The sequence below is a fragment of the Pseudophryne corroboree genome (assembly GCF_028390025.1).
Source record: "Pseudophryne corroboree isolate aPseCor3 chromosome 3 unlocalized genomic scaffold, aPseCor3.hap2 SUPER_3_unloc_9, whole genome shotgun sequence".
Lineage (NCBI taxonomy): Eukaryota > Metazoa > Chordata > Amphibia > Anura > Myobatrachidae > Pseudophryne > Pseudophryne corroboree.
The window spans coordinates 1,646,685-1,790,863 of NW_026967585.1; the positions used below are offsets into that span (position 1 = coordinate 1,646,685).

Consider the following 144,179-nt stretch of genomic DNA (forward strand, 5'->3'; position numbering starts at 1 on the left):
TGAGACAGGCGGAGCATCTCCTTCGCAACCTACCCGTTCTGATCCAGTCAGACAATATCACAGCCGTGGCGCATGTAAACCGCCAGGGCGGAACAAGGAGCAGAGCAGCAATGGCGGAGGCCACCAGGATCCTTCGCTAGGCGGAAAATCATGAAAGCGCTCTGTCCGCGGTATTCATTCCGGGAGTGGACAACTGGGAAGCAGACTTCCTCAGCAGACACGATCTCCATCCAGGAGAGTGGGGACTTCATCAAGAGGTCTTTGCAGAAGTAACAAGTTCTTGGGGACTCCCTCAAATAGACATGATGGCGTCACAACTCAACAAGAAGCTCAGGCAATAGCAGTGGATGCGCTAGAAATACTGTGGGTGTATGAAGTGGTCTATGTGTTCCCTCCGCTTCCGCTCATCTCAAAAATATTGAAAATCATAAGAAGAACAAAAGTTCAGACGATACTCATTGTCCCAGATTGGCCTCGAAGGGCCTGGTATCCAGATCTTCAGGAAATGATCGCATTAGATCCTTGGCCGCTTCCTCTCAGAGCGGACTTGTTACAACAGGGGCCGTGTGTGTTCCAAGACTTACCGCGGTTACTTTTGACGGCATGCCGGTTGAACACCAAATACTAGCTAGGAAAGGTATTCCAGGGGAAGTCATCCCTACTCTACTTAAAGCTAGGAAGGAAGTAACTGCGAAACACTATCACCATATCTGGATGAAGTATGTGTCTTGGTGTGAATCCAAGAATGCTCCTACGGAAGAATTCCAGCTGGGTCGTTTTCTCCATTTTCTACAGACCAGAGGGGATATGGGCCTAAAGTTAGGTTCCATTAAGGTGCAGAGTTCGGTCTTATCAATATTCTTTCAGAAGGAATTGACCTCTCTTCCAGAAGTACAGACTTTTGTGAAAGGAGTACTGCACATCCAACCTCCTTTTGTGGCACCGTGGGACCTGAACTGCAGTTCCTTAAATCACATTGGTTTGAACCACTTCAAACTAATGAGTTAAAATTTCTCACGTGGAAAGTGGTCATTTTATTGGCCTTGGCATCTGCAAGGCGGGTGTCAGAATTGGCGGCCTTGTCCCACAAGAGTCCCTATCTGATTTTCCATGTGGATAGAGCAGAATTGAGAACTCGTCCACAATTTCTACCTAGGGTGGTTTCGTCGTTTAACATGAACCAACCTATTGTAGTGCCGGTGGCTACAGATGTCTTGGAGGAATCCAAGTCCCTTGATGTAGTCAGGGCTTTAAAAATCTATGTAGCTAGAATGGCTCATATTAGGAAAACAGAGGCTCTGTTTGTCCTATATGCGGCCAACAAGGTTGGCGGTCCTGCTTCCAAGCAGACTATTGCACACTGGATCTGTAACACGATTCAGCAGGCTTATTCTACGGCAGGATTGCCGTTTACCAAAATCGGTGAAGGCCCGTTCCACTAGGGAGGTGCGCTCTTCTGGGCGGCTGCCCGAGGTGTCTCGGCATTACAGCTTTGCTGAGCAGCTACTTGGTCGGATTCAAACACTTTAGCAAAATTCTATAAGTTTGATACCCTGGCTGATGAGGACCTCCTGTTTGCTCAATCGGTGCTGCAGAGACATCCGCACTCTCCCGCCCGGTCTGGAGCTTTGGTATAATCCCCATGGTCCTTACGGAGTCCCCAGCATCCTCTAGGACGTAAGAGAAAATAAGATTTTAAACCTACCAGTAAATCTTTTTCTCCTAGTCCATAGAGTATGCTGGGCGACCGTCCCAGTGCGGAATAAATCTGTTGCTGATTTCTGTTGTTCATGCTGTTAACTGGTTTAGTTATATACCATGTTATACGGTGTGTTTGTGGTGTGAGCTGGTATGTATCTCACCCTTAATTAACAAAATCCTTTTCCTCGAAATGTCCATCTCCTCTGGGCACAGTTTTATAACTGAGGTCTGGAGGAGGGGCATAGAGGGAGGAGCCAGCTCACGCCCATTAAAAGGTCTTAGAGTGCCCATGTCTCCTGCGGAGCCTGCCTATACCCCATGGTCCTTATGGAGTCCCCAGCATCCTCTACGGACTAGGAGAAAAAGATTTACCGTTAGGTTTAAAATCTTATTGTTATCCTGTGGATAACCTGTGGACTCAGCCGGAGAAATATACGTTATGGTAAGAACTTACCATTGATAACGGTATTTCTCCTATGTCCACAGGTTTCCACAGGGATCTCACCCTGACGCACTCGATTTGAGAAACTTTATACTGACTAACCTCTTCCCTCTTGCATGGAAGGGTGTGCATGTGTGTTCTTCTCGCCTGAATAGGGTTCTACATAAAGCTCCCGCCTAAATGCTTTGGAATACAACTGATTTGACTGAGCCAGTGGGCGGGGATATATGGACGAGCCTGTGTCATCCTGGAGGCCTGAAAGCTTGTGATCATTTGGTGCCAATCCGCTGTCGCTCCATCATATCCCATTGTTATCCTGTGGAAACCTGTGGATATAGGAGAAATACCGTTATCAACGGTAAATTCTTACCATAACGTATATTTAACTAACAATAATAAACAGTGGAGTTTTAGTTCATGTATTGCTCAGTGCATTTAAGCCTGCAGCCCCCGACAAGGGACCCCACTATACTGCAGGCGCTACTCTATGGCTCAAAATAATTACCATAAAAGCAGCTATCACATTAGTGTTAGACTTTAGGTATGCTCTCAGCGGCGGAACAGTGACCGAAGGCTTGGATTGGTTTTCAGAGCACCAGTCTGACGTGTCACCACATCTCACGTGGCCCTCCAATTCACCAGATATGGGACTGTGGGACTGCTTGGCTGGGTCCGGCATTGTACTGTTGGTGCAGTTCCTGATGCGTTTGGAACGATTGGTGGTTGCTAGGCGACCTAAATGCCTGTGGTCCCGATTTGTCGTGATCTACTTTCACCCACTGTTCCGCCGCTGAGATTCTTGGTGTCCATGCTTCTTCCACTGTAGATGGATACTACTCACGGTCTACAAGGGATCACCAACAAACAAATGCCGGTCTCGGCCACAACCAATGGCTCCCTTTTGCCAGTCGCATCACGTGCACGACCCATGGTTCCATCTGAAAAAGAAACAATATCTCAACAAATTCGCATTGTATCAATACCTCAGACATTCACAATGATCATCCAGTAGTTTGTGTCACCATCTACACGCATGTGCATGTTCCGTGTAATTAATATACCCGGTGGAACCGTCCATGTCGCTGTCTGTCGCACGCTCCAGTGCATCAAAGTGACGTCATCTGACACACGCTATGTCCGGGGATATGGAGAGAACCTCGTCCACGTGACCTATAGTAACCAATGAGGACAAAAGTATCAAGTAACCTGGCAAAAAAAAAAAGGGAGGTGGCTCCCAAAGTAGATTCGCAGGTCTTAGATTGGTGCGAAAATCTACATTACTTTTGTTTTCAACATCAATAAATTATGTCACGGGGGGTGAGGCCTGACTGGAAAGGATCTTCTGCTTCTATAGGTCCTTTCTGCCTTTTACAGCTGTCCTTCGGTCTCTTTCGGGCCCTTTCTTGCCCCTCTGTGTGTTTTGTAGGTTGCGGAGCCGGGGAGCCATTCAGTTGGCTTTTGCAGGTTGCGGCCTACACCCAGATCCGAAGCCGCGGACTGAAGTTGTGCAGTGATCCCACCGCGGACCGGACCTCAGCGAGGTAGCGCTGCTACTCAACGAGGATTGTGCGCCCTGTCCACTCTTGTGCCTAGCCGTGCGTTGGAGCCATGTGGAGAGGCTGACTGGGGATCAGCGGTGACCGCGGTGGGAGACACGGAGCGGAGCTGCTCTCCCGGCATCTGATGCGGCGCATTCTACAGGGATTGCTGGTCTCAGCAGGGACGCGTCAGGTTAGTCAGCTCACCTGCCCACAGCCTACCTTCTCCTACTGTCCGGCCGTTGAAGCCCTGAGTCGTGGCAGCGGGGAATACAGGGAGCGCTTGCCTGTCATCACTCCAGCAGTGTCCCGGCATCTCCCCCTCTCCTCCTAACCCATGGTGCTATGGGGGAATCTGGCGGAGCTGTGAATTATAGTGGACATACACGTCAGGTTCCTATGCAGCCAGATACGCTACCCTGTGCCACTGCATCCTAGTACCCTCTCCTGCCTTATTACTGACCTGGTTCACCCGCCAGAGCCGGCCATTTTATTCTGATTTGGGCTTCCCTGCCAGAAGTGGCCATCTTGAAAACTGGCAATATAGCCGCATGCCCTCCTGAAACCAGCCGCTTCTCTGGGAGTTACAGACACTACCAGCCCATGATCAGTGCCCTTCACTACAGTCTCTGTGATTTCCAGCAGGGACTTCTGCCGCTGCGGCCCTACCTGGGCAGTAAGTGGTCGCCTGAACTGCTTTTATTATTATTATTGCCTGGCCTCCACTCCTGCTCTGTCGACTCCCTCTGGTGGCAGACTGTGCTGACTACATCCTCCATACTGTTTGACTGCTGCTGGGTTTTTTTCCTCTCCTGCTCCCCTCAATCCCCGCAATATCTAATTAGAGCTCTTGGGGCATCAGTATAGCTACGGCGTAACAGTCCATGTGTCCAGGACAGTAGCAGGCTCCAGTTGCTGGCTCCTATAAATTACTTTACCGCTCAAGGATGGCACCTTCTTGCTATTACCCATAAACAACTGATCTCACAATGTTCCTGTAACCGATGGCCACTGGGGGTCTATGCTCACTGATGTCTCCCTATTTCCACACTTCAATACTTCTGCTATGTCACTACTGGCCTCCTGACCTTGTTCTCTAATCTCCGTAATGTTATGCTGAAGAATGGGCAGAACTGGAAAATAATCTTATAAGAAAGCTAAACCTCGTCCTCAAAGTTTTCATCCACGAGTTCCTTCCTTCTAATCTCTCCCACCTCTTGAGGTTCCTGCTGCTGAATCCGCTCTTCGTCAGATCACTAAGATTTGGAGACAAATCCATAAGGCACTACTTAAGACTTCCCAGAAATGAAAGACCTACGCTGATCGGAAACATAGGGACTCTTGTACTAAACATAGGGCCTCTTGTACTAAATCATTTTCGGGCAGCTTTCCCTTAACCTCCCAAGGTTCAAGCTGCTCAAAATGAGGAATTCGAGGTTCATAAGTTTCCTGACTTCCGCAAGAGGTATGGTCATCTCCAGTATCTCATAGATTGGTCCGGAGGAAATATCTTGGGTGGCTGCAGAGGATGTTCATGCTCCAAGATTGAGTTGGGCCTTTCATGTCAAGAATCCCACTAAGCAGCGTGGGTGTTCGGAGACCACCCTAAAAAGGGGGGTACTGTCAGCATCCGGAGTCTTACCACCGGTTCTGGTCCCTGGGGCCTTCCTCTTAGCTTCCTCTTAGCTGGCTGGTGTCGCTGCGATGGATAGGATCTACAGCAGCAATGTCTTCCGGTGCGGCTTCCGGGTGTCTGGAGGCCGGGGTCCAGGTCCTGGGGAGCGGAGCATGGAAGCCGGAGGTGTCTGTTTCCAAGTGTCCTGTTGCTGGAGTGCGGCGTCTGGGAGGCTGAGGCCAGAGGTAGTGGCTGTGTGCTGGTTCCACATGTGTCCTCTGTGCAGGGAACCACCATGTTAGAGATCAATCCAAGACAATAGGTATCCCAGTTCGCGTCCAGCCAATCAGGTTCAGGCTTCCCTTATAAAAAGGGGTTGATGCTTAGCTATGTTGCCAGTACTTTAAGTTACTTGCAGCTGTAAGGCGCCCTGCGCTCTGTACTCCCAGGTTAACCCCTGGTATCCTGGTTCTGTTGTGTCCGCCTGGTGGTCAGTTCTGTTATTGCAGTCCTTTGCTCCCAGTCCACCTGCTCTTGTGGTTTAACCACTGGGCCCTCTATCTGGCAGAGGGTCTCCTTTTTGCTGATGGTGCTCACAGCGATCCTCTCTTCAGCATCGTTTACAAATCACAAGTCATCTCTTCATTCAGTATTCTTCAGCATCGTTTACAAGTCACTAACCTTTTGTCTTTCAGAATTCACTCAGACTTCTCTCCTAGTCGTTGTGTATGATTGAGGTCTCATTAAAACTGAATTCCTCTTTCTTCAGTGTATCGTTATCGGTCATTGTCCTCATTGCCTACCCCTCTACATCTTCAGGCCTAAGTATTCAATCCATGAGTAAGAACTACATTCAGCCACCTTGTTTCCTTCCTTTGCCGATAGCTGCTCCCTCAGTCAATTATCAGTCGTCAGATCCCCAACTCAAGCCTAGCGTGACATGGAAGAAGGGGAATTCCTGGTTTCTCTGGATATTAAGAATGCGTATCGTCACATCCCAATATGGCCACCTCTTCAGGCTTACCTCAGGTTTGCACTGCAGGACAGTCACTACCAGGTTCAGGCCTTACCTTTCAGTCTCTCATCGGCACTGATGGTGTTATCAGGGATGATGGCAGAGATGTTGCTACAACTCCGCAAGCAGGAAGTGAACATCGTTCCATACTTGGACGATCTCATATTGGCTATATTCAGAGCACAGTTGATGGAAAAGATCAGCCTTCAAACACGACTACTCACGGATCATGGGTGGATTCTCAATCTGCAGAAATCCCACCTAGGACCTACGTAGAGGCTTCAGTTCCTGGTAATGATATTGGACACAGCGTCTCAGAAGGTGTTCCTTCCTATGGACGAGGCAAAGATAATTCAGACAATGGTATGTTCCATTTTGAAGCTGAACAAAATCTCGGTACATCTTTGCATACGCTTACTGGGAAAGATGATGGCCTCCTACGATGCAATTCGGTACAGAAGATTTCATGCATGACCATTCCAGCTGGATCTGCTGGACAAATGGTCTGGGTCACATCTGCACATAGGCCAGATGATATGCCTTACACGAAACGCCAGGATTTCCCTCTTATGGTGGTTGCTGATCTCCCTTCCAGAGGGTCAACACTTCGGAATTCATCATTGGATTCTGCTGACAAAGGATGCAAGCTTCCATAATTGGGGTGCAGTGACCCTAGGGGCTCGGTTCCAATGAAGGTGGTCTGATCAAGAAGCTTCCCTTCTGATAAATGTTTTGGAACTCAGGGCGATTTACAGTGCCCTTCTGCTGACCTCTTTATATCCCTCAGTATCAGGCCATACAGGTATGGTCGGAAAACGCACCAACTATGGCGTACATAAACCAACAAGGAGGTCCAAACAGCAGAGCTGCAATGAGGGAGGTGTCACAGATATTCCTCTGGGTGGAGCGGAATCCCAAGGCCATTTCTGACATATTAATTCCGGGAGTAGACAATTGGGGAGCAGACTTCCTCAGTAGACACGATCTACCCGCAAGTGTTTCAGCAGATATTTCATCGGTAGGGCTACCCGCAAATCAACTTGTTGGTTTCTCAGCTCACCAAGAAGCTTCTGCGTTACTGTTCTGGGATGAGGGATCCACAGGCCACAGCAGTGGACACTTTGGCGAAACCGTGGATTTACCGGTTGGTGTACTTGTTGCCTCCAGTTCCTCTAATTCCAAGAGTTCTCAAAAGACTTAAAGGGACAGAGTTCAGGCAATTCTGATTGCCCCAGACTGGCCCCACAGGGCCTGGTATGTACACATTTTAGCCTTATTACTCATAGGCCCCTGGCCTCTGCCAATTCAGGATGATCATCTTACACAAGGGCCATTCGTCTATCCAGACTTACAACGGCTACGTTTGATGCAATGGAAGTATATTGGGAGGATTTTTGCCAGTAAAGAGATTCCGGGCAAGGTTATCTCGACTATGCTGAAAGCCGGCCAGATGGTCGCATCGAAATATTACCATCGCATATGGAAGAAATGTGTCTCTTGGTGTGAAGGTCAACCGTATTCTGCTGTGGATTTTCATCTGGTACATTTCTTGCACTTCCTGCAGGCTGTTGTGGATGTGGGCCTACGTTTAGGCTCCATAAAAGTGAAAAATCTCAGCCTTGTCTTTTTATTCCAGGGAACAATTGGCCGTTCTCCCAGTGGTCCTTCATATTCGACCACCCTTTGTGCCTCCCACAGCACCGTGAGTTCTCAATTTGGTTCTGGCCTTTCTCCAATCGGTTTGATTGAACCTTTCCACAAGGTGGACATGGAGTATTTGACATGGCAGGCTATCATGTTGTTAGCCTTGGCCTCAGTGAGGCGTGTTTTGGAATTAGGGGCCTTATCCTGTTAGAGTCCTTCTCTGGTGTTTCATGAGGATAGAGCGGTGCTTAAAACTCGCTAGATATTCTTACCTAAGGTGCTGTCAGCATTTCATATCAATTGGCCGGTGGTGGTTCTGGTTGTCACTGGCACGTCTGTTACACCAATGTCCTTGGACGTGGTTCGGGCTTTGGAGATTTATGCCAAGAGGCCAGCTCGTCTCAGAAAATCAGACTCGCTCTTTGTTCTCTATGATGCTTCAAAGATTGGTTGTCCTGCTTCGAAGCAGTCTATTGCGTGTTGGATCAGGCTTACGATCCAACAGGCTCACTCTTCGGCGGCTTTGCCGCTGCCAAGGTCTGTTCAGGCCCACTTCACACGGTCAGTGGGTTCTTCCTAGGTGGCTGCCCGGGGTATTTTGGCTTTGTAGTTATGCTGGGCAGCTACTTGGTTGGGTTCGAACATGCTGTAAAGTTTTAAAGGTTCAACACCTTGGCTACTGAGGATCTTCAGTTTGGTCAATCAGTTTTGATGGGGTCTCAGCACTCTCCCACCCAGTTTGGAGTTTTGGAACTTCCCCATGGTACTAAGACCATCCCAGTATCCCTTTGGACATTAGAGAAAATAGGATTTTAATATCTACCGGTAAATCCTTTTCTCATAGTCCATAGTGGATACTGGGCGTCCGCCTCTGTGCTTTGATATTTTCCAGCAAGAGTTGTTCTTGTGTGTTGTAGTTTGGGTCTGCTTTTGCTGTCCCTATTTTCAAGTTGTGGTTAGTGTTGCTATCCTCTTGTTATGTTATGTGCTGGTTCGTTCTCTCACCACTTTCTTGTCTCTTTTCCTCCTTTCAAAGTATGTCCGTCTCCTCTATCCTCTTGTTATGTTATGTGCTGGTTCGTTCTCTCACCACTTTCTTGTCTCTTTTCCTCCTTTCAAAGTATGTCCGTCTCCTCGGGCACAGTTTTCCTAGACTGAGTCTACAGGAGGGGCATAGAAGGGGGGAGCCAGCACACTCTGAAGAAGTTTTAAAGTGCCAGGCTCCAATGGACCCCATCTATACCCCATGGTACTAAGACCATCCCAGTATCCCCTATTAACAACGAGAAAGGGATTTAGCGGTAGGTATTAAAATCCTATGTTTTCAGAATAGCAGGGCCATCCTCGGGTGAAGGTATCACTGCGAAGACGCCGTTTCACATTACAATAACCTTAGTAGGAAATACCGATTTGTATTGTACATTTCCTTGGGTGGAATAGACGCCTTTTGGCCAGCGTCACAGGAGAAATATCTGGAAATATCTGCAGATTATCCAGGCACTCAGCTGTGGATGAGGAATACAAAGCAACCTGTATAATGTGTTCTTTAATACGAAAAAAGTGTACCCTGAGCAGAGTGTCCCTCGGTGCTTGGATCAGGGCCTGTTTACCCACCGGTGATCCGCTAACCGGGATACTGGCGCTGTACTCATCACTCTTCTTTCTTCTGGCTTTGTTAGGCGGTGGCGGCCATGCTGCGGGAGTGAGCAGTCACCTGGTGGGCCTGCGATCAGCACCATCAGGAGCTCAGTGTCCTGTCAGCAGACTAGAGAACCATTAACTCTTCAGAAAGTTGGTTCCTACTCCCACGAAGCAGGGAGGCTGTTGCCAGCAGCCTTCCTGTAACCTATCTCTAGAAAATAAAAAGCTAAGAAAACTCCTAGGAGCTCCTCTAGCTGTGACCGGCTCCTCCGGTCACATTTTCTAAACTGAGTCTGGTAGGAGGGGCATAGAGGGAGGGGCCAGCCCACACTATTAAACTCTTAAAGTGCCAGTGGCTCCCAAAGGACCCGTCTATACCCCATGGTATTAAATGGACCCCAGCATCCTCTAGGACGTAAGAGAAAGTAGATTATTACCTAGCAGATGATGATTACAGGGTATCATATGGTGTATTGCATGTAAAGTACTTTGTTCCACACCTACTCTGCTGTAGCAATATACCTTATATAAGGGTGAGTAACACATGTACAGGCTTACCAGCGTATGAGCACACACATAAAGGAATGCTACCTTACCAATGCTTCCAGGAGTAACGTTAGGAGACATTTCTCTGATCCATCAGCTCATATGACTGATGTTATTGTTCATCTAGAATCTCCAATTCATACGATATGTTCCCCATCCATTGTTTTACATTGGTGCTGACATAGGACTTGGCGAGTGACTACATCTCCATTTATACTTCATGGTTAGTTACCAGTACAAGAGAGAGATATATCTAAGTCTTATTATAATATTACATATGTTATTGTGTGTTCTCAGGAGGGTGGACACAATGATAGTTTGAGACACAATATTATAAAGCCTTCATTAAAAGTTATGTTTTATTATACACACACATTTACAATTAAGTGTCCCAGCGAGTTGTCTTCTCCTATTGTTTACAAGATTAATATTGTTACAGAAAATGTCACATTTCCATAATGTATTTTATTTCCAGCAGATGGACACACAAGCAGGAATATCTCAGAAGGACATCTAATGTTATCCCCGGATTGTGACATAAAAGATAATGACAGTAGACAGGATTCTCCAGGAGCTAACCCCATTACCCCAATTATACATCCAGCTCTATCAGCTGGTCCCTCTGATCCTGGGAAATGTTCTCCTGATCACTCTGATATTGGTGCATCTGTTACAGCTCTGACAGTAGATACAGAGTTTCCCTGTGCTATAGATGCCAAATGTTTTACACAGAACACAAAGCCTATTAACCCACACACAGGTAAGGCAGGTGAGAGGCCACTGATATGTACTGAGTGTGAGAAATGTTTTACATACAAATCAGATCTTGTTATACATCAGAGAAGTCACACAGGTGAGAAGCCATTTCCATGTTCTGAGTGTGGAAAATGTTTTGCAAGCAAATCAGATCTTATTAAACATCAGAGAAGTCACACAGGTGAGAAGCCATTTTCATGTTCTGAGTGTGGGAAATGTTTTACACGGAAATCATATCTTGTTACACATCAGCGAACTCACACAGGTGAGAAGCCATTTCTTTGCTCTGAGTGTGGGAAAGGTTTTGCAAACAAATCAGATCTTGTTAAACATCAGAGAAGTCACACAGGTGAGAAGCCATTTCCATGTTCTGAGTGTGGGAAATGTTTTACACGGAAATCATATCTTGGTACACACCAGCAAACTCACACAGGTGAGAAGCCATTTCTATGCTCTGAGTGTGGGAAATGTTTTGCAAACAAATCAAATCTTGTTATACATCACAGAAGTCACACAGGTGAGAAGCTGTTTTCTTGCTCTGAGTGTGGGAAATGTTTTACACAAAAACCACATCTTGTTATACATCACAGAAGTCACACAGGTGAGAACCCATTTCCATGTTCTGAGTGTGGGAAATGTTTTACACAGAAATCATATCTTGTTACACATCAGCGAACTCACACAGGTGAGAACCCATTTCCATGTTCTGAGTGTGGGAAAGGTTTTGCACACAAATCACATCTTGTTAAACACCAGAGAAGTCACACAGGTGAGAAGCCATTTTCTTGCTCTGAGTGTGGGAAATGTTATACACAAAAATCACATCTTGTTAGACATCAGCGAACTCACACAGGTGAGAGGCCATTTCCATACTCTGAGAAATAAATCAGCTCTTGTTGCACACAATAGACATCACTCAGTTGAGGAACCATTTTAATCTTCTGGAGTATACTCATCATTGCCATGTGTTGTTCTTCAAGGTTCTTATCCTATCTCCTATGCTTTTTGCAATATACATGCTACCACTGGGTAAAATAATCAGATGTCATGCCCTCATCTACCACTGCTATGCAGATCACCTGTCTTTTGCTCCAGGTATTGAGAACCCAGTACCAATCCTAAATGGTCTCGCTGAGCTCCAGGTGTGGGTGATGCCAGTTGGCTGTGACTCAGTCCTGGTGAAACAGGTCTATATGGTAAAAGCTCACCAACAAAGAGCAGGGCTACAGCTCAGCTTTGCAAACTAACCAGACTTTTGCTTGGGGGTTCAGATTTACAAAATGTTGATCATGTGTGGAATCTTGGTGTAATGGATGGTGTAGTGACACTTACACATCAGGTATCAGCCACAATCAGATCCTCATCTGAGGAACATAGCCAGACTCCAGCACTTATTTCCCTCAGAAGATCTACCTACAGTCATACATACAATGCCACGGCCACAGGGCGCTGTATAAAAGTGACCCCCGGCTGTGGCATTATCTGTCCAGCTAGTGGAGCCCGGTGCTGGTACAAAAAATACGTGTGACCTGTATTTTTTGCACCAGGACCAGGCGCAGAGCCCGGTGCTGGTTGTTAAAATACGGGGGATCCCCTGTCCTTTTTTCACCGTATTTTGGCAACCAGGACCGGCCCAAAGAGCCCAAAGCTGGTTATGCTTAGGAGGGGGGACCCCACGCAATTTTTTTCCGGGTTTTTTCCCGTTTTTTAAACATTTTTAAAAATCTAATCAAAATCCGTCAAATCGCCCGTTTTTTGACAGCGGGACTGTCAAATTCATTTTTTATTGAATATGTCGAATTCCGACGGTCGAATTGTGTCGAATTTAAAAATGGGTGAAAATGTGCCGCAATTCGCCCGGAATTGCATATACCCCATAGACTACTGCAATGTCCTCTACCTGGGTCTCCCAGCAAAAGAATAGCACCGCTTGTAGCTTGTACAGAATGCAGCAGCCGGGCTGTTACCTAACCAGCCCGTTCCTGCCACATAACACCCATTCTCTGCTCCCTTCACCGGCTGCCTGTAAGATGGTGACTCTATTACATAATCTTACTGACTCTCCCAGCCCTACATGACCAGGGTCCATGGTACCAGAAGCAACTTCTACCTCCTTACTGCCCTGCTTGCTTACTTCCATCTGCAGATGAAGGACTGTTACCAGCAGTACCAAGAATCCCCAAGCACTGCTGAGAGGTCAGGAGGAAGACAGGGTGGTGGCACTAGTGCTGTAGCGGGGGCTGCCGGAGGCACTGTCTGTGGGTAATATTGTCCCCAAGCAGCGCTAAGGTGTCAGAGGGGAGACAGGGCAGTGGTAGTAGTGGGGGAGGACAGGGTGGGTGGCAGTAGTGGGGGGAGACAGGGCACTGGCAGTAGTGGGGGAGGACAGGGTGGGTGGCATTTGGGGAGGGAGATGGGGCGGTGGCAGTAGTGGGGAAGACGGCAGTGACAGTAGTGGGGGGAGACAGGGTGGTGTCAGTACTGGGAGGAGACGGGGTGGATGGCAGTAGTGGGGGGGAGACAGGGAGGGTGGCAGTAGTGGGGGGAGACAGGGTGGGTGGCAGTAGTGGGGGGAGACGGGGCGGGTGGAAGTAGTGGGAGACAGGGCAGATGGCCGCAGTGCAGTACCAGGGGCTGCTGGAGACAGTAAAGAGGAGTATGGGTCCCGCACAGAACCAGTTGCTAATTAGACTTAATGATTATTATGATTCCTTATTTCTAATTAATCCCTTGTATGTGTTACTGTTATTTGCTTTGTCAGCCTTTATGTGTGTTCTGTGTAATACTCCTGAAAGTAGTGCTGCTACCGATCTCATATCATTTGTAGTAACTTGGAAAAGATGAGATATGAGGTGCACTCTGGAAGCTTATAGGGGGTAATCAGAGATGATCGCAGATGTGACATCATGCAGCCCCTGGAAAATGGTCCTCGCCTGCCCGCGTTCACCCCTGAGGGATGCGGCCACAATGTGTGTCTGCGCGGCCGCTGCGCACGTGCATTTTGTCACCACCAGCAAACTGCTGCAGGCTGCTATTGCGGCTGGGTCTGAATGACCCCCATAGAGTTTTGTCTCTCCTGATATGTATCTGTTTTACTTACCTGCAATACTATAATGTAACTGGAATTGTTTCTGTGATTTAAAGGACATTTTATCCATGTTGTGCAGAGTAAAGTATTTTTTAAGTGTAAAATATAGAGAAAAATCTGTGTATTAAAGATATGAAATAAAGTTGTTTAAAAACAAAAGATTTCCGTTGAGTCTTTTTATGTGTCAGTGTGTTATCTTATTTCCAGATAATTGTCGCTATGGTGACAGAAACTATTTCCTGTTAATGTGTCACTTGTAGTATTACTTTTGTGTCCAGCGGGTGGGCTCGGAAATGTTATCCTTTTCCTCGCAGCCCCAGTTGCTGGAGAAAATTAAGGAGGAGCTGTTGACGGGTCACGTTCCACTTGAGTTGACAATTTTCTCACCAGCAGGTCTTTCCACCTCTGCAGACTTGTGTCCGGAAAGAGAGATATAACGTAGGCTTTAAACCTAGGATCGAGCACAGTGGCCAAAATGTAGTTCTCTGATTTCAACAGATTGACCACCCTTGAATCCTGGCAAAGCGAATGAAGGGCTCCATCCACAAGTATTTCCAGGGAAGACGTTAAGTCTGAGGGACTATGCACAGGCCCAAATGATAATTGTTTTATGATCCTTCTATGTAGGAACCAACCAATAGAGGGAATAATCCGAAAGTATTAATACCAAAGATTAGCCAATCTGGTTGGAGGTGCGCCATTAAGCAAATTGCAATGACTGGTTAGGGGGTTTAGAAAAAAACGCTAGTGGGCTTATATCTAAAGAAACCTTAATGTGTGGCGCACTCTTTGTTCTTTATGTTTCATGAATAAATTAAAACATAACTTTTATTATTTTTATTTAAGATAGATTTTTCAATAGGCATGACATAAGGCAATTGATTGTCAGCCTGGAGAGACAAAAAATGAATGAAAGATATAAAATAATTTATATACCAACACTACCTATGTATGGGTATATGGGTAGAGCAATAACTGATATAAGCAAGTGAAATATAAAAGGGATTTAAACACAGGTTTTATTTATCAAATTTATGAGATCCTTTCACAACGGGATTGTGATCTCAGAAAAAAACTGTTTTACAGCTGCTCCCTGCAGAGCGTTACTACTGCATACAACCTAATTGCTCCCTGCAGAGCGTCACTACTGCATACAACCTAAGTGCTCCATGCAGAGCGTTACTACTGCATACAACCTACGTGCTCCCTGCAGATCGTTACTACTGCATACAACCTAAGTGCTCCCTGCAGAGCGTCACTACTGCATACAACCTAAGTGCTCCCTGCTGAGCGTTACTACTGCATACAACCTAAGTGCTCCCTGCAGAGCGTTACTACTGCATACAACCTTAGTGCTCCTGCAGAGCGTTACTCCTGCATACAACCTAAGTGCTCCCTGCAGATCGTTACTACTGCATACAACTTAAGTGCTCCCTGCAGAGCGTTACTACTGCATACAACCTAATTGTTCCCTGCAGAGCGTTACTACTGCATACAACCTAAGTGCTCCATGCAGAGCGTTACTACTGCATACAACCTAAGTGCTCCCTGCAGAGCGTTACTACTGCATACAACCTTAGTGCTCCCTGCAGAGCGTCACTACTGCATACAACCTAAGTGCTCCCTGCAGAGCGTTACTACTGCATACAACCTTAGTGCTCCCTGCAGAGCGTCACTACTGCATACAACCTAAGTGCTCCCTGCAGAGGGTTACTACTGCATACAACCTAAGTGCTCCATGCAGAGCGTTACTACTGAATACAACCTAAGTGCCCCCTGCAGAGCGTTACTACTGCATACAACCTAAGTGTCCCCTGCAGAGCGTTACTACTACATACAACCTAAGTGCTCCCTGCAGAGTGTTACTACTGCATACAACCTAAGTGCTCCCTGCAGAGCGTTATTACTGCATACAACCTAAGTGCTCCCTGCAGAGCGTTACTACTGCATACAACCTAAGTGCTCCCTGCAGAGCGTTACTACTGCATACAACCTAAGTGCTCTCTGCAGTGTTACTACTGCATACAACCTAAGTGCTCCCTGCAGAGCGTTACTACTGCATACAACCTAAGTGCTCCCTGCAGATCATTACTACTGCATACAACCTAAGTGCTCCCTGCAGAGGGTTACTACTGCATACAACCTAAGTGCTCCCTGCAGAGCGTTACTACTGCATACAACCTAAGTGCTCCCTGCAGTGTTACTACTGCATACAACCTAAGTGCTCCCTGCAGAGCGTTACTACTGCATACACCCTAAGTGCTCCATGCAGAGCGTCACTACTGCATACAACCTAAGTGCTCCCTGCAGAGCGTTACTACTGCATACAACCTAAGTGCTCCTTGCAGAGCGTTACTACTGCATACAAACTAAGTGCTCCCTGCAGAGCGTTACTACTGCATACAACCTAAGTGCTCCCTGAAGAGTGTTACTACTGCATACAACCTAAGTGCTCCCTGCAGAGCGTTACTACTGCATACAACCTAAGAGCTCCCTGCAGAGCGTTACTACTGCATACAACCTAAGTGCTCCCTGCAGAGCGTTACTACTGCATACAACCTAAGTGCTCCCTGCAGAGCGTTACTACTGCATACAACCTAAGTGCTCCCTGCAGAGTGTTACTACTGCATACAACCTAAGTGCTCCCTGCAGAGCGTTACTACTGCATACAACCTAAGTGCTCCCTGCAGTGTTACTACTGCATACAACCTAAGTGCTCCCTGCAGAGCGTTACTACTGCATACACCCTAAGTGCTCCATGCAGAGCGTCACTACTGCATACAACCTAAGTGCTCCCTGCAGAGCGTTACTACTGAATACAACCTAAGTGCTCCCCGCAGAGGGTTACTACTGCATACAACCTAAGTGCTCCCTGCAGAGCGTTACTACTGCATACAACCTAAGTGCTCCCTGCAGAGCGTTACTACTGCATACAACCTAAGTGCTCCCTGCAGAGCGTTACTACTGCATACAACCTAAGTGCTCCCTGCAGAGCGTTACTACTGCATACAACCTAAGTGCTCCCTGCAGAGCGTTACTACTGCATACAACCTAAGTGCTCCCTGCAGAGCGTTACTACTGCATACAACCTAAGTGCTCCCTGCAGAGTGTTACTACTGCATACAACCTAAGTGCTCCCTGCAGAGCATTACTACTGCATACAACCTAAGTGCTCCCTGCAGAGCGTTACTACTGCATACAACCTAAGTGCTCCCTGCAGAGCGTTACTACTGCATACAACCTAAGTGCTCCCTGCAGTGTTACTACTGCATACACCCTAAGTGCTCCATGCAGAGCGTCACTACTGCATACAACCTAAGTGCTCCCTGCAGAGCGTTACTACTGCATACAACCTAAGTGCTCCTTGCAGAGCGTTACTACTGCATACAACCTAAGTGCTCCCTGCAGAGCGTTACTACTGCATACAACCTAAGTGCTCCCTGAAGAGTGTTACTACTGCATACAACCTAAGTGCTCCCTGCAGAGCGTTACTACTGCATACAACCTAAGTGCTCCCTGCAGAGCGTTACTACTGCATACAACCTAAGTGCTCCCTGCAGAGCGTTACTACTGCATACAACCTAAGTGCTCCCTGCAGAGCGTTACTACTGCATACAACCTAAGTGCTCCCTGCAGTGTTACTACTGCATATAACCTAAGTGCTCCCTGCAGAGGGTTACTACTGCATACAACCTAAGTGCTCCCTGCAGAGCGTTACTACTGCATACAACCTAAGTGCTGCCTGCAGAGCGTTACTACTGCATACAAGCTAAGAGTGCTCCCTGCAGAGCGTTACTACTGCATGCAACCTAAGTGCTCCCTGCAGAGCGTTACTACTGCATACAACCTAAGTGCTCCCTGCAGAGCGTTACTACTGCATACAACCTAAGTGCTCCCTGCAGAGGGTTACTACTGCATACAAACTAAGTGCTCCCTGCAGAGCGTTACTACTGCATACAACCTAAGTGCTCCCTGCAGAGCGTTACTACTGCATACAACCTAAGTGCTCCCTGCAGAGGGTTACTACTGCATACAACCTAAGTGCTCCCTGCAGAGTGTTACTACTGCTTACAACCTAAGTACTCCCCGCAGAGTGTTACTACTGCATACAATCTAAGTGCTCCCTGCAGAGCGTTACTACTGCATACAACCTAAGTGCTCCCTGCAGAGCGTTACTACTGCATACAACGTAAGTGCTCCCTGCAGAGCGTTACTACAGCATACAACCTAAGTGCTCCCTGCAGAGCGCTACTACTGCATACAACCTAAGTGCTCCCTGTAGAGCGTTACTACTGCATACAACCTAAGTGCTCCCTGCAGAGCGTTACTACTACATACAACCTAAGTGCTCCCTGCAGAGCGTTACTACTGCATACAACCTAAGTGCTCCCTGCAGAGCGTTACTACTACATACAACCTTAGTGCTCCCTGCAGAGCGTTACTACTGCATACAACCTAAGTGGCCTTTTCTGGTAACCACTATGTCTTACAATGACGACTTTGTTACTACCCGTAGCGGATCACACGTTAAGACAGTGTTACTACCTATAATGTATAACTGTGGGATCGCTCTCACAGGCACAAAGAAACATATATGTACAATTCAGCACTTGTGTAATAATATTGGTATTGAGAGGAAATGTTTTCCTATAACCAAGTATATCATTTTAAAACCCAGGCACCAATGTGATCAAGCAAACATGAAACGTACGTCATCGGAAGCTCAGACGTACACTGTCTCCGGTCATACGTGTCGGTGCATCATTATGATTATTAGCATGATCAGCAACATGGTAAGCACGGGATCCGGTGAGGATCCTGACAGTGTAAATACCTACACTGGAGTCCGACACTGCTTGGAATGCTAGTGTTGGTATTCCGAATAAGATTACAATCCCGGTGCCGGAATACGGACCGCCATGATCCTGGATGTCTGTGTGGTGGGCCCCCGGAGAAGTAAGCTGCAGAGGGTGAAAGTGGGGGTTGGAGGAGGTTAGGTTTAGGTTGCGAGGGGGGGTTAGGTTTAGGCTGTGGGAAGGGGGGGGGTTAGGGTTAGGCACCGCTGGGGAGGGTTAGGCTGCGGGAAGGGGAGGTTAGGGTTAGACACCCCTGGGGAGGATTAGGCTGCGGGGTGGGGAGGGTTAGGCTTGGGGAGTGGGGTTAGGTATAGGCACCATTGGGGAGGGTTAGAGTTAGGCTGCAGCAGGTTGGGGGGGTTATGGGTTAGGATTAGGCTGCTAAAAGGGAGGGTTGAGGGGTAGGGTAAACATACTTTTTTTCCCGTCGGGATTCTAACTATTGGGAACACCGGCATATCAGCCCCAACCTGTAAACACAGACGGGTTCAACAGGTATATGACAGGAAGATGTGTGGGGGCATTGCTATTATTAGTAACTGCAACATGGTGACTAGATGACAGAGGTTCAGCAGGTATATGACAGGAAGATGTGTGGGGGCATTGCTATTATTAGTAACTGCAACATGGTGACTAGATGACAGAGGTTCAGCAGGTATATGACAGGAAGATGTGTGGGGGCATTGCTATTATTAGTAACTGCAACATGGTGACTAGATGACAGAGGTTCAACAGGTATATGACAGGAAGATGTGTGGGGGCATTGCTATTATTAGTAACTGCAACATGGTGACTAGATGACAGAGGTTCAGCAGGTATATGACAGGAAGATGTGTGGGGGCATTGCTATTATTAGTAACTGTAACATGGTGACTAGATGACAGAGGTTCAGCAGGTATATGACAGGAAGATGTGTGGGGGCATTGCTATTATTAGTAACTGCAACATGGTGACTAGATGACAGAGGTTCAGCAGGTAAATGACATCTTTGTGTCAACTTTAAAGCTGACCTCCACGCCAAACATCAGGCAGAGCACCACCAGCAGCAGGTTCTTGTGCATGATATCTGGTCGGGAAGCATCTGCCGCCAGTTCTCCATCATCTGGCTTCCCCTATTCGATTTTTCACAGAGACACCCTGCGGGCATTTGCAGGATATATATATATATATATATATATATATATATATATATATAAACAAAAATTGGCAGCACTCACGGACTATTCAGAAGCTAAAGGACCACAGAAGCCTTCTAGCGCTATATAAAACCAGCTCCATGAGTCTGGCACTCACAAGTGGTGACAGGTATACTTGCTACGGTGCCCTCCTAGGGCATAGAGATGACAGTTTGCAATCTGCAGACTTGTTAACAGTTTAAAAAAGTCCTTTATTCATACATTTCGGTCTTGCATCCATCGGCAGGCACAATATTTTGATTGATAATGGGCGCAAGGCCGAAACATAGAAATATAGGGTGTCTACAGAGGGCAAGCGGTCATCTTTATGCATATATATATATATATATATTCTATTATGTGTACTATGGGGGTCATTCCGACCCAATCGCTCGCTGCAGTTTGTTGCAGCGCAGCGATCGGGTCAGAACTGCGCATGCGCCGGTACCACAGTGTGCTGGTGCATGGCAGCCGTCGTTGCCTAGCGATCACCTCTGAGGCTGAGGCGGTCGCTGGGCGGGAGCAGCGTTGACCGTTGCAGGGGCAGGCCGCGGTGGCTGTGTGACGTCACATGCAGCCGATGCGGGCTGGGGAGCGATGAGTAGCTCCGGGCCAGCACGCTAAATCTGCGCTGGTCGGGAGCTGCTCTTGAAGTGCAAAGGCATCGCCGCTGTGTGACACCTCTGCACTTCTGTGGAGGGGAGGGGGGGCTAACATACGGCGTCCCCCCACATGTCAGTGTGAATGATCGTAGCTGCTACAATCAACTCGGAATGACCCCCTATATGTGCCCACGTCTTCCTATTATATATACGTGTGTCTGTAAAGTCTGTCCAAGTCCACATATGTGTGTGTGTATATATATATATATATATATACACGCACACACATATGGACTTCACACACACACTCTCAGCACATCAGCCCCCTAACGAACACCCCATCTCTTACATATGATCCCCCACAGATTAAATATTTAATGATCCCACCTCCTCCCCACCTTGTATATATTTCATTAACAGCACTCACTATCACTTATAGAATATATTTAATGAACCCCCCTCCCCCGTGTCCTCATACACTGACCTCTGCTGACTGGAGTGCACCCAAAGTCAGGCAGCTTCCCGCGCTCCTCCTCCACAGCCCCAATGTCAAATGCACAGCGCCAGCGTCTTCTTGTAGTCACCGGTGCTGCAGTAGCACCGGATCACATCGCTGCCTCCCGCGGCGGGTACAGGGCCGGCATCGGGATGATTCTCCTTTCCGCCAGGCTCCACCATCAGCAGCAACTCCAACAGCAGCTTCCGCTGCTGCTGCTGGGAGTCTGCTGGATGATCCCTATACAGCAGCTCCGGGGGGCTCTTAGAGAGTAGGGCCCAGGGTACTTACCCCCTGGGACCCCCCTTAATCAGCACTGAGGAGGATACAGAGCTGTCCGCAGATGCGCAAGGAGGTGTCCAACCACAGCACTCCCAGTGCCAGCATGAGCGGGGGCAGAGGCGCTAGTACACATGTGCGTCACACCTAGCTGCCCGTCGCTCCTCTGCCCCAGTATTAACGCCTCTCCCATGTTTGGGGGGAGTGAGTTGCCCCCTTGCCCCCCCATTCCGGCACCCCTGAGTGTGAACAAGTAATGTGTGTGGATGAGAGACGCAGATCTTGTGCAGAGCAGAGAGGTCGGGTAGGTAAAAATTTTGAGATGAGTGAAGAGATGTATTTTGGTGCAGTTTGGTTAATAGCCGTGTTTGTCAGTAAAAGTATTTCTGCAGCGGGGTACACTGGTATAGGCACAGGGAATAACATCGGGGTGTAGAGTTGGATCTTGATCCGAGGCACCAGCAGGCTAAAACTTTGACTGTTCCCAGGATGCACCGCCTCCTCTATAGCCCCGCCTCCAGGCACTGGAGCTCAGTTTGTAAGTTGGTGCCTGCAGTGCAGGTCACTAACAGGTGGGGCTGCGCTAGACAGACCTGACAAAGAGCTTTTAGAAGACTTCAAGGGTCACAGCACTAGTAATGTCAGTCTGATATTCTGTGCTGTGACTCAATCACCTCCCTCCACAGCGCTGCATGCTCCCGCAGCCTAATTCCCGGGTACTTACAGCGGATGCGCACCGGTTCCCATCAGGCACACACAGCGCTGCTGCTCTCCTGGGGGAGGAGGTAAGAGGGTCCCCCAGGTGGGACCCGCCGAAATCGTGATCCGGTCGCGGTCTTAGGAGATGGACCGTGACGCTGGCATGGACACTGTGGCCGGGCAGGGCCCCACTATATCCACCGGGGCATGGGGCACAGGTCGGATTTATTCAAATCCTTTTATATTAGGCTCCACAGTACCTGGTGGTGAAGTCCAGCAGAGGGGATAAGGCTCTGACCTGTAGCCCCTCCCCCAGCCCCAGGCGCCATCTACAGCAGATGTTCCCACCCTGGAGCTGCATCCCTCCCTCTCCCTCTGCCTATCAGCGTTTGGGCGTCATTACACAGAGTGGCGCTGATAAGAATAATTTATTGTCACTATAGCATGAACATGTATAGTGGAAGTACATACAGTTTTTTTGTCATAAATAAAATTAGCAAAGCTGAGAATTCAAGCCAATAATCACAGAGGGGAAGAAGCTATTCCTCAACCTGCTGGTTCGACATCCTAAACACCTATAACGTCTCCCCGATGGCAAGATGGAAAAACCACATTACAAGGATGACCCCTATCTTCAATCATCTTAATTGCCTCCTAGGCAAAGGTTGGCCAATGATCCTCTCAGCAGATATAATCACTCTATCCAAGGCAACAAGATCAGAACACTTGGCATTACCATACTACACCGTGATCGCGTACGCCAGCAAGCTCTCAATCACGCAGCGGTAGAAGTTAACAAGAGTCGATTGCTGCAGACCTGCTGCTCGGAGCTTCCGTAAGAAAAAAAGACGCTGCTGAGCGTTCCCGACCACAGACGTGATGTGTAAAGACCATGATAAATCCTCTGTAAATGTAATCCCCAAGAATTTCACATTGGTAACCCTGTTCACCTCCTCACCATTCAATATCAATGGGCAAAATGCTGGTTTTCTTAGATTTCCTGAAGTCTATCACAACCTGCTTAGTTTTCTTACCATTTAATAACAGGTTATTATTTACCCCCCACTCAGCGAGCCTTCTCACTTCCTCTCTGTAACCACTCTCATCTCCGCTAGTTATCAAACCCACTAAAGTGGTGTCATCCGCAGACTTTATCACAGAGATTGTTCCGAATTAGACTCACAGTCGGAGGTATACAAGGAGTATAAAAAGGGGCTTAAAACACAACCCTGCGGAACCCCTACATTTAATACCAATTCCAAAGACAAGTCAGAGCCCAGTCTGACTGCGGGCGATCCGTCAGGAAATCCAACAGCCAATTGCATATGGCCATGTCATATCCGATCTCTAAAATCTTATTTATTAACACCGCCGGCATTACCCTGTTAAAGGCAGAACTGTAATCCACGAATAACAGTCTAGCATAGGAGTCTCTGTTTTCAAGGTGACAGAGTACCCTGTGAAGCACCAGAAGAGCTGAGTCTTCAGGTGATCTGTTCGGACGATAGGCAAACTGATTGGGGTCAAATCTCAATGGTAGAACGCTTTTCAGATGGGCCAGAACAATTCTCTCCAAACATTTCATAATCAATGTAGTGAGATTGTCCTGGGACTGCTGGGCTCTGTCTCCTCTGTAATCCGCCTGTCTCATCAGTGCTGTGCATTTACAGGACACTTACGTATTCTACAGGTTATGTTAGACAGTGTTAGTTAAGAGCAAGTGTTCTGCTATCTGAATATTTAGTACACATATTCTGTGATCAGGAGCGGTTCTTGGTGCTAGCAAGCAGTGCCTGCGGTTCTTGGTGCTGGCAAGCAGTGCTGCGGCCACAGTCACCCTGCAGGTGCCCGCCGCCTACCCGCACCTTGCTCCCCGGCTGCAGCAGATGCCGTGGGCTGTGTGGGCGTCTGCTGCAGGCGGTGCACCTGTCAGACGCTAGAGGTCATTATTGACCTCTAGTGTCTGTGTGGCGCTGCTATGGGAGAGACATCATGACATCTCTCCCATAGAGAGGAGCCACAGGAGGCCAGATGGATGTAGCAGCAGCAGCAGTTGGGAAACAGGAGCGGGGCAGTGGTAAGTATTTTTTTATGTGTGTGTTTGTAAGCGGCTACTAAGTGACACAACTACTGGGGGCACAGTGACAGGGGGCATAACTACTGGGGCAAATCTACTCGTCGCAAATCTACTGGGGGCATGTCTACTGGGGGAAAATCAACTGGGGGGCACAACTACTTGGAGCAAATCTACTGGGGGCCCAGCTACTGGGCGCATATCAACTGGGTCGCACAGCTACTTGGGGCAAATCTACTGGGGGCACAGCTACTATAGGGAACAACTGTGGGCACACCCCTCCCCTATGAAGCCACGGCCCTCATTTTTTGCACGCGCCTTTGTTGCACACTAACTGTTTTACTGCAGGTGTCAGAGATAAGCCTCCTTCTATCAAGTCCCTTCAATTGTCTGTTCGATACCGTTTGTTTACCAATGCATTGGGAATCCCAGGAAGCAGACAACACACAGGGATATGTCGGCAAGATGAGACTGAAGCTCGTTTATTCAGCAAAGCATTATATAGCAAAAAGTTACTTGCATGGAAACTTGATACACGTCACAGAGTAAAACAAAATGCGCCTTCTCAGAAATCCTTTCTAGCTGGCCCTCTCCTTTGTGTCCTTCAGGAGAAGTCTAAAATCATGAGAAACTGTCTGATAACATATTTCCAAGACTATAGCTACAACCTTGCTTCTCACAGAATGTACTATGAAATGTCAGCATTCTTATGACTTCTTAACAAAGCATCTTTCTTATTCACTACAACATGGCTGCTACTTATTCAAAATGTCTGATAGCTGCACAAGCTTAATAAATCTCTCTCAGGCCCTCCTTTTCATAATAATATGACATTACAGTTGAGCTACAAGGTATAACATAATCTCTACCTAAAAGAGTCTAGGCAAACAGTCTAGCTATAATGGTGCTAAAGGCTATGTTCCCATAGGACGGTGCTTGTCACTCTATCCCACGGAAGGTAAAGAACCGTTTGCTTCATATCCATTAAGATAGACTGCTCACGGCTCCTTCTTGCCAAGCTCTTCTGTATTTTCTTAAACTTGGAGGTTTCACATCTTTGAGTTTACAGACTTCTTACAAGCTGAAAGGAAACAAAATAGCATCTTAAAACACAGATATATATAAATTGCTAAACCAACAATTTTTAATAAAAAAAAACTATTTCATCCCATTAAACCAATTGGCAGGATTAACCCAGGAGAGGAAAACCATCCTCCCTTTCTACCAAGTCCCCTCCAGGAAGTTAGGGGTATTATGTTTGTTGGCATATGCCTACCTTTGAGTTTCCACTTCTTGGACATATTTCTAAACCATAAAACAAAAAGTGTGGGGTGGTGTATCTGGGGCGCCCTCCTTCTGTGGTCATAAGCTAGGACCAGAGTGATGGTAGCTTAACCAAACAAATGGTGGAAAATGCAAGAAATTTTGTATATTGGGAACATTCAAGTTAAAACATGTTACACAGGTTTAATACAATCTCATACATATAAAACAATATACACAATAAAAAGCATACCAAATTGGTAAGCTAGGAGCCGCAGGTGGTAATGATGCAGGGTGGTTCAAACTTCACCCTGCTCTGGCTCCTAAGCTTATAGGGGTCTTCTACCATGGATGGTGTTCAAAATGTTCAGGAAAATTCAAATTGTGCTTAAATGAAAGAAAGCATACCGGAAAGATATGCTTTCTTTCATTTAAGCACAATTTGAATGTTCCCAATATACTACATTTCTTGCATTTTCCACCATTTGTTTGGTTAAGCTACCATCACTCTGGTCCTAGCTTATGACCACAGAAGGAGGGCGCCCCGGATACACCACCCCACACTTTTTGTTTTATGTTCTAATTTTGGGGATAAGAGGAGAACCCCAGAGGTGTACCCAAGGCTGCCCCCTTTTACTTCTTCCACCCAATAAGCTTTCCCACACCCTTCAGCAATATTTCTAAACCACTTCTTGCGCATTATCTATTCCATTAGTGATAAATGTATAACACATTCTTGGAGTTCTTTTCATACACATTTTAAAAATGTCACACTGTAGTATGTATTTACTTCAAAGAAATCTAAAACCCCTATATGCTTCTATGTAGTGGGGACAAATGTCTATTACCCTCCTTTTCCAGATGTGGGCCCATGTGATCCCAGCATCTCTTAACTAACTGGTATCATTGAACTTCTAGAGATTTCATGATCTTTACTTTAATTTGCTTAACACAAGATCTAGTGGCCTTGATACCACACTTCTTACATACTAAACACTGGTATGTAACGTTGGATTGATGGACATGCCAATCCCTGCCCTCTCCTATGAGGGATATAGAGTATATTATGATTACAATGAGTACTGAAGTTCCCAATATAATGACCCATAGTGGCCTGTCTAGTTTAGGTCCAATTAGCCTCTGCATGTTTGTGTATTTCATTGTTCAAACTTAACTTGAGCAAATTTGCAGTGGAACCCAAGTCTCTCTCTCTCCTTAATTTTCACAGAAGTGGGCGTGGTCAACAACATTCGATATGGACCATAAAATCTGGGCTCAAGTGACGTTTTCACGTGTCTTTCCAGATACACCCGATCTCCTGATTAAAGCTTGTGGGGATTCAGTTCTGCTCCTGGAACTGGGAGAGAGGCAAAAAACTAGAGAATACAGAGGTGTCAGTTTCTTCAGTAAGACTTTTTACATATGTAGTCAAATAACCATATTTATGCTGTAACTCTTGTGGATAATAACATCCTATCTTAGGTATGCTATCAAACAATATGTCATAAGGTAAATAACCTATGATTTTACTGAGTATGGTTCTACTATTAACCAGTACTAAAAATAAACACTTTAGCATCCCTTTCTGGTTTCTGTGACACATTCACTAATCTGCGGACGATACAACACATGGAATGCCTGTTGTATTCCCAAATCATACCTTATGTACTACATTATTTCTTCAATGAAATGAATACCGCTATCTGCTACTATAACTTCTGGTACTCCATATCTGCAAATAACTTCTGGAACTAATTTTCTAGCTATTGAGTTTTCTGTGGCTTTTGCCATTGACCAATAACTGAAAATGTCTGTGGCTACCAATACATCTTTGGCAGTTAGATATAGTCAATTTGCAGTCTTTGAAATGGAAAATAACTTTTGGGGATTGCTCCAAGGGTTGTCTTGATCTTCTGTCCTGGATTGGACATTTACACATATCCAGTAGGCACGTACAAACTTGGTTGCGTCTGGACAAAATTCTGGAGCTATCCATCTTACAGTAACTAAATTTCCCATTTGATCCTTTTCCAGTTGTGTGAGTCTATGGCTGACTTGACACGTAGGTGGATATAAGCTTCTGGGTAAGCATAACTGCTCTTCTAATTTCCATAAGCTAGTTTCTTCTTCTTGTCTGGCTCCTCTTCTCTGCCATGCTACTTTTTCTTTAGGACCTGTTTGTTCCTGAAATTTCTTCAAATTCTGTAGATCAGGCATTTGAGGCTTTACTTCTGTTTCTTCTGTCTGTGTGGTGTAGACTGCTACCTTCACTGGTTGTTTGGTTGTGTAGTGTAGATTGCTACCTTCACTGGTTGTTTGGTTGCTTTTCTTTTTTCACAGGCTTCTTTCTCACCCTCTCCTGCTTGGTTCTGAAGTTCAATCAGTGTAGCATAATCAGGCATTTGGTCTGGCACTGGAATGGTTACTCTATAGCAGGGCTGGCCAAACCGGTCCTCGAGATCTACCAACAGTTCGCATTTTCCAGACCACCTAGCTGGTGCACAGGTGTAGTCATTACTAATTAAGATGAGCTGCATTCATTCCAAACTGACAATTCTACAGATCTCCAGGAGACCTGGAAAACATGAACTGTTGGTAGATCTCGAGGACCGGTTTGGCCAGCCCTGCTCTATAGGTTTGCCTTTTCTGCTGGGGGCATCTTGTTACCCTCTTGGCTTCAGCATCTTGCCAGATTGTTGCAGCTTGTTTCAGGAGTGTCGTTTCTTGCGTGTGCCTGGATCTTCATTACTGCAACCTTTTCTGTGGCCCTTGCAGAGCTCTGAACCGGTGTCTGATCAGTGAAGCATGTTATATGTCTTCGTCACTTGCCACCTTGAATCCTCTGCTTTTCCATATCTGGCCCACAATCCTGTGCTGGGATGGTAAGTATCCTGAATCCACAACTTCATGTTCAGTGGTTACTGCATATCCTGTATAAGGAATCCCATCCTCATAGTACCTTGATCCATTCACATATGCTCATGCTAAGCATAAGGTAGTTCTTGTTCCAGTAAAGCCACACAATCATGGGAATGTATTTTTTATTAGAACTATCACCATCCCTCTAGTCCTGCGTCCATAATGATCTGTCTGTATCTTGCTCTTCTGGACCACCTTCCTGGTCCTCATCATCATCTTCTTGCTCTCTCCCTCCTTTTGAATCTTGATATTCAACACCTTTATTAATGCTGGTAAAAGGGTTGCTGGGTTGAAGGTAGAACTCTTCTGATGGTTACATTGTTTGCACTTATAGAACTCTTCTGATGGTTACATTGTTTGCACTTGGTCAGCTGTGCTGCTGACAGGTGTTTGGTTCTTGCTTGATGAAGCTTTTCTGTACCTGCATGTGGTACCTGGATGATAAGCTCATGGTTCAGCACTATATCCGTGCTCTTGTCCTCTTCTAGGACTGCTGCTGCTGCCACTGCTCTGATGCCAGTAGGTGCCCCTTGAGTAATGTTGTCAAGCTTGCTCGAGTGGTAGGTCACTGGTCTTTGCTTCAGTCCATATTTTTGCATAAGGACTCCCATGTATGGCCTCCTTCTTCTATAGTCAGGTATTCCTAGGGCTGGAGATGAGGAAACTGCTGCTTTCAATTGTTCAATTGCTTCATTCATCTTTTGCTGTGTAGGATGTGGACCCACTCTCCCTTTCGGTGTTGTTAATGCTTGCATGTAGACTGATGCTAGAGGTATTCATTCTTTTCAGTATCCTACTAGGCCCAGGAATGTTCATATGACTTGCTTGATACTAGTTGGCATCTTTAGCTTGCATTATGAATTTCTTTCCCTTTTCTGTTAGATGTTGGGTACCTTGAGAATACTAGGAAGATTACCTTTTGCTTTGCTAGCTGCAATTTCTCCTTTCAAGGATCTGCAGTCTTGCTCTTCCAGAAACTTCAGTAAGGACACTGGTGGTCATTCCGAGTTGTTCGCTTGTTATTTTTTTATTGCAACGGAGCGATTAGTCGCTAGTACGCATGCGCAACGTCCGCAGTGCGACTGCGCCAAGTAAGTTTGCTATGAAGTTAGGTATTTTACTCACGGCATTACAAGTTTTTTTCTTCATTCTGGTGATCGTAATGTGATTGACAGGAAGTGGGTGTTTCTGGGCGGAAACTGACCGTTTTATGGGTGTGTGTGAAAAAAACGCTGACATTTCTTGGAAAAACGCGGGAGGGGCTGGAGAAACGGGGGAGTGCCTGAGCGAACGCTGGGCGTATTTGTGACGTCAAACCAGGAACGAAACTGACTGAGCTGATCACAATGGCAGAGTAAGTCTCGAGCTACTCAGAAACTGCTAAGAGAGGTCTAATCGCAATATTGCAAATCCGTCGTTCGCAATTTTGAGAAGCTAAGATTCACTCCCAGTAGGCGGCGACTTAGCATGTGCAAAGCTGCTAAAAGCAGCTTGCGAGCGAACAACTCGGAATGACCACCACTGTCTCTTCTTGGCACCTTTTTTTAGTGGTGGTGGCAATCAGCAGGTCATCCACATACTGTATTAGCTGTGTGTCTTCTGGATAAACCACCTGGTGATATAGCCCCTCCCTGGGCTAATCTGGTCTAGCAGTATTTCACCTTTTCTTTCACAACTGGTACTGTGGGAATGAGCCTATACTGAACTTCTGTTCCAACTTGCTTCTAAATGGATCCATACCTCCTTTGATAAGTTACTGGAAAGTTCAACTTCAGCTGGTGTGTACTGTATTCTAGCTTGGATAAGCTTCAGTACATTGTGTCCCAGCAAAGTCACTGGACATGTACTTGAAGTCAAGAACTGGATTAGTATTGGTGACTGTAGTTCTTGCATCTCCTGTCCCTCCAAGTGTTTATGATATTATGAGTTTCTGTGATACCTCCCTCTGATGTCTTCTGCTGGCTCCAGTATGATTAGACACAAACATTCTTCTCCAGTGGGCAAGGTGCCTGGACCATACCTACTGTCATTTCCTCTGGAGACATTATGTTCACTGGGAGGTACCTGGAGAAGCCTGCACTTCATGATGGCAGAAGAAACATCATTCATTTGTCTTCTGGGGCTTCTTCTGTCTTGTTCCTTATTATTTGCTTTAATTTGGGAGCTGCTGGTGCTTCAAATTTTCTGATCACGGCATCATGTCTGTAATCTTGCCATGTAATACTGACTAATGTCACTGACCTCCTAATCCAGTTGCTTTGATGGCCTGATCTGAAAGTAAATGTGGAGGAATGTGGTTGTGCATAAAAACAGTTCTTGAAGCCCCTGTGTCTCCTGTGGGTAAAGTCACTGTAATGGTACCTTTTGTAGAAATGTCAGTGGTGGCTGCTGCTGACACAGGGGTTGTACACTATCATACTCTGTTATCTCATGGGTGCTGCTTCACATATGGCTGGTCAGAAGCATGTTGCCATGCTCTTAAAACCTGTTCTAAATCTACATAACAGGGTTTATATATATATATATATATATATATATATATATATATATATTATACAATTGTTGTATTTGCTTAAAAAATGCAGCAGGATTTCTTTCCCTCATATCTGGTAACTCATTTACAATTCTTAACATATTAGACTGAAACCCCATGGTATGTAATGTTCTCAATCAATATGTTTTGGGTTGTAATGTCTAACTAATTTTCCCCTGCATTAAAACTGCATTACCAGGACTTTTAGCATTTCAAGTAATAGCAAAGTAAATGAGTTCTATGCTACTGTCCTAAAAGCTAAGAATTATTTTCTAAAACAAAACTAAAAAACACATTGCATATATGAAAAATGACTTATGGAAGTGTATATATATATATATATATATATATATATATATATACATAATTTTGCATGACCACCCATTAGTATAATTTGTAGCAGAATTTTGACTGTCTGCTTTCTTATATCAAAAGAGACACAGTCCCTGGCTGTATGTGACTGTTATGCACACCAGTGCCTGCAGGAAAGTACTGGTGTCAGAACTGTTATGCACTCCAGTGTCTGCAGAAATGTACTGGTGTTTGAACTGTTATGCAAAACAGATGGACTCACAGACAAACTGGGGGATATGACATAACGTACACAGAAGGTGATAGGGTAACAGAATACACACAAAGTGAACAGAGAAGCCCAGAGGCTAAGGAACTGGGTATCTCCCTTGTATTAGAACTGCACAGATGGAAAAGCAAGATGTTGTGTTTTAATACGTAGAGAACCCGAAATGCTGTTGCTAAGGGCAACAGCAAAACCCTAAAGGGTTACCAACGGGTGTGGCAGTAAACTCCTTGGTCAGAGATGGAATGATAGACACAAGGAGAGTCTCCACAATCCTGATTCTCACTTGCAGTGCACAGGTTTTAGCTTACTGCCACTAAACTGACCCCTGACACCTAGCACAGTGAGACAGGATTAGACAGGCAAGTCTTAGAATACAGCCGCAAACTTGCTAAGTTCACAGAGTAGTACAGAACCCCAGCAAGTTAAACGACTGACTCCAGTCTTACTGCTAGGTCTGGATTGGCAGAGTGTAATACCAAATCCCCAGGCCTATTTGCAGTAAGCAACAAACAAATACAAAGCTACACAGTACTGGCTAACTTTCATGAACTGACTAACCAACAAAGATTCAGCAGCATCTGCTTACCCTGAAAAGAGGCCTTATAAAGCAGGTGCTGTCCACGCCCCACTCAGACCTCACAGACTGTGAGCACAAAAACCAGCACCGGATCCCCTGCCGTGCACAGAGCCTATAACCACTGCACAGCAAAAGACCCGAACCGGAGTATCAGCTGCGCTCAGGTTACTCCACTAGCACTTGTCCCCCGGTTGCCATGACGACGTGGCAGCACAGGGCAGGAGACCCTAACAGTGTCTCAGTGCAAGTTATAGGCTGTTTTCGATTAAACATCCATATCATCTAGGAGGCGACTTTGAATAAACTCCTCTATTCTTGTGGCCAAAGAGTTTTCCAAATCCGTCTGTGTTATGATTCCTGAACTCCAGACCGGAGGAGATCTTATGACTGGGATCTGAGTTCAGGAAAATAAGCTGGTTGTGGGAGCTGGAAGGCCTAGTAACCCCTGGCGCCCTAACTCCGTTGTCTCGCCCGTGTTATCAGAAATCCCCTGCGAGACTATGGTTGCTTGAGCCCATGGCAGCCGCGTTCGAAGGGCGGATTATGTCTGCCCAACCCCGATGCCCCCGCAGGTCTTAATGGGAGACAAGGGGAAGTCCGAGACAGGGTGATAACAAGGGGCCCTCTGACTAAGCAACACGGCCAGTGGTTACAAGCTGACTACTAAATCAAAAGGTATGTGCGGACTAGCCGCCAGGGAAAAGGACAACCAAAGATCCACTGATCCGACACTCCTATCCGGCACCGCTGGACACCAGAGTGGATCTGTGGAAGCGGAATCCTCCGCAAAACTCCAGAACACAATATAAGCAAAATAATAAACAGTAGCGGACAAGCCGCAACACACGGCTGCGCCGCGACTCACGAACACCACCAGATGTTAAAGGTGCTCGGTCAGACTCCAGGAACAGATGGTAACTTCCGAGTACAGGATCTCTGAGGACAGGAACAACTGAATAGACCGGGACTGGGAACTCTCTGCAGCAGACAAGGCAAACAGGAAACTATCACCGGCGTCTGTAGGAAGTCCTGAGGATGCCTTTATTCAGGCATCCTCCAATCAAGATCCAGACAGAACAATCAAAAGAAATGCCGTGCAGCTTGCATGCTGCACGGCCAGCACATAATCAGGGCAATGAGTATAGACCCAGCAACGGGGAACGCGGCTGCACGTGGCATCCCCGTTGCTAAGGCCAGAGGCGGCTCCGTGCGCCCGGCGTCTCAGCGTTGCCAGGGAGCCGGCGGCTGAACGCGCCCGGCGTCCCTGGTTGCTAGGCGCCGGGCCGCACGGCCGAGCGGACCCCGGCGCCTAACAGTACCCCCCCCCCCTTGAGGAGGGGTCAAGGAACCCCCAAAGCCAGGTTTCCAAGGAAATTCATGAAAAAATGCCCTTTTCAGCCTCGGGGCATGAAGGTCTTCATCTAGGACCCACGACCTTTCCTCTGGCCCATAACCTCTCCAATGCACCAAAAAATAAAGCCGACCCCGGGACAACTTGGAATCGAGAACCTTCTCAACCAAGAACTCTTGCTGACCCTGTACATTAACTGGTGATCTCCCCTGAGACTTTTTGCGAGGAAATCTGCTGGACGAAACATATGGTTTAAGCAATGAGCAATGGAAGGTATTTCCGATCCGTAAAGTTTTTGGTAAACGTAACCGGAAAGCAACTGGATTGACTTTTTTGATAATGAGAAATGGTCCAATAAATCTAGGACCCAATCTGGCTGAAGTTTGTCGAAGTTTGATGTTGCGAGTCGACAACCACACCCTGTCTCCTACTTTAAAAGTGCACGGCCGCCGGAGCCTGTCAGAAAATTTCTTTTCCCGGAAAGCTGCTTTTCTGAGAGCCAGGTGCACTTTTTTCCAAATAAGTTTAAGATGAGAGGTCAGGGCCAGAGAGGAGACAGAGGAATGTTGAAAAAATGAATTAGCTCTGGGGTGGAAACCAAAAACTGCAAAAAATGGAGACACATTGGTGGAGGAATGACAGGCATTATTATAAGCAAACTCCGCCAATGGAAGAAACTCAGACCAGTCATTTTGGAGTTTGGCCGAGTACAAACGCAAATATTGTTTTAGAGATTGGTTAACTCGCTCAGTCTGTCCATTGGATTGTGGATGATAGCCAGAGGTTAATGATAATTTCATCTTTAACGAAGCACAAAAAGATTTCCAAAATTGCGCAATGAATTGTGGACCCCTGTCAGAAACAATATCGGTGGGTAACCCATGGAGTCTGAAAACATGACGGAGGAACAGGACTGCCAATCCCTGGGCAGATGGCAATCGGGGAAGAGCAATGAAATGGGCCATCTTGCTAAAACGGTCCACTACCACCCATATGACTCGGCATCCTGCTGACAGAGGGAGGTCCACCACAAAATCCATGGAGATATGCGACCATGGCCTAAGGGGAACATTCAAGGGCATAAGTTGACCAATAGGCAAAGAACGAGGAACTTTATGCTGTGCACAGACCTGACACGAAAAAACAAACTCTTTAATGTCTTTGGAAAGACCAGGCCACCATACTGAGCGGGATACCAATTCCAAAGTCTTGGCGATTCCAGGATGCCCGGCAACTTTGCTATCATGAAACTCTGCCAAAACAGTTGCTCTCAAAAATTCAGGGACAAAAAGACGATCAGCAGGAGTATTTCCAGGAGCTTGATGTTGAAGCAGCTTTAATTGGGAAAATACATCCTGTGTGAGACCTGCCTGAATGACTGAAGACGGAAGTATGGGAGTAACAGGACTGTTGTCTTGAACCGGAAGGAAACTGCGTGACAGGGCATCTGCCTTGGTATTTTTGGAACCTGGTCTGAAGATGATAATGAATTTAAAATGAGTAAAAAATAAAGCCCAACGAGCCTGTCGGGCATTCAGTCGTTTAGCCGATTCAATGTATTGAAGATTTTTGTGATCAGTCAAAACTGAAATGGTATGGGTCGCTCCTTCAAGCCAATGTCTCCACTCCTCGAAAGCCCATTTGATAGCCAGCAATTCCCGGTTACCAACGTCGTAGTTGGATTCTGCAGATGAGAATTTCCTGGACATAAAGGCACAAGGATGTAACTCAAGGGAATCTGGATCCTTCTGAGACAGGATAGCCCCTACTCCAACCTCCGAGGCATCAACCTCAACAATGAAAGGTAATTCTGGGTTGGGATGTCTAAGGACAGGGGCTGATACAAAGGCTTGTTTTAAGGCCTGAAAAGATAACTCAGCTTCACATGACCAATTGGTAGGATCTGCTCCCTTCTTAGTAAGTGCCACAATAGGAGCAACTAGGTCAGAGAAAGAGTGAATAAATCTTCTATAGTAGTTTGCAAGCCCTAAAAAGCGCTGAATTGCTTTTAAATTGGTGGGTTGCGCCCAACTAAGGATGGCCTGGAGCTTTTTTGGTTCCATTCGGAATCCCCGAGGGGAAATAATGTACCCTAAAAAGGATACTTCTGTGACATGAAATTCACACTTCTCCAGTTTGGCATATAAGTGATTTTCACGTAATTTTTTTAGCACCAGACGCACCTGGGTAACATGCTGTTCCACGGAGTCAGAATATATCAAAATATCGTCTAAATAGACCACGACGAATCTTCCCAGAAACTCACGGAGCACATCATTAATGAGATCCTGGAAAACTGCCGGAGCGTTAGATAGGCCGAATGGCATGACCAGATACTCATAGTGGCCTGACTGAGTACTAAATGCCGTTTTCCTCTCATCCCCTGACTTGATTCTGATGAGGTTATATGCTCCTCTCAGATCAATCTTAGAGAAAATAACAGCCGAACGTAGCTGATCAAAGATGACAGAGATCAGCGGCAGAGGGTAAGTATTCTTTACTGAGATTTTATTCAGAGCTCTAAAGTCAATGCAGGGTCTGAGTGAACCGTCCTTCTTCTCTATGAAGAAGAACCCTGCACTTAAAGGGGATTTAGATGGCCTGATGAACCCTTTCCCAAGGCTTTCTTTCACATACTCATTCATGGCCACAGTTTCAGGACCAGACAATGCATATAGCCTTCCTTTAGGCAACGTGGCACCAGGAATTAACTCAATGGTACAATCATAAGGCCTATGGGGGGGCAAGATATCTGCATTGCCCTTGGAAAACACATCCACAAAATCCTGGTATTCCCCAGGAATATGTGCGGAACCGGCGGCAGCTACTCTGATAGGAAGCGTAATACATTCTTTATCACAGATGGTACCCCATTGTAGGATCTCCCCGGACTGCCAATCTATGATGGGATTATGAAAGGCCAGCCAAGGGTGACCCAGAACCACAGGAACTGCTGGACAATGGGTAAGGAAAAACTCAATCTTTTCAGAATGCAAAGCTCCCACCGAGAGCAAAACTGGAGGTGTACATAGAGAAATAACCCCATTGGACAAGGGACTCCCGTCTAAACCATGCATGGTAATACACCTATTCAAGGTTAGCTGAGGAATACCTAAGGCCTTGGTCCATGTTAAATCCATAAAGTTTCCTGCAGCTCCACTATCCACAAAAGCAGAGACCGAGGAACAGAGGCTGCCATAGGAAACTTTAACAGGAACCAACAGTGAATTATTTGAGGAGATGAGCTGCAGACCAAAGTGAACCCCCTCACAACTCACTTGGTCAAGAAGTTTCCCGACTTGTTTGGACAACTACGGGCAAAATGTCCCTTACCTCCGCAGTATAAACACAGACCAGAATTTTGCCTCCTGGTTCTTTCTTCCGGAGACAATTTGGAGAGACCTATCTGCATAGGCTCCTCTATGTCTACAGGAATGGAAGGAACCCAGGAAGAGGACCCGACAGATGCCCCTTTTTCAGCCCTCCGCTCTCTGAGCCGACGATCTATCTTAATAGAGAGCTCCATGAGGTTATCAAGGGTCACAGGAGCGGGATACTGGAGGAGACTGTCTTTTATAGATTCAGATAGGCCGAGGCGAAACTGACTGCGCAGGGCTGGGTCATTCCAGCCACAGTCGTTCGACCAACGGCGAAACTCCGTACAATAATTCTCTGCGGGATTCCTACCCTGTCTAAGAGCACGCAACTGACTTTCTGCGGACGCCTCTCTATCAGGGTCGTCATACAATAGCCCTAAAGATTTTAAAAAGGCGTCTACAGACGATAAGGCCGGATCGTCTGTCTTTAAACCAAAAGCCCAGGTCAAAGGATCCCCCTGGAGCAGAGAAATAATAAGCCCAACCCGCTGAGTCATTGTACCTGAGGTAACTGGTCTTAAACGAAAATACAGTTTGCAAGATTCTTTAAAATTAAAAAACTGCTTTCTATCCCCAGAAAAACGGTCAGGCAGATGCATTTTTGGTTCAGGGACGACCCTCGGGGAGGTCCGTAACAGATCTTCCTGTGAGCTCACCCGGAGGGACAGATCCTGAACCATCTGAGTAAGTTCCTGAATCTGACTAACTAGAAACTGGCCAGGATTTGGCCCAACCCCGGTGGGATTCATGAGGCCGACAAAAATCTCCCAACTGAAAAAGTGAAAAAATTAACTCTTGTTCAAATTTTTTCTTTTGTCTGGCCGGTGATAATGTTATGATTCCTGAACTCCAGACCGGAGGAGATCTTATGACTGGGATCTGAGTTCAGGAAAATAAGCTGGTTGTGGGAGCTGGAAGGCCTAGTAACCCCTGGCGCCCTAACTCCGTTGTCTCGCCCGTGTTATCAGAAATCCCCTGCGAGACTATGGTTGCTTGAGCCCATGGCAGCCGCGTTCGAAGGGCGGATTATGTCTGCCCAACCCCGATGCCCCCGCAGGTCTTAATGGGAGACAAGGGGAAGTCCGAGACAGGGTGATAACAAGGGGCCCTCTGACTAAGCAACACGGCCAGGGGTTACAAGCTGACTACTAAATCAAAAGGTATGTGCGGACTAGCCGCCAGGGAAAAGGACAACCAAAGATCCACTGATCAGACACTCCTATCCGGCATCGCTGGACATCAGAGTGGATCTGTGGAAGCGGAATCCTCCGCAAAACTCCAGAACACAATATAAGCAAAATAATAAACAGTAGCGGACAAGCCGCAACACACGGCTGCGCCGCGACTCACGAACACCACCAGATGTTAAAGGTGCTCGGTCAGACTCCAGGAACAGATGGTAACTTCCGAGTACAGGATCTCTGAGGACAGGAACAACCGAATAGACCGGGACTGGGAACTCTCTGCAGCAGACAAGGCAAACAGGAAACTATCACCGGCGTCTGTAGGAAGTCCTGAGGATGCCTTTATTCAGGCATCCTCCAATCAAGATCCAGACAGAACAATCAAAAGAAATGCCGTGCAGCTTGCATGCTGCACGGCCAGCACATAATCAGGGCAATGAGTATAGACCCAGCAACGGGGAACGCGGCTGCACGTGGCGTCCCCGTTGCTAAGGCCAGAGGCGGCTCCGTGCGCCCGGCGTCTCAGCGTTGCCAGGGAGCCAGCGGCTGAACGCGCCCGGTGTCCCTGGTTGCTAGGCGCCGGGCCGCACGGCCGAGCGGACCCCGGCGCCTAACAGTCTGTGGACAGATGACTGGTGTTGTGGTATTGCCTTTCCCTCCTTGTGATAGTGGGAAATCAATCACCAATGCTTCCCAAGTGAGACCTGTATAATGGATTATTTCCGCTGGACTGCTGAGGTGTGTCCCTATAATTATTGTTAAATTAGTCCAGGGATTTGTACCTCGTCCTTCATAAATTACTCCCCATATCATGCTTTCTGCTGTTCCTGGTGTTCTTGGAAAACCTCCCACTATTCTTGGAATACGGTTCCCTTGGGTTTGAAAAATGATGTGTCCCGTACACCCTGGGCAATCATATCTGAGCCTTCTTTCTACTGACTTTGATGTGCACTTAGGGCAAAGATACCCGAACTCCCTTTCCATTGAGTCCATATTACACTTATATCCTGAAATTCTTAATTTAACCTCAAAAGTTACCGTATTTGTCTACAAAATATACTGGATAAAAAGGCTGAGTATGTGAGCATTCAATGTCTTAATTTTATGTTTTTTCTCCTTCATACGGGTGATGTATTGAACCCCAAATTCTTGAGACAGTTTGCCAAATTCTTAACAGTGTCAGTAAAACCTTGTCTATCAATCCAGTGTTTACTATTTGCTTCAAACCTTATCCATGGGCTAGGATCCAATGTCCCTTTCAATGGGAAATTTTCCCTTTTAAAAAAATTGCACCTACCCCTTTAAGTGCCTTTTCCCCCCTTTCTATTACTGACAATCTCCAGGGGAGACCCTTCCGCCGATTTTGCTACTCTGTGCTCCACCACGTAAATTAATGATCAGTTCAATTTGCGTTATCCTTCGGGGTGCAAATATTGCCCGCACTATGTAGTATCCTCAAAAGTCAGTCTACTTCAGTTTAAAAGACCTGCTCTTTTAAACATCACACTTACACCTTTAAGTATTTTTGTTAATAGGAAGATCCAATAGGAACATTAACCAATCTCACAATAAAAGGATCAAATGAAACAAACACTCTGGATCTTAATCTCTGACACAACAAACCAAAAATTTGATATTGATGACTGGACTCTATTTAGTCCACAAAGACCTGTTTAACCACTGAGTCACACGTCTCTTGTATTCACATGGGTTCCCTTTTTCAATGATAATTCTAAAGTCTTTTTAATTATGTTATAAACTCTTTTAGGTAGCAAATTATATGATTATTAGTTAAAAAGCATAGGCAATAGGGATAAGCCCCATCAGTAAACTGTGGTAATATCAGGATTAATATGACAACCTATAACTGTAGCAAAACCTGTTTTAACTGTACCAACAAAAACTGAAATCACTATTTTGCAATATACCTTTTAAATTCACAATAATCGGACTCTATAACAGAATTATACCACAAAAAATATTGAGTATTTGCAATTCTGATGTGTCATTTAGAAATAAAACCACATTTTTCCTTGCAAAAGTGAAACTGAAACTTATGCATGTATGTTATCAGAAAAAACACCTTTTAAAGACAAAACTGGTTCAAAAAGAATCACGTATAGCTTGCCTGCCTATGGATGAGCAGCCTGACGGCAGTATACACAGACTGTTTGATGAAGATCAAGCTTTTAGATTACACACCCCAGGGATTTTGTCAGTGGGGGTCATTCTGACCTGTTTGCTCACTGCTGTTTTTTGCAGCCGAGCGAACAGGTCTCTACTGCGCCGGCGCCGTAGTGCACCGGCGCATGCCAGATGGCCGAAGGCCATAGCAGGGCAGTGATCGCCTCTGCCTGATTGACAGGCAGAGGTGGTCGCTGGGCGGGAGGGGGTGAAATGGCGGTGTTTGTCTGCCGTTTCGTAGGCACGGTCCAGCCAATGCAGGCATGGCCGGACCAAAAGGAGGCGGGCTGCAGTGGCTGCGTGACATCACACGCAGCCGCTGCGGGCTGGGAAGCAAGGAGTAGCTCCCAGCCAGCACACTAAAGCTGCGCTGGCCGGGAGCTACTGTTGCAGTGCAAAGGCATCGCCGCTTCTGCGGCAGGGGGCGGTACTGACATGCAGGGTGGCGTAGCCCTATGCAGGGCGTCCCCCCACATTTCAGTGTGAATGATCGTAGCTGTGCTAGATTTAGCACAGCTACGATCAACTCGGAATGACCCCCAGTGTCTGCATACGGCTATCAGTCTTGTTGTCATCCACCAGCGGCAGCTGCCAGTGATCCCGGATGAGCCCCCAAGTACTGTTGGAGATAAAAGCCTTCTCCCCTATCAAGTTCCTTCAGTTGTCTGTTTAAATTACCTTTGACCAATCGATTGGGAGCTCACAAAGTAAACATGACATGAAGTATGTTCCACAAGATGAGTCTGACACAGTTTATTGTCTAGGGGTTCTTCTAGGCATATACAGGAATTTATTACATGTCAAAAAACATAAGCATAAGTGTCATTTCTCACACATAGAATTTATGAGACATTGCAATCCTTGAGAGTCTGTCTGTAGACGCTGTTTCCAAAACAATTACTGTTCTCCAAAACATCACTGTTCCCAAAACATGTTCCAGGAGATAAGCAATTAGCTTAACCTTGGTTCTCAGAGGAACTTATTTCTAACTAAAAATGTCAGCATTACTTATAACCTTACAGCAGAAGCGTCTCTTTATATTCAAACATATGGCTGCTGTTATACAAAATGGCTGAAAACTATTCTAGTTGCTGTCTTTCTCAGTAGCAGGCAAGCTGCTTTTTATTGCTTTTGCATGAGCTTTACTCATTATGTACACAGACAGACAGGTATACAAAGACAAACAGACAAGTCCCACGGCTCAGTAAAAATGTAACTAAAGTGTATATATACAAAAGTGCTGTGCACTGAGGACACTAAATCAGTTAAACATGTGCTGTTCTGAAAATTCCTAATAACACCCCGGCTCCTCCTGTGGCTGAGTGTTGTAGTACCGGCACCAAACTTCCTGCAAGAAGAACCAGGAAGTGAGGTTACAATGGCGTCCTGACACGTGCTTGCCTATACACATGTATAATAAAGCATGCAAGATGAGACTTATTACAGTATTAGCTGATATATCTGTCTATCTGTCTATCTATCTATCTATATATACACAGATAGATATATAGATACACCTCCATCTGCAACGCAGGCTTAAGAGCCTGATAGTGTATTTGCCCAGCACACATTAAAATAACTGACACCCCCATAATTAACACAATAGCCTGAGAGCTGCTTGCTGCATTAAATGCAGCTTAGTTATGGGGCCTCCCGCTGCTATGCATGCATAATCCTCCCCTGCAATCTCCCTCTTCACTGATGGACCACAGCAGCAGTGAGCGCTGTCCATGGTCAGCCTCCCCCTCTCCCCCATCTGAAGACAGAGCCACGGCAGCCACCATTGTGACTCTGGAGGGTAGCAGTTAGAAGCTAACGGCAGGAGGGTGCAGCAGTGGGCAGGGAGCTGGAGGCTGGGGAGTGGGATTGCTGTGGAGCGGCAGTGGTTTAGCACCCAGTGGCGGCTGCTGGCCAGGCCATGGCTGGGCAGCAGGGGGACACATGTAAAATAAAACATAGTTCCTACATGGCAGGCAGCAGCGTGAGCTGACCGCGCCTCACCCCTAGCAAGACAAAGCAAGGTAGCGGTGGCAGTGTGAACTGCTTGCCAGCTCATTTCCTGAGATTAGTGGAGGCTATGGAGGGGTTTCTCTTCACAAGCTCTGTCCAGCTTCTTCGGCAGCCCCAAGCTGCAATCATACACCAAAAGAAACCGTGAGGCGAATGAGGCGCCACTTGTCACTTCTAGAAACACATAAATAAATGCTTATACAAATAAAATTCCCAATATTGGGAAACACAACAGTTGAATCAGAGTTGACTTTCCATGAAGATGGATACTACAAGGATAGTAAAAGAACACAAAACATAGTGTATTTCAATTTAAGTAATTAATAAAGCTTTATTACTCCTTGGTCTCACTCACATGATGTATGAGTTTAATTTGCATGTAGAAATCAAGATGGTTTAACTTCATAAATATGCACCCAGCTTAAAATCCAATTGGCACGCAAGTCCCGGTTTACTCAAGGCGTCCCCACGCTGTCAGAACCGTTCTCCAGGTCTCCAATCAGTCCAGCATAAAAAGTCCCCAGTTTAAGCGCTTTCGGATGTTGTATCCTTCTTCAGAAGCGTGCAATCAGCTCAGCTGAGTTTGGTCTATGGTGGTGCTCCTCTCCTGAGCGCCAACAAGCCAATTGCTGCAGACAGCAGCACCAACAATCCCAGATCCAAGCTTCTTAATAAGCTGGAAAGAGATTGAGTGTAAAAAAGAAAAAATCTTTCAAAAATAGAAGAAACTTGTGGAGAATCCGCCACGTGTGCCATTCCCTGTGAGCCACACAAAGCACACTGGTACCTTTGGGAGTATGGAGGCGGTGGAGGGTTACTAATTTAAATATTTAAATGTGCCTGTCCCTACTAACGCCCCATCCATATCCCAAGAGTACTCCAGTGACCCCTATTGGATGCAAAAGATATAAAATATATGGTTTAAACATTCAAAAAACATGTAGATATTTAATCAACACCAGTAGTGTTTTTCTTGTCAACATATATATATTGTCTATGGGGGTCATTCCGAGTTGTTTGCTCGCAAGCTGATTTTTGCAGATTTGCTCACGCTAAGCCGCCGCCTACTGGGAGTGAATCTTAGCTTCTTAAAATTGCGAACGATGTATTCGCAATATTGCGATTACACACCTCGTAGCAGTTTCTGAGTAGCTCCAGACTTACTCGGCATCTGCGATCAGTTCAGTGTTTGTCGTTCCTGGTTTGACGTCACAAACACATCCAGCGTTCGCCCAGACACTCCCCCGTTTCTCCAGCCACTCCTGCGTTTTTTCCGGAAACGGTAGCGTTTTTTCCCACACGCCCATAAAACGGCCTGTTTCCGCCCAGTAACACCCATTTCCTGTCACTCACATTACGATCGCCAGAACGATGAAAAAGCCGTGAGTAAAATTCCTAACTGCATAGCAAATTTACTTGGCGCAGTCGCAGTGCGAACATTGCGCATGCGCACTAAGCGGAAAATCGCTGCGATGCGAATATTTTTACCGAGCGAACAACTCGGAATGACCCCCTATATTAACAATGTCGTTATGTGTTTATTGACACTTTTTGTGTATGTTTTTATTTTAAAATGCTGCATATATGTTTTTGTTAAAATGCATTCGTGTCTTAAGATATTTCTAATTTATAACAAAAAAACAAAAACACACTAATACAACAATCCTGCAATGTTTAGATCAGAGGTTCCCAAACTGTGTGCCGTGGCTCCCTGGGGTGCCTCGGGACACTTGCAGGGGTGCCCTGGGTTGGTGGTCCAGGACCAATTCAAATTATTCATGGTCAATATAATAGGCATAACCAGTGCTGGTGGCTGCCAGTCATAAAATATGTGGCCAAACAGAAGCAAATCTTGTCCCTCACCACACAACTGACCCTAAGGATGACATATAAACGCGATCTACTTAATGTAATATTTCGTTCTAAATTTCTCAATTAGAAATTTTTGGCCTAGGGGTGCCGTGATAAAAATTCTGATATTCTAGGGCACCGTGATTCAAAAAAGTTTGGAAACCACTGGTTTAGATGAAGGAAGAGCAGATAATTTTGGTAAGTTTGTTTGCAGAAGCTCCACTAACATTGGGGGTAATTCCAAGTTGATCACAGCAGGAATTTAGTTAGCAATTGGGCAAAACCATGTGCACTGCAGGGGAGGCAGATTTAACATGTGCAGAGAGAGTTACATTTGGGTGGGTTATTTTATTTCTGTGCAGGGTAAATACTGGCTGCTTTATTTTTACACTGCAAATTAGATTGCAGATTGAACACACCACACCCAAATCTAACTCTCTCTGCACATGTTAAATCTGCCTCCCCTGCAGTGCACATGGTTTTGCCCAATTGCTAACTAAATTCCTGCTGCGATCAACTTGGAATTACCCCCATTAGCATAGACTCGCAATTGCGTTTGCAACTGAGAACACGTACCAGACTGTTAACTTGTAGTAATAGCAATAAAGTTTATCAATATATGTCAGCATCACAGATGACGGCCAGTCAACAGTAGGCAGACAGTATAAATATTAGCATTTGTGATGAATACACCATTGCCGCCTTCAGTATGCGGGAGCTGTGGCTCCTCACCATGGTCATGGACCGCTGCGTAGGCCACGTGGCTCATATGTGTCTAATGCCCGAAAGCATGTGGCCTACGCAGAGATCCACATGTGGTGCATGGGTAAAGGTCTGCACGCGGCGGACCATTGTACAACTCGAGTGGCAGTGGTCTGACCTCCACTGCCGTCAGCCGCACTTGCTGGTGCAGCTGCGCCACCAAATATTTTACAGTGAGTAATGCACACTGTGGCATTTCTGTTCGCATGAGTGTGTTTGTTTGCAGTTAAATGTATAGTAATATTTGCAGCCATAATTATGTGTGTGTTGTTTTGCCTGTAGACAGTGGTAGTGTATGTACAGTACCTGTCAAAAGTTTGGACACATCTTCTTATTCAATGGTTTTTATTTATTTTAAGTATTTTCTATATTGTAGATTAATACTGAAGACATCACAACTATGAAAGAACACATATGGAATTATGTTGTAAACAAAAGTGTTACTGTACAACAAAATCTGTTTTATATTTTAGATTCCTCAAAGTAGCCCCCCTTTGCTTTGATGACAGCTTTGTACACTCTTGGCATTCTCTCAATCAGCTTCATGAGGTAGTCTCCTGGAATGGTTTTCCAACAGTCTTGAAGGAGTTCGCCGTGGGTGCTGAGCATTTATTGGCTGCTTTTCCTTCACTCTGCGGTCCAACTCATCCCAATTGGGTTTAGATCAGGTAATTGTGGAGGTCAGGTCTTTCCGTCTTGGTCAAGTAGCCCTTACATTGCCTGGAGGCATGTTTGGGGTCATTGTCTTATTGAAAAACAAATGATGGTCCCAGTAAGCGCAAACCAGATGGGATGGCATGACGCTGCAGAATACTGTGGTAGCCATGCTGGTCAAGTGTGCCTTGAATTTTGAATAAATCACCAACAGTGTCACCAGCAAAGCACCCCACACCATCACACCTCCTCCTCCATGCTTCACAGTGGGAACCACACATGCAGAAACTAGAGATGAGCGGGTTCGGATTTAGCACCAGAATTAATGCCAGTTCGGTTTTATTCAGATTTTTCTTATTGGCTATCCCAAACACGTGATGTCCGTGACCCAATAAGATGGGGTTTTGAGAACCGAGTAAAACTGAACCCACTCATCTCTAGCGGAATTCATCCACTCACCTTCTCTGCGTCTCACAAAGTTACAGTGGTTGGAATCTAAAATCTCAAATTTGGACTCAGACCAAAGTACAGTTTTCCACTTATCTAATGTCCATTCCTTGTGTTTCTTGGCCCAAACAATTCTCTTCTTCTTGTTGTAAAATGTAGGTGGGAGTCTTCCGGGTGTTTCGCTTGGTACAGTGGCTGCCTCTTAATTTCACAAAAAGGACTTATCCCAACAAGTCCAAATTAGAAAAATAGAAACAGGGAATGTGAATAGGATGGCGCTACTGTGCCTATATAAATGGAAGTGTGGTAAATGATACGGAAAATGATATTTAATACTAATCCTAAATTAATTATGATAACTGGAATTCCTTGATCCAATAGATATCCTCTTTCTGTGCTGTCACAGTGGACCCACAGGTACATAGAAGACATAATGGTAAGGAAATTATGTGTAGAAACTTCCAATGAAATATGTGGATGTATCTATGTTCAAGATTATTCCATACATGAGATTATAATGCGGTACTCCTTATGAAAGTGAATGATCTTTTTTTAGTAGATCAGAGGTGGCGTACCTCACTTACACAATATAATGTGCTATAACCCTTATAATGGTTTCTTTATATCTTAACCCCACAAATAAGATATGGAGGTAATCTTGGGAACAGCATACCTCACTTACATAGTGAGGAACAGTATAACACACATCAAGGTATCGTTATCATAAGGTACATCTCAAGCGTACCATTACTCACAATGAATACAGCATAACTCCATGTATAAAGGTCTCTGCGCCAAATAGACTTGTACAGTGATGCAATAAAGGTACAAATTATTTCACAAATGGTTTAAAATAGTTAAAAAAATAAACACACAAGCCTTAGGGGAAAGGGGGGGCTGTGTGAGATCCCAGCAAGGAATATATGATTTTGTTGAGCTGAGGTCTGGTAACGAAGCTCCAAATCCCAAATATATAGAAATAAAATAGGTCTTACCTTACATGGGAGACACACATCCACCTCACCTGTGCAAAGACCTTCTTTGGGCAACGCGTTTCGAGTCTGCGGTGACTTTTTCAAGGCATGCCTTGAAAAAGAGTCACCACAGACTCAAAACGCATACAGAAAGAGTCCCTACCCCCGTAATGTCATCCCACTATTTAAATGAGCTGTCAAAATCGGACATAGCCAAAATCACAAGTATATACAGTCACTATTGGTGGTTCTGGGCTCCGGCCAGTTCAAGGGAAATCGCACAGTCACAATGGCAGCGTGTGTACCCACCTTTACACACCAGACGAGAGATTTATACACGCAATATTGATATAATGTGGACACAAAAGTAACAATACAAGTGACACACTAACAGGAAATTGTTTCTGTTACAATAGCGACAATTATCTAATAATAAGGCGCCCATAACTTTATTGTGATTACATAAACCTTTTCTTAAGCTAGCTTATCACTAAAATTAACACGACACAACACACTGAAATAAAGACACGGACACGGTAGCTGGAGTTAAAGGTCAGACGATGTTTATTGATCGCTGACCAACTCTTTAAACTATAATTGTGATCGAATTAGAATTAATTTAGATTATAGATTTCAATTTAGCTTGGAGGATGGCAAACAGAAAGTCGCTACCCGACACCAGCACCAGTCACCTAGATGAAAAACCACCAAACCAAGGAGGGGAGTACTCAGACCCCGCCTCCTTCCCGCATAAACCGCATTGTGCTGGCCTCACCCCTCTTTTCTCTGGCAAACGTTCGGTTCCCGCAGGGGAACGTCTAAATGTCCAACCGCAAGAGAAGGACACACCTGCCGTCCTTCTAAAGAGGGAGCCCCACAATGACCACTTATGCCTGTGTGACAGCTGGTTGGTAGCGACTTCCCGCCACAAAGGTTTACAACCGCCATCCGCAACCAGCAACCAAAAACCAACTAGAACAAACTAAATATACCTACCGAAAAGGACCAAAAATATCCTCCAGGAAGATCTGCACTCCTTCCGGAGAAAGATGAACCCCATCCTCCTTGTAGAACTGCCTATTACGCAGCACAAGTAAAGGATGCCTGACAGCTACTCCACCTATGGCCCTGACAAAGAGAGACACTGCCGAATTCACCTTCTTGCGGGCCTTCTCCAGCGCCGAGAAACGCACCGCACAGCGCCAATGAAAACGTGGCACTATCTCCGACCAAACAATGCGCACTCCTGGCCAGTGACAACGAATAGCCACCAAATCCGCCTTAACGGACAAAACCACATCTATGCCCTTAACTCGACCTAGATCATTACCACCTAAATGAAGGACAATACAACTAGGGCGACCCCAGTGGCGCTCACGGGAAAAAAGGAGCCGCAACAAGTCACCCCACAACATACCTCTGACACCTAACCATCGAAATTCCCTAGACCCAAAAACATCCGCTGCCATAAGTGCCCCGGGATGCCTTGCTGCCCAAAAAATATAGGAATGGCCAACCAGCCATACATGTTCCCCAAAATTGATGATAGCTGAAAAAGAAAATATCCTAACATCAGAATTGTGAACACAATACATACAGAATGTATAATGTAACAAAAACCCAAGTGAAGGAGAAAAATCAAAAAACCTCCCGTGGACCTTGATAGAACAGCCAATTGAAATTAGGCCCCCTCGGAGGAAAAATTTTAAAAATTCACTTCACACCCTCGATTCCTGAACGGTAAGCGTTCAAAAACCGACGAGTAAACACGTTTTTGGGTTAGCGCAACAGGCGCACCTACAATTTATCCAAACGGACATAAGACCTATAGGAGGCGGACTTCCAATGGCCCAGCTCCCGAATAGCCACAGGGGATGAACCCGCAACCGCTGCTTGGGTAGCCGCCCCAATCCGAAAGGAATGGGTACCGAAGTCCGCCCCCTGCAAGCCCAACGCCGCCAAACATTTTTTAAACACAGCAGCAAATTGAAACTTTGTCAGCGGGTCAACCTGCGCGTGTATCAGCAACTGGTAGCCCCCCGGCGGCCTCAAGCGCATATACTCCTGCGTCAACCGCAGCGGGCAAACCTCCGTTTCCTCCTGTGCCTCCAAGGACACCCAGCGACCCCGACCTGTTTGATCTGTCTTGGACTGCACAATCCTACAGAGCAACAGGCCATCCTGCAAGCGCACATTTTCGTAAAGCAGACCCGACTCCCGAGACGCCTTGCTGCATGCCACCAACTCGCTCACTCGGAAAGCCACAAAAAAGGCCAGGGCATACATGCAACAAAACAACGCCACCTCAAATTCCGAGGTCGCAATTTGAGGCAACGCACGCAGTAACTGTTAGAAGCTGCAACGTCACGGGTCTAAGGGAGTCCGCGGGCGCCGGACGCAACCTAGCCCAACCCTACAGCGCTCTGGAAAGGACAAAAGACCCCGTGGGGTCCGTCATCCCGTGGAGCCGCGAGTGAAAAGAAATGCCCGCAAGGGCAGACGCCATGGCCGCTTTTGATCTACCGTTTTGGTAATGTTCCCAAACAAAGGTCATCAGTGCGTCAGCCGAGGACTCACCTGCTACCCTGTACCTACGCTGAAAGACCGACCAATCACGCCAGGCTGCATCATACGCTCTGAGAGTGGAGGGAGCCAGAGCACACCTGGCTAGCGCAGCTAACCCGATTCGACAATCTGCCAGACATAAGGCGGGCACTGTAAACCGTCTGCCGCTGCTCCCGGAACCAGCGCCCGGAATTTGTCAAATTGGAACCGAGACTATGCATCTACAATTCCATTGTCGATTCCGGGAACGTGACGGGCCCTGAAATTAATATTGCGCCGCAAGCAAACTAAAACTAGATGCCGTAGCAGCCTCAGAGCCTGCGGAGATGAGGAACGCTGATTATTAATCGCATGTATCACCCCCAAGTTGTCGCAACGAAACGAGAAGTCCTTATTCGCGAACTGGCAGGCCCATATTTCAAGAGCCACTATGATTGGGAACAATTCCAGCAACAGGAGGTTCTTGGTAAACCCCCGCGTTACCCAAGAGGCCGGCCAAGCAGCAGCGCACCATGCCCCAGCAAAAAACGCCCCAAAACCTTGACTGCCCGAGGCATCCGTGAACAATTGTAGCTGCTTGCTGGAACAACAAGGCGCAGGCCACAAAACCTCCCTGTTGAAGGACACCAGGAAAGATACCCAAATCCGCAAATCATCCCTGATCTCACGGGAAAGGTACACGGTGTGGTGCTGCCGGACCGTCCCCGCCGTGGCCCGTTCCAGTTTGCGACAGAAAATCCTACCCATGGGGATAATCCAGCACGCAAAGTTGAAAGAACCCAGCAAAGACTGCACCTGCTTCAGCCGAACCCTGCGTTTGTCCAAACAGTCAGTAATTAAACCCAAAAGCTTACGCACTTTATCCTCGGGTAGGCGACAGCAACCCCCCACTGTGTCTATTTCAATACCTAGATAGCTAAGGCAAGTGCAAGGGCCCTCACACTTATCCTGCGCGACAGGCACCCCTAAGCTGTCGAACAATGATCTAGCCACCGACAGAATCTCCCCACAGACTGAACTGCCCCCGGGACCCACAAAGAGAAAGTCATCCAGGTAGTGAGCCACCCCGCGTTGGCCGGAGGCGGACTGGACACACCAGTGCAAAAATGTGCTAAAACTCTCAAAGTAGGCGCAGGAGACCGAACAACCCATGGGGAGACACCGATCCACGTAAAACTCGCCCCCTAGTTTGAAACCCAGAAACCGCAGGGAATCCGGGTGAAGTGGAAGTAGACGGAAGGCCGACTCCACGTCCAATTTTGCAAACAGGCCCCCCGGCCCACAATCTCGCACCAAACGCAGAGCGTCCTCAAAAAACTGATAATGCACCCTGCACTCTGCCTGCGGAATAGCGTCATTAACCGAAAAACCCGGAGGGTGCGACAAGTGCTGTATCAGGCGGAACTTGCCCGTGGCCTTCTTGGGCACCACCCCCACTGGGGAAATGCACAAGGAGGGCAGCGGGGGAAAGGCGTAGGGACCCGACATGCGTCCCAGCCCGATCTCCCCGTCCACCTTCCGCTGGAACTTCTGCGGGAACTCCCGAGCCGATCTCAAATTCTGGCGCCCCACTACGCGCACCAAATCCGAAATGGGCAAACGAAAACCATGCCGAAAACCCTCCAAAAGGAATGACGCTGCCGACCTGTTGGGGTATAAGCTCAGCCAGCACCGCAACTCGGGAACTCGAATCAGAAAAAAGGCCTTACTTGCCAACTCCCCCGGCCTCGGCAGGAGCGGAGGGCTTACCGCTCGCCGCCGAGGTGCAATCCTTGGCCAGGTGACTGGCCCCGCACAACTTACACGAGTGGCGAAAACGACAATTCGCCCCCTTGGCACATTTGCCCTCGTTGTAGGCAAAACACTTCCCTTTCCCTATCAAGCGGGAACCAGAAGCCCCGGCCGCTCCGGGCTTCTTGACCGTGACGTCCGGGGTGGGCTTAACCTGCTGCGTGACCTCCAACCACACCTCGACATCCTTAAAACCTGCGGGCAGGGTGGGGTTGCTATCCTGATTGCAACGGAACTTCTCATCGTAATCCCGCCAAGCGGAACCCTTGGATTTTAAGTACATGTCATAGACTAAAAACAAATACTTAACTAAGTTGGAATACTCCGCGGGTCGCAATTCCGTGTAGCAAGCGGTAAAAACCTAAAACCCTCGCAACCACTGGTGAAAATTGCGGAACGCATATTCCCCAATGCCACCCGGTTTCTTGGCTGCGTCAAAACCCTGCCGCATGTCATCCGTAAGGGTGAAGATGTCCACGTACCTCCCCTTCCAGATTTTCTCTCGCATTCGCTTACGTATCCCCCGTGTAACTGCCGTGTTGGCGCAATGCACCATCTCCGTATAACGGGGGGGGGGGGTCAAGCGGAACCACCGCCGATGGCGTTGCCACTTTCTGCGGTTCCTTCGCCATGCGCCGCGCGATAAGTCTAGCTAACTTACGCGGGCGCCGCGGAGAACCTGCCGAAACACTGGTAGATGATGATGAACTACTGGTTGAACTGTGTAAAGGAAGGGCTTGCTCACCGGTGTTAGAAGGACCCGGAACAGCGTCGTCTGTTGCTCCCGACTCTGTTGGTGGCCGAACCTCCCCCGTCGATGTCGCGGCCGCCGGCGACCTTCGCCCCCTACGTGACGCAGCCCCAGCCAGCCAGTACCTGTGAGGGAGAAACAGAGGGGACAACAAGAGCGGGGGAAACCAGCGCATCAGTAGCAATGGGGTGAACATGCGGGGGAGGAGGCCCAGCCCAGTCGCTCCGCGGTGGAGGGCCGGCGGGAAGCTGCAGGGGAGGACCCCCGACTGAGGGGTACGCAACGGACTGGGGGAAAGCAGTCCCGACCCCCGTAGCAACCCTCATGGAGTAAGAAGGCCGCCATGACGTATGCGGCGTATAACCGCTCTCCCCCGAACGTCCGGAAGAAACCGGGGGGAAACGTGGGGGTGCCGGGGGGGGGGGGTGGCAAAATATGCGCCCACAGATTTGCTCCGGCTAGGGACGGGACGGGATGCGAGCCCGCAAAGGCAGGGAGGGGCACCGTAACCCGGGGGCCGCCTACCGACCATGTGGTCTGGACGCCGGCGCCCGAGCCGGCTACGTACGGGGAAAATTGTGGACCAGACGCCACCGTTAGGCCCATGGAGGGCGCACTGGTAGCTGCAGGGAACGCCAGCGCAAGAGGACACGGAAGGCCCCCGGGGAAGAACTGGCCCCCAGCGAAGCCTTGCTGTGCTTCAAACGAGAGAGCAGGGCCGGGTAAATGGTAAGACGCTGCGACGGACGACTGTGTCGCCACCAACTGCAATGCCCCCGCCAGGATGGGGGGAAGCGACTGAAGCCCGACGTACGGGGATGCCGCCACGGGTGGTCGCGCAATGGGCGACCCGGGGCCTAGCCAAAGGGCCCCCGATGCGGGATTCCCATCCGGGAACCCCTGCCATGTAACTGCAGTAGGGGCGGGCGCTGCGGCAGCTACAGCCACGTCCCACGCCCAGGAACACCAGCCCCCCATCCCCAATTCTGTATCTGGGTGCCATAGGCCCCATCGCAGGGAGGGGTGTGTGTATTGCACTAACTGACCTGGGGACAGCGGGCACCTCACCCTGCTGCCCCAGACTCACCGCCCCCCCCCCTCACCACCTGCAGCCCCGCTGCGGCCGCCCGCGGCACCATGTGGGCGCCCGAGCAGCCGCACAGAGCCGCTGACGGGGAAGGCAGGGGAGACCCGGCACTGCCCAGCGCGCGGGGCGGAGCATCAGCCGTTGAAGCCGCCGGCGACCGCGGCCCGGCCGCGCGGCCCGACGACACGTGCAGAGCGGCCGCTGGCCGTCTGCCTCACGCTGGCAGGGTAGCGGGCCGTCGCGGCCCGACCCCGCCGCAGGCCCGCCGTCGCTGCAGGCAACCCCCGGGGGGCAGCACTATGGGAACGGGAGCGGGAGGTGCCTACAGCTTCCACAAGGCGGCGGGGGGGGGGGGAGCAGACCGGTGTGGACGCGGCATATTAGGAGGGGGGGGAGCAGCAATGTATACAATATGAACAAGGCAGCAATGATAACCACAGCAGAGGGGGGGGGGGAGGGGTTGTGCAGAACAACAAAGGGAAATAAACAAATATGGAAAGGGAAACAACAAAAACTAAAGTACTGTGCTAATATACTTATCCTTCCTGGGCCATACAATGAATGGCAAGAGGAAGTCTGAGGCAAATGCTCTCCCCTATATAATATCCTAAGCCCAACCTATTAAGCTTGATGGACAACCTTCTAATCCAATAGGGAAAACCACAGGAAAAAACTGATCTGCCTAGCAACTGCTTAGTCATTAAACAACCAATCACAAAAAGTTGAGCTCTTATATTGCCTCAGGCTTATGCAGCCTTCAGCTTATTTAAAGATAATACACAGACACATAAAGAGACTCAACGGAAATCTTTTTTTAAATGACTTAATTTCATATCTTTAATACATAGATTTTTGGCTATCTATATTTTCAACTTAAAAGTTACATTACTCTGCACAACATGGACAAAATATCCTTTAAAGCACAGAAACAATTCAAGTTACGTGTTAGTATTGCAGGTAAGTAAAACAGATACATATCATTCAGACACAGCCGCAATAGCGGCCCACAGCAGTTTGCTGGTGTTAGCAAAATGCACATGCGCAGCGGCCGTGCGGACATACATTGTGGCCGCATACCTGAGGGGTGAATGCGGGTGGGCCAGGACCATTTTCCGGGGGCTGCGTGATGTCACATCTGCGTTCATCTCTGATTAACCCCCTATAATCTTCCAAAGTGCACCTCATATCTCATCTTTTCCAAGTTACTACAAATGATATGAGATCGGTAGCAGCACTACTTTCAGGATTATTACACAGAACACACATAAAGGCTGACACAGCAAATAACAGTAACACATACAAGGGATTCATTAGAAATAAGGAAGCATAATCATCATCAAGTCTAATTATCAACTGATTCTGTGCGGGACCCATACACCTCTTTACTGCCTCCAGTAGCCCCTGGTACTGCACTGCGGCCTTCCACCCTGACTCCCACTACCGCCACCAGCCCTATCTCCCCAAAACCTCTTTCCCCCACTACTGCCAATCGCCATGTCTCCCCCCACTACTGCACCGTCTCCCTTACTGCTCACCACCCTGTGTCCCCCCACTTCTACCTCAGCACTGCTTGGGGACAATATTACCCAGAGACAGTGCCTCCGGCAGCCCCCATTACAGCACTACTGCCACCACCCTGTCTCCCTCTGACATCTCAGAACTGCTTGGGGATTCTTGGTAGTGCTGGTAACAGCCCTTCATCTGTAGACAGAAGTAACCGGGCAGTAAGGAGGCAGAAGCTGCTTCCGGTACCATGGACCCTGGTCATTTAGGGCTGGGAGAGTCAGTAAGATTATGTAATAGTCACCATCTTACAGGCAGCCGGTGAAGGGAGCAGAGAATGGGTGTTATGTGGCAGGAACGGGCTGGTTAGGTAACAGCCTGGCTGCTGCATTCTGTACAAGCTACAACCGGTGCAATTCTTTTGCTGGGAGACCCAAGTAGAGGACATTGCAATAGTCTATGCGTGATGATACAAGTACATGTATGACTGTAGGTAGATATTCTGAGGGAATAAAGTGCTGGAGTCTGGCTATGTTCCTCAGATGAGGATCTGATTGTGGCTGATACGTGATGTCTAACTGTCACTCCACCATCCAGGACACAAAGAGTCCGCCCATGATCAGCATTATGTAACCCTGAACCCCCAAGTGTAAGTCTGGTTGGTAGGTAGAGCTGAGCTGTAGCCCTGCCCTTTGTTGGTGAGCTTCTATCTTATGATAGACCTGTTTCACCAGGACTGAGTCACAGCCAACTGGCATCACCCATACCTGGAGCTCAGCTATACAATTATTTAGGACGGGTACTGGGTTCTCAGACAGATCATCTGCATAGCAGTGGTAGATGAGGGCATGACAGCTGATTATTTCACCCTGCAGTAGCATGTATATAGCAAAACCACAGGAGATAGGATAAGAACCTTGAAGAACATCACATGACAAGTAGTATCCTCCAGAAGATTAAAATGGTTCCTCACCTGAATGATGTCTACTGCGTCCAACAAGAGCTGATTTATTTCTCAGAACATGGAAATGACTTCTCACCTATCTGACTTCGCTGATGTGTAACAAGTTGTGATTTCTGTGCAAAATATTTCCCACACTCAGAGCAAAAAAATGGCTTCTCACCTGTGTGACTTCTGTGATGTATAACAAGATCTGATTTGTGTGCAAAATATTTCCCACACTCAGAACATGGAAATGGCATCTCACCTGTATGACTTTGCTGATGTCTAACAAGTTGTGATTTCCGGGTAAAACATTTTCCGCACTTAGAGCAAGAAAATGGCTTCTCACCTGTGTGACCTCTATTATGTCTAACACGATCTGACTTGTGTGCAAAACATTTTCCACACTCAGAACATGGAAATGGCTTCTCACCTGTGTGACTTCGCTGATGTGTAACAAGTTGTGATTTCCAGGTAAAACTTTTTCCGCACTCAGAGCAAAGAAATGGATTCTCAGCTGTGTGAGTTTGCTGATGTGCAACAAGATGTGATTTCTGTGCAAAACATTTCCCACACTCAGAACATGGAAATGGCCTCTCACCTGTGTGACTTCGCTGATGTCTCTCAAGTTGTGATTTCTGTGCAAAATATTTCCCACACTCAGAGCAAGAAAATGGCTTCTCACCTGTGTGACTTCTGTTATGTCTAAAAAGATCTGACTTGTCTGCAAAACATTTCCCACACTCAGAACATGGAAATGGCTTCTCACCTGTGTGACTTCGCTGATGTGTAACAAGATGTGATTTCCGGATAAAACATTTCCCGCACTCAGAGCAAGAAAATGGCTTCTCACCTGTGTGACTTCTCTGATGTCTAACAAGATGTGCTTTGTGTGCAAAACATTTCCCACACTCAGAACATGGAAATGGCCTCTCACCTGTGTGACTTCGCTGATGTGTAGCAAGTTGTGATTTCTGTGCAAAATATTTCCCACACTCAGAACATGGAAATGGCCTCTCCCCTGCCTTACCTGTGTGTGGGTTAATAGGCTTTGTGTTCTGTGTAAAACATTTGGCATCTATAGAACAGGGAAACACTGTATCTACTCTCAGAGCTGTAACAGATGCACCAATATCAGAGTGATCAGGAGAACATTTCCCAGGATCAGGGGGATCAGCTGATAGAGCTGGATGTATAATTGGGGTAATGGGGTTATCTCCTGGAGAATCCGGTTTACTGTCATTATCTTTTATGTCACAATCCGGGGATAACATTAGATGTCCTTCTGAGATATTCCTGCTTGTGTGTCCATCTGCTGGAAATAAAATACATTATGGAAATGTGACATTTTCTGTAACAATATTAATCTTGTAAACAATAGAAGATGACTCTCTCGGACACTTAATTATAAATGTGTGTGTATAATAAAACATAACTTTTAATGAAGGCTTTATAATATTGTGTCTCAGACTATCATTGTGTCCACCCTCCTGAGAACACTCACAATAACAAATGTAATATTATAATAAGACTTAGATATATCTCTCTCTTGTACTGGTAACTAACCATGAAGTATAAATGGAGATATAGTCACTCACCAAGTCCTATGTCAGCACCAATGTAAAACAATATATGGGGAGTACGCTGGAGGAGAGGAGGGTGGGGGGAAGGTCTGATTATTCTGTCTGCAACTTGTCCATTTTTCTCTTGTAACATTCCAATAAAGAAGAGATCGATTTGGTTTTCATAAGTAGCTGTTGTGAAGTTCAGCTTTCCATGTTCTTCTGTTTGCAGACAGAATAATCAGACCTTCCCCCCACCCTCCTCTCCTCCAGCGTACTCCCAGTTCTTGCCTGGTCTATGAATATTCTCTGCCAAGTGAACTGGAACGTCTCAGCAACTTAGTTGGGAAACCATCCGTGAACCACCCACTCAATAACAGCGGCTTACTCAGCTTGGACCCAGTTCACGACAAGACCCCTCTGTACAGTCAGCTGCTCCAGGCTTATAAATGGTCAAACAAGTTAAGGAGATCAACTACAGGATAAAAGGTTGCATGTACAACGAGACCCCTACAACACAGAACTCACTACACTTGGAATTGATAAGGACATTTCATGTAAGACCCATTGGTATTTGCGCCACTCCTCAATTCTCTTATATAATCTCTATCCTCTTGGAATTTTTGTGAAGGTTCTTTTTGAGTGTGTGGCTGCATGATACCCAGCAGCGCATTTGTTCATTTACCTTTTTCTTGAATTACATGTTTACTTGAAATTTTGGCTCGGATACCCCCATCACCACGACTAAGAATGTAATTTTGAACGGAGTCATCTTGATGTAACCTCCTGACAGCGTACTACTGCTCCTTTTATTTACAGATTGTTTGAATTTTCCTATCTCTGAGAGGTCAGTCTCTTTGTAGCCGGCTTACCATGCCTCCAAGCATGGATAAAAGGTACCAAATCGGCCCCACCTGTCCATCTCTTTGGTACCTCAAATTCAGGTGGGCATTCTGAGACTGCTACATCACCTGCTTCTTCTTGTCAGATGCACAGCCCAGCTGTAATGGCTGCAGCCATCTTAAGACACTCTAGATCAGGCATGTCCAAACTGCGGCCCTCCAGCTGTTGAGAAACTACACATCCCAGCATGCCCTGACACAGTTTTGGCATTCTCTGACAGCAGAACTGTGTCAAGGCATGCTGGGATATGTAGTTTCACAACAGCTGGAGGGCCACAGTTTGGACATGCCTGCTCTAGATAATCCTGCTACTCTACGCTCCATACATTCTATGTTATCTACATTTAAGGACTGAACTAACCTCAGAACTTAGCTCTAATATTCAAGCTTCGAGATCTGATATCAGTGAGATTGGCACACGTACAGACTAAGATGAAAGAGATTGTTAGGTCTCACAAAGATCTGATTTCAGCACATGACACCCTTCAGGAAGACCTGGGGGTATATTTACTAAGATTCGTATTCTTCCCGATTTTGAGTGAGAATAAACACGAATGACATCGAAAGTGTAATTTTGCAACTATTTGAATTGATTACGACTAATTTACTAAGCTGTCGTATTTGTATTTTTAGTGTTGTCCGATGTCAATGTCATTCGTGTTTTTTTGGTGTATAATGCGGCCGATTTTGTGGTTTTGCGGCCGTGTTATTAGTGTTTTGTTACGACTGCGCCACATGTCTGTTACGGCCACGTTTTTTCCCTAAGTTTCGTTTTTGTCACTCGTCCGTGATTGGTTGTATTTGTGAGGAGTGTCTGTGCACATTACTATAAAAACGCCCCGAACCGTCCGCACCTCGTGGGTTTAGCTAGTGGAGAGGAGAGAGGAAGGCGTTTTAGGAGTTGGTGAGTTTGGTGGAGTTTTTGGTGGATTTGGAGCGGAGTTTTGCGATTGTTGAGTGCTGTACTGTGTGTGTAAGTAGTCTTGTCATACTTGTTGTGTAGTTTATTCAAAGTTTGTCTACTTTTTTGTCCTTGTTTTTTTTTTCTAGTCTATTGTCATTGTTTGTGAGTGAGTGTGTGTGTGTTGGCTGTGTGGTGTGTAGTGGTAGTGGAGGAGTGTGTTTTCTGTTTTATTTTCTCTGTATTTTGTGTAGTTTGTTCTGATTATGTCTCAGTCAGAGGTCAGTGTGGTGGAGGAGGGAAGTGAGAGGGAGGAGGTGAGTGAGGTGGAGGAGGTGAGTGAGAGGGAGGAGGTGAGTGAGGTGGAGGGGGTTAGTGAGAGGGAGGAGGTTAGTGAGGAGGAGGAGGAGGTGGTGCCTGTTGGTGCGTTTTCCAGTGATAGTGATGGTGTTGTGGCTCCGCAGCCACGCACCACTACCAAGACTGGGCGCAATGTGAAGTTCAGCTATGCTGAAAACATGGCTTTGGTGCGGGAGCTGATGAGGCATCATCGCCAATTGTTTGGGCAGGATGCTGCCAAGGTGTCCTCACGTAGGAAGTCTGTCCTGTGGGGAAAAGTTATCATGGCAGTCAATAGTGAGGGTGTGGTGAGGCGGACTGAGGACACGTGTAGAAAAAGATTTTATGACATAAAGCGCCGTGTCAAGGCCAAGATGGCCAAGGAGGTAACATCAGCCCGCCAAACCGGGGGTGGACACCCATTCCGGGCAACCTATCGTGATTGGGAGGAGCCTGTGCGGTCACTTATTCCTGCAGAAGTGGTGTCTGCGACTCATGTCCGGGATTCGGACCGTCCAAGGCAGGATGGTGAGTTGTTTAAAAAAATGTTTTTTTTTGTTTTTTTTTATGTTAATGCTGCTAATTGTTACTGTGTTTTTAAATATGCAAACATTGTGTTGGTAATGTCGTGCAGGCCTGTGCACCCTGTAGCTCTAAATGTGTTTCCAAACTACAAGTCCCATCATGCATTGGCTGAGTTTTTATATTAGTGAATGTTAAATCTGTTGCAGTGCATGCTGGTATGTGTAGTTAGAATACGTAATCAGAGATATTGCTTGTCCATAACTGTTTTTTCTAATTGCATTTGAAATTTTTTTTTTGTGTTAGTTATTTTTAGCATATATTATATGTATTTTATGTTGTTTGTGTCAAGTTTAATAGTAAAAAAATCTGCAATATATTGTGCACAATTAACCAATGTTTCAGGATTATTTAGTGCAACACCATCTTCATTTAAGAATACACACCCAATTAAGTAATCCAGAATAGCTTAAACAGAAAATAGTTTACTTAACATTAGGTACAAGATGTTTACATCACAAAAAGGTTTTTCAGATAACAATGAGTATTCAAAGTATGGTCATAATGTTTTGTTACATTTTTCAACAGTACGCCAGACAAGCGCCACAGACAGGCCACAGCCAACTGCAGAGGATGCTGGGATTGCAGGTAAGAATTCACTGTAGTCACATACTCTGCAAACACATAGAAGTACAAAATATTAATGTTTATATTTTCACATAGGTTCTTCTTCTGCAAGCCGCCCTCCTCTAAGGCGCCCATCACAGGGCTCTGAGAATTTACAGAGGAGGCCCAGTAAGACACGTCGTGTGGAGTCTGAATCTGCGCCTCCATCTTCACCACCCAGGCGGCGCATCTCCGCAGTCTTGCCCCAGCCACCACAGGCAATTTTGGCAAGTCCCCAAAGTGATGAGCCACGATCACCTCAGCTGTCTGGTGAGTAAAAACTTAAAATAAACACATTCAAACATTTAGACACAGTACATTTACTATGATGTGAGTTCTATGTGAGATGACATGTTTCCCGTAGCAACCAATCAGATTCCAGGTATTAACTTATTGAAGGTGCAAAATAAAAGTGAAATAAAGTCTTATTGGTTGCTATGGCCAACATCACATTTTAAATTGAACACCCATCTTACTAAATTGATCCCACACACGTGCACAGAAAATGAATAGAGGGTTTCTCACCGGACTTATCCAACCCCCCCCCCCCCCTCCACAGCATTATAGTGTTCACACACCTCCCCTGTCCTGGATGTAGACTGCTTACCTGATCCGCTCCTCTGGACCATCCAGGTGAGCAGTCTATATCCTGGACAGGGGAGGTGAGAGAACACTATAATGCTGTGGAGGGGGGGAAGTTCGGTGCGGAACCCGCCAGTCAGTCTCTGCGCACGCCTGTGATGGCACATATGTGTTTGTAAAGGAAAGATTCCTAGTTTTTATAAACACACCTCAAATATCAAATTGTCATGAGTATTATTAAGTATGGAATGTTTAGGGCAAGCAAAGATATTTAATTATAACTAAACAGTGCCTGTTGGCCACCCCATACAGAACCAACCTTCATGGGCGACGATGACCAGCAGCAACCAGACCAACAGGCAACCTATACACTGCACCTTACGCCCGTTGTTCCAACCCAGCCAACCCAGCCGCAGGATATACCCCAAGCCTCCGTAAGTCCACAATTGATCCCAACTCCACCCCAGCAACAAATGTCCACAGACTTTTGGACCAGTTGGGCAACACAACAGACACAAAACACTGCCTGCCTGAACACACACACACAACACCTTGCCAGTCTGCCCCATCATCTTCCGCGCATTAGTCGGAACTCGAGCAGACTGATTGTTCAGGTAGGCAGAATTGCTACATCAATGGAGCAAATCAGGGCGGACAACACACAAATGCTGGCAAATTTGACGCGCATCTTCGATGAGCAACAGCGGCAGCAACAAGCCCTAATCCAAGTCATACAGCACAATCAGGTGGTGAATGAGACTTTGTCTAGGATTGTGGCCAGCCACACTGCCAGTAATAATCAGCTGAATGCCAGTATACATAACTTGAGCCAAAGCATCACTCTGATGGCAGCACAACAAGTGAGCTCCAGCTCCGGAACCACTACCCCTAGCCAAACCCCAGTTACCTCCCCTGTTCGACGATCATCCAGAACACGGCCCAGCGACCCTGCTCAAACCTCGGCACCCAGCACACAAAAGAAAAAAATGATTGAGACATGACATTTGTGTAACACAATAAAAATTTTACTATTGTCTTCACAAAATTTCCTGTGTCCGTGTCAAACATTGTAAAACACGCTATGTGTGTATGGTTTAATGGGGTAATGAGTGTCAATGTATTTTTAAAAAACATAAACAAAAATGTATAGACCAGTATAAAGAACAAACACTAACAAACAAAACACACATTCACACTTACAAAACATTTAAGCAAAGTGGTTAGTCAAGGTGAATTACATAAAAATAATACTTACCGGTAAAATACCGCTGAATCACTTCTTGCCTTACCTGCCTCCCTACATCTGTACTCACACTGTCACCAGATGTTTCTAACTCCTCTGCTTGCTGACTGTTTTCTTCATCATCATGTGGCAGATGTTGTTTCAAGCACAGATTATGGAGAAAACAGCAGCAGAACACAATCTTAGTCACCTTTGAGGGACTATACAACAAAAGCCCAGCAGATTTATCCAGACACCGAAACCTAGATTTCAGCACCCCAAAACATCTTTCTATCACATTCCGCGTAGACTTATGTGCATGATTGTAACTGTGTTCAGCAGGAGAATCAGGTTGGGACAATGGAGTAAGTAGCCAAGAGTAGCAGCCATAACCACCATCACCTGAAATACAGATATAGGCAACATTAGTACATGTGTATGAAGAATAATTACCCTAAACAAAAATGGTGTTTGTAGTTAATACACATACACACAACACACTTGGAACATACCCAGCAGCCAGCCATCAGGCATTTGTCCGTCCTCAAATTTATCGAAGAGAGATGACTGACTGAGGATGAAGGAGTCATGGCAGCCGCCAGGGTAACCTGCAACCACACTCATAATTTTAAGATTTGCATCACAAACCACCTGGACATTAGTGGATTGGGCCAGATGTCGATTGGTATATATATATATATATATATATATATATATATATTGTCGGCCCCTAGGTGGTCTCAGCTCAACGTGTGTGCAATCTATGGCCCCCAGCACATTGGGCATGCGAGCAAGCTCATAGAAAGCTACCCTGACAGCACGCCACTGCGACTCCTGGGTAGGGAGGCAGATAGAGGCATTTATATGTGGATCCAAGACATCCAAAACCTGAGTGGACATTAATAAATCTAAGGTGAGTGTCATGTTATGTATTCAATACAATACTGTGTTCTAAGACCTTACAGAAGCAACACTTAGACGGGTATGTATTTTTCAACTCACCTGATTCAAATATTTTGAAAAGGTGGGCTGGGAGATACCAATGACGTCGCCTGTCACAGCCTGGAAGCTCCCAGTAGCCATAAAGTGCAACACAGCCAGGAGTTTGTGCAGGCCTGAGACAGAGCGTGAGCGTGCTGTCTCAGGGTCTAGTCCCAGTTTGACAAGGTCATACAGACGGAAAATGTTGTTTCTATTTAGGCAAAACATCTGTATGACCCTATCATCAGACAATGCGTTTAAGTTTAAACGACCCCTAAAAAAACGTGGCTGGCGCAGCCTCCGCGGCACCTGTTCAACCTGCTGACCATGTTCACTTACCTGGCCCTGATTTATTGAAGAGTCATGGAGCACTCTCAAGCAACCAGAAAATCAGTAGCACACACAACAGCCGCCATTTCAGAGTGAGAGAAATTCAAAATGTGCCTGGGACCCTTTTATAGGGCCAAACATTAAGGTGTGACTAATGGATAATTGACTACACATGTAAACACGCTTCTCAAAAGCAGGTCTGTTTTTTTTAGGACTTTTTTACGATTTGTATTTTTTCACGGCCGCAAATGCATTTTCACGGTAGACATTCAAAATACGAATGGTTAGTAAATTACCGAGATTCATATCTAAACAGCCGCGTTTTGACCGATGGTGTATTCATTCGTATTTTTAAACTTGAACTTCTAAAAAAATACGAATGCCCACATCACTGCCGTGATTTGAGTTTAGTAAATTACCGAGATGACACTTTGAAGAAAAAACGGCATCTCGGTCAAAATCGGGATCTTAGTAAATATACCCCCTGGTCTCTATTCATGATAAAGTCATTGATTTAGAAGACAGGTCTCGGAGAAATAATATCAGAATAATGGGCGTTCCGGATTCTGCTACAAATGCTGAGCTTTATGATTATGCCACGGTTCTCTTTTCAGAAACTTCCACAGAAGGCTTCTGCCGCTGACCTTCTTATTGATAGGATCCATAGACTCCCAAAGTCCAAACAGGCCCCTTTCCAAGTACCGAGGGACACTCTGCTCAGGGTCCACTTTTTTCAGATTAAAGAATGCATTCTACAAGCTGCTTTGTCTTCCTCATCCACAGCTGAGTGCCTGGATAATCTGCAGATAGTTCCAGATACTTCTCCTGTGACGCTGGCCAAAAGGCATCTATTCCACCAAAGGAAATGTGCAATACAAATGGCGATTTCCTACTAAGCTTATTGTAATGCGAAACGGCACCTTCACAGTGATACCATCACCCGAGGATAGCCCTGCTATTCTGAGTGGGATATTTCTGTTGACAGTCCTTCATGACACTTTACTTAAACCAATCCCGGAGGAGTTGTCTTCCATCTCAAAGTAATATGCTAAAGGAGTAAGACTGTTACAGACACTCAGAGTTTGTTTCCTACTGTAACATGTGCCAACTGGGACCAAGTTACTGGGCATGGATCTATTTTTGGCCCAGATTTATTTGCTCTTGTTATGGGTATAAAACTTATCTTTTTAATCTTTATTTCCTGTCCTATTAAATTGCTATATGGTATATGGTCTGATATTCTTTCCAATGTTACGTTTCATAATACCTTTCTAGAATGTTTGGGTGTTCAGGCAAAGCATGACTGATTTGTCTTTAACATCCTTTTGCCCTTATAACTGTGTTGGTAGAACTTCTTGGTCTTTACCTCCTTTGGTTACATTGAGATTTGATATTTCTTTGTATAATTGTTACTATGATGACTAGATTTTGCACTCTCGTATGGCTACTTGGAGTAGTTGGTGGATTTCCCTTTTAGGCCCGACTGCCACCTTTTTCTACCTTTCTGTCACGGTTCCCTAGTGACGGAATCTCTAGCTCCATTATGGACGCTATTTCTATTTGTCTCCCATTTTTGTTCCCTATTTAATTTTTTCTGCGATTTGATAGTTTGAAGTATGCACACGCCATACAGACTCTATTGGACTTTACACAGATGATCCTAGATGTTTCATACCATGATCTGATCTCTCTCTATCACGGTGAAGTATTTAAGTCTTAATGTAAAAGGTCTTAATTCTCCCCGTAAGAGACGCCTTGCAATAAAATATTTCACTGACCAGAAGACGGCGGTGGTAGCCATTCAGGAATCACATGTTCCATTGCACTCTCCCCCTCAGTTTACCAATAACTACCCAGCATGCTCTATCTCCTGTGGTGTGGCCATCCTTTCTAATAGATCCTGCCCCTTTCACCTGGAAAGCAAGTGGGTGGATTGCAATGGTAGATATTGGATTCTAGTTGGGAAATTCATTATAAATATGTCCCCCTCACTTCTCTCTATGCCCCTAATGCAAGACAGCCCCAATTTCTTAAATATTTTTTTCAAAAGCTACAAGAAATTGCACTTCTCCTTATTGGAGATTGTACTCTTGCTCCTGTCCTCATCATGATAAATCCTCCACTACTGATAAACACATGGTCTGATCACACCCCCCCCTGATATGGTTCTGATCGCCTTTTCCAGCCACTCCTCATTTAGAGATTGTAGGATTACATATTATTGGATGCTGAAGGCACCAGAATTTTGCAAGAGTCACTTTCTCTTAGAGGTGAACGCTCCTGAAGATACTTCCATTAAGAACCATTGGTGTACCCTTGAGGTATTTATCAAAGATGCTGCTATACATGCGGTGGCACGGATTAGACAAACTGATCAGGAGGTTCAAGTGGTTGTGGAATTAGAGGCTAAACCATAAGAAACGTCCTAAAGATACTGTTATTTATTCAGCTTTGCTTGAGGCTAGGAGGCAATGAAATAGTCTGCACCTTTCTCATGTTCAACGTGATACATCAAAACTCAATCAAACAAATATATTATAGGACATATATTTATAGCCACAAAAGCTGCTCTGGCTCAATACTGAAGAAGAGCGGAGGCACCTCGCATATAGAAAATGATCTCAAACATTAACCATAGCTTTGATATGTTTTTGTTTCCAGCCATTGCCGGTCATTTTATGTTGAAGGTGTGCTGGTGTGTGAATCTCACCACTCATTGTTATGTTCCTTCTATCAAGTATGTCCATTCTCCTTCGGGCACTGTTTTACCTATACTGCCTGTATGAGGGGGCATAGAGGGGAGGAGCCAGCACACCCACTTGAAGAAATGTAAAGTGCACCGGCTCCTTTGGACCCCATCTATACCCCATCATACTATTTCCCCATTATCTCTTATGGATGCTAGAGAAAGAGTATTTTTTTGAAGAAGAATATTCTATAGTAAAAGCCTCAGCCTTTCTGATCTTTAGGATGTAGAGAAGACTTATTCAGTCGACAACCGTGCATATACTTTAACTCTAATCTAGGATTGATGGAGTCCTGTATAAAGACTTTTCCCTTTGAATACTGATGGAATTCAATACTTTATCCATTTCTCACTGATTTTTGATAAAGCGGCCAAATGTCTGCGTACTGTGCAGTTGTGTGGTGCTAGAAGAACACATTCGAAAGGGCTTTCTATGTAGTCTCCTGTTGTACTGTCTTACTAACCTACGTTATAGATAATGAGAATACAAAGTCATTTTCACCTGAGAATTTTAGTATCATTTCATTTTTCTCCAGAAAAAAGATCCGCTATAAATGGGAGAATAACTAGGCTTTTTTAGTGATCACCTGCTGCCCAGGGGCCTGACCGGACCGTTCTTCTAGCCAGGGGCAAAACCGGACTGTTCCTCTAGCCAGGGGCAAAACCGGAACGATCCTCTAGCCCAGGGGCAAAACCGGACCGATCCTCTAGCCAAGGGGCGTAACCAGACCGATCCTCTAGCCAAGGGGCGTAACCGGACCGATCCTCTAGCCAAGGGCCATAACCAGACCATTCTTCTATCAAGGTGTCTATCCCTCTCTACATGATCTCCACTCTGTATAACAGGGATTGTCTGGATACCTTCTCCAGGACATCTGTACAGAATATCACTCCCCATAATCAATCTGTTTACTCATGAAGGATGAACTTTCTATCTATGAGGTCTCTACTTGCAGACATACTAGGAATGGAGTACCTATATTAAGGAATGAAGACCATCCTGTCACATAGACTTCACATTACTCTGCTTTAGAAAATAAGAACTATTAAGAGGTTCCAATTCTTAATTAAAGCATATTCCACTGAATCCAGTGACCTCCTATTATGCATTACTCATCCGTGTGCTGAAGACCAATGTCACGGCCTACTCGAAAAAGGAGACTGGCGTTCTAGGGCAGAGAGCTCATTTCTCAGCTTGCCTTCTTATCGCTGAGACTCAACACCATGTTAATTTCAGAAAACAAATCTTACCTGACCTCAGTGACATGATAACAAGACCATGGGATTAACATGTGCTGCTGGCTCCTGATGTATGAGATACACCAGAGAGTGTGGGGAGGAGACTGGTCAGATCTCTGGGCTGGTAACACACAGTGACATGATGCGAGGGGGAGAGCAGGAGTATAATAGGGGCTGATGGCTCCTGATGTAAGAGATACACCAGAGAGTGTGGGGAGGAGACTGGTCAGATCTCTGGGCTGGTAACACACAGTGACATGATGTGAGAGGGAGAGCAGAAGTATAATAGGGGCTGATGCCTCCTGATGTATGAGTTACACCAGAGAGTGTGGGGAGGAGACTGGTCAGATCTCTGGGCTGGTAACATACAGTGATATGATGTGAGGGGGAGAGCAGGAGTATAATAGGGGCTGATGGCTCCTGATGTATAAGATACACCATAGAGTGTGGGGTGGAGACTGATCAGATATCTGGGCTGGTAACACAGTGACATGATGTGAGGGAGAGAACAGGAGTATAATAGAGGCTGATGGCTCCTGATGTACGAGATATACCAGAGAGTGTGGGGAGGAGACTGGTCAGATCTCTGGGATGGTAACATACAGTGATATGATGTGAGGGGGAGAGCATTAGTATAATAGGGGCTGATGGCTCCTGATGTATAAGATACACCATAGAGTGTGGGGAGGAGACTGATCAGATATCTGGGCTGGTAACACAGTGACATGATGTGAGGGAGAGAACAGGAGTATAATAGAGGCTGATGGCTCCTGATGTACGAGATATACCAGAGAGTGTGGGGAGGAGACTGGTCAGATCTCTGGGCTGGTAACACACAGTGACATGATGTGAGGGTGAGAGCAGGAGTATAATAGAGGCTCCAGACTCCACACTGGGAAAAAACAAATTCCCCATTAGTTTGTACTGACAGAGGAGGGTGTAGGATAAGAGATTGCTGTAGTGACTGAGGAAGGAGAATATGGGACTCTTTTCTGTAATAAGTGTTTATTACTCACCTGTGCTGATATCTGTAGGGATCTCCTCCTCCTTACACTGCTGATCACCCCTCACATACGTCTCTTCTTCTCCCTCTATATCTTCTGCCTTTATATCAGTCACATACGTCTCTTCTTCTCCCTCTATATCTTCTGCCTTTATATCAGTCACATACGTCTCTTCTTCTCCCTCTAGATCTTCTGCCTTTATATCAGTCACATACGTCTCTTCTTCTCCCTCTATATCTTCTGCCTTTATATCAGTCACATACGTCACTTCTTCTCCCTCTATATCTTCTGCCTTTATATCAGTCACATACGTCTCTTCTTCTCCCTCTGTATCTTCTGTCTCTATATCAGTCACATACGTCACTTCTTCTCCCTCTATATCTTCTGCCTTTATATCAGTCACATACGTCTCTTCTTCTTCCTCTATATCTTCTGCCTTTATATCAGTCACATACATCTCTACTTCTTCCTCTATATCTTCTGCCTTTATATCAGTCACATACGTCTCTTCTTCTCCCTCTATACTTTCTGCCTTTATATCAGTCACATATGTCTCTTCTTCTCCCTCTATATCTTCTGCCTTTATATCAGTCACATATGTCTCTTCTTCTCCCTCTATATCTTCTGCCTTTATATCAGTCACATACGTCTCTTCTTCTCCCTCTATATCTTCTGCCTTTATATCAGTCACATACGTCTCTTCTTCTCCCTCTATATCTTCTGCCTTTATATCAGTCACATACGTCTCTTCTTCTCCATCTATATCTTCTGCCTTCATATCAGTCACATACGTCTCTTCTTCTCCCTCTATACTTTCTGCCTTTATATCAGTCACATATGTCTCTTCTTCTCCCTCTGTATCTTCTGCCTTTATATCAGTCACATACGTCTCTTCTTCTCCCTCTATATCTTCTGCCTTTATATCAGTCACATACGTCTCTTCTACTCCCTCTGTATCTTTGATTTTAATATTATTTAATTTGGCTTCACCCTATGTAAACAAGACAAATATAATGACACACAGCTCCTCTACACAACATATAGTGATAGTCACTTTGGTTTATTGGGGAGACCCTATAGCCCACCTACCTGATCCTCCTGTGGGATCCTGTGATACTCCTCTGTACAGTCCTGGGAATACAGAGGACGGGGACATCTCTCTGAGATATCTCTGTTACTGGGTCTATCTGTAGGAGATACATAGTGACTTAGTACAGTGTATATATGTGATTATCAGATGATGAGTGTATATAGGGGGGCCCCATACCTGCTCTCCCCTGTAAAATACATAACAATCTCCTCTTACCCAGTGATATAAGGGGCCGGTGACTCTCCATCATCACGTCCTTGTACAGACCCCTGTGTTCCTCTATACACTCGACCTCCTGCATGGAGACATAGACAGTGACATCATGACACCGTATAGGAACCTGACACAGAGTGATGCAGTCATCACCCAGACATATCCACTGGCGTTACTGTATAATGTCCCATTCCCAGCAGTCACCTCTCCAGTCATCACCCAGACACGTCCCCTGGTGTTACTGTATAATGCCCCATTCCCAGCAGTCATCTCTCCAGTCACCACCCAGACACTTCCTCTGGTGTTACTGTATAATGCCCCATTCCCAGCAGCCACCTCTCCAGTCATCACCCAGACACATCCCCTGGTGTTACTGTATAATGCCCTATTTCCAGCAGTCACCACTTCAGTCATCACCCAGATACATTTCCTGGTGTTACTGTATAACGTCCCATTCCCAGCAGTCACCTCTCCAGTCATCACCCAAACACATCCCCTGGTGTTACTGTATAATGTCCCATCCCAGCAGTCAACTCTCCAGTCATCGCCCAGACACATCCCCTGGTGTTACTGTATAATGTCCCATTCCCAGCAGTCACCTCTCCAGTCATCACCCATACACCTCACCTGGTGTTACTGTATAATGTCCCATTCCCAGCAGTCACCTCTCCAGTCATCACCCAGACACGTCTCCTGGTGTTACTTTATAATGCCACATTCCCAGCATTCACCTCTCCAGTCATCACCGAGACACATACCCCGGTGTTACTGTATAATGTCCCATTCCCGGTAGTCACCTCTCCAGTCATCACCCAGACACATACCCCGGTGTTACTGTATAATGTCCCATTCCCGGCAGTCACCTCTCCAGTCATCACAAGAGACATCCCCTGGTGTTACTGTATAATGTCCCATTCCCAGCAGTCACCTCTCCAGTCATCACCCAGACACGTCCCCTGGTGTTACTGTATAATGTCCCATTCCCAGCAATCATCTCTCCAGTCATCACCCAGACACGTCTCCTGGTGTTACTGTATAATGTCCCATTCCCAGCAGTCACCTCTCCAGTCATCACCCAGACACATCCCCTGGTGTTACTGTATAATGCCCCATTCAGAGCAGTCACCTCTCCAGTCAGCAGCTGAATGATCTTGTTGGTGAGTTCCAGGATCTTCTGGTCACTGTGTCTCTCATGTATTAGTGAGAGAGGTGGAGGCACTGGGATGGGGCTCTGGGTTCTACTCATTCCTCCTGACACACGGGGATGGCTGTTGAGTATCTCACACTCATTGGATGTCTTCTTCACTACTGTGTAATCCTGAGTAATGGAGGAGACATCAAATATCAATATATACACTTCCAGATCCCCCCTCACCTCCCCAGTCATGTCACTTTATTATTACTATAGATATAAGTGACTTCACAGTGACGCTTCTGAATCATCTCACCTCCCCAGTCATGTCACTGTATTATTTTTACAGATGTGAGTGACGTCACTATGAAGCTCTAAAATCCCTTCACCTCCCCAGTCATGTCCCTGTATTATTTCTATAGATATGTGATGTCACTGTGACGCTCCCAGATCCCCTCACCTCCCAAGTCATGTCCCTGTATTATTACTATTGATATAAGTGATGTCACTGTGACACTCCCAGATTCCCTCACGCCCCAGTCATATCCCTGTATTATTACTATAGATATGTGATGTCACTGTGACGCTCCCAGATCCCCTCACCTCCCAAGTCATGTCCCTGTATTATTACTATTGATATAAGTGATGTCACTGTGACGCTCCCAGATCCCCTCACCCCCACCCAGTCATGTCTCTGTATTATTGCTACAGATATAAGTGAGGTCATTGTGATGCTCCCAGATCCCCTCACCTCCCCAGTCATGTCCTTGTATTATTACTATAGATATGTGACATCATTGCGCCTCTCCCAGATCCCCTCACCTCCCCAGTCATGTTCTCGTATTATTACAATAGATATAAGTGATGTCACTGACACTCCCAGATCCCCTCACCCTCCCCAGTCATGTCTCTGTATTATTACTAGAAATAAGTGATGTTACAGTTATGCTACCATATTCCCTCACCTCCCCATTAATGTCCCTGTATTATTACTATAGATATAAGTTAGGTCACTGTGACGCTCCCAGATTCCCTCACCTCCCCAGTCATGTCACTCTATTATGACTACAGATATTAGTGATGTCACTGTGACGCTCCCAGATCCCATCACCTCCCCAGTCATGTCCCTGTATTATTACTTTAGATATAAGTGATGTCACTGTGAGACTCCCAGATACCCCTCACCTCCCCAGTCATGTCCCTGAATTATTACTATAGATAAAAGTGACATCACTGTGATGCTGCCAGATCCCCTCACCTCGTCACATCCCTGAGTTATTACTATAAATATGCTATGTCAAAGTGATGCTCACAGATCCCCTCACCTCCCCAGTCATGTCCCTGTATCATCACTATAGATATATGTGACATCCCAGTGACGCTTCTATATCCCCTCACATCTCCAGTCATGTTTCTGTATTATTACTATAGATATAAGTTAGGTTACTGTGACGCTCCCAGATTCCATCACCTCCCCAGTCACGTCCCTGTATTATTACTATAGATATATGTGATGTCACTGTGATGCTGTCAGATCCCCTCACCTCCCCAGTCAGGTCCCTGTATTATTACTATAGATATGTGATGTCCCTGTGACAGTCCCAGACTCCCTCATCTCCCCAGTCACGTCCCTGTATTATTACTATGGATATAAGCGTAGTTACTGTGATGCTGTCAGATTACCTCACCTCCCCAGTAATATACCTGTATTATTGCTATAGATATAAGTGATGTCACAGTGAGGCTCCCAAATCCCATCACCTCCCCAGTCAGGTCCCTGTATTATTTCTATAGATATGTGATGTTACTGTGACACTCCCAGATCCCCTTATCTCCTCAGTCATATCCCTGTATTATTTTTATAGATATAAGTGATGTCACTGTGACGTTCCCAGATCACCTCAACTCACCAGTTATGTCCCTGTGTATTTCTATAGCTATATGTGACATCATTGTGACATTCCTAGATTCCATCAACTCCCCAGTCATGTCCCTGTATTATTACTACAGATATAAGTGTTGTCACTGTGACACTCCCAGATCCCCTCACCTCCCCAGTCATGTCCCTGTATTATTATTATTATAGATACAAGTGAAGTCACTGTGATGCTCCCAGATCCTCTCACCTCCCCAGTCATGTCCCTGCATTATTATTATTATTATTATTATAGATATAAGAGAAGTCACTGTGATGCTCCCAGAACCCCTCACCTCCCCGGTCATGTCCCTGTATTATTATTATTATTATTATTATTATAATAGATATAAGTGAAGTCACTGTAGTGCTCCCAGAACCCCTCACCTCCCCGGTCATGTCCCTGTATTATTATTATTATTATAATTATTATTATTATTATTATAATAGATATAAGTGAAGTCACTGTAGTGCTCCCAGAACCCCTCACCTCCCCAGTCATGTCCCTGTATTATTACTATAGATATGTGATGTCACTGTGACACTCCCAGATACCCTCACCTCCCCAGTCATGTCCCTGAATTATTACTATAGATATATGTGACATCACAGTGACGCTTCCATATCACCTCACCTCCCCAGTCATGTCCCCGTATTATTATAGATATAAGTTAGGTTACTGTGACGCTCCCAGATTCCATCACCTCCCCAGTCACGTCTCTGTATTATTACTATAGATATGTCACAGTGATGCTCCCAGATTCCATCACCTCCCCAGTCACGTCTCTGTATTATTACTATAGATATAAGTTAGGTCACTGTGACCCTCCCAGATTCCCTCACCTACCATGTCATGTCCCTCTATTATGACTATAGATATTAGTGATGTCACTGTGACGCTCCCAGATCCTTTCACCTCCCCAGTCATGTCCCTGTATTAATACTAGCGATATATGTAATGTCACTGTGACACTTCCAGATCCCCTAACCTCCCCAGTCATGTTCCTGTATTATTACTATAGCTGTATGTGATGTCACTGTGATGCTCCCAGATTCCCTCACCTCCCCAGTAATATACCTGAATTATTACTATAGATATAAGTGATGTCACAGTGAGGCTGCCAAATCCCCTCACCTCCCAAGTCAGGTCCCTGTATTATTACTATAGATATAAGTGATGTCTCTGTGATGCTCCAAGATCCCATCACCTCCCCAGTCATGTCCCTGTATTATTACTATATATGTGACGTCACTGTGCCTCTCCTAAATCCCCTCACCTCCCCAGTCATGTCCCTGTATTGCTATAGATACTAGTGATGTCAGTGTGACACTCCCAGATCTCCTCACCTCTCCAGTCATATACGTATTATTAATATAGATATAAGGTCACAGTGGCGCTCTCAGATTCACTAACCTCCAGTCATGTCCCTGTATTATTACTATAGATATAAGTGATGTCAATGTGACATTACCAGATCCCCTCACCTCCCCAGTCATGTCCCTGTATTATTACTATAGATATAAGTGATGTCAATGTGACACTCCCAGTACCTCTCACGTCCCCAGTCATGTCCCTGTATTACTACTATAGATAAGTGATGTCACAGTGACGCTCCCAGATCCACTCACCTCCCCAGTCAGCAGGTAAATGATCTCCAGGGTGATTTTTATTATCCTCTCAGTCCTGTGACTCCTGTCCTTGTCCATCCTCGGTGAATCAGAGAGAATACAGAACGTGTGATGTGTAATAAAGACTCCGTTCCTCACAGCTGGAGTTCCTGGAATAAATAGAATACATAAAACATATTGCACATGTAACATAGTAAATATGGAATAAAGTGGCCATTAAGTCTCCTATTTCCCCCCACACACACCCATAGAGTCCTGATCAGTGTCTCCTACGTTCCTGTGACCCAGCCCCATAAGGCTGTACTGCATAGTGGGCCTGATGTAGATTGTAGCGCTATTGTGGGCGGAGTCACAATGAGCTGATGTTCGGTACACCGCTCATGTGCACGACCCGTACGGAGCATGTGCTCTATGTGTCCTGAGTTGTCAGACGAGTATGGCTGCAGCCATGAAGTGGTGTAAGGGTGAGAATTGGTTCTGAAGGGACATGATCTCCTAAAGGAAATTTCATGGCCTCATTCATGGAGTTGGCATGAGGCTGTAGGGTGGGTGGTGGCAGGAGACAGGAAGGCAAGAAAAGGTGGCAGGAGACAGGCAGGGGGTGGCAGGAGACAGGCAGGGGAAAGGCAGCCAGAGACAGACAGGGAAAAGGCGGCAGGACACAGACAGGGAAAGGCAGCCAGAGACAGGCAGGGGAAAGGCGGCCGGAGACAGGCAGTGAAAGGCAGCCGGAGACAGACAGGGGAAAAGCCGCAGGAGACAGACAGGGAAAGGCGGCAGGAGACAGACAGGGGAAAGGCGGTAGGAGACAGGCAGGAGACAGGCAGCGGAAAGGCGGCAGGAGACAGGCAGGGGAAAGGCGGCAGGAGACAGGCAGGGGAAAGGCGGCAGGAGACAGGCAGGGGAAAGGCGGCAGGAGACAGGCTGGGGAAAGGCGGCAGGAGACAGGCTGGGGAAAGGCGGCAGGAGACAGGCTGGGGAAAGGCGGCAGGAGACAGGCTGGGGAAACGTGGCAGGAGACAGGCTGGGGAAAAGCGGCAGGAGACAGGCTGGGGAAAAGCGGCAGGAGACAGGCTGGGGAAACGCGGCAGAGACAGACAGGGGAAAGGCGGCAGGAGACAGGCAGGGGAGCAGCCGCATGGAGTAACATGAGATGGTGCTCGGATGGGGTCAGCAGCAGCAGCCACGAGCGGGGTACAGTGTCAGCTGCTTGCAGGCTATAACCCGGCCCTCCCATACCAGAGGCTCCTGCCATGCTAGACCCGCAGCCCCCTGCCTCCTACCCACACCCTCTGCAGCCTAGGAAGGATAAGCTGCTGGGAGCCCCCTGAGGCGGATGAGTGAGGAAGCCCCCTGGAGGAGTAAGTGCCGCTCTCTGTGCCTGCTTCTAGATGCTGCCCTCCCCTACTTGCTGCATGGGTGCAGATGTTGGCAGCGCACACAGCATGAAAAAACAAGGTTTGTTGGCGCTAGGCAGGTCTGTGATGGAATACACTTTAGGATTAGCAGCCACCTGGAGAGGGGTAGCCGGCCTCCTCAAACAGAGACAAATATGGGGAATACCATGGAGGCGCTCTATCCAAATGATGCAGCCAAAAAATAATTAAAACACTGTTTATTACACACAAGAAAATAAAAACAATATAAACAGTAATATAGACCAAAACATATACTAATGGGTGTTACCCTGAGGTGTATGATATCTCTGGTATATATAATATACACAATGAGTATACACAAAGGTATCACTGATAAAACCAATGTAAAAGGAAAACGCTGATCCTTCTACATAGGAGACTCTCCGAGGTTTTGTCAGTCTCTTATAGTAAATTATCAGCGCACAGTGTGAGTGAGAATAAATCCTCCAGCTGATATGGTTCATACAGGAATGTGCCCTGAACCAGAATGACCTTTATATGGTAATTGTCCATCCGCTTAGTTCCGGTGTAACAACAAAGTGAGTTACATGTGTATAGATGTGATGGTAGTTAGTAGTCACTGCACCAGTATTGGTAGTCCTTGCGGCACAAAGTTGATACTGCAGACCCGCTCCGTATCACCCTTTGCCCGGGTGAAGAAGCTCTGGGCGGCGCGGTCTGCTATAAGCTGTTCGCTGTCGTGCGGTGCAATGTGGATGCGCAGAGCCGCTGTCTCGTACTCCCAGCACGGGTAAGGTTTGTATCAGCAGCACAGTGTCTGGACTTACCCGGAATAGGGAGGAACAGATGGTGCAGTCTCTCCACAAAGTGCATTTCACATTTGCCGGCAATTGGTGAACCATCAGCTATTGGAGGTTGTATCTTCTTCTGTGGGCACTACAGGTATCAGCAATCCCTCTCTCTGTGCCCTCAACGCGTTTCTCCGCACACCGGGCAGCTTTTTCAAGAGCTGGAGGATTTCTTCTCCCTCACACTGTGCGCTGCTCATTTACTATAAGAGACTGACAAAACCTCTGAGAGTCTCCTATGTAGAAGGATCAGCGTTTTCCTTTTACATTGATTTTAACAGTGATACCTTTGTGTATACTCATTGTGTATATTATATATACCAGAGATATCATATACCTCAGGGTAACACTGTGAGGACACTGGGTTTATGTGCACTTATTATGGGAGCAGCCTTCAGAAAGGCTGACCTTTACAGCTTGGTGCGGTTACCCCAGTGCCCAGTATGGGTCGGGAATCACACAGTAAGGACACAATAGTAAGGTACAAACTGCACCTTTATTTCATATTTAACATTGCATATGAAAACCATAACCAACTTTGTAACACACTATACGGGTAGCTCCACTACAAAACAAACACAGATTAAACTACTATGAAAAACCACACAAGGAACTCTTCCCCCCTAAGCAGTTAAATAGTCACCTCAGGCAATATGTGAGCTGGGCACGGCGTGCTGGGAGGGTCCTGCTGTCTGCAAAAAGGCCACTGGTGAGCTGGTTGTGAGTTCTGGCTGCTCGGCCTGCTGGTGATGAATCCCGGCCGCTTGGCCTGCTTGTGAGAGCGGCAAGCCCTGGATGTGTCTCTGCTACTGGGGTATGCTGTTGGTATGGCTGGTGTCAATAAGCCTGGCTGGGTCTGGAGGGACCTCAGCCTCTCCCACTCTGGTCCTGCCTCGCAAGGACAGTGACCAGGAACAGATCCAATCTGAAGAACCCAGAGCTGCTGCCTTACCCTTCCTTTTATCCCTCAGATCTGTGCAGGGATTGGCTGGCTTTTGAATCCTGGGAATGTAAAACGTCCCTTGAGCAGCTTGGCTCCCTGCTGGGCTGGTGCCTGGGAGTCTGGAAACAATCCCTGGTAGAACAAAGCCAGGTAATTATGCTGATAAGGGGGTGGACCATAAGAGGATCATGAAATGAGTCACTGTTAACCCCTCTGAGTCATTTGTGATGTCACAGGGGGTTGTGTCAGCCCTGTACTTCCTGTACACATAGGTCCTTTAGTCACTGGGCTACGTTTAAGAACACACCTGTCTTGGGTTACGGGCCTGCATGGCTTAGGGGTGACTACCGTCTGATGATACGGGTGCAGGCCATGCAAGGATCATCACATACCTCCCCCTTCTTAAATCCGGTCTGAGGGGCTGGCTCCTGGGTCGGGGACAGTCAGGAGGACCGGGCCTGGTGACCGTCTGGGTTCGGGATCCGGTTCTTCCTGTCGGGACAACCCATCGGCATTGGCGTGGTCCTTCCCCTTTTTGTGAGAGATCGAAAAATTATGAGCTTGGAGGGCCAGACTCCACCATAACAGCCTCCCGTTTTCCCCAGCTGTTTTTTTAAGCCAGCTCAATGGGTTATGATCTGTCAAGACTGTGAACTCCTTCCCATAAAGATACGGCTGGAGCTTCTTCAGGGCCCACACAATGGCTAAACACTCTTTCTCAATGGTGGCATAAGCCCTCTCTCGCTCCACCAATTTTCGGGAAAGGTACACTATGGGGTGGTCTCGGCCATCCTCCCCCACTTGGCTTAGGACGGCCCCCAGCCCATGGTCAGAGGCATCGGTCTGAACCAAGAAACGTTTGTCAAAGTCAGGGGTGGCTAGCACGGGGAAGCTGGACAGCGCAGTTTTTAGCTGGGAGAAGGCCTGCTCACAGTCTGGGGTCCACACCATCTGTTTGGCGTGCTTCTTTTTAGTCAGGTCTGTCAGTGGCTGGGCTATGGTACTGTATTGGGGTACAAACTTCCGATAGTACCCGGCAGTTCCCAGAAAAGCACGAATCTGCTTCTGAGAGGATGGCCGGGGCCAATTCAGAATGGCCTCTACCTTAGCGGGCTCAGGGCGCAGTTGCCCTCCGCCCACTCTGTGCACCAGGTAGTGGACCTCAGCCATACCCATTTGGCACTTATCCGGGCGGATGGTGAAACCGGCTCGTTGGATCCGGTTCAGCACCTCCCTGACATGTGCCAGATGCTCCTCCCAGCTGTCACTAAAGATAGCTATGTCGTCCAGATAGGCGTGGGCAAACTCCTGGCACCCCTCCAGCACGTGATCCACTGTGCGCTGGAAGGTGGCCGGGGCATTCTTCATCCCAAATGGCAGCTTCGTAAATTCGAAGAGACCGCAGGGGGTGGTGAATGCAGAGCGCTCCTGTGCTTCTCTGGATAGGGGTATTTGCCAATACCCCTTGCTCAAATCCAGGGTAGACACATAGTGAGCCCCACCTAACCTGTCCAACAGCTCATCAATTCGTGGCATGGGATAAGCATCTGTCACGGTCACCTCATTTAGCTTCCGGTAGTCCACACAGAACCGTGTGGTACCATCCTTTTTGGGGACCAGCACCACCCCGGCCGCCCAGGGGCTACGGGAGGGGACTATCACCCCGAGGTGCAACATCTCCTCTATCTCTCCCCTAACCTGTTTCAACACTCCTGGGGTCATTCGGTATGCTGGCTGTCTACAGGGTTTGGCCTCTCCGGTGTCCACGTTGTGTGTGGCCAGCGTTGTGCAGCCAGGTAGGCAGGTGAACTGGGCAGTGTGCTCCCGAAGCACCTCCCCCATTTCTTGCTGCTGTTGGGGTTCCAGCCTGGATCCCATCTGTACTGCCTCTATGCCTTGGCTCCGTCTGGCTACCTCTAACAAGTCGGGAAGGGAATCTAGCTCTGTCTCCCCCATGGGTGGGCAGCAGACCACCATCGCCTCTACGTGCCTCTCCACATAAGCCTTCAGTCGGTTTATGTGGAATACATGGCATTGCCGGCCCCCTTTGTCCAGAGCCACTAGGTAGGAAACAGGGCCCTTCCTTTCAATGACAGAGTAGGGACCCGCCCAGGTGGCCTGGAGCTTGTTATGCCTTACTGGTATTAGGACCATCACCTTCTGTCCCGAGACCATTTCCCGGAGGCGGCTGTGCTGGTCACACCACTCTTTCTGCTTGTGCTGTGCCTGGACTAAGTTTTCTCGGGCTAGTCCCATCACCCGCTTCAGTCGGGCCTGCAGTTGTTCAACGTACTGCAGGACCGGCTGTTCTGGGTCCCGGAAGGTACCCTCCCATCCCTCTTTGACTAGGTCTAGGGGTCCCCGTACAGAATGGCCATACAACAGCTCAAAGGGGGAGTAGCCGGTGGACTCCTGCGCCACTTCCCGGTAGGCAAACAGGAGTTGCGGCAGTGCCTTCTCCCAGTCCTTCCCCTCCGAGTGGACGTATGCCTTGAGCAAGGACTTGAGGGTCCCATTGAATCTCACACAAACCATTGGTTTGGGGGTGATAAGCGGTGGTCCGGAGGGCCCTCACCCCCCATTTCTCCCACAGGGTCTTCACTAGCTCTCCCTGAAATTGTGATCCCTGGTCTGTGAGCACCTCTTGGGGGTATCCTACTCTGCTGAAGATGTCAACCAGGGCCTGTACCACATGCTCCACATCTATAGAGGTGAGAGCCATGGCTTCCGGGTATCTGGTGGCCACATCCACCAGGGTCAGGATGTACTTTTTACCGGACCGGCTGGGCACCTTCAAGGGGCCTACTATGTCTATGGCTACCCTTCTAAATGGTTCTCCTATGATGGGCATGGGCAGCAAGGGGGCTTTGGCTGGGGCTCCTGCCAGCCGCTGGCAAGTGTCACACGAGGCGCGGTACTCTTTTACCTCACGAGACATTCCCGGCCAGAAGAAGTTCTTTACTAACCGTTTCAGTGTCTTGCGGGTGCCAAGATGGCCGGCTGCCGAGATGTCGTGTGCCAGGGCTAGGAGCTCGGGTCTATAGGCTGCGGGGACTATCAGTTGTTTGGGGGAGGTGCCAGGGCCCAGGTCAGGCCGCATTGCGACCATTCTATACAGAAGCCCCTTTTCCCAGACTATACGGTTCCCGCCCCGGTCTGGGCATCCTTGTTCCGCGGCCTGGTGCAACTCTGCCAAGGAGGGGTCGGTGGCCTGGGCCTTTCTAAATTTCTCTTGGTCCCCCTCCCCCCTATCAGACACGGTGGGTGAGTCAGAGTCGCTTGGTTCACTCACCATCTCAGGTCCGGGGCCTCGTTCCAGGGCTGTACGCCAGGGTGGCATCTTGTTTGGCTTGGGGTTCTGTGGTCGGGGAATCGGACCTCCCCTCACTACTCTGCGGGTCTGGCTTCGGGTAACGGGTTGCACGAAGTGTGTCACGAGCCCCTGGCCGAGGTCATTACACAGGACGACTTTGGCGGGCAGTCCGCTGAGCACGCCCACTTCTACAGATCCTTGTCCAGCCTTCCAGTCCATCTGAACCCGGGCTACCGGAATGTCTCTCTCCTGGCCTCCCGCGGTGCGGATGGTTACACGCTGCTGTTGCAGAAGGAGGCCCGGAGGTACTAGGTCAGGTTCTACCAAAGTCAGGGAGGCGCCAGAGTCTCTGAGTCCGGTTACTTCCCGGCCCTCGACCCATACTGGCTGCATGTGACCCCGCATGTTCCTAGGGGCCGGCCCCCCGGGGTCCCCCACCAGATCAACTGCATAGACCCCCTCACTGTCTTCATCCCCATCTGTATACAGGTCCACCCCTTCTTCTTCTCCTGGCTGGTTAAACGGCCGCTCATAGGCAAGGGTGAGCGGAGCAGGGCGGCCTTGACCTCGGGGGCAGTTCCGCTGCAGGTGCCCCGGCTTCCCACACTGGTAGCAGTCGCGAGGTCCCATCGGGGTTCGAGACCTCGGCACGGGGGGGCGGAAAATTGTCTGCCGGTGTTCTATGGGGCTCCCACCGGGGGAAGATCGGGTTGGCATGGGTCTTACCAGTGTGAATGGCCGAAGTGGACCGCCGAAGCCCGGCAGAGGTGGCTGGGAGTGAGTTCCTCCACCCTGACCGGTTGGCGAGGAATTCATCGGCTAGTTGGGCAGCTTGGCCAGGGTTGGTGGGGTTGCGATCTGCCACCCACTCCCGGAGGTCCGCTGGTAGCTGGGCGAGAAGTTGTTCCAGCACCATCAAGTCTGTGAGCTGCCCAGCGCTGACAGCCTGCTTCCCCTCAGTCCATTTTCGGTAGAGGCTCTGTAGCTGTGAGCCATACTCCACGTAGGAGCTCCCTTCCTTCTTCCTGGCACTACGGAACTGCTGGCGATAGGTCTCTGCCGTGATCTGGAATCGGGCCAGTAGTGCCTTCTTCAGCTTGGCATATTCCCCACATGCCTGGATACTGAGCCCCTGGTAGGCTTCCAGGGCCTTACCCGTCAAGCTGGGCCCTAGGTACTTGGGCCAGTCCTCGTGAGCGACATGATGGACTCCCATCAAGTTTTCAAACATTTGGAGGTGAGTATCAATGTCTGTCTCTGCCTCCCGGAATGGTGGGACATCCTGGTACCCTAGGCGGGGTCCCCGGGATCCTAGGTTCTCGAACGCCGCAAGGAGCCGGGCGGGGAGAGTATCGTTCGACCATTGTGCAGGGGCCTCGGCGACCTGGTCCCCAGTGGGGAGTCCATTAGTCTCGTCATCTGGGTCCGCGGGGTGTGTGCGCACCCATTCGCCAAGCCGGCTGATGAGGACCTCCCGGGTGTCTGTGTCCACAAAGGGGATGTCTTTGGACTGGCACAGTACTTGCAGCTCCCGTTTGCGGGCACTCCTGTAGGGGTGCTCCCGCTCCTGCCGTGCCCGCTGCTCCTCGCTCTCCTGCATTTTATACTGCTAGGGGGTCTGGCGTATGCAAGCCCTCCTTGTGTAGTTCTATACTATAAGGTTACAGGCTATTGCGCCAACAGAACCTGGCCGTATAACGATATGGGCCCCTAGTTCTGCCCCATCTATGGGACTGTGTGATCCCACTGCTTGCCACCAAATGTGAGGACACTGGGTTTATGTGCACTTATTATGGAAGCACCCTTCAGAAAGGCTGCCCTTTACAGCTTGGTGCGGTTACCCCAGTGCCCGGTATGGGTCGGGAATCACACAGTAAGGACACAATAGCAAGGTACAAACTGCACCTTTATTTCATATTTAACATTGCATATGAAAACCATACCCAACTTTGTAACACACTATACGGGTAGCTCCACTACATAACAAACACAGACTAAACTACTATGAAAAACCACACAAGGAACTCTTCCCCCCTAAGCAGTTAAATAGTCACCTCAGGCAATATGTGAGCTGGGCACGGCGTGCTGGGAGGGTCCTTGCTATGATTCCAGTACTCCTAGCCAGAGGAGATCTTATGACAAGGACCGGAGCACTGGAATGGAATGCTGGGAACGGGAGCAGGAAAGAATAATAGCCCCTGGCGCCCTAACTCTGTTGTCTCACCCGTGCTATCGGAAATCCCTTGTGAGACTATGGTTTCTTGAGCCCTTGGCAGCCGCGTTTGAAGGGCGGATTATGTCTGCCCAACTCCGATGCCCCCCGGTCTTAATGAGAGACAAAGGGAAATCTGAGGCAGGATGATAACAAGAGGCCATCTAACTAACAAACAGGCCAGGGGCTACGAGCTAACTAAAAAACCTAAAGTATGTGCGGAAAAACCGCCAGGGAAAAGGACAACCAAAATCCACTTGTCCAATACTCCTACCCGGCACCGCCGAATACCAGAGTGGACCTGTGGAAGCGGAAACCTCTGCAAAATGCTCCAAACACAAATAATAATGGGTAAAGCGGCCGAGCCGCTACACACGGCAGAGCCGCGACTCACGAACACCACTGGATGTTAAACGGTGATCAGTCAGGACTCCAGGGACGAGATGATAACTCCCGAATACAGGACTTCAGAGGACTGGAACGACCGGATACAGCAGGACTGGAAACAGACTCTCAGCAAACACAGACAGCATGCAGGAAGCTATTACCGGCGTCTGTGAGAAGCCCTGAGAGTGTATTTAATCAGGAGTCCTCCAATCAGCTGCTGACAGAGCTGATTAGAATAAATGCCGTGCAGCTGCCTTGCTGCACGGCCAGAGAACAGGTGCACCATTAATTCAAATGGACCCAGCAACGGGGAACGCGGTCCGCCAGTGGCGTCCCCGTTGCTAGGGTCCGTGCGGCTCAGCGCGCCCGGCGTCTAGCCTTGCCAGGGAGCCGGCGGCTGTACGCGCACGGCGTCCCTGGTTGCTAGGCGCCGGGCCGCACAGACGAGCGGACCCCGGCGCCTAACAGTACCCCCCCCCCCCCTTGAGGAGGGGTCAAGGAACCCCTAAAGCCAGGTTTCCGAGGAAATTCCCGAAAAAATGCCCTCTTGAGCCTCGGGGCATGAAGATCCTTATCCAGGACCCAAGACCTTTCCTCCGGACCATCACTCTCCAGTGAACCAGAAAATAAAGCCGGCCTCGGGACAATTTGGAATCGAGAACCTTCTCCACCAAGAACTCCTGTTGTCCCTGTACATCCACCGGAGATCTACCCTGAGAGATCCTCCGAGGAAATCTACTGGAAGAAACGTATGGTTTCAACAGGGAGCAATGAAACGTATTTCCAATCCTGAGAGATCTTGGTAAACGTAACCGGAAGGCTACTGGGTTGACTCTTTTAATAATAAGAAATGGCCCAATAAACTTGGGTCCCAATCTTGCCGAGGATTGTCGAAGCCTGATGTTACGAGTCGACAACCATACCCTATCTCCCACCTTAAAAGTGCAAGGACGTCGGAGCCTGTCAGAAAAAAATTTCTCTCGAAAGGCCGCTTTTCTGAGAGCAAGGTGCACTTTTTTCCAAATGGCTCTGAGATGGGAGGTTAAGGTTAGCGAGGAGACTGAGGAATGATGAAAGAAAGAATTAGCTCTGGGGTGAAAACCAAAAACTGAAAAGAATGGAGACACATTAGTGGAGGAATGACAAGAATTATTGTAAGCAAACTCCGCCAACAGAAGAAACTCGGACCAATCATTCTGGAGTTTGGCTGAATACAAACGCAAATACTGTTTCAATGATTGGTTAACTCGCTCGGTTTGCCCGTTGGATTGTGGGTGGTAACCAGATGTTAACGACAATTTCATCTTTAATGAAGCACAAAAACACTTCCAGAATCGTGCGATGAATTGTGGACCCCGATCAGAAACAATATCAGTGGGCAACCCATGAAGTCTGAAAACATGGCGGAGAAACAAAACTGCCAATCCTTGGGCAGATGGCAGTCGGGGAAGAGCAATGAAATGAGCCATCTTGCTAAAACGGTCCACTACCACCCATATGACTCGGAATCCGGCTGAAAGGGGAAGGTCTACCACAAAATCCATGGAAATATGAGACAATGGCCTGAGAGGGACATTTAAGGGCATAAGTTGCCCGATAGGCAAGGAACCGGGAACCTTATGCTGTGCACAAACCTCACATGAATAAACAAACTCCTTAACGTCTTTAGAAAGACCAGGCCACCATACTGAGCGGGAGACTAACTCCAAAGTCTTAGAGATTCCCGGATGCCCGGAAACTTTGTTATCATGGAATTCAGTCAAAACAGTAGCTCTCAAAAACTCAGGGACGTAAAGACGACCAGCAGGAGTATTTCCAGGAGCTTGGTGTTGAAGCTGTTTTAACTGGGTAAATAAATGTTGTGTGAGGCCTGCCCAAATGACCGAAGATGGAAGTATGGGAGTAACAGGACTGTTATTGTGAACCGGAAGAAAGCTGCGTGACAGGGCATCAGCCTTGGTATTCTTGGAACCAGGCCTGAAAGTGATTATAAATTTGAAACGAGTAAAAAATAAAGCCCAACGTGCCTGCCGGGCATTCAGCCGCTTAGCTGATTCGATGTATTGCAGGTTTTTATGGTCAGTCAATACTGAAATAGTATGTTTTGCTCCCTCCAGCCAATGCCTCCACTCCTCGAAAGCCCACTTTATCGCCAGTAACTCCCGATTACCAATGTCATAGTTGGATTCAGCGGAGGAGAATTTCCTGGACATAAAGGCACAAGGATGTAACTCCAGAGACTCCGGATCCTTTTGAGAAAGGATAGCCCCCACTCCAACCTCCGAGGCATCAACCTCCACAACAAAGGGCAATTCCGGATTGGGATGTCTGAGGACTGGAGCCGAGACAAAGGCTTGTTTCAAGGCCCGAAAGGACAACTCAGCGTCACCCGACCAATTGGTAGGGTCCGCTCCTTTCTTTGTCAGAGCTACAATGGGAGCAACCAGGTCAGAAAAAGAATGAATGAACCTCCTATAATAATTCGCAAACCCTAAAAAGCGCTGAATTGCTTTTAAATTGGTGGGTTGCGCCCAACCAAGGATGGCCTGGAGCTTCTTTGGTTCCATGGAAAATCCCCGAGGGGAAATAATGTACCCTAAAAAAGATACCTCCGTGACATGAAACTCACACTTCTCCAGCTTGGCATATAAATGATTCTCACGTAACTTTTGAAGAACCAGACGCACCTGGGTAACATGTTGTTCCATTGATTCAGAATAAATCAGGATGTCATCTAAGTAAACGACCACGAATTTCCCTAGGAAGTCACGGAGCACATCGTTAATGAGGTCTTGAAAAACTGCTGGAGCATTAGACAAGCCGAACGGCATCACCAGGTACTCGTAGTGACCCGACTGAGTTCTGAAGGCCGTCTTCCACTCATCTCCAGATTTGATTCGGATGAGGTTGTACGCTCCTCTTAGGTCAATTTTAGAAAAAATCACAGCCGAACGTAACTGATCAAAGAGGACAGAAATCAGCGGCAAAGGATAAGTATTTTTAACTGAGATCTTATTCAGGGCTCTAAAGTCAATGCAAGGTCTAAGCGAGCCATCCTTTTTCTCCACAAAGAAGAAGCCTGCACTTAAAGGAGATTTTGATGGTCTAATAAATCCTTTCCCTAGGCTCTCCTTAACATAATCATTCATGGCCGCAGTTTCTGGCCCGGATAAAGCATATAATCTTCCCTTTGGCAATGCGGCACCAGGAATTAGCTCAATAGCACAATCATAAGGCCGATGGGGAGGCAGAATGTCCGCATTGCCTTTGGAGAAAACATCAGCAAATTCCTGGTATTCCACAGGAATGAGTTCAGGAATGGTGGCTGCTACTCTGACTGGAAACGTACTACATTCCTTATCACAAAAGGTACCCCATTGTGAAATCTCCCCCGACCGCCAATCAATGGTGGGATTATGAAAGGCCAGCCAAGGGTGACCCAGAACAACTGGAACTGCTGGGCAATGTGTAAGAAAGAACTCGATCTTTTCGGAATGTAGAGCTCCTACAGTAAGTAGTACCGGGGGTGTACAGAGAGATAACCCCATTGGACAGCGGACTCCCATCTAAGCCATGCATGGTGACACACCTACCCAAATGTAACTGAGGAATGCCTAAGGCTTTAGCCCAAGTTAAGTCCATAAAGTTTTCTGCAGCTCCACTGTCGACAAAAGCCGACACCGACGAACTGAGGCTGCCAAAGGAAACTTTAACTGGGACTAAAAGGGAGTTATTCGAGGTGATAAGCTGCAGACCTAGGTGAACCCCCTCACAATTCACCTGGTCAAAGCGTTTCCCGACTTGTTCGGACAATTACGAGCAAAATGTCCCTTACCCCCACAGTACAGACAAAGACCTGAATTTTGCCTTCTGGCTCTTTCTTCAGGAGACAGCCAGGAGAGACCCATCTGCATGGGCTCCTTTACGTCTTCAGGAATGGAATATACACACGGACTTGACCTTACTGGTGCTCCTTTTTCAGCCCTCCGCTCTCTGAGACGACGATCAACCTTAATAGAAAGCTCCATGAGCTTATCGAGAGTCTCAGGAGCGGGGTACTGAAGGAGACTGTCTTTTATAAACTCTGATAAGCCGAGGCGAAACTGACTGCGCAGGGCTGGGTCATTCCAGCCACAGTCGTTCGACCAACGGCGAAACTCCGTACAATAAACCTCCGCAGGATTCCTACCCTGTCTGAGAGCGCGCAACTGACTTTCAGCGGACGCTTCTCTATCAGGGTCATCATACAGGAGCCCTAAAGACCCAAAAACAGCGTTAACTGACAACAATGCCGGATCCTCTGCTTTTAAACCAAATGCCCAGGTCTGAGGATCCCCCTGGAGCAAAGAAATAATAATCCCGACCCGCTGAGATTCAGTACCCGAGGAAGTCGGTCTTAAACGAAAATAAAGTTTACAGGATTCTTTAAAATTAAAAAACTCTTTCCTATCACCAGAAAAACGGTCAGGCAAATGCATCTTTGGTTCAGGGACTACCTTCGGAGAAGCTCGCAAAAGATCTTCCTGCGACTTCCCCCGAAGAGAAAGATCCTGAACCATCTGAGTAAGTTCTTGAATCTGGCTGACTAAGAGCTGACCAGGATTTGGCCCTAAACCTGTTGGATTCATGAGGCCGATAAACTCTCACAAAACTGAATGAGAAAAAATTAAACCCCGTTTAACTTTAAGTTTTGGTATGGCCGGTAATAATGTTATGATTCCAGTACTCCTGGCCAGAGGAGATCTTATGACAAGGACCGGAGCACTGGAATGGAATGCTGGGAACGGGAGCAGGAAAGAATAATAGCCCCTGGCGCCCTAACTCTGTTGTCTCACTCGTGCTATCGGAAATCCCTTGCGAGACTATGGTTTCTTGAGCCCTTGGCAGCCGCGTTTGAAGGGCGGATTATGTCTGCCCAACTCCGATGCCCCCTGGTCTTAATGAGAGACAAAGGGAAATCCGAGGCAGGATGATAACAAGAGGCCCTCTAACTAACAAACAGGCCAGGGGCTACGAGCTAACTAAAAAACCTAAAGTATGTGCGGAAAAACCGCCAGGGAAAAGGACAACCAAAATCCACTTGTCCAATACTCCTACCCGGCACCGCCGAATACCAGAGTGGACCTGTGGAAGCGGAAACCTCCGCAAAATGCTCCAAACACAAATAATAATGGGTAAAGCGGCCGAGCCGCTACACACGGCAGAGCCGCGACTCACGAACACCACTGGATGTTAAACGGTGATCAGTCAGGACTCCAGGGACGAGATGATAACTCCCGAGTACAGGACTTAAGAGGACCAGAATGACCGGATACTGCAGGACTGGAAACAGACTCTCAGCAAACACAGACAGCATGCAGGAAGCTATTACCGGCGTCTGTGAGAAGCCCTGAGAGTGTATTTAATCAGGAGTCCTCCAATCAGCTGCTGACAGAGCTGATTAGAATAAATGCTGTGCAGCGCCAGAGAACAGGTGCACCATTAATTCAAATGGACCCAGCAACGGGGAACGCGGTCAACCAGTGGCGACCCCGTTGCTAGGGTCCGTGCGGCTCAGCGCACCCGGCGTCTAGCGTTGCCAGGGAGCCGGCGGCTGTACGCGCACGGCGTCCCTGGTTGCTAGGCGCCGGGCCGCGCAGACGAGCGGACCCCGGCGCCTAACAGTCCTGCTGTCTGCAAAAAGGCCACTGGTGAGCTGGTTGTGAGTTCTGGCTGCTCGGCCTGCTGGTGATGAATCCCGGCCGCTTGGCCTGCTTGTGAGAGCGGCAAGCCCTGGATGTGTCTCTGCTGCTGGGGTATGCTGTTTGTATGGCTGGTGTCAATAAGCCTGGCTGGGTCTGGAGGGACCTCAGCCTCCCCCACTCTGGTCCTGCCTCGCAAGGACAGTGACCAGGAACAGATCCAATCTGAAGAACCCAGAGCTGCTGCCTTACCCTTCCTTTTATCCCTCAGATCTGTGCAGGGATTGGCTGGCTTTTGAATCCTGGGAATGTAAAACGTCCCTTGAGCAGCTTGGCTCCCTGCTGGGCTGGTGCCTGGGAGTCTGGAAACAATCCCTGGTAGAACAAAGCCAGGTAATTATGCTGATAAGGGGGTGGACCATAAGAGGATCATGAAATGAGTCACTGTTAACCCCTTGGAGTCATTTGTGATGTCACAGGGGGTTGTGTCAGCCCTGTACTTCCTGTACACATAGGTCCTTTAGTCACTGGTCTACGTTTAAGAACACACCTGTCTTGGGTTACGGGCCTGCATGGCTTAGGGGTGACTACCGTCTGATGATACGGGTGCAGGCCATGCAAGGATCATCACAAACACCCATTAGTATATGTTTTGGTCTATATTACGGTTTATATTGTTTTTATGTTTTGGTTGCATCATTTGGATAGAGCGCCTACCTGGTATTCCCCACACTTGCACACAGCATGGGGCACAGTAACAGCCCGGCTGCTGGCACGCACACAAAATAATAGGTTCCCTATAGAATAATAGTAAACGCCAGGCACAGCTGCTGCAGAAACTCTTGTTACATACGTGACGTCAGTCTCTTCTTCTGATACTGGCATTATATAATACAACCCGGTGTCTCTGCAGCAGATGGCCGTCGTTATACGTGTGGCGCCCTCCTAGCGGGCATTTCACATTTTGCACCATTATAGTGACGTGACTGTTGGGGGGGACGGCAATGAGGGGGCTCAGCCTGCAGCTGTCACACTGCCAGTGGTGTAGTAATGCTCTGCAGCTGTCACACTGCCAGTGGTGTAGTAATGCTCTGCAGCTGTCACACTGCCAGTGGTGTAGTAATGCTCTGCAGCTGTCACACTGCCAGTGGTGTAGTAATGCTCTGCAGCTGTCACACTGTCAGTGGTGTAGTAATGCTCTGCAGCTGTCACACTGCTAGTGGTGTAGTAATGCTCTGCAGCTGACATAACAACAACAACAACAACAGGACACCACAGGCTGCTCCCCCAGTATAATAATAACATAAAAACCACAGACTGCTCCCCCTGTATAATAATAATAATAATAACAACAATAACAGGACACCACAGGCTGCTCCCCATGTATAATATTAGCAATAACAGGACACCACAGGCTGCTCCACCTGTATAATAATAACAGGACACCACAGGCTGCTCTCCCTGTATAGTAATAATAACAGGACACCACAGGCTGCTCCCCCTGTATAATAATAATAACAGGACACCACAGGCTGCTCCCCCTGTATAATAACAGGACACCACATGCTGCTCCCCCTGTATAGTAAGACGCCATTTACCTGATCTCCACGGACACTGGGAGGCTGCAGCAGTCGATGAAAACTCACTTCCTGTATGTGGAACGCACAGTCCGGAAATAAGGTGGAACGCACAGGCCGGAAGTAAAGAGTGATTGGCACAAGCTGATTCCTAGTGACTGGTTCCTCCCCTCCTACACCCCGCCCTCTGTAATGAATAATACCATTTACGTCCTCAGTGCAAAATGCCGGCGGCCATTTTCTTGTAGACCAGTCCAGCAGCAGCAATAGCTTCTCTGACCGTTTAGTGACGTCATGAGCGGCGGCCATTTTCCCCTGGTCTGAGCTCCGCCTTCCTTCTATCATTCCCACAAGGCAGCAGGAGCAGAAAGCAGCCATTGCTGTGTCTGGCAGCAGGTAATGATATTATTATTATTATTCTATAGGCTGAGCAGCTCTGGTGTCAGGTTCTGTACTACAGGGGGAGCAGCCTCCGGTGCCTTGTTATAGTGCAGCTGGAGCAGCCTCTGGTGCTGCATTATCCCTGTACAGGTGGCTGACACTCTAGTGTCCTATTACTGTAATACAGGTGGTGCAGACCCCGCCGTTACTGTAATACAGGTGGCACAGACTCCGCCGTTACCGTGATACAGGTGGCGCAGACTCCGCCGTTACTGTAATACAGGTGTATCAGACCCCGCCGTTACCGTAATACAGGTGGCGCAGACCCCGCCGTTACCGTAACACAGGTGGCGCAGACCCCGTCGTTACCGTAACACAGGTGGCGCAGACTCCGCCGTTACCGTAACACAGGTGGCGCAGACCCCGCCGTTACCGTAACACAGGTGGCGCAGACCCCGCCGTTACCGTAACACAGGTGGCGCAGACCCCGTCGTTACCGTAACACAGGTGGCGCAGACTCCGCCGTTACCGTGATACAGGTGGCGCAGACTCTGCCATTACCGTAATACATGTGGCGCAGACTCCGCCGTTACTGTAATACAGGTGAAGCAGACCCCGCCGTTACCGTAATACAAATGGCACAGAACCCGCCGTTACTGTAATACAGGTGGTGCAGACCCCGCCATTACCGTAACAGGTGGCGCAGACCCCGCCGTTAACGTAATACAGGTGGCGCAGACCCCGTCGTTACCGTAACACAGGTGGCGCAGACTCCGCCGTTACCGTGATACAGGTGGCGCAGACTCCGCCATTACCGCAATACAGGTGGCGCAGACTCCGCTGTTACTTTAATACAGGTGGCGCAGACCACGCCGTTACCGTAGTACAGGTGGCGCAGACCCCGCCGTTACCGTGATAAAAGTGGCACAGAACCCGCCGTTGCCGTAATACAGGTGGCGCAGACCCCGCCATTACCGTAACACAGGTGGCGCAGACCCCGCCGTTACCGTAATACAAGTGGCACAGAACCTGCCATTACCGTAATACAGGTGGCGCAAGACCCCGCCGTTACCGTAATACAGGTGGCGCAGACCCCGCCGTTACCGTAACACAGGTGGCGCAGTCCCCGCCATTACCGTAATACATGTGGCGCAGTCCCCACCGTTACCGTAATACAGGTGGCGCAGTCCCCGCCATTACCGTAATACAGGTGGCGCAGTCCCCACCGTTACCGTAATACAGAGGGCGCACACCCCGCCGTTACCGTGATACAAGTGGCGCAGACCCCGCCGTTACCGTGATACAGAGGGCGCACACCCCGCCGTTACCGTGATACAAGTGGTGCAGACCCCGCCGTTACCATAACACAGGTGGCGCAGACCCCGCCATTACCGTAACACAGGTGGCGCAGACCCCGCCGTTACCGTAATACAAGTGGCACAGAACCCGCCATTACCGTAATACAGGTGGTGCAGACCCCGCCATTACCGTAACACAGGTGGCGCAGACCCGGCCGTTACTGTAATACAGGTGGCGCAGACCCCGTCGTTACCGTAACACAGGTGGCGCAGACTCCGCCGTTACCGTGATACAGGTGGCGCAGACTCCGCCGTTACCGTAATACAGGTGGCGCAGACTCCGCCGTTACTGTAATACAGATGGCGCAGACCCCGCCATTACCGTAACACAGGTGGCGCAGACCCCGCCGTTACCGTAAGACAGGTGGCGCAGACTCCGCCGTTACTGTAATACAGGTGGCGCAGACCACGCCATTACCGTAGTACAGGTGGCGCAGACCCCGCCGTTACCGTAATACAAATGGCACAGAATCCGCCGTTACTGTAATACAGGAGGTGCAGACCCCGCCATTACCGTAACACAGGTGGCGCAGACCCCGCCGTTACCATAATACAGGTGGCGCAGACCCCGTCGTTACCGTAACACAGGTGGCGCAGACTCCGCCATTACCGTAATACAGGTGGCGCAGACTCCGCCGTTACTGTAATACAGGTGGCGCAGACCACGCCGTTACCGTAGTACAGGTGGCGCAGACCCCGCCGTTACCGTAATAAAAGTGACACAGAACCCGCCGTTGCCGTAATACAGGTGGCGCAGACCCCGCCATTACCGTAACACAGGTGGCGCAAGACCCCGCCGTTACCGTAATACAGGTGGCGCAGACCCCGCCGTTACCGTAACACAGGTGGCGCAGTCCCCGCCATTACCGTAATACATGTGGCGCAGTGCCCACCGTTACCGTAATACAGGTGGCGCAGTCCCCGCCGTTACCGTAATACAGGTGGCGCAGTCCCCACCGTTACCGTAATACAGAGGGCGCACACCCCGCCGTTACCGTGATACAAGTGGCGCAGACCCCGCCGTTACCGTGATACAGAGGGCGCACACCCCGCCGTTACCGTGATACAAGTGGTGTAGACCCCGCCGTTACCATAACACAGGTGGCGCAGACCCCGCCATTACCGTAACACAGGTGGCGCAGACCCCGCCGTTACCATAATACAAGTGGCACAGAACCCGCCATTACCGTAATACAGGTGGCGCAAGACCCCGCCGTTACCGTAATACAGGTGGCGCAGACCCCGCCATTACCGTAACACAGGTGGCGCAGTCCCCGCCATTACCGTAATACATGTGGCGCAGTCCCCACCGTTACCGTAATACAGGTGGCGCAGTCCCCGCCATTACCGTAATACAGGTGGCGCAGTCCCCACCGTTACCGTAATACAGAGGGCGCACACCCCGCCGTTACCGTGATACAAGTGGCGCAGACCCCGCCGTTACCGTAATACAGGTGGCGCAGTCCCCACTGTTACCGTGATACAGAGGGCGCACACCCCGCCGTTACCGTGATACAAGTGGTGCAGACCCCGCCGTTACCATAACACAGGTGGCGCAGACCCCGCCGTTACCGTAACACAGGTGGCGCAGACCCCACCGTTACCGTAACACAGGTGGCGCAGACCCCACCGTTACCGTAATACAGGTGGCGCAGTCCCCGCCATTACCGTAATACAGGTGGCGCAGACTCCGCCGTTACTGTAATACAGGTGGCGCAGACCCCGCCGTTACCGTAGTACAGGTGGCGCAGTCCCCACCGTTACCGTAATACAGAGGGCGCACACCCCGCCGTTACCGTGATACAAGTGGCGCAGACCCCGCCGTTACCGTGATACAGAGGGCGCACACCCCGCCGTTACCGTGATACAAGTGGTGCAGACCCCGCCGTTACCGTAATACAGGTGGCGCAGACCCCGCCGTTACCGTAATACAGGTGGCGCAGACCCCGCCGTTACCGTAATACAGGTGGCGCAGACCCCGCCGTTACCGTAATACAGGTGGCGCAGACCCCGCCGTTACCGTAATACAGGTGGCGCAGACCCCGCCGTTACCGTAATACAGCTGGCGCACACCCCGCCGTTACCGTGATACAGGTGGAGCAGACCCCGCCTTTACCGTAATACAGGTGGCGCAGACCCCGCTGTTACTGTAATGCAGGTGGCGCAGACCCCGCCGTTACCGTAATACAGATGGCGCAGACCCCGTCGTTACCGTAATACAGGTGGCGCAGACCCCGCCGTTACCGTAATACATGTGGCGCAGACCCCGCCGTTATCGGAATACAGGTGGCGCAGACCCCGCCGTTACTGTAATACAGGTGGCACACACCCTACCGTTACCATTATACAGGTGGCGCAAATCCCACCGTTACCGTGATACAGGTGGTGCAGCCCCCACCGTTACCGTAATACTGGTGGCGCAGACCCCGCCGTTACCGTAATATAGGTGGCACAGACCTCGCCGTTACCGTAATACAGGTGACGCAGACCCGTCCGTTACCGTAATACATGTGGCTCAGACCCCACCGTTACGGTGACACAGGTGGCGCAAATCCCGCCATTACTGTGATACAGGTGGAGCAGACCCCGCCATTACCGTAATACAGGTGGCGCAGACCCCGCTGTTACCGTAACGCAGGTGGTGCAGAACCCGCCGTTACCGTAGTACAGGGGGCGCAGACCTCGCTGTTACCGTTATACAGGTGGCGCAGACCCCGCTGTTACCGTAACGCAGGTGGTGCAGAGCCCGCCGTTACCGTAGTACAGGGGGCGCAGACCTCGCTGTTACCGTTATACAGGTGGCGCAGACTCCACCGTTACCATCATATAGGTGGCGCAGACCCCGCCGTTACCGTAATACAGAGGGCGCACATCCCGCCGTTACCGTAATACAGGTGGCGCAGACCCCGCCGTTACCGTAATACAGGTGGCGCAGACCCCGCTATTACCGTAACGCAGGTGGTGCAGACCCCGCCGTTACCGTAGTACAGGGGGCGCAGACCCGCCATTGCCGTAATAAATGTGGCGCAAAACTCGCCATTACCGTAACATAGGTGGAGCAGGCCCCACCGTTACCGTGATACAGGTGGTGCAGTCCTCTCCGTTACCGTAATACAGGTGGCGCAGACCCCGCCGTTACCGTAATACAGGTGGCGCAGACCCCGCCGTTACCGTAATACAGGTGGCGCAGACCCCGCCGTTACCGTAATACAGCTGGCGCACACCCCGCCGTTACCGTGATACAGGTGGAGCAGACCCTGCCTTTACCGTAATACAGGTGGCGCAGACCCCGCTGTTACTGTAATGCAGGTGGCGCAGACCCCGCCGTTACCGTAATACAGGTGGCGCAGACCCCACCGTTACCGTAATACAGATGGCGCAGACCCCGCCGTTACCGTAATACATGTGGCGCAGACCCCGCCGTTATCGGAATACAGGTGGCGCAGACCCCACCGTTACCGTAATACAGATGGCGCAGACCTCACCGTTACCATAATACAGGTGACGCAGACCCCGTCGTTACCGTAATACATGTGGCTCAGACCCTGCCGTTACGGTGACACAGGTGGCGCAAATCCCGCCGTTACTGTGATACAGGTGGAGCAGACCACGCCGTTACCGTAATACAGGTGGCGCAGACCCCGCTGTTACCGTAACGCAGGTGGGGCATACCCCACCGTTACCGTAATACAGGGGGCGCAGACCTCGCCGTTTCCGTTATACAGGTGGCGCAGATTCCACCGTTACCATAATATAGGGGGCGCAGACCCCGCCATTGCCGTAAGAAATGTGGCGCAAAACTCGCCATTACCGTAACATAGGTGGAGCAGGCCCCACCGTTACCGTGATACAGGTGGTGCAGTCCCCGCCGTTACCGTAATACAGGTGGCGCAGACTCCACCGTTACCGTAATACAAGTGGCGCAGACTCCGCCGTTACCGTAATACAGGTGGCGCAGACCCCTCCGCTACCGTAATACAGGGGGTGTAGACCCCGCCATTACCGTAATACAGATGGCGCAGACCTCGCCGTTACCGTAATACAGTGGGAGCGGACCACGCCATTACCGTAATACAGGTGGCGCAGTACCTGCCGTTACCGTAATACAGAGGGCGCACATCCCGCCATTACCGTAATACAGGTGGCGCAGACCCAGCCGTTACTGTAATACAGTACAGGTGGAGCAGACCCCGCCGTTACCGTAATACAGGTGGCGCAGATCCCGCCGTTACCGTAATACAGGTGACGCAGACCCCGTTGTTACCGTAACGCAGGAGGTGGTGCAGACCCCGCCGTTACCGTAGTACAGGGGGGCGCAGACCTCGCTGTTACCGTTATACAGTTGGCGCAGACTCCACCGTTACCATAATATAGGGGGCGCAGACCCCGCCATTGCCGTAAGAAATGTGGCGCAAAACTCGCCATTACCGTAACATAGGTGGAGCAGGCCCCACCGTTACCGTGATACAGGTGGTGCAGTCCCCGTCGTTACCGTAATACAGGTGGCGCAGACTCCACTGTTACCGTAATACAGGTGGCGCAGACTCCGCCGTTACCGTGATACAGATGGCGCAGACCCCGCCGCTACCGTAATACAGGTGGTGTAGACCCCGCCATTACCGTAATACAGATGTCGCAGACCTCGCCGTTACCGTAATACAGGGGGTGCACACCCCACCGTTACCGTAATACAGGTGGTGTAGACCCCGCCATTACCATAATACAGATGTCGCAGACCTCGCCGTTACCGTAATACAGGGGGTGCACACCCCACCGTTACCGTAATACAGTGGGAGCGGACCACGCCGTTACCGTAATACAGGTGGCGCAGTCCCTGCCGTTACCGTAATACAGAGGGCGCACATCCCGCCGTTACCGGAATACAGGTGGCGCAGACCCCACCATTACCATAATACAGGTGGAGCAGACCCCGCCGTTACCGTAATACAGGTGGCGCAGACCCCGCTGTTACCGTAATACAGGTGGCGCAGACCCCGCCGTTACAGTAATACGGGTGGCGCAGACCCCACCGTTACCGTGATACAGGTGGCACAAATCCAGCCGTTACCATAATACAGGTGGAGCAGATCCCGCTGTTACCGTAACGCAGGTGGTGCAGACTCCGCCGTTACCGTAATACAAGGGGCGCAGACCTCGCCGTTACCGTTGTACAGGTGGCTCAGACGCCACCGTTACCATAATACAGGGGGCACAGACCCCGCCGTTACCATAATACAGGTGGGGCAGACCCCTCCGCTACCGTAATACAGGTGGTGTAGACCCCGCCATTACCGTAATACAGATGTCGCAGACCTCGCCGTTACCATAATACAGGGGGTGCACACCCCACCGTTACCATAATACAGTGGGAGCGGACCACGCCGTTACCGTAATACAGGTGGCGCAGTCCCTGCCGTTACCGTAATACAAAGGGCGCACATCCCGCCGTTACCGTAATACAGGTGGCGCAGACCCCACCATTACCATAATACAGGTGGAGCAGACCCCGCCGTTACCGTAATACAGGTGGCGCAGACCCCACCGTTACCGTAATACAGGTGGCGCAGACCCCGTCGTTGCAGTAATACGGGTGGCGCAGACCTCGCCGTTACCGTAATACAGGTGGCGCACACCCCGCCGTTACCGTAATACAGGTGGCGCACACCCCGCCGTTACCGTAATACAGGTGGCGCAGACCCCACCGTTACCGTGATACAGGTGGTGCAAATCCAGCCGTTACCATAATACAGGTGGAGCAGACCCCGCCGTTACCGTAATACAGGTGGCTCAGACTCCACCGTTACCATAATACAGGGGGCACAGACCCCGCCATTACCGTAATAAATGTGGCGCAAAACCCGCTATTACCGTAATATAAGTGGAGCAGACCCCGCCGTTACCATGATACAGGTGGTGCAGTCCCCGCCGCTACCGTAATACAGGTGGTGCAGACTCCGCCGTTACCGTAATACAGGTGGTGCAGTCTCCGCCGTTACCGCGATACAGGTGACACAGAACCCGCCGTTACCATAATACAGGTGGCACAGACCCCACCGTTAACGTAATACAGGTGGCGCAGACCTCGCCATTACCGTAATGCAGATAGCGCAGACCTCGCCGTTACCGTAATACAGGGGGTGCACACCCCACCGTTAACGTAATACAGGGGGAACAGACCCCGCCGTTACCGTAATACAGGTGGCGCAGTCCCTGCCGTTACTGTAATACAGAGGGCGCACATCCCGCCGTTACCGTGATAATGGTGGCGCAGACCCCACCGTTACTGTAATTCTAAAAACGGGACATTACAGGTGTTGTGTCCTGTGGCATTGTACTATACAGATGGAGCGGCATATGTTGTATTAATATTCAGAAGAGCTGTATTAAAATACAGGGGAGCTGTATTAATATACAGGGGAGTGGCAGGTGTTGTCCTACTCTACAGGGGGAGCGACCTGAGGCATCCTGCTATACAGGGGTAGTGATTATGACATCCTACTATTCAGGGGGAGCAGCCTGTATGGCCTTTTTATACAGGGGAAGTGGCCTGTGGTGTCTTGTTACTATTATTATATAGGGTGAACGACATGTATTGTCTTTCTATACAGGAGGAGTGGCCTGTGTTGTCATAATACAGGGGTAGCATCCTGTACTGTCATAGTATACAGGGGGGGTGGCCTGTGTTGTCATAATATACAGGCAGAGGGGCCTGTGGTGTCTCATTACTATTATTATATAGGGTGATCGGAATGTATTTGCTTTCTATACAGAAGGAGTGGCCTGTGTTGTCATAATATACAGGGGTAACAACCTGTGCTGTCATAGTATACAAGGGGAGCGGCCTGTGTTGTCATAATATACAGGGGTAGCTTCCTGTGTTGTCATAATATACAGGGGTAGCTTCCTGTGCTGTCATAGTATATAGGGGGAGCGGCCTGTATTGTCATAGTATACAGGGGTAGCTTCCTGTGCTGTCATAATATATAGAGGGAGCGGCCTGTATTGTCATAATATACAGGAGGAGTGGCCTGTGTTGTCATAATATACAGGGATAGCTTTCTGTGCTGTCATAATATACAGGGGCAGCATCCTGTGTTGTCATAATATACAGGGGTAGCTTCCTGGGCTGTCATAGTATACAGGGGGAGCTTTTTGTGCTGTCATAGTATACAGGGGGAGCGGCCTGTGTTGTATTTATTATTTATTAGCAGTTTCTTATATAGCGCAGCATATTCTGTTGCGCTTTACAATTAGAACAACAGTAATAGAACAAAACAGGGTAAAAACAGACAAACATAGAGGTAGGAAGGCCATGCTCGCAAGCTTACAATCTATGGGAGAATAGGCATTGATACCCAAGGATAGATGCTACCTGTTCATAATGGTCCACCAGATTGCTAGGTTCTTAATGGGTTGTATGATATGATCACCCAGCAATGAAATGAGGTATAGATTGAGAACAACAGAGGACCCAAGACTGAGCCTTGCGGTACTCCAACTGGTAGAGGTAGAGAAGAAGAGATAGAATCAGAGAAGTGAACACTGAAAGAGCGATTAGATAGGTAGGATGAGAACCAGGAGAGGGCTGTGTCCTGAAGACCTAGGGATTGTAGTGTTTGTATAAGAAGAGAGTGGTCAACAGTGTCAAAAGCAGCAGAGAGATCTAGAAGAATGAGTAGTGTGTAATGGCCTTTAGATCTAGCAGTGACTGGAACATTCACTACTTTGGTCAGTGCAGTGTCTGTAGAGTGTTGGGCATGAAAGCCTGACTGAAGTGGGTCCAATAAGTTGTGGGAGTTAAGAATGTGTGTGAGGCGAGTGTAGACAAGTCTCTCAAGTAGCTTGGAGGGATATGGTAGCTGAGAAATGGACGGTAGTTAGAGAGTGTGTTTGGGTCAGAGTTGTGTCTTGTTTAGAATGGGAGTAATCACTGCATTCTTAAACAGAGAGGGAAAGATACCAGTAGAGAGAGAGATTACAGATTTTAGTTAAGGTTGGGATAAGCACAGGAGACAAAGTTTTACTGACCTGTGAGGGTATAGGATCAACAGGAGAGGTAGTGTAGTAGGAGGATAGAAAGAGTGTTGATACTTCATCTTCACTTGTGGGATCAAATGAAGAGAAAGTGCCAGAGGGTTCAGGTAGGGAATTGAGCAGGTCACTGGCTGAGGAAGAGCATACCATTTCATCTCGGATTTTATCACTCTTATCCTTGAAGTAGGAGGCAAGTTCTTGTGCACTGATAGTAGCTAGTGGGGGAGGTGAGGGAGGGTAAAGAAGTGATTTCAATGTATTAATAAGTCACTTGGGGTTGGTGGCATGAGAAGAGATGAGAGATTGGAACTATGTTTGTTTGGCAGTGTCCAGGGCCTGATGATAGGAGTGGTAGGTGGTCTTATATGTGAGGAGGTCACTTGGATTCTGAGATTTACGCTACTGACATTCTACTTTACGTGTCAGTTTTTGTAGGTGTCTTGTTGATTTAGAGTGCCATGGTTGGCTTCTAAGCCTACGTGGGGTGTGATGGGTAGCTGGAGCCACTTCAACAAGGGCACTCTCTAGGATCTTGTGCAGGTGTGATACAGCAGTGTCAGGTGTGGTAAATGTAGAGATTGGTGAGAGCAGTTGTTGCAGGGAAGTGGAAAGTTGTTGAAAATTTATATTGTTAGTATTTCTGCGGGTTAGAGGAGGCTTGCTAGGTTTTAGTGTCATAGAATTTAGAGTAATAGAAGAGATTGTGAAGGTGATCAGGTTGTGATCAGAGAGAGGGAAAGGAGTGTTAATGAATTCAGAAACTGAGCAGAGCCTGGTGAACACAACATCAAGGTAGTGGCCCTCCTGGTGAGTAGAGGAGTCGGACCATTGGGTGAAGCCAAGAGAGGAGGTTAGAGGAAGAGTTTGGAGGCATGAACAGATTGCGGACTGTCAAGAGCTATATTGAAATTGCCCATAATGATGGTTGAGATGTCAGAGGATAAGATGCGCGGGAGCCAGGCAGAAAAATCTTCTAGAAATTGTTGTTCGGGTTGCCCAGGAGGGCAATAGCTGCAACATGTAGAGAGAATGGGATGAAAATCCTGATAGCGTGAACTTCAAATGATGTGAATGCAAGTGATGGAACCTGAGGTAGAACAGAACAGTGTATGTGAAAAATTGGGACAGTAAAATTCCAACCGCACCACCTTTACTATTGCCAGGCCTGGGGGTGTGTGTGAAGTGGAAACCACTGTGTGACAGTGCTGCAGGGTAGGCCGTGTCTGATTGTGTGAGCCAGGTTTCTGTTATAGTCAGCAGATTAAAGTTGTGAGATATGAAGAGGTCATGGATGGTAATTTGTTACAAGCAGAGCGTGCATTCCATAAGCCACATTTTAGTGACTTGGAAGGGGATGGTAGACGCATGATATTTATGAGGTTAGATGGATTTCTATGTTGTTTTGAGATAGCTGAGTGTGAGAGGGACCTGGATTTTGTGATATGGCACCAGCTAATAAAAGCAGAAGAGTGAGATAAATATTGGTGGATGTTTGCGAGTGTTTATTCTGGTGGCCAATTGTGGTTGTCAAAGTACTTGCAGAGAAGTAAGTATAAAGCTCATGAAGAAGAGGGGAGTGGAGAAAAGAAGCTGTAATGTGCACAGAGGGGTGAGTTTTAGGGTGAGTGTAGAATGTGTTACATTTGGTGAGAATTCCATGAATTGAAATAAGAAAGAGTAGTTTGATGAACATGCTGTGGTGATTTGTGAGATAATTTTAGGTTAAGTTGTGTAGGAATAAGTTGTTTAAGTAAGTTACCTTTCCTTGATGGCGCTCAATGTTTGTTCAGCTATTCTTTTAACTGTTCGGATAACACACTTCTTAATTCCACACTTATTAAATTCCACGCAAGCTACCACCAGCAAGTTGACCCCTTGACATTATACAGTAACACCAGGGGACGTGTCTGGGTGATGACTGTAGAGGTGACTTCTGGAAATGGGGCATTATACAGTAACACCGGGGGATGTGTCCGGGTGATGACTGGAGAGGTGACTGCTGGAAATGGGGCATTATACAGTAACACCAGGAGACGTGTCTGGGTGATGACTGGAGAGGTGACTGCTGGGAATGGGACATTATACAGTAACACCGGGGGACGTGTCTGGGTGATGACTGGAGAGGTGGCTGCTGGGAATGGGACATTATACAGTAACACCAGGGGATGTGTCTGGGTGATGACTGGAGAGGTGACTGCTGGGAATGGGCCATTATACAGTAACACTAGGGGACGTGTCTGGGTGATGACTGGAGAGGTGACTGCTGGGAATGGGGCATTATACAGTAACACCGGGGTATGTGTCTGGGTGATGACTGGAGAGGTGACTGCTGGGAATGGGGCATTATACAGTAGCACCAGGGGATGTGTCTGGGTGATGACTGGAGAGGTGACTGCTGGGAATGGGGCATTATACAGTAACACCAGGGGACGTGTCTGGGTGATGACTGGAGAGGTGACTGCTGGGAATGGGGCATTATACAGTAACAGCAGGGGACGTGTCCGGGTGATGACTGGAGAGGTGACTGCTGGGAATGGGGCATTATACAGTAACACCGGGGGATGTGTCCGGGTGATGACTGGAGAGGTGACTGCTGGGAATGGGACATTATACAATAACACCAGTGAATGTGTCTGGGTGATGACTGGAGAGGTGACTGCTGGGAATGGGGCATTATACAGTAACACCAAGGGACGTGTCTGGGTGATGACTGGAGAGGTGACTGCTGGAAATGGGGCATTATACAGTAACACCGGGGTATGTGTCTGGGTGATGACTGGAGAGGTGACTGCTGGGAATGGGGTATTATACAGTAACACCGGGAGATGTGTCTGGGTGATGACTGGAGAGGTGACTGCCGGGAATGGGACATTATACAGTAACACCAGGGGATGTGTCTGGGTGATGACTGTATCACTGTGTGTGTCAGGTTCCTATAAGGTGTCAGGATGTCAGGATGTCACCATGCAGGAGGGGGAGTATATAGAGGAACACAGGGGTCTGTACAAGAACGTGATGATGGAGAATCACCGGCCCCTCACATCACTGGGTAAGAGGAGACTGTCATGTATTATACAGGGGAGAGCAGGTATGGGGGCCCCCTATATACACACATCATCTGATAATCACATATACATACTGTACTCAGTCACTGTGTGTCTCCTACAGATGGGCCCAGTAAAAGAGATACCCCAGAGAGATGTTCCCTTCCTCTGTATTCCCAGGATTGTACAGAGGAGAATCCCAGGATCCCACAGGAGGATCAGGTAGGTGGGATTTAGGGTCTCACCAATATTCCAAAGTGACTGTCACTATATGATCTGTAGAGGAGCTGTGTGTGTCTTATACACTGATATTATACTGTTTCAGCTCAGTTTAATCTAACACTATGCAAATGCCGTTGTATTATTTTTTGGTTATTTAGGAAGAACGTCTGTCTGATATTAAAACAGACGATACAGAGGGAGAAGAAGAGATGTATGTGTCTGATATAAAGGGAGAAGATATAGAGGGAGAAGAAGAGACGTATGTGACTGATATAAAGGCAGAAGATATAGAGGGAGAAGAAGAGATGTATGTGACTGATATAAAGGCAGAAGATATAGAGGGAGAAGAAGAGACGTATGTGTCTGATATAAAGGCAGAAGATACAGAGGAAGAAGAAGAGACGTATGTGACTGATATAAAGGCAGAAGATATAGAGGGAGAAGAAGAGACGTATGTGACTGATATAAAGGCAGAAGATATAGAGAGAGAAGAAGAGACGTATGTGACTGATATAAAGGCAGAAGATATAGAGTGAGAAGAAGAGACGTATGTGACTGATTTAAAGGCAGAAGATCTAGAGGTAGAAGACGAGACATATGTGAGGGGTGATCAGCAGTGTAAGGAGGAGGAGATCCCTACAGATATCAGCACAGGTGAGTAATAAACACAGTATTACAGAAGTCACATATTCTCCTTGCTCAGTCACTACAGCAATCTCTTATTCTACACCCTCCTCCGTCATCAGCCCTGTTCTCAGTTGGGTGTTTCTAACACAAGGCTATCCATGACAAATATCACATGTAGAGAGTTATTACACACAGCACTATAATGTTATTAAAAGTAACAAGCAGAAGTTTATTATTAGTGATTATATATAAATGTGTATATATGTATGTATATAATATAATTAGTATTGTTTTTTGTGGAGTGCCTAATTTATATGCATTTTGTTAGATGATGTAGGTATGAAATATTTCCTGCTATACAGTAGACCTGAGCTCACCAAATACAATTCGTATAATATTTAGAAATAAAATGAATTTTAAATCTAGAACTTCAAGTAAAACAGATTAAAAGCTTATCACAAGTACATATCTGTATAATCAGAAGACAAGCGTTTAGCACTTGTTGTCACCCTTGCATGGGCGGGCTTGTTCTTATCCACTCCATTTCACTCTAAATCCAAATTGCATGTCACCAACACGTTTCATCAATTATGACTTCTTCAGGGGTGTTTTCTGTTAAAGGCTTTATCCTCAAATATCAATTGTGTAGACCTGAAATAATTGTGTAACCTTCAGATGGTAATTGTGGACTTGTTCATGATGAACACATTCCTAATTACTTGTGAATAATAGTTCCTGCTCTGTGCAGTTCTGAGGTTATGACTTTAGGGAATGTAATGGCCAGATCCAATATTGCTCAATCTAAGGTCTCCCAGTAGCCTTACTACATACATAATTGTGTCCCCACTATACTACAGGTCCTACTCTATGGCTCAAAATAATTACCATAAAAGTAGCTATCACATTAGTGTTAAACTTTAGGTTTGCTCTCAGCGGCGGAACAGTGGCCGAAAGGCTTGGATTGGTTTTCAGAGCACCAGTCTGACCTGACACCGCATCTCACATGGCCCTCCAATTCACCAGATCTGGGACTGTTTGGCTGGGTCCGGCATTGTACTGTTGGTGCAGTTCCTGATGCGTTTGGTACGATTGGTGGTTGCTAGGTGCCCTAAATGCCTGTGGTCCCGATTTGTCATGATCTACTTTCGCACACTGTTCCGCCGCTGAGATTCTTGGTGTCCAGGCTTCTTCCACTGTAGATGGATACTACTCACTGTCTACAAGGGATCACCAACAAGCAAATGCCGGTCTCGGCCAAAACCAATCGCTCCCTTATGCCAGTCGCATCACGTGCACGACCCATGGTTCCATCTGAAAAAGAAACAATATCTCAACAAATGTGCATTGTATCAATACCTCAGACATTCACAATGATCATCCAGTAGCTTTAGTGTCACCATCTACACGCATGTGCACGTCCCGTGTTGTTAATATACCTGGTGGAACCGTCCATGTCGCTGTCTGTCGCACGCTCCAGTGCATCAAAGTGATGTCATCTAACACACGCTATGTCCGGGGACATGGAGAGAACCTCGTTCACGTGACCTATAGTAACAAATGAGGACAAAAGTATCAAGTAACCTGCTAACAAAACAGTGTAACAACACCGATCAAATTCTATCCTCTTAGATATATATATATATGTATATATATATATATATATATAAAACAAGCCCAGCAGCGGCGGCACTCACGGGTATACTCACAGTCAGTAAAGTGCATTTATTTCATCACTCAGTGTCCGACGTTTCGGGGCCACAACGCCCTTTTTCAAGGTGATACAACAAAATAAGTGAACACAACATACCTTTTATACAGAAGAAGAAGAAGACCCGCGAACGGGACACACCCCTGGCCTGGCTCTACAGTGCTGCGTGATGACGTACTTCCACCCTGGAGTCGTGGAGACGTCGGCTTCCTGGAGACCAGGGTTGGTAGCATCGCCTAGGCGACCAGCGTGTCCTGGCAACCAGGTGCATGACGGAACCCTCGCCCCGGGCTGGAATGATACGAAATGATTAAAACATAATAATGTGTGCACTAAAAACATTTAACATTGCTGCGTATGCTAGAACGCTTAAAACTATATTGATCATACATGTTTATTAGTTAGACTACCATTAGTATTGACATTATATTATGGATAAAGGAACAATTGGAAACTCATACTAAGTCGACCCATCTCTCTCCTCCCCTTTGCCTCCAAACTTCTTGAGCGTATTGTCTATAATCGCCTCACTGTCTTTCTTTCCTCTCACTCACTGCTTGACGCATTCCAGTCTGGTTTACGCTCTCTCCACTCCACTGAAACTGCCCTCACAAAAGTCTGCAGTGACCTCCATGCCGCCAAATCTAAGGGCCACTACTCTCTGCTTATTCTTCTTGACCTCTCTGCTGCTTTTGACACTGTGGACCACCCTCTCCTTCTGCAAATCCTTCACTCTCTTGGTCTGCGTGATACTGCCCTCTCCTGGCTGTCCTCCTACCTCTCTGATCATTCCTTCTATGTCTCCTCTCATGATGCTACCTCGCCCCCACTTCCACTAACTGTTGGTGTCCCCCAAGGTTTTGTTCTTGGTCCTCTCCTTTTCTCTCTCTATAGGTGAACTCATTAGTTCTTTTAATTTCCAGTATCACCTCTATGCTGATGACACTCAAATCTACCTCTCCTCACACATAACAAAAAGGAAAGCCAAACTAACCAACTTGGAACAATTCAGCAACGGCTGAACCAACAATACTGAACCAAGTAACAATGCAGTAATACGAAGCACAGGGCGGGCGCCCAGCATCCTCTATGGACTACGAGAAAAGTATTTACCGGTAGGTAATTAAAATCCTATTTTCTCTTACGTCCTAGAGGATGCTGGGGTTCCATTTAGTACCATGGGGATGTACCAAAGCTCCCAGAACAGGAGGGAGAGTGCTGAGTTTCCTGCAGAACTGATTGACCAAACTTGAGGTCCTCAGAGGCCAAACTATCGAACTTGTAAAACTTAGCAAACGTGTTCGAACCTAACCAAGTAGCTGATTGGCAAAGCTGAATAGCCGAGACACCCCAGGCAGCTGCCCAGTAAGAACCCACTCTACGGGTAGTGTGGGCATAAACAGATTTTGGAATTGGCAATCCTGCCATGGAATAAGCATGCTGGATAGAAAGCCTGATCCAGTGTGAAATTGCTTAGAAGCAGGACACCCAATCTTGTAGGGATCATAAAGGACAAATAGTGCGTCTGACTTCCTGTGACGAGTAGTTCTCTTCGCGTAGATTTTCAAAGCCCGCACGACATCCAAGGGCTTTGTGGTAATTGAGGTGTCAGTAGCCACTGGCACCACAATAGGTTGGTTGATATGAAAAGCCGACACAACCTTAGGGAGAAATTGCTGATGCGTTCTGAGCTCAGCTCTATCCTCATGGAAAATCAAGTAGGGGCTCTTGTGCGACAATGCCCCCCAATTCTTACACACGTCTGGCAGAAGCCAGGGCCAACAACGTGACCGCCATCCAAGTAAGAAACTTTACGTCCACCTCCTGTAAAGGTTCGAACCAATCCGATTGCAGAAACTGCAGCACCACATTAAGATTCCAAGGTGCCATAGGAGGCACAAAGGGTGGTTGGATGTGCAGAACTCCTTTGAAGAAAGTCTGAACCACAGGGATAGCAGCCAATTGTTTCTGGAAGAAAATAGGCTGAAATCTGGACCTTGATGGAGCCCAAGCATAGGCCAACATCCACACCTGCTTGCAGAAAGAGGAGAAAATGTCCCAGTTGACACCCAACGTAGGAAACTTCTAGGATTCACACCAAGACACATACTTTTTCCAAATCTGATGGTAATGCTTAGACGTTACCCCTTCCTAGCTTGGATCAGAGTAGGAATAACCCTATTCAGAATGCCCTTCCGAACTAAGATCTGGCGTTTAACCTCCATGCCGTCGAACGTAGCCATGGTAAGACTTGATAGGCGAACGACCCCTGCAGTAGAAGGTCCTCGCGAAGAGGAAGAGGCCTTGGATCCTCCAGCAGTAAAGCCAGAAGATGTGCGTACCAAGCCCGCCTTGGCCAGTGCGGAGCAATGAGGATCGCCGGAACTCTTGATCTTTTTATTAGTTTGAGAATCCTTGGGATGAGTGGAAGTGGAGAGAACACATACATTGACTGGAACACCCACGGAGTCACCAGGGCTTCCACTGCCTGTGGGTCTCGTGACCTGGAACAGTTCCTCCAAAGCTTCTTGTTGAGGTGAGAGGCCATCAGGTCTGAGGTACACATCGGCGTGTTACCTCTGCGAATACCTCTGGGTGGAAGCCATATTCTCCTGGATGGAGATCATGTCTGCTGAGGAAGTCCGCTTCCCAGTTGTCTACTCCCGGAATGAAGATCGCCGCCAGCGCGTGTCTTTCTGCCCAGAGGAGGATTCTTGTTACCTCTGACATTGAAGCCCTGCTCTTCGTTCCACCCTGTCAGTTTATGTAGGACACCGCTGTTAGATTGTCCGACTGAACCTGAATGGCTCGGTCTTGCAGAAGATGAGCCGCTTGTAGAAGGTCATTGTATATGACCCTTAGTTCCAGAATGTTTATTGGAAGGACAGATTCCTGGCTTGACCACTTTCCTTGGAAGTTTTTTGGGTGACTGCTCCCCAACCTTTGAGGCTTGTATCCGTGGTTTGAAGAATCCAATTCTGAATCCCGAACCTGCGGCCCTCGGGCAGGTGAGAAGTTTGCAGCCACCAGAGTAGTGAAATTCTGGCTTTCGGCGACAGGCGTATCCGCTGGTGCATGTGAAGATGCGATCCCGACCACATGTCCAAGAGATCCAGCTGGAAGAACCATGCATGGAATCATCCATATTGTAGAGTCTCGTAGGAGGCTACCATCTTCCCAAGAAGGTGAATGCACCAACGATCCGATACCCGGGGAGGTTTCAAGACATCTCGGACCATTGATTGGATCACCAACGCTTTCTCCACCGGTAGAAACACCCTCTGCACTTCCGTGTCAAGTATCGTCCCCAGGAAGGTCAGTCACCTTGTCGGTTCCAAATGTGACTTTGGAAGGTTCAGGATCCACCCATGATCTCAGAGTAGTTGAGTTGAGAGCGCAATAGCTTCTCCTTGGAAGATGCCTTTATCAGCAGATCATCCAGATATGGAATTATGTTCACTCCCTGTTTGCGTAGGAGGAGCATCATCTCCGCCATAACCTTGGTGAACACCCTCAGAGCTGTGGAGAGGCCAAATGGCAACGTCTGGAACTGATAGTGACAGTCCTGTAGTGCAAACCGTAGATAGGCCTGGTGAGGCGGCCAGATGAGAATATGAAGGTACACATCCTTGATATCTAGGGATACTAGGAATTCCCCCTCCTCCAGACCTGAGATAACCACTCTCAGAGACTCCATCTTGAATTGGAAAACCCTCAAGTAGGAGTTCAACGACTTCAGGTTCAATATAGGCCTTACCGAACCATCTGGTTTCAGTACCACAAACAGGTTTGAGTAATAACCCTTGGTTTTTGGGTGAGGTGGAACTGAAACAATGACATTTGTTCGTACCAATTTTTGGATGGCTTCCTGTAGAATAGCACTTTCTGTCAGCGTCGCTGGTAAGCCTGATTTGAAGAATCTGTAAGATGGGAGTTCCTGAAACTCCAGTCTGTCCCCCTGGGTAACAATATCCGTCAGACATATAGATTGGTAAATGCTCAATTAGCTTAGTGATATCATTCAGGTGCTCGAAAGGAAGGGGTATTTCTGAGCAAGAAAAAAAAGCAATTGTTTCCCCAGCACCCTGAATGGATAACAGTAACCAGATATAAATCCCACATGATAATAGAATTCAGAGATCTTCGTTACACATATTTGCGCAAATGTGTGGTTAAGCCCCAAAGCCGCATCAAGGCCTCTCTGTATATTTGGGGTCCCTAGCGCTATATCTAGGTGCAGGGTGTGGCACCCCAAAACACCAGAATGAGCCAGAAGGCCCAGCGTGGCATACCAGTGTAAAAAACTATAGTGTTAATAAATTAGTATTTAGGAAGCCGAAGCTATAGAGGGGGTGATACAAACATGAAATGTAATTAAAATAGAGAAATAGTGTTAGAAAATTAATAAGTGAAAAGTGTTAATAGAATGTAAAGGTATGCCACACTAAAGCCATCCAGCTCAGCCAGTCCAGGGGCACCACACCTCACACCTCCATTACCCCAATCTGGGTCTAATATTAACCAGCAAGGAGCCACATGATAATGGCTCCTTACTAAAATATGTCTAAGCTAAGAGCTACCTACCTTGGAGCAACCCCATAATGCTCCATGTGGCATGTCAGGGCCTGCACCTCCTCCTAATGCAGAAACCTCTCTGCCTCTCACAACAGACATATAGATTGGTAAATGCTCAATTAGCTTAGTGATATCATTCAGGTGCTCGAAAGGAAGGGGTATTTCTGAGCAAGAAAAAAAAGCAATTGTTTCCCCAGCACCCTGAATGGATAACAGTAACCAGATATAAATCCCACATGATAATAGAATTCAGAGATCTTCGTTACACATATTTGCTGGTTAATATTAGACCCAGATTGGGGTGCTGGGGAAACAATTGCTTTTTTTTCTTGCTCAGAAATACCCCTTCCTTTCGAGCACCTGAATGATATCACTAAGCTAATTGAGCATTTACCAATCTATATGTCTGTTGTGAGAGGCAGAGAGGTTTCTGCATTAGGAGGAGGTGACATGCCACATGGAGCATTATCATGTGGGATTTATATCTGGTTACTGTTATCCATTCAGGGTGCTGGGGAAACAATTGCTTTTTTTTCTAACAATATCCGTCACCCAGAGGTCTAGGCATGATGACGCCCAGACGTGACTGAAATCTTTCAGTCTCGCTCCCACCTGCCTGATCTCCAGGCTGAGAGGTCCACCATCATGCTCAATATTTGAAGGAAGCAGAACCTGGTTTCTGTTCCTGGGAACCTGTTGGTGCAGGTTTTTTAGATCTTCCCCGACCTTCTCTAAAGAAGGTGGGAGGGGGTTTGGATTTTTTAAATTTTGTGGCTCGAAAGGACTGCAGTGTAGGTGTAGGATAAGATTTTCTAGCTGAAGCTGCTGCGGAGGGAAGAAATGTCGACTTACCCGCGGTCGCCGTGGAAATCCACGCATCCAATGCTTTCCCAAATAGTGCCTGACCTGGTTCTCCACACTTTTCTTGGATTCTTCATCCACAGTCCATTGGCGTAGCCAAAGTCCTCTGCGTGCCGAGAGAGCCATGGAAGTGGCAGGCCAATGTCCTTCATGGCCTCCACCATGAAACCTGCAGAATCCTGTATGTGACATAAAAACAAGTCAATGTCACTCCTATCCATAGAATCTAAGTCCTCTAGTAATGTGCCTGACCACTTTACTATGGCTTTAGAAATCCATGCATAAGCAATAGTGTTCCCTAAAGCCATGCCTGTAGTAGTGTATAGTGATTTGAGAGTAGTCTCAATCTTGCGATCAGCCGGCTCCTTTATGGCGGTTGAACCAGGGACAGGTAAAACCACCTTTTTAGACAGCCTAGATTCAGAAGCGTCTACCATAGGTGGTGTTTTCCACTTCTTCCTGTCCTCTTCAGGGAAAGGGAAAGCAATGAGAATTCTTCTAGGGATATGGAATTATTTCTCTGTGTTTTCCCAGGATTTTTCAAACAAGGAGTTTAACTCCTTCGAAACAGGGAAGGTAAGTGAGGATTTCTTATTTACTGTAAAATAAGATTCCTCTACTTGTTCCGGAACCTTCTCAGAAATATGCAAAACATCCCTATTGGCTTAAGTCATTAGCTGCACCCCTTTAGCAAGGGATGCATCCCCCCTGCATATCCCCATCACCGTCCCCCTGTATCAGAGTCGGTATCAGTGTCAGCTTGCATTATCTGGGCAAGTGTACTTTTTTTGGGTATGTAGGTGAGGTTTTAGATGAAGTAGTGGGAGCTGAATACTTCAAACCCACTACAGATTGTCTCAAAAACTGCGTCTCTTTCTCAGTATGTGACATCCTTGTTGAAATCTGGGATATCATTCCCCTTAAAGTATCCACCCATGGGGGTTCGGATTCAGAAGGCTGAGACAGCACATTGCAGTCCTGAGTACATGGAATAGACTCCTCAGGAGAAGATGCACACTCTGCAACGGGTTCACTACGGCTGGCCGGCGGTCGGGCTCCCGGCGACCAGCATCCCGGCGCCGGGAGCCCGACCGCCGGCTTACCGACAGCTTGGCGAGCGCAAATGAGCCCCTTGCGGGCTCGCTGCGCTCGCCACGCTACGGGCACGGTGGCGCGCTATGCGCGCCACACTATTTTATTCTCCCTCTATGGGGGTCGTGGACCCCCACGAGGGAAAATAACTGTCGGTATTCCGGCTGTCGGGCTCCCGGCGCCGGTATACTGAGCGCCGGGAGCCCGACCGCCGGCAAACAGAAGACCACCCCTCTGCAACACAGGACACAGAGTCTTTAGACATGGTAATGTGCATATACACACTTACACACACACACACACACACACACACACACACACACACACATAGGAAAATGTCAGACACAGTTTCCCCCAGAGTACCTTCAGAGAGTCACAGAGTATAAGGAGCCAGCCACACAGCGCCCCTGTAGACAGTTATTATGATAAAAGCCCGGTGCTGACTGACCTTAATAGGGAGGTCAGCGCTCCCTGTCAGTGTCCTAGTTCCTATGATCTGCAGGGAGAAAATGGCGCTGGTGAGTGCTGGATCTGCACTGAGAGGAAGCCCCGCCCCTTGTAATGTTGAGCGGCTTCCCGCACTAATTGTTTATACTGGCCTGAGGATTTTAATGCTAACAGGGAGATTAACCCCTGTTAGTTGCGTGACCAGTGTAGGGTTTATCCGCGCTGGCTCAGGACGCCCCTCAAAGCACCTACACTGTGTGTTGCTGAGCCTTCCTGGAGTGCAGCCTGTCAGAGCTGCGTTCCCACCCTTGTGCCGCCATTTCCTCCGGTGACCTGCTAACCGGGATGCCAGCGCTGTACTCACCACTTTTCTTTCTTCTAGCTTTATTAGGTGGTGGCGCCCATGCTACGGGAGTAAGCAGTCGCCTCGTAGGCTTTCAATCAGCACCCTCAGGAGCTCAGTGTCCTGTCAGCGGAGTAGAGAAAGTAGATTATAACCTAGCAGATGATGATGATTGCAGCGTATCATATGGTGTATTGCATGTAAAGTACCTTGTTCCACACACCTACTCTGCTGTAGCAATATACCTCTTATATAAGGGTGAGTAACACATGTACAGGCTTACCAGCGTATGAGCACACATGTAAAGGAATGCTACCTTACCAATGCTTCCAGGAGTAACGTTAGGAGACATTTCTCTGATCCATCAGCTCATATAACTGATGTTATTGTTCATCTAGAATCTCCAATTCATACGATATGTTCCCCATCCATTGTTTTACATTGGTGCTGACATAGGACTTGGCGAGTGACTACATCTCCATTTATACTTCATGGTTAGTTACCAGTACAAGAGAGAGCTATATCTGAGTCTTATTATAATATTACATTTGTTATTGTGAGTGTTCTCAGGACGGTGGACACAATGATAGTCTGAGACACAATATTAAACAGCCTTCATTAAAAGTTATGTTTTATTATATACACACATTAACAATTAAGTGTCCCAGAGCGTCGTCTTCTCCTATTGTTTACAAGATTAATATTGTTACAGAAAATGTGACATTTCCATAATGTATTTTATTTCCAGCAGATGGACACACAAGCAGGAATATCTCAGAAGGACATCTGTTATCCCCAGATTGTGACATAAGAGATAATGACAGTAGACAGGATTCTCCAGGAGCTAACCCCATTACCCCAATTATACATCCAGCTCTATCAGCTGATCCCTCTGATCCTGGGAAATGTTCTCCTGATCACTCTGATATTGGGGCATCTGGTACAGCTCTGACAGTAGATACAGTGTTTCCCTGTTCTATAGATGCCAAATGTTTTACACAGAACACAAAGCCTATTAACCAGCACACAGGTAAGGTAAGTGAAAGGCCACTGATATGTTCTGAGTGTGGGAAATGTTTTACACAGAAATCACAACTTGTTACACATCAGAGAAGTCACACAGGTGAGAAGGCATTTCCATGTACTGAGTGTGGGAAATGTTTTGCACACAAATCAGTTCTTGTTAGACATAACAGAAGTCACACAGGTGAGAAGCCATTTCCATGTTCTGAGTGTGGAAAATATTTTGCACACAAATCACATCTTGTTATACATAACAGAAGTCACACAGGTGAGAAGCCATTTTCTTGCTCTGAGTGTGGAAAATGTTTTACACAGAAATCACAACTTGTTACACATCAGGGAAGTCACACAGGTGAGAAGGCATTTCCATGTTCTGAGTGTGGGAAATGTTTTACTCAGAAATCACAACTTGTTACACATCAGAGAAGTCACACAGGTGAGAAGGCATTTCCATGTTCTGAGTGTGGGAAATGTTTTGCACACAAATCAATTCTTGTTAGACATAACAGAAGTCACACAGGTGAGAAGCCATTTCCATGTTCTAAGTGTGGAAAATATTTTGCACACAAATCACATCTTGTTATACATAACAGAAGTCACACAGGTGAGAAGCCATTTTCTTGCTCTGAGTGTGGGAAATGTTTTACATGGAAATCACAACTTGTTACACATCAGAGAAGTCACACAGGTGAGAAGGCATTTCCATGTTCTGAGTGTGGGAAATGTTTTACACAGAAATCACAACTTGTTAGACATCAGAGAAGTCACACAGGTGAGAAGGCATTTCTATGTTCTGAGTGTGGGAAATGTTTTGCACACAAATCAGTTCTTGTTAGACATAACAGAAGTCACACAGGTGAGAAGCCATTTCCATGTTCTGAGTGTGGAAAATATTTTGCACACAAATCACATCTTGTTATACATAACAGAAGTCACACAGGTGAGAAGCCATTTTCTTGCTCTGAGTGTGGGAAATGTTTTGCACTGAAATCAGATCTTGTTAGACATCACAGAAGTCACACAGGTGAGAAGCCATTTCCATGTTCTGAGTGTGGGAAATGTTTCACACAGAAATCACAACTTGTTACACATCAGAGAAGTCACACAGGCGAGAAGGCATTTCCATGTTCTGAGTGTGGGAAATGTTTTGCACACAAATCAGATCTTGTTATACATCACAGAAGTCACACAGGTGAGAAGCTGTTTTCTTGCTCTGAGTGTGGGAAATGTTGTGTAAGTAAATCACATCTTGTTATACATCAGAAAAGTCACACAGGTGAGAAGCTGTTTTCTTGCTCTGAGTGCAGGAAATGTTTTATCCAAAAATCACATCTTGTTAGACATCAGCGAACTCACACAGGTGAGAAGCCATTTCTATATTCTGAGAAATAAATCAGCTCTTGTTACACACAATAGACATCACTCAGGTGAGGAACCATTTTAATCTTCTGGAGTATAGTTATCATTGCCATGCGTTGTTCTTCAAGGTTCTTATCCTATCTCCTATGCTTTTTGCAATATACATGTTACCACAGTGAAATAATCAGATGTCATGTCCTCATCTACCACTGCTATACAGATGACCTGTCTTTTGCTCCAGGTACTGAGAACCCAGTACCAATCCTAAATGGTTGTCTAGCTGAGCTCCAGGTATGGGTGATGCCAGTTGGCTGTGACAGTCCTGGCGAAATAGGTCCTTATGATAGAAGCTAGAGTTACAAAATGCTGATCCTGTGCAGAATCTTGGTGTCCTGGATTGTGGAGTGACACTTAGACATCAGGTATCAGCCACAATCAGATCCTCATCTGAGGAACATAGCCAGACTCCAGCACTTAATTCCCTCAGAAGATCTACCTACAGTCACACATGTACTTGTATCATCACGCATAGACTACTGCAATGTCCTCTACCTGGGTCTCCCAGCAAAAGAATTGCACCGGTTGTAGCTTGTATAGAATGCAGCAGCCAGGCTGTTACCTAACCTGCCCGTTCCTGCCACATAATACCCATTCTCTGCTCCCTTCACCGGCTGCCTGTAAGATGGTGACTATTACATAATCTTACTGACTCTCCCAGCCCTACATGACCAGGGTCCATGGTACCAGAAGCAACTTCTGCCTCCTCACTGCCCTGCTTTCTTATTTCCACCTGCAGATGAAGAACTGTTACCAGCAGTACCAAGAATCCCCAAGAAGTTCAGAGATGTCAGAGGGGGAGACAGGATGTTGGCACTAGTGCTGTAGTGGGGGCTGCCGGAGGCACTGTCTGTGGGTAATATTGTAACCAAGCAGCGCTAAGGTGTCAGAGGGGAGACAGGGCAGTAGTGGGGGGAGACACGGCAAATGCTGTTGTGGGGGAGAAACGTGGCAGTATTGGGGGAGAAAGGGCGGTGCCAGTAGTGGGGTGAGACAGCGGATGCAGTTGGGGGAGACTGGGGTGGGTGGCAGTAGTGGGAGGGGGTGGTGGCAGTAGTGATGGAGACAGGGCGGGTGGCAGTAGTCTGGGGAGACAGGGCAGGTGGTCACAGTGCAGTACCAGAGGCTGCTGGAGGCAGTAAAGAGGTGTATGGGTCCCGCACAGAACTAGTTGATAATTAGACTTAATGATGATTATACTTCCTTATTTCTAATTAATCCCTTGTATGTGTTACTGTTATTTGCTGTGTCAGCCTTTATGTGTGTTCTGTGTAATAATCCTGAAAGTAGTGCTGCTACCGATCTCGCATCATTTGTAGTAACTTGGAAAAGATGAGATATGAGATGCACTCTGGAAGCTTATAGGGGGTTAATCAGAGATGAACGCAGATGTGACATCACGCAGCCCCTGGAAAATGGTCCTGGCCCGCCCGAGTTAACGCCTCAGGGATGCGGCCACAATGTGTGTCTGCGCGGCCGCTGCGCACGTGTATATTGCCACCACCAGCAAACTGCTGCGGGCCGCTATTGCGGTTGGGTCTGAATGACCCCCCATAGGGTTTTGGCTCTCCTCATATGTATCTGTTTTACTTACCTGCAATACTATAATGTAACTTGTATTGTTTCTGTGCTTTAAGGATATTTTATCCATGTTGTGCAGAGTAAAGTATTTTTTAAGTTTAAAATATAGAGAAAAATCTGTGTATTAAAGATATGAAATAAAGTCGTTTAAAAACAAAAGATTTCCGTTGAGTCTTTTTATATGTCTGTGTATTCTCTTATTTCCAGATAATTGTCGCTATGGTGACAGAAACAATTTCCTGTTAATGTGTCACTTGTATTATTACTTTTGTGTCCAGTGGGTGGGCTCGGAAATGTTATCCTTTTCCTCTCAGCCCCAGTTGCTGGAGAAAATGAAGGAGGAGCTGTTAACGGGTCACGTTCCGCTTGAGTTGACAATTTTCTCACCAGCAGGTCTTTCCACCTCTGCAGACTTGTGTCCGGAAAGAGAGATGCAACGTAGGCTTTAAACCTAGAATCGAGCACGGTGGCCAAAAGGTTGTATGCAGTAGTAACGCTCTGCAGGGAGCACTTAGGTTGTATGTAGTAGTAACGCTCTGCAGGGAGCACTTAGGTTGTATGCAGTAGTAATACTCTGCAGGGAGCACTTAGGTTGTATGCAGTAGTAACGCTCTGCAGGGATTTTTCTGAGATCACAATCCCGTTGTGAAAGGATCTCATAAATTTGATAAATAAAACCTGTGTTTAAATACCTTTTATATTTCACTTGCTTATATCAATTATTGCTCTACCCATATACCCATACATAGGTAGTGCTGGTATATAAATTATTTCATTAATTTTTTGTCTTTCTAGGCTGACAATCAATTGCCTTATGTCATGCCTATAGAAAAATCTATCTTAAATAAAAAAAATAAAAGTTATGTCTTCATTTATTCATGGAACATAAAGAAAAAAGAGTGCGCCACACATTAAGGCTTCTTTAGATATAAACCCTCCATCCATAAGTCCCACATACTTAATGGAATCGCTCCATCTTAGCTCCTCTTTCAATTTCTCCAGCTGCTTCTGCAAAAGCCTGATGAGGGGAATGACTTAGGCTGGCAGAGTCTGAACTGACTTCACGTGTGGCAAGTTTGAATGGTTTGAGAAACTTGCAAAACACGGAAATCATTCTCCATTGCACTTGAGTCAGATGTATTCCCCCTCCTTTACCTGTATCGTAGGTGGATGTGTTGGTTTGAATGGCCTTTTGCTGCTCCTCCATCCTCTGAAGCATATAGAGTGTTGAATTCCCCCTCCTTACCACCTCTTGCTTCAGGTGATGGCAGGGCAGGTTCAGGAGTGTTTGCTGGCGCTCCAGTCTTTGGCACACAGTGGCTGAATGTCGAAAGTGGCCCACAATTTTTTGGGCCACCGACAGCATCTCCTACACGCCCCTGTCGTTTAAAAAAAAATTCTGCACCACCAAATTAATTGTATGTGCCAAACATGGGACATGCTGGAATTTGCCCAGATGTAATGCACGCACAATATTTGCGGCGTTGTCAGATATCACAAATCCCCAGGAGATTCTAAGTGGTGTAAGCCATTGTGTGATGATGTCCCTCTGTTTCCGTAAGAGGTTGTCGGTGGTGTGCCTCTTATGGAAACCGGTGATACATAGCATAGCCTGCCTAGGAACGAGTTGGCGTTTGTGAGATGATGCTGCTGGTGCCGCCGCTGTTGTTGCTGCGGGAGGCAATACATCTACTCAGTGGGCTGTCACAGTCATGTAGTTCTTAGTCTGCCCTAGTACACATTACGCACGTTAAGTGGATATTAGGTACAACCTCATTTTTCAGGACACTGAGGACACTTTTCTTAATGTCCCTGTACAGTCCGGGAATCGCTTGCCTAGTGAAGTGGAATCTAGACGGAATTTGGTATCGGGGACACAGAATGTCCATCAGCTGTCTAAATCCCACTTCACTAATGGAGGATACCGGACGCACGTCTACCACCAGCATAGTTGTTATGGCCTCAGTTATCCGCTTTGCAACAGGGTGACTGCTGTCATATTTAATCTTCCTCACAAAGGACTGTTGGACAGTCAATTGCTTAGTTGAAGTAGTACAAGTGGTCTTCTGACTTCCCCTCTGGGATGACGATTGGCTCCCAAAAGCAACAACAGCTGCGGCGGCAGCAGAAGTAGGCATAACACTCAAGGATCCTCCAGAGGAATCCCAGATAGGAGAGGACTCGTCAGTCATGCCAGTGACATGGCCTGCAGGACTACTGATGTTCCTGACTGAGGAGGAAATTGACATTGAGGTAGTTGCTAGTGTGGATTGCAGGAGCTTAGGTACAACAGGAAGAAGGGATTTAGGGATTTAGGATTTAGCTTACGCTATTACCCAAAGTTTCTGAACTTGACAATGACTTTGGATTAATGCGCAGCAGGTGACGTATTAGGGAGGATGTTCCTAGGTGGTGAACATCCTTACCCCGACTTATTACAGATTGACAAAGGCAACATATGGCTTGACACCTGTTGACCACATTTGTGGAGAAATAATTTGACACCGAAGAGGTGGCTTTCTTGTATTTTTCCCAGGCATGTCAATGTACTTTCTCATCCCATGGACAACAACTGTCTCCACTGGTGCCTTATTCAAACCAACCACATCTCCATCAGAATCCTCATCATAAACTTCCTCCTCAGTGCCAGCTACACCAATATCCTGCTCATCCTTTTGTACATCTACAGCAGGCTTTTTCAACCAGTGTGCCGTGGCACACTAGTGTGCCGCGACCAGTTGCAAGGTGTGCCACGGAGCCAGAGCAGCTTCCTGTACCTTCAGAATGAACTGTTGGACCGGGCTCTTCTTAGAGGTTCAGTAGTGCTCTGGGCGTGACGTATGCCTTGAAGACGCGGCGGTGTGATATCATAGGTCACGCCGCCGCGTCTCACCACCCAGTCATCTCACCTGCCTGCATACACATCTTCCATTTCCTGCCTGCATACACAGCTTTCCTTGCTCACCCACTTCCACACCTGCCCGACCACCCGCTGCTCGGTATTCGCAGCACTCCACTATGAACAACCCCCACCACTGAGGGACAGGGAGGAGGACAGCTGACCGGTAGGGGCTAATATTTGTTATTTTAGTTCTCCTGTGGGGAACAATAGAATTCATGTGGGGAGAATAAGGATTTATGGGAGGAACAATGTGAATAATTCGTGTGGGGAGCAATAGGATTTATGTGGGGAGCAATGTGATTGTTTTTTCTGTGTAGGCCAATGTACGTATGGATTTTTTTTTACTATGAGGGCCAATGTGTGTTTTTTTTTTTTATTCCTGTGGGGAACTGATGGTGTGCCTTGGCAATTTTAAAATATTGTTCGGTGTGCCGCGAGTTAAAAAAGGTTGAAAATCACTGATCTACAGTGACATTCTCAATCTCAATATCAGCAACTGGACTGGTGGTGCTCCTCCCAGCACTTGCAGGGGGCGTGCAAATGGTGGTAGTATCCTCTTTCCATACAGTCTTGGGAAGGTCAGGCCTAGACATCGCAACCGCGGACACACTTGGACTCTCCTTGGGTATTTGCGATATCTCTGAACGCACAGATGTGTTTTCCTGTGCTTTAACAAGCTTAATTTTATTCGAGAGGTTGGAAGGCTTCCATCCTCATGAGAAGCTGAGCCACCAGTCATGAACATAGGCCAAGGCCTTAGCCTTACCTTGCCACTTCGTGTCGTGAATAGCATATTGCAAATTTTGGCAATTTTACGTTTCTCGTCAGATAATTTTTTTTTATTCTTCTGATTATTAATTTTTGCTTCTTGGATTTTACACGCCATCTATAACATTGGGCATCTGCCTTAGCAGATGAAGTTGATGGAATTAAATCGGCAATGTCATGACTGGTGGCAGCAGCAGCTTCAGCACTAGGAACTGCAAGTGGTTCCTGATCTTGCACAATTTTTTCCTCCAAATTGTTCTCCATTTCACAGGACAGCACCCTTTATTATTACAGCACACAGAACAGTGCCCCTTTTTTTTCACAGCACCCCTGTATACTTACAGCATAGAAAGGCAGTGTAATGTTATTTGACCAGCAACACCCCTATATTTTACAGCATACAGAAGTGTGCTTTTAATTTTACCAACTGCACCCCTGAATTTTTCTGACATACAGGACCAGTGTAATGTTATTTGAACATCAACACCCCTACATTTTACATTATACAGGAGCAGTGTGCTTTTAATTTTTAACTACACCCCTGAATATTTACAACATACAGGACCGGTGTATTGTTATTTGAACAGAAACACCCCTATATTTTACAGCATACAGCAGTGTGCTTTTAATTTTTAACAACTGCACCCCTGAAGTTTAACAACATACATAGCCAGCAGCACCCCTATATTTTACAGCATACAGCAGTGTGATTTTAATTTTTAACAACTGTACCGCTTAATTTTATAGCATACAGGGCCAGTGTAATCTTATTTGAACAGCAGCACTCCTATATTTTCCAGCATACAGGAGGACAGTGCCCTTACACCCTTTACAACACAGTGACAGCCAGGACAGCAACAGCCATGTACAGCTGCAGCACATGAAACACCAGTGACAGCCAGGACAGCACTCCTAACACAGCACAGGTACACCACAGTGTTAGGCACGGCAGCTCCTGCTCCCGCACGGCGCCTGGCAACGCCATGACGCTGTGCGCACTAAGCCGCTGAGCCCTTGGCAACGGGGATGCCACAGACGGGCCGCATTCCCCGTTGCCATATAATTAATTATCACCTGTCAGCGTGTGGTTGTGCAGCAGGGCAGCTGCATGACATTATCAAATTAAGTTCTCTGCAGTGATTGGTGCAGATACCTGTTATATTCTCCCTCAGTGCCTTACACAGACGCTGGTGATAGCTTCCTGTGAGCTGTTCCTGCTCTGGAGAATTCCCTGTTTGGTGTTCTGTGATCTGGTCTACCTGGTTCCAGTGGTCCTGTGTCCTGGTGTTCAGAAGTCTGTCGTTGGAGTCCTTCCAGTCCTCCAGTCAGTAGAAACCAGTGTATGTGATGTTGGGGTTCTCGTGCACCTGCTGTAGTTCCCCCCGGTGTTGTGAGTAGCGGCCGTAGTATTTTCGTTATGCTTGTTGCAGGTGCTTTTGCGGATGTTTTCCGCCCTAGCTATCCTCCCCGGTACACGAAGGTGCCGCGTAGGGCGTGGAAAGAGTTACCTTTGTTCTCTTTTTCCATTGGCGGCTGTGCCACACATACATTTTGTTTGAGTTCTGTAGTAGCCCCTAGCTCTGTGTTTTATTTAGTTAGAGGTCCCCTTGTTCTCACCCCTTCTCAGTTTACGTCTTGTCTCCAATTAAGACCTTAAGGCCGGGGGGCATCAGAGGTGGACAGACTTAATCTGCCCTTCAAACACGGCTGCCGCGGGCCCAAGAAAACATAGTCTTGCATGCGTAGACTGACCACGCGGTGGAACAACGGAGTTAGGGTCCTAGGGGTTGCTGCTGAACTTCCCTCTTAGTACAGCATCACGTTCCTGTGCCCGGGACTTACCCACTCAGAATCTTACGTTCAGAGCACAGAGAACGTAACATTATCACCGGCCCAAAAACCAAACAAAAAACAAACTAAATCTGATACTCAAACCAGGGTGTCCTTGAAATTCTGTCCTCATGAATCTGGCAGTACTAGGACAGAATTACAGCCAGCTTTTAGCCAATCAGATTCAGGAATTCACTCAGATGGTGCAGGATCTTTCCCTTCGGGTGAGGTCACAGGAAGATCTTTTACGAGCCTCCCCGGGTATGATTCCTGAGCCTAAGATGCACCTTCCTGACCGCTTTTCGGGTAACCGAAAATATTTCTTTAACTTTAAGGAAGGCTGTAAACTTTATTTTCGTTTAAGGCCCCGGTCCTCAGGTACAGAGTCTCAGCAGGTGGGCATTGTGATGTCTCTGCTTCAAGGCGATCCACAAACCTGGGCTTTTGGGTTGAAATCTGATGAGGCAGCCTTGCTAACAGTAGATGCCTTCTTTAAGTCATTAGGTCTTATGTATGATGACCCAGATAGGGAAGCGTCGGCCGAGAGCCACCTACGTGCACTTAAACAAGGTAAAAATCCCGCTGAGGCGTATTGTACAGAGTTTCGCCATTGGTCGAACGACTGTGGCTGGAATGATCCTGCCCTGTGCAGTCAGTTTCGCCTCAGTCTGTCGGAAGTAATCAAGGATAGTCTCATTCAGTACCCAGTTCTGGAGACTTTAGATAAGCTCATGGAGCTTGCTATCAAGATTGATCACCGTTTCTGAGAGCGGAGGGCTGAAAGAGGGGCTAATTTCAGGTCTAGTCCATGTGTGCATGCTCTCCCTGAAGACGTGGAGGAACCCATGCAAGTGGGTCTCTCCCGGCTGTCCCCAGAAGAGAGAGCCAGAAGGCTAAATTCTGGGCTCTGCTTATATTGTAGTGGCAAGGGACATGTTGCGCGTAACTGCCCAAATAAACAGGGAAACGCTCTGACCAAGTGAATTGTGAGGGGGTTCACTTGAGTCTGCAGTTAATCTCAAATGATTCCTTGTTAGTTCCTGTAAAAATTTCTTCAGGAAATCTCAGTTAATTTATTTCAGCCTTCATTGATAGTGGAGCTGCCGGGAACTTTATGGATCGTGCTTGGACTCAGGCTCTAGGGGTTCCACAGCTTCAAATGGATAGACCTATCACTATGCATGGACTGCATAGTCCATGCATTCTAATAACCCATCGAACCCCCCCCAGTACAATTGACAGTAGGGGCATTACATTCTGAAAAAACGTAGTTTTTCCTCACCCATTGTCCGGCTGTGCCTGTCGTCTTAGGTCACCCCTGGCTTGCCCTTCCTAATCCCACCATAGATTGGCGGTCTGGGGAAATTTCCCGGTGGGGTGTGTTAAAGGATGTATGTCTCGTCCAGTCCGGGTCGCGGCTGTCACTCCGGAACTCATACCTTCAGCATATCAGGATTTTGCTGATGTTTTCTCTAAGGGTAACGCTAATATCCTGCCGCCCCACCGGTCATATGACTGCACCATTGACCTTGTCCCTGGTGCGACTCTGCCAAAAGGGAGACTTTATGCACTATCTGGGCCCGAGACTAAGGCCATGGATGATTATGTGCAGGAAAGCCTGAAGAAGGGGTTTATTAGACCCTCAAAATCTCCATTAAATGCAGGACGGATCTCTAAGGCCATGCATAGACTATCGGGCCTTGAATAAGATTAAAAACACCTACCCCTTGCCGTTGATTTCGGTGTTGTTTGATCAGCTCCGCACTGCGGTTATTTTCTCTAAAATCGATCTCAGAGGAGCCTACAACCTCATCCGAATAAGATCTGGGGATGAGTGGAAGACGGCTTTCAGTACAAAGTCCGGACATTACGAATATCTTGTGATGCCGTTCGGTCTGTCTAACGCTCCTGCTGTGTTTCAGGATCTTATCAGCTCCAGTTCTCAGACACCCCAACCCTGATCTTCCCTTTATTGTTGAGGTGGACGCCTCAGAGGTTGGAGTGGGAGCCATTCTTTCTCAGTAAGACCCCAAGTCTCTGGTGTTACACCCTTGTGCTTTCATGTCCAGGAAATTATCCTCCGCAGAATCCAACTATGATGTTGGTAATCGAGAGTTGCTGGCAGTCAAATGGGCTTTTGAGGAGTGGAGGCATTGGCTTGAAGGAGCTAAGCATATCATTACTGTGTTCACTGACCACAAGAATCTACAGTATATTGAATCAGCAAAGCGGCTAAATGCTCGGCAGGCGCGTTGGGCGCTGTTTTTTACACGATTCAAGTTCATCACCTACAGGCCCGGTTCTAAGAACACCAAGGCCGATGCCCTGTCTCATTGTTTTCTTCCGGCTCACAATAACCACTTTTCCGCAACTCCCATTGTTTCAACATCCGTCATCCGGGCCGGCCTCACACAGGATTTGTTCACACAGCTCGTCCAGGTTTAACAGCGGGCTCCAAGTGATACTCCTGTTGATCGTCTCTTCGTTCCTGAGTTCTTGAGAGGCAGTGTCCTCGCAGAGTTTCATAATAGCAAGGTTGCTGGCCATCCAGGTATTGCTAAGACCTTGGAGTTAATCTCTCGCTCGGTGTGGTGGCCTAATCTTTCTAAGGATGTTAGGGAATTTGTCCTTTCCTGTCAAGATTGTGCTAAGCACAAAGTATCCCGATCCTTGTCGGTCGGGCAACTCATGCCTCTTGCAATTCCACTCAGGCCATGGTCACATATTTCTATGGATTTCGTGGTGGATCTTCCTCTTTCATCCAGGTTCCAGGTGATTTGGGTAGTTGTAGACTGTTTTAGCAAAATGGCCCACTTCACTGCTCTTCCCCGATTACCCTCCGCTCAAGTTTTGGCAGTTCTGTTCCTCTGCCATGTCTTCAGGCTCCATGGTTTACCTGTGGATATAGTCTCAGACCGGGGACCACAGTTTATTGCCCGTATTTGGAATCGTTTTTGTGCCTCGTTAAACATAAAACTCTGTTTAACATCTGGATACCATCCACAGTGTAACGGGCAGACTGAACGTGTGAATCAGTCACTGAAACAATATTTCCGTCTTTATACTGCCAAACTTCAGAACGATTGGTCAGATTTTCTTCCTCTGGCCGAGTTTGCCTACAATAACTCTTGCCATTCATCCACCAAAGAGTCTCCATTCTTTTCGGTCCTGGGCTTTCACCCTAGAGCCAATTCCTTTACTCCTCATTATCCAGCTTCTTGTTTGACCTTAACCTCCCGTCTCAGAGTTATTTGGAAGAAGGTACACCTTGCTCTTAAGATAGCTGCTTTCCGAATTCGGACTTCCGGTTCCGGCTGCGATGCACTAGAAGCGTGTGGAGAGAGCTCCGCTGCCGCCCGCTGGGAAAACACTTTTAAAAGGTTGTAACACCTCCATTACGGCCCGGTCTTCTCCCCCACGCCACTAGTGGAAGCCCCCTGCCCACCATGGACCGCTATTTAGCCCTTGCTATGCTCTCGAAAAAAGAGCAAAAGCGGGAAAAGGAAAAGCGATGCCTGGAACTTAAAATGGCGCTGGACGCGGTGGTACCAGCGGCGGCTTCCCCCTCCTCCTCCTCCTCTTCAGAAACACTGACAGCGGAGGCTGTGATGCCTGCAGCAACTATTGAATCTGCTCCAACTGCGCGGACCGCAGATCATGTACTTTTTACACCTGCAGTACCTGTTACATATGATGACATGGTGGGGGCAATACGTAAGGCTATGGGGCCCCTAATTAAAGCCCAGACAGAAGATATAAATAAACAACTGACTCAGCTTACGCATTGTGTCCTGCAAACTGAACAAAGGGCAGGAGAAATGTTTCATGACATATGAAGGGTTAAAACATGCTTTATGAACTCTTATGTGTTTGCAATGGATGCGTGCTGCCCTGTGTTAGATGCCTTTGTCTCTCATACAGATACCAGGCTTGTGTGGGTCTGGCATCCAAGGTCAGCTCTATACTAGATGAAACCTGCTTTTTCTACTTCTGTGTGTTACTAAAAGATCCTTTGTTAAGTTCCGTCTGATGCAACGTATATAACATCTGCCTAGCAACTGCTATATCCAATTATGTTATGTCAAGTATTAACCACCCCTACGTACCCCACCCAGGAACCTACCCCTAAGCCAATGAGCCCTTTTACACTTGTCAGTTACACCCATATGCATTGCCTTATATACTTTTGTTAACCTCATAATAAAACAGTGTGAATTTCTACTGCTTGTGTGTGCATGTACCTTGTGGCTAAAAGTTCACACTCCAGACGTCTAAGAGGCCATCACATCGAGGGTTAAAGAATATAAGGTCATATCCTTACAGCTGGGGGCTCGTCCGGGATTCAGTGATCGTCCCTGAATGGTAAGGATAGAGAATTTATTGTCTGTCTTTGCCATACAGGATTGCGGTCATACACTGAAGCTGAATCCGTGTCAGTGTTCCGGGAACACGTGACAAGGTAATATTTAAGTCCGGGACTTAATATTACGAAGTTTTATGTAAAAGCATAAAACAGGTATCAGGGATACCATAGAATCTTTAATGTCTGGGACTTAAAGATACGTCTGAGAAAGGACCAGGCGTCCAAGCGCAATTCTCCAAAGACGTCAGTATCTGGGATACTTAAAAATATAGACCTGGGGTCTATACGTAACGTAGAGAATACCCCGATTTGATCGCCTATATATTTTTGTATGTTTGTAGTGAGATAAGTTCTTATATTTGGTCCAGACGGCTGGTAAGTTTTCGTCTGCCAGATATCTTTACTCAAACACTTTTCTTGCTTCCTGTCTAAAACGCTGTATTTTTCTGACATCTTGTACGAAGGTAAGCGTACCCGTCAAAAGATTTCATGTTCTCATTATACAGATAATATTGTGATATTGTCAATGACTAATTAACTGGTTAAGCTGATGCATGTATAAGTAGAGTGTTGTATATTTTAGATAATTTTCTTTTAAAAGTTGTACTGTTGATTTATATTACTGTCTGACAATGGGCTCTAGTCAGAGTAAAAAACTGCATATCCCCCGCCCCTCCCTGGTGAGACATGCAAGATGTATGTCGCCCGCAACTCTACCTCAGAGTATTATTTAGTTAACCCATGGGTGGATAATTTAGCGGGATGGACAGAGAAAGCAGGACAGGACCCATTCCTACGGGAAGGCAGTAATTACCCTTTCTATATGGAGATTTAAGAAAAAATGTCAGTTTAGCACAGAAGCGAAACTGCAGAGAACTGTAAATCTTTGAAAATCCCTCTCGCCTCCCCCCTTTGCATTCCAATGTATCCTGCGCTCAGAGACACAAATCTCTTGGCAGCAGTAACCCTTTCACACTAAATGGGATCGCCTCCGGCTTCACTGCTGGAGGGTGCGTCCACTAGCTCTATCCCTAGCACCAATAACCCAGAGTTTAGATAATAGTAAAACACTGTCCCAAGCCCACTATTACCCTCGATGGCTGTATATCTTATTTGCGCAAAGCTTGCAAAGGACGCAGCTATACACATATGAAGGAAGTCTTTTTTTGCCTGTCGCTGTAGCTTGTAAACAGAAACCTTCATAGTCTGTTACTGCGTTTTGGAAAAGGTTTAAGGACTGCTGGACAGATGACGCTGGCTTACCTTTGCTTAACTCAGAAAGCTTACTCACTTCCCCACTCACTCATAACTATCAGAACTCCAGACGCTTTGACAGACAGAACCAACCCCGCAGTCAGGGAAGATTCCAAAGACCCCGCGCACTGACGGGGCCCGGAGGAGGGTATCCCAGCCTTTATTCAACTCTCCCGTCATAGTAAAGATTCACCTCTGCTGCCACTTATTATAAATGGAAGTAAAATTCCCTTTTTAGTGGACAGCGGTGCAACAACCAGTGTTTTGTGTTCTGACCTATGCAGTATCCCCTCTCACCAGAAAAGATAGAAGGTCTCCGCCCCATGATACAGCAATTCTTACAACAGGGTATCTCAGACATATTGTATCACCATACTGTACTCCTGTGAACCCTGTTGCCAAAGCTGATGGTAGTATAAGATTTGTACAGAATCTCAGAGCGATCAATCAGCCAATTGTCCCAATTGCACCAATTGTTCTAGATGTAAACTCACTCATTTCTGCAATCCCTGCGGATGCTGCGTTCTCTGTAATTGATTTGAAGAATGCCTTTTCTTTTCAGCATACCTGTAGATTCACAGACACAATTACTTTTTGCCTTTTCTTTTGAGGGTAAACAACTTACCTGGTGCAGATTATTGACGCACCTGTTGTCTCCGGGCCACATTGAGGCCCTGGCAACCTCACCATGGTTCAGTCCTGCTACAGTATGCAGATGATCTGCTGCTCTGTAGTAAAACTGAGGAGGCCTGCCGAGAGGATGATGTTTCATTACTAAACTGGCTTTGTGAATGTGGACACAAGGTGTCCAAAATAAAAATGCAATGGTGTAAAAAGCATGTTGATTACTTAGGTTTTGTGCTCACTCAGGGAGAGAGGAAAGTCAGTCCACAACGCATACAGTCTGTATTGGGCCTGGTCACCCCAACTACCCAGAGGGAACTACTGTCCTTCCTGGGTATGGTAAATTACTGCAGACAGTGGATATCTGATTGCTCTTATTATGATAACATTTTGAGACAAGCCACACTGAAGGACAAACCTAAAACTGTACAATGGTCACAAGAAATGTTAACTGCATATGAAAGTTTAAAATGTATGTTGATAAAAAGTCCGGCACTTGGCCTCCCCAGTTATGTGCTACCTTTCCATCTATATGCAAGGGACAATTGTAAAACCATGGCGGGGGTGCTCACACAGTTTCATGGAGGGAAGTTGCGCCCCGTGGCATTTTTTTTCCAAAGTCATGCCAGTGTCTGTGCAAGGTATGCCTGCCTGCCTCAGGGCTTTGGCAGCCTGTGCAATGGTTGCAGAAATGGCCACTACCCTCACTTTAGGCCACATCACAGTACTCCACACCACACATGATGTCCTGGCAATACTTAAAGGCTTACACACACAGCACATGTCAGCACAACGCCTTAGTGGATATGAAGTACTCCTTTTGAGTAACCCTACCCTTACCATTAAATACACTGCTAGTTCTTCTGGCCCTGCACCCATTCTCAATGCCCTTTTAGGCTTGAAAGGTCCCGAGGATGAACCACCCGACCTACATGACTGTGCTGCTTCCATTGAAGCTGAAACCTCTCCCAGACTTGACATGTCTCCCGTTCCCATACCAGGCGCAGACATAGTTTTTGTTAACGGCTCCTGTAGTAGGCCCAATGACAATACATACCAGGCTGGCTATGCCATTGTCACCCTCCCTGATACTGTGTTGGAAACCCTACCAATACCTTATCAGTCCGCGCAAGCTGCAGAACTCATTGCACTCACTAGAGCATGTCCCTCCCTTGACAACGTCCATCTGCTCACTCAACTTCAAGCTGCTGCGACTAATACTGATCTCTCCGACTGGACTTACCCAATTCTGCAGAAAAAATCCTAAATCAGGATTAATCTGCAAAGAGGGGAAACCCTGTATACCCCAGTCCAGTGCCCCTTTGCTCGTTGCCCAGTGCCGTGGTGTTGGTCACCGTGGTGAAGCCACAACACTCCTCCTACTAACCAATGATTTTTATGTTACTAATGCCAAATCACTTGTGGACCAGTATGTTAGCAGATGCATCACTTGCCTCAGGAACAACCCTAATAAAGCTAAACACCAGCATCTTGAATACCCCACAAAAGACTCTAGGTTACTCACCCTTTGAAATACTAATGGGTAGACCCTTTTCCTACACCCTGGGCTAAGAAACCACTAGTAATACAGGAAGGAGATCTAGAACTCATCAGAGAAGAGTATGTCAGGTCCCTGATAACAAAACTGAATGAAATTGAACATGAGGTTGTTTGTAAAAACCCTTTTGAATCCACAGGAACCTACACACCCCTTTAAAGTCAGAGACAGAGTCGTGGTGAAGGTGCTCCCCAGGAACAAGAGCCCAGGAGACTTCACCTATGGTCCAGAGACAGAGGTCGTAGCAGTTACCCGGACAGCAGTCCTGATAGAGGAAAGTCCTACCTGGATCCATGCATCCCGAGTAAAAAAGGTTCCTAGACCAGACCTAGAGAGGGAAGCAAGTGATTCCAGTGAGGTACGAACCGGGGCAGACAGCCCTGACCTCCCACCTAGCGAAGAAAGAAGAACAGAAGAAGATGAGGAACCTGTCCCCTATCTTTATCCTGGGGACTATCTCGATAGCCCTACTGGCCCTCATTCACCTCACAATATGTGAAGTCGACATCACACAAACAGATGGGGTCCCCACCTTGTGGTACAATTCCTCCAATACACACGTAGCCACATACATCCTTGACTATTTTATGTTCCCCAAAATTGCTGATGACAAATATTATATACAACAAAGGAGGAAATCAGGAATGTCTGAGACAGTATATATTTGTGTTACTGACGAATGGTACTATGACATTAGATATTATGGATCTAATTGTAATTCCTGGGAAGCTGTGGGGTGGAATACAGGAGTAGATTGGAAATATGGCCCATCATTTGCAAAAAATAGATATAGCAAATATCCCCAAAACAAACCTTTAAAGCCCCATATTGCCACTTCTAAAGATATGGTGGCTATTACTAACCCTACCTTTGAAGACACCCTAGCTATTGAAACTGGTTTCTCTGACATTAATTTTGGTTGGAATGGATGAAGTATAGTGCTAACAAACACAATAAAAGCAACTGTTATGTCTGTGACAAATCTAGGCCCCACCTAGGTACAGTGCCCCTTAATATACCCCTAGAACAGGAAAATTGTTTTTTTTTCAGCCTTTTTAATGATCACCGATGACCCCACTCCTCCCTCTAATACTCCTGCTAATCGAAAGAAAAGAGCACTCCCAGGAGGTAGCTTTGACCCCCACGTATACATTGAACTGTAAATAAAAACGTAGCCTGGATTAATTATATATATTATAATCAACAAAGATTTGTTAATGATACCAAAGATGCTCTTAAAGGTATAGCTGAACAGCTAGAAGCCACTTCCCAAATGACATTCCAAAATAGAATGGCCCTTGACATGATCCTAGCAGAAAAAGGCGGTACATGTGTTTACATTAGTAAGGTGGAAGGCTGTTGTACATATATTCCTGACAACACTGGTCCCAATGGTAAGGTTACTTTAGCCATAAACAAGTTAGAAACCTTATCCATAGAACTTAAGAAAAATTCAGGTATTGATAACCCATGGAGCCAATATTTTGGGTGGTTTGAAAATTGGAAACAGGCTCTTGTGCAAATAAGCATATTTATACTCATAACTTTAATTCTTTTAGGCATTGATAAGGCCCTGATGTATTATGACATAACCACCAGTCCTGTCACCTCCTCTGATAGTGAGGGACCCGACGATTATGTCCAATATCTCAAGAACTGGAGAAACAAGAAAGGAGCCTCACTCAAGAATCATGTCATATAATAATCATGATTCTAAGAGGGGATTGAAGGGTTAAAACATGCTTTATGAACTCTTATGTGTTTGCAATGGATGCGTGCTGCCCTGTGTTAGATGCCTTTGTCTCTCATACAGATACCAGGCTTGTGTGGGTCTGGCATCCAAGGTCAGCTCTATACTAGATGAAACCTGCTTTTTCTACTTCTGTGTGTTACTAAAAGATCCTTTGTTAAGTTCCGTCTGATGCAACGTATATAACATCTGCCTAGCAACTGCTATATCCAATTATGTTATGTCAAGTATTAACCACCCCTACGTACCCCACCCAGGAACCTACCCCTAAGCCAATGAGCCCTTTTACACTTGTCAGTTACACCCATATGCATTGCCTTATATACTTTTGTTAACCTCATAATAAAACAGTGTGAATTTCTACTGCTTGTGTGTGCATGTACCTTGTGGCTAAAAGTTCACACTCCAGACGTCTAAGAGGCCATCACATCGAGGGTTAAAGAATATAAGGTCATATCCTTACAACATATCTGAGCTTAAACAAGATATGGCCCATGTTACCCGCTCTCACCACCAGATCTGGAACAAGCTAGATGATTTTAAAAAGAGGTCGCGCAGGTCGAATTTACGGGTGGTGGGGCTCCCTGAACCCTCCGGGGCGCGGCACTGTATACCTTTCTCCGTATCACCCATACAGAACTATTGAATATCACTGATTCTTGTCGGGACATGGTTATAGAGAGAGCACAGAGTGGGTGCCCAGAAAAGTTATGAGGGAGCCAGACCCAGAGTGGTGTTGTTTAAATGCCTTAATTTCCTGCACAAGGAAGAAATTTGGAAAGCATCCCGAAAAATCTGGAATCTCATGTGGGAATCACATAAAGTTTTCATTTTTCAGGATTATTCGGTGGAACTCTGGAAAGCACGGAAGTCGTTTTCCCCAATATGCTCTAAGCTGGTACAACTCGGCAGGAAATTCTCACTATTATACCCTGCAAGGCTCCGTATTTACTCAGGCACCTCCTTTACGGATTTCTTCTCGGCAGATGACGCGGATGCTTTCTTAAATGAGGAGGAAGATTCTGTACGACCACATGGAGATGCATCTGTGGACATATGACCTCTCATAATTAAGCTCCTCTGCTAATTGGAGTGCTTTCCTTATATTATTACATGGGTTTATTGTGACTGCTTGCTTAGATCTAATTCTCTATTGCCAATTTTGCTTTATACTGCTACCTTTAGACCTTGTACTTAAGAGATCCGGGAAATCTACAGACTTTCTACTTGTATTATGTGGGTTAATGGACTGTTGTACCTTGCTGCATGTGGGTCTTTATTGCTGAAACCGTTTATTTTTGGGAGGGCAGGCCGTACTGGTCTATTTCTTACTACCCGGCGGGGTAGGTGAGGAGCTTCTCCTCCTTCCTTATGGTTATGTTATTACTTCCTTCGTTTAACCCCGGAAGTTATTTCATTATGTTAAGAATGTTCTTCTTGACTGCTATTTTTCTGACTTGTAAATTCGTTGTCTCGCTGCTAGACGGGCGGCAACGATTACTTCTTCTATGGTTTCGCTGCGATACGTGGATTATTAATTCTACGTCTCCTTTTCTCTGCTTTTCAATTCTCTTTCTCCTCTCTCCCTTCCCCAAATACTGATTTGTCACAATGGAGTATTGTGTACCAATGTTTAGTCGTGTATCTGATATCTGCTGCTTATATATTATCATGCCCACCTGTATCCACCTTACTACAAACTGATAATTAGATGACTACGATTAAACTAGGGTCTTAGAATATTGAGGGATCAACTCTCCACATAAAAGGTTTTGTTATACCTAAACAAATTGAAGAGAGATGTGGTATATTTGCAGGAGACCCATTTAAAAGAATCTGAGATGCTCAAACTGAATTCTCTGTCGTGGAAACTGATTGCATCCTCACCATATACACCCAAGGCTGGAGGTGTAGCTATATTAGTTATACAACATGTTAGGATGGAAATTAAGGAAACAATAGTGGATCCTGAGGGTAGATATGTGGTATGTAGAGTTCTTCTGGATAATAATGCCTATTGCCTATGCAATTTGTATGCCCCAAATACGAATGTGCAGCCCTCACGCCTTATTCAGACATTCCTATTATCATAGGGGGTGACCTCAATGCGGTGTCCTCTTTGTTGCTAGATAGACAATTGCCCCAACATAGGAAGGTCAAACTACCCAAAAAAGGTGTTCCCTGGTTTACAAGATCAATGAACTTGATAGATATATGGAGAACTCTTAATCCGACGGATAAGGCATATACGTGCCTCTCGGCGGTGCATAACACGCTATCTAGGATTGACTACTTGCTGCCCTCCATAACATTAATGCCCAATATAACGACAGTAGGTATTGAGCCCATCACAATATCCGATCATGCAGTAGTGTGGTTGGACATGGCATTACAGACAGATAGGGGTCCTTTCCGATCTTGGAGATTCCCATCGTCAATGGCATTATCTCTTGATTTTAGAGGAATGCTTATTGAGGCCTGGGATTCTTACTTGGCTAATAATGAGAGTACTTTTAATAGAATCGCCACAATTATTCTGGCAGGCTTCTAAAACAGTCTTATGAGGTGAAATTATTTCCTATACCTCTAAAGTTTATAAAAAATTGAAGAATTACTTTCTCCAAGCCCAGCAATCATTGACAGACAACTTTCAGGCTTATAAAACTTCCCCAACAGCAGTGAAAAGGGACAATTACTCAAAGGCGAGGGTGGAGTTTGAGAGTTTGCCAAAATGGAATCCCGTCATACTTTTAAAAAAGACTCCAAATTCCACCGTTTTGGCAATAAATCAGGGAAACTCCTCTCCAGTTTACTGAGAGGACAAAGGTCACCTATGCTTGTACATCCTCTTAAGACTAGCACGGGTTCGGTTACAATGGATAGTGTTCAGATTTCCCAGATAATGCAAACATTTTACGGGAACTTATATTCAGAACCCCCACCGCCAAACCCAGATGCTAAATTATTTTGGGAGAACTTACCAGTCCCCCAGTTATCGGATGGACATAGGGATCAGCTGATCCTGGCTATCTCTGAGGCAGAGGTATCCAAGGCCATCGCGAACCTTAAAACCAGCAAAGCACCGGGCCCGGACGGCCTTACATCTGAATAATATAAATTACTGGCCCCTAGGCTGATCCCTCTACTTACTAAAGTGTAACAGTATCTTGACCACCGGGAATATGCCACTATACTTTAATTCGGCGGTGCTTAATGTCCTTCCCAAAGTGCGAAGAAACTTATCTGATCCGGGGTCGTATAGACCAATCTCCTTGCTCAACTTAGATTATAAACTTTTAACCAAAATATTAGCGGAAAGGCTTCAATCAGAATTACCCACTTTGATCCACTGTGATCAGACAGGCTTTATAGCGGGCAGATTCTCTGTGGTCAACATCAGGAAAGTGTTAATAGCTATAGATATATCCCAGCGTGAGTGCCAAAGATTCCTGCAGTGATTTTGTCATTGGACGCGGAAAAAGCCTTTGACATGGTGCATTGGGAACACCTGTATGACACAATACAACGCTTTGGTATCCCCATTTTATCAAAACATTGTATACCAACTCTAATACTCATGTTCTATGCAATGGCTACCGGTCACCAGCGTTCTCTATTTATCGGGGCACCAGACAGGGCTGCCCACTCTCACCCCTCCTGTTCGCACTGGCCTTGGAGCCTCTAGCTATTGCCATCCGGCAGACACCCTTATACCAGGGTATCAAGATTAGGGAAATGGATCTTCACATCTCATTGTTCGCAGATGACATGTTACTATTCGCCTGGAATCCTCATGAAACATTGCCTGTGGTATTTAGTTTGATTACTGACTTTGGTAAATTCTCGGGTTATAAAGTAAATATTCAAATATCTGAACTCATCCCTTTAAATGGAGAACCCACATATCTGGGTCCACTCCACAATCTAAGAGTAGCCACTACAGCAATAAAATACTTGGGTATTCAGATCACTGTAAAATTACATGACTTATATAGACTCAACTATACCCCTACAATACTTGCCATGTCCAGAAAAATTCACACATGGAGATTTCTGCCGTTGTCAATGTCAGGACGGAACGCAGTGATTAAATCGGTACTCTTCCCCCAGCTATCATATCTGATTCAGATGTTACCGATACGTCTGTCCAGAGCGGATGTCATCCTCGTCCAGAAATTATTTAGTAAATGTATCTGGAAGGGAGGAAAGAGTAGGATTTCTAATGCGCATCTGAAATTACCACGTGCAATAGGGGGGATCGGCTTGCCAGATGTTCTGCCATTTTCACACTCTGTCCATTATCGATACATATTAGAGAGAAGTGTTTACACATTGTATCCCTTGGATTGTGCTGTGATGGCACCATTTTCCCCAGGGGCTTTACTGCATATGCCCGAATCTAAAATCCCTCTTACCGCCCGCAACCATTTGCTGTTCCGGGACACATACGCTTCCTGGAAGACTCTAAACAAGAGATTAAATAGAAATCCTAACTATTCTCATTTGTTACCCTTGTGGGGTAACCCTATGTTTCTGCCTGGATTGGGTGATGCGGTCTTTTACCGTCTACAACTAAAAGGTATTAAAAAGATAACAGACGTGTTTGATCCAGGAGGTGTTATGCTTTCCTTTATAGGTGTACAGGAACGGTATGGCGTACATAGATCCTCTCTATACGCATACTTACAGATTAGGCATTATATTTTATCACTGTCAGTAGACGGGGGGCATTACACAGGTAATTCAGTGATGGACATCCCTAGTGGGCAGTGAGGGGCATGTACCCAGGTGAGGTGTGAGAGTGGGAGACAGGGCGGGGGCATTACACAGGTAACACAGTGATAACCATCCCTAGCGGGCAGTGAGGGGCATGTACCCAGGTGAGGTGTGAGAGTGGGAGACAGGGCGGGGGCATTGCACAGGTAACACAGTGATAACCATCCCTAGCGGGCAGTGAGGGGCATGTACCCAGGTGAGGTGTGAGAGGGGGGAGACAGGGCGGGGGGCATTACACAGGTAATACAGTGATGGACATCCCTAGTGGGCAGTGAGAGGCATGTACCCAGGTGAGGTGTGAGAGGGGGGAGACAGGGCGGGGGGCATTACACAGGTAATTCAGTGATAACCATCCCTAGTGAGCAGTGAGGGGCATGTACCCAGGTGAGGTGTGAGAGTGGGAGACAGGGCGGGGGCATTACACAGGTAACACAGTGATAACCATCCCTAGCGGGCAGTGAGGGGCATGTACCCAGGTGAGGTGTGAGAGTGGGAGACAGGGCGGGGGCATTACACAGGTAACACAGTGATAACCATCCCTAGCGGGCAGTGAGGGGCATGTACCCAGGTGAGGTGTGAGAGGGGGGAGACAGGGCGGGGGGCATTACACAGGTAATACAGTGATGGACATCCCTAGTGGGCAGTGAGAGGCATGTACCCAGGTGAGGTGTGAGAGGGGGGAGACAGGGCGGGGGGCATTACACAGGTAATACAGTGATGGACATCTCTAGTGGGCAGTGAGGGGCATGTACCCAGGTGAGGTGTGAGAGGGGGGAGACAGGGCGGTGGGCATTACACAGGTAATTCAGTGATAACCATTCCTAGCGGGCAGTGAGGGGCATGTACCCAGGTGAGGTGTGAGAGGGGGGAGACAGGGCGGGGGGCATTACACAGGTAATTCAGTGATGGACATCCCTAGTGGGCAGTGAGAGGCATGTACCCAGGTGAGGTGTGAGAGGGGGGAGACAGGGCGGGGGGCATTACACAGGTAATTCAGTGATGGACATCCCTAGTGGGCAGTGAGGGGCATGTACCCAGGTGAGGTGTGAGAGGGGGGAGACAGGGTGGGGGGCATTACACAGGTAATTCAGTGATGGACATCCCTAGTGGGCAGTGAGGGGCATGTACCCAGGTGAGGTGTGAGAGGGAGGAGACAGGGCGGGGGCATTACACAGGTAATTCAGTGATGGACATCCCTAGTGGGCAGTGAGGGGCATGTACCCAGATGAGGTGTGAGAGGGAGGAGACAGGGCGGGGGCATTACACAGGTAATACAGTGATGGACATCTCTAGTGGGCAGTGAGGGGCATGTACCCAGGTGAGGTGTGAGAGGGGGGAGACAGGGCGGGGGGGCATTACACAGGTAATACAGTGATGGACATCCCTAGCGGGCAGTGAGAGGCATGTACCCAGGTGAGGTGTGAGAGTGGGAGACAGGGCGGGGGCATTACACAGGTAATACAGTGATGGACATCTCTAGTGGGCAGTGAGGGGCATGTACCCAGGTGAGGTGTTAGAGGGGGGAGACAGGGCGGGGGGCATTACACAGGTAATTCAGTGATAACCATTCCTAGCGGGCAGTGAGGGGCATGTACCCAGGTGAGGTGTGAGAGTGGGAGACAGGGTGGGGGCATTACACAGGTAATACAGTGATGGACATCTCTAGTGGGCAGTGAGGGGCATGTACCCAGGTGAGGTGTGAGAGGGGGGAGACAGGGCGGGGGGCATTACACAGGTAATTCAGTGATGGACATCCCTAGTGGGCAGTGAGGGGCATGTACCCAGGTGAGGTGTGAGAGGGGGGAGACAGGGCGGGGGCATTACACAGGTAATTCAGTGATGGACATCCCTAGTGGGCAGTGAGAGGCATGTACCCAGGTGAGGTGTGAGAGGGGGGAGACAGGGCGGGGGGCATTACACAGGTAATTCAGTGATGGACATCCCTAGTGGGCAGTGAGGGGCATGTACCCAGGTGAGGTGTGAGAGGGGGGAGACAGGGCGGGGGGCATTACACAGGTAATTCAGTGATGGACATTCCTAGTGGGCAGTGAGAGGCATGTACCCAGGTGAGGTGTGAGAGGGGGGAGACAGGGCGGGGGGCATTACACAGGTAATTCAGTGATGGACATCCCTAGTGGGCAGTGAGAGGCATGTACCCAGGTGAGGTGTGAGAGGGGGGAGACAGGGTGGGGGGCATTACACAGGTAATTCAGTGATGGACATCCCTAGTGGGCAGTGAGGGGCATGTACCCAGGTGAGGTGTGAGAGGGGGGAGACAGGGCGGGGGGCATTACACAGGTAATTCAGTGATGGACATCCCTAGTGGGCAGTGAGGGGCATGTACCCAGGTGAGGTGTGAGAGGGGGGAGACAGGGCGGGGGGCATTAAACAGGTAATTCAGTGATGGACATCCCTAGTGGGCAGTGAGAGGCATGTACCCAGGTGAGGTGTGAGAGGGAGGAGACAGGGCGGGGGCATTACACAGGTAACACAGTGATGGACATCTCTAGTGAGCAGTGAGAGGCATGTACCCAGGTGAGGTGTGAGAGGGGAGAGACAGGGCGGGGGGCATTACACAGGTAACACAGTGATGGACATCCCTAGCGGGCAGTGAGAGGCATGTACCCAGGTGAGGTATGAGAGTGGGAGACAGGGCGGGGGCATTACACAGGTAATGCCCCCGTGATGGACAGTGATGGACATCCCTAGTGGGCAGTGAGGGGCATGTACCCAGGTGAGGTGTGAGAGGGAGGAGACAGGGCGGGGGCATTACACAGGTAATTCAGTGATGGACATCCCTAGTGGGCAGTGAGGGGCATGTACCCAGGTGAGGTGTGAGAGGGGGGAGACAGGGCGGGGGGCATTACACAGGTAACTCAGTGATAACCCTCCCTAGTGGGCAGTGAGGGGCATGTACCCAGGTGAGGTGTGAGAGGGAGGAGACAGGGCGGGGGCATTACACAGGTAATTCAGTGATGGACATCCCTAGTGGGCAGTGAGGGGCATGTACCCAGGTGAGGTGTGAGAGGGAGGAGACAGGGCGGGGGCATTACACAGGTAATTCAGTGATGGACATCCCTAGTGAGCAGTGAGGGGCATGTACCCAGGTGAGGTGTGAGAGTGGGGAGACAGGGTGGGGGGGTATTACACAGGTAATGCAGTGATGGACATCCCTAGTGGGCACTGAGGGGCATGTACCCAGGTGAGGTGTGAGAGGGGGGAGACAGGGCGGGGGGCATTACACAGGTAACTCAGTGATAACCCTCCCTAGTGGGCAGTGAGGGGCATGTACCCAGGTGAGGTGTGAGAGGGAGGAGACAGGGCGGGGGCATTACACAGGTAATTCAGTGATGGACATCCCTAGTGGGCAGTGAGGGGCATGTACCCAGGTGAGGTGTGAGAGGGAGGAGACAGGGCGGGGGCATTACACAGGTAATACAGTGATGGACATCCCTAGTGGGCAGTGAGGGGCATGTACCCAGGTGAGGTGTGAGAGTGGGGAGACAGGGCGGGGGGCATTACACAGGTAATTCAGTGATGGACATCCCTAGTGGGCAGTGAGGGGCATGTACCCAGGTGAGGTGTGAGAGTGGGAGACAGGGCGGCGGGGGCATTACACAGGTAATACAGTGATGGACATCTCTAGTGAGCAGTGAGGGGCATGTACCCAGGTGAGGTGTGAGGGGGGGAGACAGGGCGGGGGGCATTACACAGGTAATTCAGTGATAACCATCCCTAGTGGGCAGTGAGGGGCATGTATCCAGGTGAGGTGTGAGAGGGGGGAGACAGGGTGGGGGGCATTACATGGGTAATTCAGTGATAACCATCCCTAGTGGGCAGTGAGGGGCATGTACCCAGGTGAGGTGTGAGAGGGGGAGACAGGGCGGGGGGCATTACACAGGTAACTCAGTGATAACCATCCCTAGTGGGCAGTGAGGGGCATGTACCCAGGTGAGGTGTGAGAGGGAGGAGACAGGGCGGGGGCATTACACAGGTAATTCAGTGATGGACATCCCTAGTGGGCAGTGAGGGGCATGTACCCAGGTGAGGTGTGAGAGGGAGGAGACGGGGCGGGGGCATTACACAGGTAATTCAATGATGGACATCCCTAGTGGGCAGTGAGGGGAATGTACCCAGGTGAGGTGTGAGAGGGGGGAGACAGGGCGGGGGGCATTACACAGGTAATTCAGTGATGGACATCCCTAGTGGGCAGTGAGAGGCATGTACCCAGGTGAGGTGTGAGAGGGAGGAGACAGGGCGGGGGCATTACACAGGTAATTCAGTGATGGACATCCCTAGTGGGCAGTGCGGGGCATGTACCCAGGTGAGGTGTGAGAGTGGGAGACAGGGGGGGGGGGCATTACACAGGTAATACAGTGATGGACATCTCTAGTGGGCAGTGAGGGGCATGTACCCAATTGAGGTGTGAGAGTGGGAGACAGGGCGGGGGGGGGGGCATTACACAGGTAATACAGTGATGGACATCTCTAGTGGGCAGTGAGGGGCATATACCCAGGTGAGGTGTGAGAGGGGGGAGACAGGGCGGGGGGCATTACACAGGTAATTCAGTGATAACCATCCCTAGTGGGCAGTGAGGGGCATGTATCCAGGTGAGGTGTGAGAGGGGGGAGACAGGGTGGGGGGCATTACATGGGTAATTCAGTGATAACCATCCCTAGTGGGCAGTGAGGGGCATGTACCCAGGTGAGGTGTGAGAGGGGGAGACAGGGCGGGGGGCATTACACAGGTAACTCAGTGATAACCATCCCTAGTGGGCAGTGAGGGGCATGTACCCAGGTGAGGTGTGAGAGGGAGAAGACAGGGCGGGGGCATTACACAGGTAATTCAGTGATGGACATCCCTAGTGGGCAGTGAGGGGCATGTACCCAGGTGAGGTGTGAGAGGGAGGAGACGGGGCGGGGGCATTACACAGGTAATTCAATGATGGACATCCCTAGTGGGCAGTGAGGGGAATGTACCCAGGTGAGGTGTGAGAGGGGGGAGACAGGGCGGGGGGCATTACACAGGTAATTCAGTGATGGACATCCCTAGTGGGCAGTGAGAGGCATGTACCCAGGTGAGGTGTGAGAGGGAGGAGACAGGGCGGGGGCATTACACAGGTAATTCAGTGATGGACATCCCTAGTGGGCAGTGCGGGGCATGTACCCAGGTGAGGTGTGAGAGTGGGAGACAGGGGGGGGGGGGGGCATTACACAGGTAATACAGTGATGGACATCTCTAGTGGGCAGTGAGGGGCATGTACCCAATTGAGGTGTGAGAGTGGGAGACAGGGCGGGGGGGGGGCATTAAACAGGTAATACAGTGATGGACATCTCTAGTGGGCAGTGAGGGGCATATACCCAGGTGAGGTGTGAGAGGGGGGAGACAGGGCGGGGGCATTACACAGGTAATACAGTGATGGACATCTCTAGTGAGCAGTGAGGGGCATGTACCCAGGTGAGGTGTGAGAGGAGGGAGACAGGGCGGGGGCATTACACAGGTAATACAGTGATGGACATCCCTAGCGGGCAGTGAGGGGCATGTACCCAGGTGAGGTGTGAGAGGGAGGAGACAGGGCGGGGGCATTACACAGGTAATTCAGTTATGGACATCCCTAGTGGGCAGTGAGGGGCATGTACCCAGGTGAGGTGTGAGAGTGGGAGACAGGGCGGCGGGGGCATTACACAGGTAATACAGTGATGGACATCTCTAGTGAGCAGTGAGGGGCATGTACCCAGGTGAGGTGTGAGAGGGGGGAGACAGGGCGGGGGGCATTACCCAGGTAATTCAGTGATAAGCATCCCTAGTGGGCAGTGATGGGCATGTATCCAGGTGAGGTGTGAGAGGGGGGAGACAGGGTGGGGGGCATTACATGGGTAATTCAGTGATAACCATCCCTAGTGGGCAGTGAGGGGCATGTACCCAGGTGAGGTGTGAGAGGGGGGAGACAGGGCGGGGGGCATTACACAGGTAATTCAGTGATGGACATCCCTAGTGGGCAGTGAGGGGCATGTACCCAGGTGAGGTGTGAGAGGGGGGAGACAGGGCGGGGGGCATTACACAGGTAATTCAGTGATGGACATCCCTAGTGGGCAGTGAGGGGCATGTACCCAGGTGAGGTGTGAGAGGGATGAGACAGGGCGGGGCATTACACAGGTAATTCAGTGATGGACATCCCTAGTGGGCAGTGAGGGGCATGTACCCAGGTGAGGTGTGAGAGGGGGGAGACAGGGCGGGGGGCATTACACAGGTAATTCAGTGATGGACATTCCTAGTGGGCAGTGAGGGGCATGTACCCAGGTGAGGTGTGAGAGGGGGGAGACAGGGCGGGGGGCATTACACAGGTAATTCAGTGATGGACATCCCTAGTGGGCAGTGAGGGGCATGTACCCAGGTGAGGTGTGAGAGGGGGGAGACAGGGCGGGGGCATTACACAGGTAATTCAGTGATGGACATCCCTAGTGGGCAGTGAGGGGCATGTACCCAGGTGAGGTGTGAGAGTGGGAGACAGGGCGGCGGGGGCATTACACAGGTAATACAGTGATGGACATCTCTAGTGAGCAGTGAGGGGCATGTACCCAGGTGAGGTGTGAGAGGGGGGAGACAGGGCGGGGGGCATTACACAGGTAATTCAGTGATAACCATCCCTAGTGGGCAGTGAGGGGCATGTATCCAGGTGAGGTGTGAGAGGGGGGAGACAGGGTGGGGGGCATTACATGGGTAATTCAGTGATAACCATCCCTAGTGGGCAGTGAGGGGCATGTACCCAGGTGAGGTGTGAGAGGGGGGAGACAGGGCGGGGGGCATTACACAGGTAACTCAGTGATAACCATCCCTAGTGGGCAGTGAGGGGC

At 47.8% G+C, this 144,179-nt stretch overlaps 2 protein-coding genes across 2 annotated transcripts; both read left to right on the plus strand.

The window, feature by feature from the left end:
• The first annotated feature begins 10,620 nt into the window (after positions 1-10,620).
• Positions 10,621-116,493, plus strand: LOC134984896 (zinc finger protein 569-like). Its single transcript, XM_063950371.1, has 6 exons — positions 10,621-11,771; positions 53,876-53,984; positions 57,268-57,462; positions 60,423-60,635; positions 104,368-104,481; positions 114,229-116,493. The coding sequence occupies exons 1-6, from the start codon at positions 10,659-10,661 to the stop codon at positions 115,893-115,895; spliced, it is 3,411 nt and encodes a 1,136-aa protein (XP_063806441.1). The 5' UTR covers positions 10,621-10,658; the 3' UTR covers positions 115,896-116,493.
• Positions 103,534-104,426, plus strand: LOC134984878 (acidic leucine-rich nuclear phosphoprotein 32 family member B-like). The gene is made up of 3 exons (XM_063950356.1): positions 103,534-103,610; positions 103,730-103,827; positions 103,986-104,426. Exons 1-3 carry the CDS (start codon positions 103,577-103,579, stop codon positions 104,361-104,363), a joined length of 510 nt encoding a protein of 169 aa, XP_063806426.1. The 5' UTR covers positions 103,534-103,576; the 3' UTR covers positions 104,364-104,426.
• Positions 116,494-144,179: the final 27,686 nt, after the last annotated feature.

What these genes read in the sequence shown, in the direction of transcription:
- LOC134984896 (XM_063950371.1), top strand. Translation starts at nt 10,659, where the DNA reads ATGTTATCCCCGGATTGTGACATAAAAGATAATGACAGTAGACAGGAT. An exon ending in GTTACGTGTTAGTATTGCAG is followed by an intron (nt 53,985 to 57,267) that starts GTAAGTAAAACA and finishes TTCTGTTTGCAG; the next exon opens with ACAGAATAATCAGACCTTCC. An exon ending in CCCTACAGATATCAGCACAG is followed by an intron (nt 104,482 to 114,228) that starts GTGAGTAATAAA and finishes TTTTATTTCCAG; the next exon opens with CAGATGGACACACAAGCAGG.
- LOC134984878 (XM_063950356.1), top strand. Translation starts at nt 103,577, where the DNA reads ATGATGGAGAATCACCGGCCCCTCACATCACTGG. An exon ending in CCGGCCCCTCACATCACTGG is followed by an intron (nt 103,611 to 103,729) that starts GTAAGAGGAGAC and finishes TGTCTCCTACAG; the next exon opens with ATGGGCCCAGTAAAAGAGAT. An exon ending in GGATCCCACAGGAGGATCAG is followed by an intron (nt 103,828 to 103,985) that starts GTAGGTGGGATT and finishes TTGGTTATTTAG; the next exon opens with GAAGAACGTCTGTCTGATAT.